The sequence below is a fragment of the Alnus glutinosa genome, chromosome 14, assembly GCF_958979055.1.
Source record: "Alnus glutinosa chromosome 14, dhAlnGlut1.1, whole genome shotgun sequence".
In the NCBI taxonomy this organism is placed as follows: Eukaryota; Viridiplantae; Streptophyta; class Magnoliopsida; order Fagales; family Betulaceae; genus Alnus; species Alnus glutinosa.
Genome location: NC_084899.1, coordinates 6,772,666 through 6,916,844, shown reverse-complemented (window position 1 = coordinate 6,916,844; position 144,179 = coordinate 6,772,666). Strand labels below are relative to the sequence as shown.

Genomic DNA, 144,179 nt, shown 5'->3' with positions numbered 1-144,179 from the left:
TAGCAAAACCGTGGTTGATTTATACTCCAGGAGTCTTCATTTCATGCAAACAATCTATTGGCACACTATTCCAAGCACCTTGCGTATGAACACACTAAGAACATTGCTTGGTACCAAAAGTCTCTCTGGACTCCTATGAACGGTCTTGGAAAATATGCAGGAGAGAGTTCCAAACAAATGAACAAAACCAGCCTTTTAAATCAAAGTCGGATTAAGTTTTGCATTGCAATGTTTGGACATGATTAGTGTTTCATTCTTAATCATGCCTTCATGTCTGAACTCAGCAAACATGGTAGGGAACATGCACTTTTAGACCTCAATCATGTATGAATATCAACTTCAATGATGTCTTTATGACCTAGGCATGTGGGTAATGTTAAGAAACATGTGCTCTCGGACCAATGGCATCTTCGAACATCAGCCTTCATGTCCGGACATATGGCTTCAGTAAATGCCCGTGTTTGAATACCATAAGTCCCCTGGTTCTTATGTGGTTGCTCTACATGTGTGTTTCATTATTTTCAAGTTCTAAATACTTAGATTACGTTAAGTACACAAAATTACTATTACATTACGAAAATGAATGGTTTTTATTGAAAATAAATGAATGTGGAATGAAATAGCCTTGGAATAGGCATTCCCATTACCCATGAGAGAATGACCATTCCTTAAATTAAGGAATAGTTATTCGTCTCAAATTAGGCAATGAAAATTGATATTCCAAGTGTTAAATGCTAATCATATACTCTAACACCAAGGTTATTCTATTCTTCTTTCTTCCATTCCTAATAAAAAGTTATTCATTTTTTCTAATGGAATAGTCATTTCGCGTACCAAGCGTAAACTTAAGAGTTAGCCTCTGCAGTCTTCAAGTCCTATCATCGTTAAGCACTAGATATAGATGGAGATTTTATGATTTTTATTCGGGATTAATCACTTACATAAGGATCACTTATCTTTTTTATTTATGCTTTGTTTTTCCCTATTCTCTTATTCTTAAAATCTTTTCTTTTTGAATTTTCATAAGAAAAATAAAACATAGACTTTTATTTTTATTATTTTTTTTCAATCTAGAGAGAATTCAATCCTAGCTAGAGGATAAAAGCAATTTGTCAACGGGTTCAGTGTCGGGTTCAGGTCAACCCGTTAAGAGTCAACCCCTACACGACTCGTTTAGCTAAAAAGGTTAGACCCCTTTACCGTAACAGGACCCACTTAAATAACAGGTTGAAATGACACGACACGACCCGTTTATTTTAACGAGTCGTGTCGGTTTGACCTAAACCGACCCATCTGACCTGAACATGAAAATGAGGAAAAAAAAAAAAGAAAAAGAAAAAGAAAAAAAAAAAAAGGAGCGTAGGCAAGAAAACATGAAGGGAAAGAAGAGATTGAAGTGAAGTAAAGAAGAGTGAAGAGTTTGAGAGTATTATAAGTTCTACTCTTCTTTAGGTTTTAGAGTTTTGATGTTTTATTGTATATTTTTTAAGGAAAAAAACAAAGATACGGGTCAGACAGGTCAACCTGTGAGTCAAGCAGGGTGACCCATTTAAGACGTTTATTAATCGTATCATAAACGGGTTGACCTGAACCCGTTTATGGCAAACTCTAACCCTATAATTTTGTGTCGGGTTCGTGGGTCATGTCAAAAATTGTTAGCCCTACTAAACGTTAGCCAAGTTTTAACTAAGAATCTCACTTTTTTCTATTTTAGCTACCATTTTTTTAAAAAAATAGATAATTGCATCGTTGGTCCATGTGGTATGCAATGATTATTTTTCACTCCCTATGGTTTAAAAAGTTTATGGGAGGTCCCTGTGGTATGCAATAATTACATTTTACTCCCTGGGTCGATTTTTCGTTCACCATTTTGACGGAATCTGGTAGCGCTACATGTGTCCATCTTAATAAAAAAATATAAATTTATTAAAAAATAAATAAATAAACTTATTTTTTTTTAAACAAAACAAAAAAAAAAAAAAAAAAAAAAAAGGCAGGCAAGGGGTGGCTGGGCATTGCAAAACTAAATAGAGCTGTGCATACAAATTTATTTTTTTATTTATTTATTTTTTTTTAAAAAAAAAAGCGTAGAGAGAAATAACCAAATTTTTATAGTTTTTTAATGATTTTATGAACAGTACTCACTATTGTTGGTGAGTATTGTTCGCTCACCAAAAAATTTCTAGGTAGCAGCGTTATGAGCGGCTAAAAACCTCTGTAGGTATTGATGTAACCCTATCCAAGCACAATAGTTTGATTATATTTTAATTTAAAAAAATTTAGTTTATGCATGTTGGTTGTATAATTATGAGGATTGCTACAATTTGATATTGTTCTTAATCTTTAAATGCAATTGTTCTTCAATTCATAATCAATATTGATAGAATTATTCTCTTGTCTTAGAAAGCTTTTTACATTTATTGAACTCAAATCATTTTTATTTTTTGTGATTATGATAATGATGATTATACAACATGTTTAATTGACATATGATCAAAATAATTAGATAAACCATGCCTAGAGAAGACGGATCGTACTACACCCTAATTTAGTGTAATTTAGGCAAACGATTCGTGCCAACCAAATATAAGTTATGCTATTTCATTGATTGTATGTATTCTATTAAAGACGTAACTAATCCATACTTAGGGAAGACAAGTCGTACCGCATTTTAGTGGTTAGGTGGACGATCCATGCCAACTGAAGATGAATAATACTTATTCTTTAATAAAGCTTTTTTTTTTATTATTATTTATTTATAACATACATAAAATGAATTTCTCTAATTAAATATGATTAACCATTGATGTGTGGATAGCGGTGAGGTCAATACTCTACTCTTTCTCTCTCTCTCTCTCACTCTCTTACATTTTAATTATCTTTTACATTTATTTTATGCACTTTACTTAAAATCAAAATCAACAAATCTTTTCTTTAGTTATTTTTAATCTTTATAAACTTAATAACAACTCTCATGCAGTTGTACCAATAGAAGAAGAAAAAAAAATTGGAACAAATAGAAGATTGAGATTCTTATAATTGTAGGAATCCTAAAAAAAGGTTTGTTTGTTTTGTTTTTTTTTTTTTTTTTTTTAAACTACTTTTCAAATACATGGTAATTCCCACCAAGAATATAAATTGTGAGACTTATTATTACAGAAAGGATGCATCGTTATTAGGATTAAGACTATTTTTGACATGTTTTACGAATTTAATATGAATCCAATATAAAATTAATGACTTATAATTGAAGAGTTTGACCCGTTTAATTAAATTGATATGGTTAGGGTTGACTAATATAGTCTTATACTCATATTTCGACATAAAACATAAGGGCTAAAAAATTTTAACACGACTCGCGAACCCGATACGAAACCAAAACAAAATGAGCGAATTATGGTTAAAGGGTCTAACCCGTTAATTAAATGGGTCAAGTTTGATTAACATATAAAATTTTAAACTTATGCCTAATGTCTTGACGTAGCCCGAACCAAACTTGGCACACAAACACAAATTCCTCTCCTAATTATTACCAAAATACTGGTCGATTACTAAATATTTGATTTAACGACTCACCAAATATCAATCCCTGTAACAAATAGTACAAGATCAGCTATTGTGGTTCACATATATACTTCACATTTTCTCGAATGAAAAAAAAAAAAAGATAAAAAAAAAAAGAAAAAACAAGATTATTGTCAACACCTGTTGAAGCCGCGGCAACGAACAAGTAGAGGATGAAACGCGCTTGGACATCGGACTTGGATTCAATTGCACTTTATTCCATCCATGTCAACGCGCTTGAACATCCAATTGAATTGAATTGAATTGACAATTATTATTATTAACTTTTTTTTTTGAAGCTGATCATGTCCAAAAGTGAAGAGACATGCAGTAGGATAGATATTCAAAATGAGATTGAGCAGAGAAATGACTCTTTGTACATGAAGGAGTGGTAATTTGTGTTCGCGTATTGATAGATAGATATAAAATTATATTAGATCAATTTTAATACGACTGATTTAGTTAAACATGTCAGTTTCATCAACTCTAACCCCTAAATTAATTTTTTGTTGGGTTTATGTTGGTTCGCAAATCATGTAAAAAACTTGTAATCCCTAATGTCGCGTATCAGGTTTAGGTCATATCGAGGTATGATTATAAGAGCATCCCAACATGCTCTTCAAACTTTAACCAAATTTTAGTTAAAAAAATCTACTTTTATTATTTTAACTACTACTTTTAACAAACTTCCTACATCAAACTCTCTAAATATTTATCTATTTTAACTAAATATTAATTTTTTATTGGTTTTAAGTAACCACTTCTAACAAATGAGGAGAGAGCAAAAGTGAAGTGAAATGGGAAATAAAATGATACAAAAAACTGAATAGCTTATGAAATTTGTGAGTCAAATTTGTAGTGAAATTCTGACAATAGACAAAATAGAGAAATTATAAATAGTTTGTTGAAATGAGATTTTGTTGAGATATTCACCCAAATTTAGTGAAAACTTTGAAATGAAGATCGAGCTTGCTAGGGATGCTCTAAAACAATATAGATCAACCATAATCCGACCTATTTAATTAAATTGGTCATATCTCTCAACCTTAATATATTAATTTCGTAATAAATTAATGTCGAATTTGCAAGTCGGATAAAAAATTGTCTAACATAAACTAGAGAAATGATCGAGTATAGTCGATCCGCACTTTTGTTAGGATGAATCAGCTATTTATAACTTTTGGAGGCGTCACCTAAACTGAAGTAATTAAAATGTTAAAGAATAAATGTCATTAGTTGGTCTATTAATTCTGTAGATGCATAATGGAATGCCTGTGTGGCTACTTTTCACCTTTTCAAATATAAATGTAGATCGACTGTTTAGGCACTAATTAATGAAACTCTTGGACTCCACCCAGCTCTATAAATATCACGAAAAATTTCACTTAACATCCATTAATTTTCATAACATTTATAATTATTTCTATAAACTTCAAAAAACTCTCTTTTTATTTATCTTTCAATTTTTTTCAATTTCACTACTAGCTTCATTGAGATTTTTCGTTAAATTTTAACTGACGGGTGTTACAATTTTCAAAATACCTATTTTTTTAGGAAAAAAAAAAATTACAAAGATTTAATCGAATTTGCAAAATTAAATACCCACATTTAAATCTTTGAATTTTTTTAATATATATATATATTTTTTAAAAAGTTATTTTTAAAATTTTGACAAGATTTAACGAAAAATCCTAATAAATGAATGAAATAGAGATAAAAAAAAAAAAAAAAAAAAAAAAAAAAAAAAAAAGGGAAAGATGGATACACTAAATTGCAAGTTTTTTAAGTTTAGAAAGACAATTACAAAAGCGATAACAATTCAAAAAAGTTGAATGAAGTTTTCCATGAAGATTACTGTTGGGGAGATCTTACTCCCCTCGACTCTCCGACTTAGGGGATAGAGCTCATAATCAGAAAGTGGGTTGACCATGACGTCATTAGGGACAAGTGGAAAAACGACGAGTTAGTTCGAAAGTCCTTGGGAACCTGTGGAATTCGAAACCTTGGATGCTAAGTCCGGGTTAGAGATTCGAGATCGCTGGTAAGGAAGAGAAAGGGATAAAAGGGAAGGACATTAAATGTACAAGATCCCCCTTATTTATTAGTATATTAAGCATTTATTGTACTCTGTCCTTGACCAGTCAAAATAAGTTATCGTAGGGGAGAACTATATATCTACCTTTCACACTGACTTGTCTCCTATGAACCATGCCAAGGCCTAATAAGTATTGTCTAATCGCCGCCTCCATGATAACTCGCACGTGTTAGCATTTAATAAAAAAATCCTGCATATCTTGGGGACTAGGAGGGACAACACAGCAAGAGGTATACCATATAAGGAAAGCATTAACTCAGGTAAACTAATGTCTGCAATTTCATTTATTCTCCCATTAAGACTCTCGTTGACTTGATCGTTGGAGGAAGTGCCGCTGGTGACTTTTTACTGTTTTGCAAATCGCATTTTCTGCAATTAAAGACCCAATCAACGAACGACATGCCACGATCCGGAGACCGTCATCATTGTTGATGCCTGATAGTGATGTATTTGCATGCCAATGATCGATTAAGCTGATCCATGCAAACGCAGTGTATAAAAGCTGGCTAATGTGAACAATTGAAGGAAAAAAGGAGGAAAAGAAGAAAAAGATAATAGAGATAGGGGGGAGAGAATTGAAAGACGATCGCGTGAAGGAATAAAAAGCTAAAGAATCAAGGAAAAGAGAGAGACCTGCTCCATTACCACCAATATGCTAGCTGTTGAAATCCATCTCCAGGATCTCCAATAAGAAAACAAAAATATGAAATGGAGGCCACCATGTTCGATCTGCTAGCCCCACGCGTCGATCTCCACTAACAAAAAGGTTAAAAGAAAGCCCAAAATTCTATGAAATATTTCATAAATAGACAAGCAACAAAGTAGCTTTAATTACCAAACCCATGGCCATATATATATATATATATATATAGATCTAAGCTAATTATTAGTGCTACAAATTTGGTAGTGAGGGGAAAGAAGCATCAATAATTCTGAATTGGGATTAGCATGAATTTATCACTGGTGCAAATGGAAGCCATATGGTTTGCTTTCCTTGTGATTTTAGTGGCGACTTTACCTGTTCAAGGCCAACTGAAAACTGGGTTTTATTCTTCTTCCTGCCCAAGAGCTGAGGCCATAGTGAGATCCACCGTTGAAGCACACTTCAACAGAGACCCCACGATTGCGGCTGGCTTGCTCAGGCTCCACTTCCATGATTGCTTTGTTCAGGTCGTCTTCCTCTTCCTCCTAGCCTCTTCTTCTTCATCATGTTTGATATGTATATATATATATATATATAATTAATGAATATTTTCTGAAACTGATCGATCGACCATTGGTAATATTGCACGTACGTGCGTAGTATAGGGCTGTGATGGCTCGGTGTTGATTACGGGGTCCTCTGCTGAGAGGAATGCAGCGCCAAACCTTGGGTTGAGAGGGTTTGAAGTAATCGATGATGCAAAATCTCAACTAGAGGCCTTGTGCCCTGGGGTGGTTTCATGCGCCGATATACTTGCCCTGGCTGCTCGTGATTCTGTGGACTTGGTATGGAAATCTGATCTCTTTTATCAACAAACACAATTAAGCACACACGTACTCACATATATACTCGTAGATGCACATACAAACACCGTACTCACATGTGCATATATGGGCCTATGGCATCGAAGTTGGGTACCTAAGTTACCATTTTCTGTCTGCTTAGACTCTAAAAAATTAATAAAAAAATGGTAATTTAAGGTTTTGATTTCGAACCCACTCAGGCGGTAATTCAGTGGATGAAAGGACGGATGTTAAGTGCTTAGATGAACCGTATCCTAGTAATTGGCTAAGGGTTCTAATCCCCAAAACTGCGGTAGTCTACGACTCTACAACTTAATGTTCATAGGTTAGTGGACCGGGCCTATGAGCAAAATCCAAGAAAAGTTCTCCCAAGGGTTTAGGCAGTATGGAGACCTTTACTAGGGTTTAAACAATTTTTTTCTTTTAAATATTTCAGTTAAAAATTTCACAGTGTTAAGTTTTATTTGTTAATAGGAATTTGAGCCGGCTCATACTTGAGGAAGGTGTTAGAATATATTTAAATGATTAAGTATATTATTTTCTATAACTTAATAATTTAATATAATATCATAATAAAGTAGAGCTCCAACCCACCCAAATAGTAGCACAATAGATGGATGGACCTCAAGTTCTTGGATGAACCATATTCAATTAATTGGCAAAGGGTTCAAATCCCGTGAGTCTTCAACTTATCGTTCATGGGTCATTGGGCTGGGCCTATGAGAAAAATCTATGGGAAGCGCCCTCGAGGGTTCAGGCTGTTGGGAGATCTTTTAAAGGGTTTAAACTTTATTTTTATTTATTTATTTAAGGTTTTGAGTTTGAACCTTATTTATGTCAAATTGTCCAATTTCAATTAAAAATTTCACATGTTAGGTCACACTTGTCAATAAAGAGTTTGAGCCGGCCCATACATGAGAAAAGTGTTAGAACATATTTGGATGATTAGTCTACAATTTTCTAACCGCTTATAATTTAAGAAAAAAATGGTAATATATTTAACACGAAGTTGGGCACCTAACTATATATATCCCCACATATCAGAGTGATGGTCCAAGTTGGTCAGTTCCCACTGGAAGAAGAGATGGCAGGGTCTCTTTGTCTTCCCAAGCCTCAAATTTACCTTCTCCTCTTGACACTATTGCTGTCCAGAGGCAAAAATTCGCCGATAAAGGCCTTGACGATCATGATCTTGTCACTTTAGTAGGTATACTCTCTCTCTCTGTGTTATAGATATTTACATGTTACATGGAGATCGATGGTGTGTGTAATTAACGTACTTTTATGGGGGGGAGTTGTGTGCATGCAGGGGCGCACACCATAGGACAAACTGACTGTTTGTTCTTCCGGTATCGTTTATATAACTTCACGGCGACAGGAAACTCCGACCCAACCATAAACCAAGCATTCTTGCCGCAGCTTAAAGCTCTTTGCCCCAAAGACGGCGATGGCTCGAAACGTGTTGCGTTGGATAAAGATAGCCAGACAAAGTTCGATGTGAGTTTCTTCAAGAATTTACGTGATGGTAATGCAATTCTAGAGTCGGACCAGAGGCTTTGGGGAGACACCGCAACAAGTAGCGTCGTGCAAAATTATGCCGGGAGCGTAAGGGGATTGCTGGGGATAAGATTTGATATTGATTTTCCAAAGGCTATGATTAAAATGAGTAGCATTGAGGTGAAGACAGATACAAATGGGGAGACTAGAAAAGTATGTTCCAAGTTTAATTGATGAACAAATTAAACCAACCCCAATTACAAGATGTGTACGTAACTCACTATTTATGAAAAAAAAAGTACTTCTAAGTGAAAGAAAGATGAAAATATTTAATTTTAGAGTAGTGAAATATTTGTTTTTTTCTTTTCATAACAGGAACTTCCAAGGCAGGGTCACTTTGTATACTTATTCTTGGAGGGCAAATTTCGAAACCGTGCAAGCAATGATGGAACTAATTAAGGGGGGTTAGTGGTGGCATGAGAGTCCGGACGACGGCCACCTCTTAAAAACAATATTTAAAAAGGTTTTTCAATCTTTAAATTTGTTAGAAATAAAATAATTTAGGTCTTTTTTTTACTTCTTATTTTGTGGCACTTGATTATATATATATATATACCGCCCGGCAGTCCGGCACTCTTAAAATTGAATTTTTAGTTTATGCAGTAATATATATATAAGATGATAAAGAAAAGAATAAATGGTCGTCCAGGCCATTATAGTTTATGCACTCAGCCAAAGCGACTTTTGAGAACATTAATCGTCCTTCCCAGGTGCTAAATATAATTTATCTGCTCCAGTTTCAGCTCCTAATCCACCCAAAAGGGATCCTAAATTACACTGTTATCAGAATAAAGTGCAAGGTGAAAGAAAACAAAATGCTAAAATAAAATAAAACAAAATAAAAAAAGAGACAAATTTAAGGTGGTTCGGCAATATGCCTATATCTACACACGAAAGCCCTATAGGCTATATATTGTTTTTTATTGAATGATTAGATACTAAGAATATTCTCTTATTTATAGATAGGAGAATAGGAATGAGTCTTCTATTTTAGCAATGTGGGACAGCCAACATATTATCTCTATCATTCCCCCTCAAACTCAGGGTAGAAACTTATGAAATCTTAAGTTTGCTTCTTGAACACAGCACTAAAAGAGGTGATGGCGCCAGATTTGGAAGCATCGGCGGCTCTTGAACATCGACAACTTTTGGGCCAGAACGGGCCAACTATGGGCCTTACATGGAAGCCAACTGAGGGACTGAAATGACATGGGCTTAATTTTTTTTTCTAATAAGCAGATTTCATTAAAAAAAAAAAAAAGGGGTGGGGGGCGCCTTTTTGACTAATTTTTCCCTTAATTACCTACAAAACCCGCTACCTTAAACATGTGTTAGGCTTCTAGTTTATTGAGAATGGATCAATTTTAGAATTTTTTTTTTAACAATCTTAACATGTTCTTATTAAATTATCCAGAATCTAATTATTCTCTTAATTGGTTTACAATTTTTAAGTAATTTCAATAGAACTTGTTGTTAGTTAACTAAGAATTAACCTAATTAACTTTATATGTGTCATTGGGTACATTAGGGTATGATTTTGGTGTGTCAAAGGACCTTCATAGCTACTGAACTAGCTGAATTCTAATTATGCCTTAAAAACTTTTAAATGTTCATTCACATGAACATTAATCATTATTCATCAAGTAGAAGATGATACCTTAAAAAAAAAAAAAAATTAAAAAAAAAAAAAAAAGAAAAAGAAAAAGAAAAAGAAAAAAAAAAGTAGAAGATGATTATGAAATAGGATTTTCGTTATCTCGTTCTAGCTTACCATGAAATTTGTTAAACTACACGTCTCTCATGATTTTGAGTAAAAGCTGAAAATTGAATTAACGAAAGAAAATTTCCTTTTGTGTAAGACACCAAAAAGAGGCGTGGGGTTTGGTTGTTTTTAGAATCTTAGCGTTTTAATGAGTTATTAGGTGGTAAATTCGACGGTTGAGATTTTTTTTGCTCTTATCATCATATTTGTTGATTTCTTTTTTTTTTGACATGTCCACTCAAGAGGGGGAGGAGAGATTCGAACTAGTGACCTCCGCTTCATGAGCTGTAGTCCCCGGCCGATTGAACTACCCTTGGGGACATATTTATTGATGTTGTTGTGTGGAATGGTGAAGAGTTGAAAATTTTGATGTTAGTCTGTGATGGATACACCATGGTTTTGGTTAAATTGTGATAATTGCATTAATTGGAAGAATAAAGTTTTGATTGAAATCCCAAACGGCGTGTAGCATAGAGTAGGTTCACAATTTCAATTTGTATTTATTTTTCTCATTAAATGCATGTTTTGAAGTGATAAATAGAGGTGTTTAGGTCAACCTAATCGACTCATTTAATTAAACGGGTTAAATTCATCAACCTTAATCCCATAATTTTGTATTGAGTTCGGATCGTGTCGGGTTCAGATTAAATGTCTCTTTTTTTTTTTTTTTTTTCTTTTGAAATAGAAATCAGATTTCATTCATGAATCCAAAAGAACAAATTACTCTACAGAAAACAGAATCCTAGACCTTGAATGTGAAGTTTTCCGAATACTCTAAAACAAGCTAGCCATTCACCTATATTTCCTCCAAAAACAAACTACATGTCCGAGGTTTACAATCAATCACGTATGGCCCACAATTCAGTAAATCTCCTTGATTTTGAGTAAATGTTAGGAAATTGAATTAACGAAAGAAAATTTCCTTGTGTAAGACACCAAAAAGAGGCGCGGAGTTTGGTTGTTTAGGGTTTTAATGAGTTATTAAATGCATGTTTTGACTTGACAAATAGGTGTGTTAATTCGTGTTCAGGTGTTAGATTTGATTTTTTGCCTTTTTTGTGCAAAAATGTAATCAAACTTCAAAGGTTTTTTGGGTTCTCTATATCCTAGAGAAGTATTAGTTATAATATAATGCACACCAATTAATCAGAATTAACAGAGGCAAATAACTTATTATAAATAAAGCAACTCTGTAACACATCTTACGAATATTAGTTTTTTTTTTTTTTTTTTTTATTTGTTTTAGATTTATGTAATAAAATAATCTTAATACTTAATACATAGCCACGCTTTTGTGACTTGTCCAAATGCAGAAGGTCATGGATAGGACAGACGACAAGTAAAACGAAGTCGTAATACCGATATGCCCCCGTCCATGAAGCCCTAGAAAACGACGCCGTCTAGAATCTCCCCCGGCATGACCTTGCCCTGACGAAACAAAACATCTTCCTTGAATTCTATCCAGAGATGTCCTGCTGTGGAAAAATAATAAAAAAGAAAGCTTTTAAAATAAGGCAATTAATTCACACAGTAAACAAAGCTGCCATCGTCGCACCGATAGTCACGCAATACACAAACCCCATACCAGAGCATCAAATATTTTTCGAATTTTTAAATAATCAGTATAATTATTTATTATTTAATTATTGTTATTGCGTCGTCTTCAAGATTACGTGAACCGCCGTTTCAAGCCAAGCCCACTTTACTCTGTTTCTTATACTTAATATAGTACGTACTGTTTTCACTCCAAAGCTTCCGTGCACTCTTCCTCCATGGCTTCTCTGACCCCAGTTTCCCAATCACGGTCCTATTTCACCAAACCCCACATCCAAATACCGCCTGCTCTCGCGAACCCTGGTTCCAATTTCTCGCTCAGGAAAAGCGGCCACCTTGGGTTTCATCGTAGAGTGAAGAAGATGCCCCTGAAGATGGCGGTGGTTGTGTCCGCGACGACGGCGGAGAAGCCCAGTAAGCGGTACCCTGGGGAGTCGAAGGGGTTCGTGGAGGAGATGAGGTTTGTGGCGATGAAGTTGCACTCCAAAGATCAGGCGAAGGAGGGGGAGAAGGTGGTCAAGGAGCCGGAGGAGCGGCCCGTGGCCAAGTGGGACCCTACCATTGATGGGTATTTGAGGTTCCTTGTGGATAGCAAGTTGGTCTACGACACGCTCGAAGGGATTGTCCAGGAGCCGGCTTTTCCTTCCTGTGAGTCAGTTTTTAGTTCTTTCTGTTGATTTTGGATGATACATGGAATGCCCTTTTGGGATTTTTGTTGTTTGAATGGGTTTTGCCGTCTTGGGTGTGTCATTTGTAAGATTTTGTTGTGATTGATTCCACTTTTATTAATTTTCCATTTTTTTTTTTTTTCTGTACATTTGGTGAGTGTTGTGGATGTGGGGTTCAAGAGATAGTAGAGGATTGTCAAGTTCTAGGAGGCTTTTGTTTTGATTGGTTTTGTGGAAATGTAGGTTTCCCAATTTGCAATTTCATCTATGGAGAAAAAGAAGTGAGGGGAATTTTTCTTTAGTTTAGATGTTATTTAGCATTTAGCTTTAGTTGATTTGATGTTTCGATGTTTATGTCCTCGTGTACTGATTGGAATTGGTACTCAGAGTGTGTGTCTGTGTATACGAGTTTGAGTTCAATTTTTATTTTTTATTTTTTGTCTTCTGATGGGAAATTATGCTGAAATGTATACAAAGCACATGTTATTTAGGCATTCAGCTGTGATCTTATGAAACATACATGCTGATTTTTTCCCCTTTTTAATGAATTCTTGATCTGATGATATCTGGGCTCTCATAAGACATTATGGTGAGAGGTCAAAGTTTCAAGCTATCATGTTGGGGTGGGATAGAGATCTAGCGGTTGGTGTAGTTTAACATACCTCAATTTTGAGAGCTACAATATCAGTCTTTGCCTTTTGGGCATCACCTAGATCAAATCATATGTATTTACGTGTTTGCGTGTGCAGATGCGTGTGGTTTTGTTGTGTGTTTATTCTTAACTAATGACAGCTAAAAGCTTAAACATTGTGTGTTCTTGGTTATAGATGCCGAGTTCAGAAACACAGGATTAGAAAGGTCTGAAAAATTGGCTAAAGATTTGGAGTGGTTCAAGGAGCAAGGCCATAACATCCCTGAGCCTTCTTCTCCTGGTGTGAAGTATGCACAATGCCTGAAGGAATTATCAGAGAAGGATCCTCAAGCATTTCTTTGCCACTTCTATAATGTATATTTTGCCCACACTGCTGGTGGTCGCATGATTGGGAAAAAGGTAAACAAAGATCATCTTAGAAAGTGTGTATATCGTAACATATTATGTCATGGTCTATGTCCCGAGGACTCAGGTCCACATGCTGCTTGTGTGCAAGAACTTATGTGCGCATTAAGAGCATTCTTTGATATGCAATTCTAGTTTTAAAGTTAGATCACCGAATTCTTCAAGCATTCGTAGCTGAACATTCGAGTAAATGTGAATGTTTCCTCTAATTGCCCCATGTTATGCTGATTTCTCCACATAAAATAGCACGCTCCTCATTGTTACTTATTTTTGAATGTCTATGATAGAGATATTCATTTTAAGAAAGTAAATAGGGGACTTTGTAACGTATTACAAGTGTCTTTTTCTCTTCCTTTGTTATTACAAACTCGTCTACCTAGGTGTGTAGACACATCTGATGTGTGATGTTGGATGCAGGAACTTCCCACTTTTTAGAGCTCTAAATTATCCGTTCTTGTGCGTATAATTTGTGGTTTTGTTTAGGCTAACTTTTTTATCTACCATTAAAATTTTCGTAGCTGAACATTCGAGTAAATGTGAATGTTTCCTATTTACTATTCAAGTTAAATGGATACCTTTTTTTTATTTTTTTTTTTTTTTTTGGGAGCAAGTGAGATGGTAGAAACATGTAGGGTCATGTCTCTTATCTGATTCTGAAAGTGCACCCTTCTTTTGAAGCAAAGATTTGAGAATAAAGAGGGAAGCAATTCATCGAATCTCATTTTCTGGGGTCCTTTCAGCAATTTGCAGCTCTTAGTATCTTAAGTGAAAATCACCCTTTCCTCTGTTTCTGCTCAATGTTACTGTTTTTATTTTGGAAATAATTTGATGTGTGGCTTAGATGGCATTGGCATTTTTTCTTTTGCTAAGAAACATAAAGATTGATGAATAAGAGGAGTGGATCAGGTCTATTAAGAGTGATCCCCAGCCCACGGTACTGTTGGCATTCTATTTTAGGTTGAGGTATCTAACTCCAGTTTGTTTCTTTCTTATTATTCTAATTCAGGTAGCAGAAAAGATACTCAACAAGAAGGAGTTGGAATTCTACAAATGGGACGGTGACCTTTCCCAACTGTTGCAGAATGTGAGGGAGAAATTGAATAAAGTCGCTGAGGTATTTTCTTGCTACCCTTTTGAGTACTAGTTACAACTCACATTCCTACTTGTTGGGGATAATCACAAATTACCTGACTTTTTCAGATCATCACTACACGCCCTCGTAGTTAGGAGTAAAATGAAACTGTTGTATTTTGTATCCCAATTAAAGAATTCTCCCGCGTGATGTGCATAGTCTCATCAAACACAAATTTAGGCCTTGGCTCTCAAAATGGGCAGGAACAGAGTTATTCTGTTACATTTTTTTTTAATTTTTATTTTTATGAAACTTTGGCCAATCAATGGCGAAAGTTCATGTTTCAAATGATATTTTGTGGTGGAATCAGGATAGAAAATATGAAAGCTTCACATTTTCACATGTTTAGCCGGTTTTCAAAAGGCATTGGTAATTTTTAGGAAAAAATACACATATCCCCTTCAAACTACCATTTAATTGTCAATGTTCCCTCTAAACTACCAATTGTGTCAATGTTCCTCCTTAAATTACCAAAAAATGTCAATGTCCCCTTAATACCAACAAAAAGACTAAAATAACCCTAATTTTTTTTTAGTAAGACAAAAATGTCATTATAAATTCAAAACTAAAAATTAAAACTATAAAATAAAAAATAAAAAATTATTTTTTAAAAAACAAATTTAAAAAATTGAATAAAGAACGACTAATAGTATTCCATTATTCTCTTGACAGTTTTTTGTTGTTTATCAGATTAAAAGCAAACAATAATAATAAAAGAGAAGTTATTTTGTATTGTGGGTTTTCTCAGGGCTGGACTAGAGAGGAGAAGAACCATTGTTTGGAAGAAACCGAAAAATCATTCAAGTACTCTGGAGAGATTCTCCGTCTAATATTGTCATGATACTCTGGAAAAATCATTCAGTACTCTGGAAAAATCATTCAGTATGCTTGCAAGCAATTATGCAAGCATAGAAGATTTCTGTATATATTCAAAATGTTATATTTTTCTCTGTAATTTTAGTTGTCTGTGAAAACTTGAACTCACATTTACCCCAAAAATGGGCTTGCTTTTGAAAACTAAACACTATTCATAATCTAGCCCAAGGATTTAGGGTAATATCCATGTTTAGGTGGTCATTATCCGTTATATGCGTAGGCAGATGTGGTAAGCAAAAATCACTATATGCAGATGCGGATAGTGGGTTTTCAATATGTTTTTTTCTTTTGCCAACTATAAATGGATGATGCAGGAAGCTAAATAATGCTTGAGATGAAAATTTCATGGCAAAATAATTAGTAAGTGTGATCTGAATAATAGTGTTCAACTATAGATAATGCATTTTTGTATTTACCAGAAGCATGAATTATAGTTTTAAGGTTCAAAACGTCTATTACCTCATTAGTGGATAATAAACGCATTTAATAACTGTGCGAATATGGATAATAATCGTATGATGTGGATACTTAAAAGTGATAATTGTAAATAACTTCATTCGCATCCTCATTTTCACCCCTAGACTATTCATAGCATTGTTAGCCAGGATGGGGTAAAGAAGGTATAGTAATGCCATTTAGAAGATTGTTATACGATAAATTATATACATATTGTGGCAATAAAAATTAGTCTTTGGATTTGTACTTGGAAAAAAAAAAAAAAAAAAGCTGATTTTTAATGTCACGTCATCCAATAATTATATGACACTCGTATAGCGGAAGGGATAAGAATTGGCATTTAAAGTACATTTTAAGTGTACAAGAATTGACCTATCTTGGTAGTTTTTATATCATTTTCATATTTACATATAGATTTTGTAACAGTATTGTCCTCGTTAACTTTGTTGCCTCACAAGTTTTCCTTCTAAAGTATTGTCCTTGTAACTTCCCCTAACGAATTAGAATTCTCTCAAATTTATTAAATGAAATAGAGATTATTCATTTCAAATAAAAAGTCAAAATTTAAAGTTGATGCATCTAACGGTATATATGAAGTCAATATTGACATATTTTTTTTAAATTTAAATAACGCAAAATCATGTATATTATTAGATGCATCGACTTTAAATCTTGACCATAAAATAGATAGCATCCATTTTATTTAAAATAGGGAAAAATCTTATTCCCTTATCATCTTGTTATTTAAACTATTCAAACTTGTAATTTTTAAGAAAAGAAAACTTGACAATACTTGCACATGCCTTAAAAAGGCTTAATGAAGCAATTGTGCAAGCCTGTGGCTCAGTGGGTAGAGCATATGTTCCTAAGGAAGGAAGTAGGTTGGATCCTACCTGGAGAGTGAGATCTTAGAGTATTGCATGGGTGCAATAATTTTTTTTTTCTTTTTTTTTTTGAGCCATCCCAAAAAATCAACCCCAACGGCTACTTTTTTATTTTGGTTTTGTTGTCACGATTAAATGAAAGACTGCATAACAGTTGTGCACAACTACTTACATTGGTGGGATCCATGTGAGTGGGTTCTGCACAACCTATTGTGTAGCTAGGTTTATTCTTAAATGAATGGTCAAAGAAAAAAAAAAAAAAAAAAGTATTGCATCCCATGGGACCTCAATTCCCTTTTGGGCGTTTTATTTGTGTATCTGTTTTATTTAATGCAGCGCATTATTTGATTATGTGCTCTATAATTTTCTTTTTTATTTTATCTTTTTAAACAATATACGAGAAGTCAAGTAATCGCATATTAATTGTTTTATTCTCTTAATTATTTTGCAACTTGCAGGCTAATTTTAGTCATGAAGTATGGTTCGTTTGAGTGTGGATTTTTTTTTTTTTTTTTTTTGTATTGTTTTTTACAATTGTGAATGCTGAGAAAAAAAAAATTAAAATTATGTTCAGATGATTTAGAAAATAGAAAATAAAATTGAAAAATCATGTTTAAAAATGTGAGTTAAATTAAATATAATACAAAATTTATATTTGGGTGATAATAGTTTTTGTTTTTCATTTTACAAAAATCAAGGCAATCAATGACTCGTGCCGAGCAATGTCAAATCGACTGAAAAAGTTGATTATTTTTGAATGAATAGATTCATGCTTCAGTGTGTAGGAAGAGAGCGCAGAAGAAGATGAGACAGTGTGAATGGTCATGATTGGTCTTCATTATCAAATAGATTAAATCGAACGGTTGGATTCCTTTTACCCTATGGTTTCAAATTGTCAAGTGTAGTACATGTTGCAAGAACTTAAAAACTCCAAATAATATTCGTCTCTTTTTTGTAGCATGGCTAAATAATCTCATTTTTTTTTTTTTTTTTTTTTTTTTTTTTTTTTTTTGTGAATATTGAAATTCCAACAATCCGTTTCGCATTGGTTTTTGGATTAGATCATTTACAATTATTTGTCTAAATTTAAGAGAATTTTAAAAAATAATTATAAAAGACCACCTATAAAACCCACATGACCGGATAAGCGATTGGACAACCCAATTTTTATTTGGTCAAGTAGATCCTATAAGTGGTCTCTCATAATTACTTGATTCAGGCAAATAATTGTAAAGAATACTAATCCATGATTTTGGGAAAAAAAAAAAAAAAAAAAAAAAAAAAAAAAAAAGAAAAAAAGAAAAAAGGAGACGTTTGAATTCATGGGAAAATCGTGTTTTACAAAACGGCTTGTGTCGGGTTGGACCGATAAAAAAAACATAGATGAATAAATTCTAAAAAAAGAATTGGATTGAGTTGGATTTTCGGGTACCCAAACAAGCCCTTATTTATAAGTTTAGCTGTTTATTCTTTCTTTTTTATTCATTACTAAACTAATATAAGGAAAGTCTGTCAACAAGAGCCTGAGAAGCATTATGAAAAATCAGCTCAAAAGAAAAGCCAGATAACAAATAACATTCAAAATTCATTTGACTGCAAAAACATAGCAGTGTTTCAATTCAGAATATGTCCAATCATGGCAGCCAGGAATTTAACCTCAAGTCTCAACATTCATGAACGTGTATAAAAAGTATATTGATGTTCAGAACAAAATTTAGCAATTCTGGTGAACCACAATCCAAATCACTGAATTCACTGAACCCAAATTTTTGCCAACTTCTATTCATCAAATGTGCTCATGAATCCACCCATAAAGCCAGCTCCATTACAACTCCCACACAAAACATCCCGTTTACCTCTGCAAGAAAACATATACATATTATAAAACAGGAGTCCATTTGAGAGAAATCCACTATCAATCCCCATAGAATTCAAGGCAAGGCAGAAATGCATGTCTGACCATGGACTCAACACAAAACCATCTCAATCCCCTTATAATTCAAGCCAGCTCCGTTACTTTTGATTTTAAAATTTTAAAAGGTTGATTCATTTATGAGGACATATTAGATCTCTTTTATCTGACATATTAGATCTCTTTTATCCTTTTTATCTGAAACTACCTATTAGTGCATTTCTGAATAATTCATGCACATGAATAAAATAAAAAAGGCTTAGGGAACTTGCACTCTGTCTATGTGAGTATTCTCAAGATGTCAAAAATAACATATGTGCATGATAACAGATAACCAGGTCCATACAAGGCTAATTTCCTGTCCGTTAGTCACCCGAAAACAGAAAGGCGGATAATTTTGAGAGAGAGAGAGAGAGAGAGAGAGATAGATAGTTGATGATGATGATGAAAGGGCATTTTAACTTGGATACCTGCATAGCCAACATAATCCACCAGCTTTAAACTGTCCATTGAAGTGGTCTACAGAATTAACTCCAGTACCCTTGCATTGACTGCATGCTATGGCACCTGGTACAGGAAGATAAATACTATTAACATATAGTGAAAAACCAAGCACTTAGAGGTTATTCTTTGCAGAAAGTACATGTACATACATTATTTTACATACTCACAGAAAATATAATTTGGTAAAGAAGAAAGTACTTTTTTTGGGTCTGTTAGACAGAAGGTTTAGGCAAATCTGACTAACTAAAAGGTTTAACAGTAGGTCGGCAATGCATTAAAGAAATATGACTAACCAACACAGACTCATCACAACAATCTTAAAGCTAGGAAGTTGTAAGCAGTCTGGCAAACATAAAGGACACAAGAAGTACAAAGGCCATTTTAACAAGCAACCTGATATATATATATATATCAACAAAGTTCCAAAGTTAGCCCCAGAGATGTTATGAAAGTAGTCGCTAGATAGTAGATAGACTGAGAAGTTTAAAGCAGCCTGCAAAAAAGATAAGCAAACTGCATACAAGGAATCTACTAACATCAAGCAAGAAGCAAGACCACTAACTTTTGAAGTATTTAGTTTGTGGCTTGGTACCAAAATCATAGTACTCCAGAAGGAACAACTTGTTAGAGTGGAAGAAGAGAACAACCATTTGTCTTCTGCTGGTACAATCATGGTACAAAAAGTCTGGATATCGCTAGACATGGTTCACCCTTTGATACCATGGTTGCATCACATAATCATCAACATGATTGGCTAGACATTTGACAAAGGAAGAAAAGATGAGTCCCAATTACTCTTCTTTAGCATATACTGCTAGGTATTTGGGTCCCAATCATATCACTAAATCCTCTTAGACTTAGCATCGCAAGTGTGTTATGTGCAAATTTCAGCACAAAAACAAAGATATCTCATCATAAACTAAAATATAAGACTGAAAAGAAAAGTAGGAGTTCACAAGCTTACCGTTTCCATCACAATCAGAACAGACTAAGCTATCTGGCTTGGCGCTCTGATTACCATCCGTAGCCTGTTAATCCAAGACCAAATTGAATTTCAATTGCAAAGAAGTTCAAAGGAAAAAGTAAAGTCTTCAAACAATGATGCAATTTCAACTTAAGTCTCCTTGCCTTAAAACACCTTTAACCATAACCAGATCACTCTTTCTAGGGTGCAATCACAGATCTTAGTTATCCCCAATTCTCCTACCCTTGACAAAGGCTGTTTGGAACTAACCAACCAAGCAAGGGAGAAAAATCTTCATCCGGTTATCTGCAGTAATACCTTCACTTTTACTTCTATCATTCCCATTACTGCTATCCATTAGAACATTCATTTATGCTCGTATATGGGCATTATTTAGTTTTTTCTACACCATAGCGTGGTGCATCTCTAATCTATTCAAGATATCTTCCCTTCAATTTATTATGAATGAATTTGAACATGTTGCAAAGCATTTCTACACTTCGTTTGTCCTTTTCTACTAGCATGGGCAGTTCCCTCTTATCTCATGTATGTTAAATCCAATAAAACAAAAAATGACCATTCTATACAACAGCTATTCCCAAAACCTTCAGTTCTTTGTTCCTACTCCTAACTTGGCATCTACAGGTGATTTAAAAATTAACAAACAATAAACAAATAAAAATCAAATTTGGGCTTCAACCCATTATAAGAAAAGTGAAAGTTCAGCTAAACAGGGCAATATAATGCACATGCCTGTATTGGCCAATTCTCACTTACCTTAACCTCCAAAGATTGAAATTTAGCAGTCTGAGACTTCCGAAACGTTTCCTTCACCCAAAGAACCTTCCGACCAACCGAATTGCCAATAACTATCCCTAGGAAAAAAAAAAAAAAATCCCATCAAATGTTCATCAAAGAAAGAAGAAAAAACAAGAAAGATCACATCTACAATAACAAAACATCCAAAATTAAAGCTGGAAACAAGTGGGAAAAAAAAATACAAAAGAGAAAAGAAATACATAAAGACTATACCTGGTTTGTTAGGGGACTGAAAGGAACAAAAAGGCGTGAAACATAAAGAGTTGGCCATTCACAGAGGTTTCCCAATTCCTATACTAGAGAAGTTGGCAGATAAAGAGCTGAGCTTTAAGACAGGAGTGTCTGTCTGTGTGAGCTTCAAAGTAGAACAAGATAAGGCACTCTCTCTCCTTAACTCCTTAAAATCGAAGAAATTTATTTATGATCGGTTTTACCCAAAGGCCCTTGGGTGATTTATCCTGTTCAAACCCCTACGCGGCGTTTGTTCTTTTGTACAGAAAATAGAAAGGACAAAAGTAAGAGAAATGATCCCTACACTCATTTCTCACAACAGCTCCATAACAAGCTGATGTGGCTGGTAATATTTTATTACTTTTTTTTGTTTTGTTTTGTTTTCTTTTTGTAAAAAAATAATAAAATACTATCAGTCACGTCAGCTTGTTTGTGAGACTGTTGTGAGAAATGAGTGTAGGGATCATTTCTCCAAAAGTAAACTTGATTACCACGTCAGCCAAATTATTAATTTTTTTTTTTTTTTTAAGTGAAACCTTCCACCCAAAATCGCCCCCCCCCCCCCCCCTCTTTACGTGCGACGCCTCCACCACCACTTCCCCGCCAACCACCGCACACCAACCATTTGAAGCGCAACTGAGTGGTAGAAGCTGTTGCTGTATTTCTAATGGGTCAGTATGCATCTACGATTATTTGATGTTTTTGGTTATACCCACGTGTTGATTTAGCAAGATTTTCTAAAATTTTGTGAGCTTAGGTTGTAGACCGAAAATTTCTTTGTAGTATTTGGATGTTCTATTATTTTCTGTTTTGAAGCTTTAGTTTTTTTATATATGCCGAATGGGAAGAGTTTGAACAAAGAATTTTGTGGTTAATTTTCTAGTTATCTTTGAAGTGTTGTTTAATTTTAAGGTAATTTTATGTACATGCATTTGGTGGTTTGTATTTAAGGCGTTTGTTGTTTTGTTTAGATGGAACTTGGTCTTAGTTTTAAATGGACACCCTGGGATACCCTGATAGAAAAATAAAAAATAAAAAACTTGGTTTTAGCTTTGATTGACGAGTTTAGGTTCTATTGAAAATATAATGGGCAGTGCTCCATAAAAAGGCAGTTTCTCTTGTTTCCTCTCTCGGTTTGAGCTGCAAGGTTAGCCGTCAGTCTCTCAATTTTTATGCTGTGTTAGGTTGTTGGGAAAGCGTAGGAAATGTAAGAGAAAATTCCGAATAATCGCTTTCAATTCTGTCCTATATTTCCATTATATATTACTTTTGTTAGTTGTGATTTGTGAAGGAGCTCGTATGTTCTTACTGTAAGATGAGAATTGGTGAGTGGTTTGAGGTTGGTTGACCGCAAAAAGACTCGTTAAAGAAAGCAACTTTTGACTCCAAACACCTATAAGAGACTCTTCATTTTGACAGTTAGGGGAGGAGGTTTTAAAGAGAAAAAGATCCAAGTTGCTATTGCATTTGGGAGCACTGTCCAGGTTTCCTGCATCCCTCTTTATTGGTGGGTTTTAATGGGAAATGCAGCTCTGGTAGAATGTACCAAACTAAAAATACTTTCCAATTTTTTCATGAATTTATTATTTACTTTTACATGCCAGTGAAAGGGGATGGCAATTCTTAATTGTTGGTAGGGTGGCTTCATCTACCTGTACATTTTAATACTTACTGATGAAGCTCAATTATTTGAAAAAGGCTAAGCTAAATTACAGTGCAGAGAAATAGGAAATGGGTATTTGAACAAGTAGGGTTAAATTGTATGTGAGAGAACTCGACCATTTGCAAATGTTAAACTGTATGTGGAGAAGTTGACCATTTACATGGGGGACTGTCCCACTTTTTCCTTATAACTTTTCTTTTTTTTTCTCCTTCCTTGGTTGTCACTTAACTCTTTAGTTGGTTTACATATAAAATATCATAATGAGTATATTTTTGTAGTTTCCTTTTAACTTAGTTCATATTTTTAGAATTTTTGAATGCATAATAAATTGTTGTTGTAGCACACCAGCATTGAAATTAATAGATATTTCCTAATAATTCTCTATTCTGGTGTTACTTAATTCAATGGTACATTGTGGTTGAGAGGAAAGCATACTATATTTGAAAGGCATACTCTGGGAAGTCATTATGTAACACTCCTTGTATCTATTCTACATAATCTAGACAAGGGCCATTAATTAACAACACATACCAATCTAGATATGTGAGAATAGAAGATGGCATCATCTAAAAAGGTAACTACCTCTCTCCTCATATGATGTTTTCCATGTGTTTTAAGATCTGATAGTGGTGGTATTGTTATTATTTTCATTTTCAATATATATATATTTTTTTCAATATATCATATTATGCATTATCAGTACTAAGTATTGAGGCTATGGAAGGGTTATTATTTTGTGTTATATGTAATCTTTATTCCCTCAACTTCTTTAGAATTTATATAAATTGATTTATGCTATTATTAAAACATGTCAAACCTTGTTTGAGAAGTATATTTGATTGGGGATTTCTGTTTCAATTCTTCTCTGGAGGACATACTCAAATACCCATTTGATATATTCAAGCGGCAACATGCAAACAGAGCTTATCGGAAGTAGAGGAAAGCCCAAAATTTATTTCCTTACCATCTTGGGTCACCAGGGGATATATCCGAAGCACTCAAGTTAATAAACCAATCCCATTCTCCGCCATCCCTCAACAAAATGGCCGCCGTGTGAAGCGTATTGCTTACCATCGTGGACCCCCCATACGTAACCAAATTGGCTCTCACGGCCATCCTCACATTCCCAAGCGCCTTAAACAGCGGCTCTTTCCTCACAAATCGGCTCATTCAACCAAAGATGAATATTCCCCCTTCATTAATTCAGTGACTCCCAGACACTCATCATCATCTTAATCAAGTCGCCCCCAATATGATAAATGACAGGTCTTGAATGTTGGCAACATTCAATCCCCTTAACTTGCTATTGTTAAACCCTTAGCCTCATTGTAATTTAACATTTTGCATGGTTTTAGTGTTTTCAATATTTCCAGGTGATTAAAGGAAAAGGACCAAAAAGCCCTCAAAATTGAGCTTAAAACAGATGAAGGATTTCTACCAAAATCGAAGTCCATTGATCGACTGTGCCGGAACTGCAAGTTGCAGTTCTGAAAAATGGAAAAGAATGGAATATCAGAAACAACAGGCGGTTCTTGACTTATGGGCGGCAAGGGAAACGACTGAAGGATACCTTTCCTCTTCCTAAAGTAATTTTTTGCCATAAACAACGTTTGGGCCACTCTCTCTTACTCCCTCTTAAGTTTGTTAGTCTTAGGTTAGTTTTAGTGTTCAAAAAGAAGAAAAGCAGAAAAATAAGATCAACAGGTCACTCAAGGAGCAAGGTCCGCGGGTGGGGGCTGATGACCTGAGAGTTCCTGCAACATAACCATCATTTCTGTTTGAGTGTCCATCATTGCAGTCTGTCTTTCCCTCACTTCTTTCATGTCCCTCTCTACTCTATCCAGCTGTCCTTGAAGCAATGCAAAGTCTATCAGAGCTTATGGGATTGGTTCTTCCCTACGGGTGGGGGGTGCTCCCTCATCCATCTCAGCAGCCGGTATGTCCTCAACCTCCATATCATCAAGACGCTCAACTATCCTTGGCATATGAGAAACACTTTGATTCCACTGAGCCAATCCAAAAATGGGAATCCTTTCATCGAGGACAGCGTTCTCAAGAAATGGCGCACCTTTATCAATAAGGATCTTGGTGATGAGGCAAGGGAAGGGAAGGGCCCATATTTTAGTATTTGGCAACCTTTTATCGATTATGTCTTTCCAACACTTTTACATTTACCTCCACATAAACAGAGGGATGTTAACCCAATACTTCTTGCAGAAAGCATATAGGGCTGCCAAAGATTCACCTATTCTCTGTGTTTTGTGTCCCAAGGGACACACATTCTTTTTTAGCCCATAATCTATGAACCATAATTTAGGCGGCAACTTGGACTGTCCAACACAAGTGTGCTCTTCATCATCATAATTACCTCCACACATATCCTCAATAATAACATGTAAGGCTACATCGGAAGGATACTCACCAAAAAGATCATTGGGGTCATCACAGGGAACATTAAGTGCTGCAGCAACGTCTGGAACACTGACTTGAATCTCGTGGCCCTCAATGGTGGGGGACAGAACAGAGGGCAGGCCGCAAAAGTGGTCGTAGGTGTCGCTTTTTGATTTGACACAGATGACAGCATTGCAGACATCTAGAAGTAGAGGAAATATTACTGGACAACCCCATTTATCAAGACTAATTTTGGAACAGTCTGGCTAAAAACGTTAAACTTAGCGTTTGGTGGGAGGCAACCCATTCCATTTCTATCATTTTATTATTTTTATTTATTTTTGCACTATCGATCAATCAACTTCTTGATCGACCTCGCCCAGAAAGGCCACGTGACCAAATTTTGAAACCTGGGTTGTTGCTTCTTTCCCCTCATTTTTTCAAAACATCCGAACAATCCTCCCCCTTCCCACCGAAACCCACCTTTCATCTACCCCCATTTTCTCATTTCTTCCTCATTTTCTTTCATTTCTTTTTCTTTTAATCCCTTCCCCAACCTTTCTCCACTTTCCCAACCGATTGGATTTCAAAATCTCACCTTCCCTGGGGTTTTTCAAGTGGCACACCAAGTGCTCGATAAAAGTCCCCAAAGACCATTTCTTCATGGAAGGTGCTCAACCTCCAATCTAGCTCTTCCACTCAACATCTCGAAGGCACCATTGCGTTCATAAGTACTGAATGGCAGCGGTGGCAACTTAATGTAGAAACCCATTTTGATGTGGTTGGAGCTTTTGTGGAGAAAAAGCACGTGAAGTGGGCGATGCGGCAACTCAAAAAGTGACACCAGCGACCACTCTTGCATCTTGCCCAAGATTTCTTTCATAGTCGTTTTGTCCGCTTGTTTTATCAGAATCTCCAATTTGATATGGGTTTGCCCTCTGTTCTGTCCTCCACCATTGAGGGCCACGAGATTCAAGTCAGCGTTGCAGACATTGCCGCAACACTTGACGTTCCCTGTGATGACCCCGTGGATCTTTTTGGTGAGTATCCATCCGATGTAGCTTTACATATTATTGAGGATATGTGTGGAGGTGATTATGGTGTGAAAAGCACACTTGTGCTGGATGGTCCAAGTTGCCGCCTAAATTATGGTTCAGAGATTCTGTACTCAAAAAGAATATGTCCCTTGGGACACAAAATACAGAGAATAGGTGACTCTTTGGCAGCCCTATAGGTAACTCGTAGCCTTTTTTGACTTGAGTTAATAAGCCTTTAAGGGTGTCTTTACACCTAATGCCCTAAAGCCATCTGGTTTGGGAGTCATTGGTCTAAAGCTCGTTACATGGGTCAATTAGAAAGTTTAAAGAAACTAGACATTGCACAATCCGTACATAGTCAATAGATAACAAAGAGTCTTTAGTGTATAGTTGTTTATTGCCTTGGTTGTTCTATTCAAGGAGAATTCCAATGGAATTTGATTATTGAATCATATATATAGGAATTACATTGAAACTTTATAGTTATGTGTTAAGTTCACTTTACACCAAGATAATGTGTGATATTTCAACTGTTCATTTATGAGTATAATGATTCTGGCTTTCTTTAGAATTTTTGAAGATGGAATTTGTAATTTTAAACTTGCTTAGGAATAAGAACTATGGTTTTTATGACATTGCATTCTTTGTAAAAAAAAATTTGACAAAATGTTTGTGGGCATTATTTCTATTAAACCTTCACGAGACTTCTCTCATCCATTAGGAATGCCTAGAGGTTTAAAAGGTTTATTGCATACGCTAAATGCAATCGTCTTTCCCACGAGAGAGGAAGTAGTGTAGGTTTTTTTTTTTTAGTTTTGTATTGCTAAGTTTGGGAGTGTGATAGATCTTGAATGTTGCACATTCAAGCCCCTTAACTTGCTATTGTTAAACCCTTAGCCTCATTGTAATCTAACATTTTACATGGTTTTAGTGTTTTCAATATTTTTAGGTGATTAAAGGAAAAAGACCAAAAAGCCCTTACAATTGAGCTTAAAATGGATGAAGGATTTCTGCCAAAATCGAAGTCGATCAATCTACCAATTCAATCGTTCAAGCAACTTGTCGATTGATCGACCCAGACGTCGATCGATCGACTGTGCGGCGAAGAAATGTAGAACTTCAAGTTGCAGTTCTAAAAAATGGAAAAGAATGGAATATCAGAAACAACAGACGATTCCGGACTTATGGTCAACAAGGGAAACGACTGAAGAATACCTTTCCTCTTCCTGAAATAATTTTTGGCCATAAATATAAGTGATCCAACATTTGGGCCGCTATCTCTTACTCTCTCTTAAGTTTGTAAGTCTTAGGTTAGTTTTAGTGTCCAAAAAGAGGAAAAACAGAAGGAGAAAGAGGGAGAGTATTCATGGTCAGTGCTCATGGATGGAGTGCTCAACTACATCAAGTGATCTAAGGACCTCCATGAGTGGCTAAGCTCTCCCTAGGATTTTGATAAACCCTATCCAAGTATCAATGACTTAATTGTGTTTTTCTTTGGGATTTTTCTATTTTAAGCTTGATGATTGTATAACTACGAGAATTACACATTTGTAATTGACTTTAATGTTTAAGTGCAATCTTGATGAAATGTTTATCTTGTCTTAAAAAGCTCTTTATCTTGATTGTATTCCAATTATATTTATTGTTCAAAAGATGATAAATATGATGGTTATGCAATGGTATTATTTGAACATACAACAAGTGATTTTGATAGTTCATGCCTAAGGTAGACAAGTCATACTACATTTTAAGTTAGAATAATTTAGGTAGATGATTTGCACTAATCCAAAGATGAGTTACACTTAATCTTTAATTGTTTGTAACCAAGTTAATGAATTTGATAGTCCATGCTTAACAAAGATGGATTACACTTATTTATTGATGATAGTATTTTCTTGACTACTTTGTTGTATGCTTGACAAACGCATACAAGTAATATCATGCCTAAAATGAATTTTACTATGTTAAATACAGTGGCCATTGTTACGAGAATAGCGGTGAAATCAATTCTCTATTTTCAATCTCATTAAGTTCAACTTTAATTTATTTTCCAGCATTTAATTTTAGTTGTTATTTTATAAAACAAAAATATCATTTTATAAGGAATAAATTAAAATTGATTTTATTAAAGCTTGATAGATACAACCAACACAATCCCTGAGGATCGACACTCTCAATATAAACACTATCCTACAGTGATTCATGCTATTATGAATGGTATTATTATTGAAGTTTGAAAACAACCGAATCTATAAACCCCTCGCAGGACCCCACTAGAAATGTCCCGCCGTTTCAAATGGTTCAAAAAACCGTTAACATCAGCACCCTCATTTCCCTCTCACAACAGTGCCAAACCCTGAAACAACTCAAGCAAATCCATGCCCATCTCCTCAAATCCCACCTACACCAAAATCCATACGCTATTGCGCCGCTCCTCTCCGTCGCTGCAACCTCCAATGATGCTTCTTTCTTTTCTTACGCTCGCTGGATTTTCGAGCATCTTTGTTAGCGCAACACGTTCATGTAAAATACTATGATCAGAAGGCATGTTCAGTCTAATTCACCGATACCCACCATTTTGTGCTATTTTGACCTGTTGAATTATTGCTAATAAATACACCTTTCCACCATTGATCAAAGCTTCTACGGTTTTAGTTCCTTTTTCGACGAAGAGAATTCTGGGTCGTTTGGTTCATGCCCATATTGTCAAATTCGGATTCCGTGATGACCATTTTGTTGTCAATGCGCTCATTGAGTATTACTCTGTAGTACATGACTTAGGAACTGCAAGATTGCTATTTGATAGAACTCCAAAGAAGGATGTGGTTATTTGGACAGCGATGGGTATGGGAAGGTGGGGGATGTGGCAAATGCAAGATTGTTGTTTGAAGAAATGCCTGAGAGGAATGTGATATCGTGGAGTGCAATAATGGCTGCTTATTCTCTGGTTAGTGACTTCAAAGAGGTGCTTAGTTTGTTTAGGAAAATGCAAGAAGCGGGAATAAAGCCTAATGAGTTGGTTCTCGTTAGCGTTCTCACTGCATGTGCCCATCTTGGTGCAGTCACACAAGGTTGTGGATCCACTCTTATGCTAAGCAGCGTAATCTTGAGTCCAACCCAATTCTGGCCACTGCATTAGTGGACATGTACTCAAAATGTGGTTGTGTTGAATCAGCGCTATCAGTTTTCGAGAGCATCCCTGATAAGGATGAAGGGGCATGGAATGCGATGATTTCTGGTGTTGCAAGGAAGTCGCTTGATTTAATCAATCGAATGGCTGCAACTGGGACTCAACCCACAGACACAGCATTTTTTGCTGTCCTTATAGCTTGTACACATGCAAAGATGGTTGCTGAGGGGCTTAAATTGTTTGAACAAATGGGTACTATTTACAGGGTTGAACCCCGACTTGAGCATTATGCGTGTGTTGTTGATCTCTTGGCTAGACCTGGTATGATAGAGGAAGCTGAGAAGTTTATAGAGGAGAAGATGGGGGGGCTGGGTAGAGGAGATGCCAATGTTTGAGGAGCACTACTGGGTGCATCTACAGTTTTTGGAAATATTGAAATTGGGGACGGAGTCTGGAAAAGGCTAACTGGTATGGGAGTAGTTAATTCTGGTACTAGTGTTCTTTCATATAATATATATAGGGAAGCTGGCTGGAAAATGGAGGCGAAGAAAGTCAGGAAAACGATTTCGGAGGCGGGAATGAAGAAGCAACCAGGTTGCAGTGTGATAGAGGTGAGTGGAAAGGTTGAAGAGTTCCTTGCAGGTGATCGTTGCCATCCTCAGGCACAAAAAATATGTAAGATGCTTGATTCTTTTTCCAAAATCATGAATTTAGACCATTCAGTGAAGTAATTTATAAGAGTTTTGATAAAGGGCTGCCCATTTTCCATGTGTTATATATCTGTTAGTCGCATGTTCTTCCCTCAAAATATAGCAGAAATGGAATAATAAAACAGAGTATCACAATTTTGCATCTATTACAGGGAGTTTTATAATATACCTCAAGATGAATGTGCTGCCTGTAGGTTCCATGGCTGGTTCTCATATTTACTTTCACTTTCCTCTTCTTAGAAATCGACGGAAGATTCAAGAAATAGACGGGACATTGCATCAATAAACTAACGAAACATGATTCAATAACATTTAATTAATATGCGAACAAAGTTATATATTAAACTACACTGTGGGCTATTGAGCTACAAAATTATCGTATTGGATATAGAAGGTAAAACTGAATAATGCATTCAGGAAAGGCAGTTATTTTCCTACCCCACTTAGCTCCTAAAGAATTGCTAACCATTCTGTTAGCAGCCTCTATTATTAGTTGAACTGAGCAATGATCCCCCCATTTGTTACTTGGTATAAGATGGCATCTTTCAGCAGTGGCCTACTGGCCTTGCAGGAATTGATTCTCATGAAAATCCTCAGCTGATAACAAACCAGTGATAAGGTCGTATTTTTTTCTACTCCCTAAGTTTGGAAGCTTGTTGGAGCTTATGCTTTTTTACTGAAAAACCAGTGGAAAAAACAAACAGCTTACTACGCTTATTGGTTGCCAAGAGAACAAAACTAAGTTGAGTTGAAAACCGATCAAGGATCAAATTTCCCTTTAAAGAAAGCCCCATAATATATAAAGGATATGTAAATTTATTATGGGCATAAAAGAAGAACAATTATTTTGAATGGGGTGTTTATAATGCCGATTTCAAATTAATCAAGGTATTTGGTTTGTTATAATTGCAAGTAAAGATAAATTTTTCTCCAAGGTTAATTTGACCTTTACAAGCAAAGCTTGGTCAACCCCTTGTGTGTTCTTAATTCTTTAGATAGTAGATGCTCAATAGTTTAATGAACAATGTTACATGCTCAACAAAATAGTTTTGAGCGGGAATTCTAGCCTTAATATTATTTTTTTCGCTGCTCTAACAAAGGACCTTGAATCTTCGCCAAGGTTAAATTCTTAGATATTAAATGGTCATTAGTTTAACAATACAATATCATGGTTAGAGATAGAAACCCTAGCCGCCAATGAAAGAAAATAAGGATAACCATTCTTGGAGGAGGCAAGAACCCTCATCCCCCAACTCTTTCATTCTTTTGAATAACACAGTGATTATTGTTTGTCTTCTCTTTAGATTTGCTTTCTACAGCAATCTACGAGGTGAAGTTTTTTATGTTATTTTGGGTTTTGGTTCCTTTATTTGTTTTCTAAGGTTTTTTTTACAAACAACCCTAAGAGCAGCAATCTTAAATCTCTGGTCTGTCTTTCATTTTCTCTCCAGTTCTTTTCTAGGAGCAAATCACTGACTGATGGTAGGGGCATCAAAGGGGATTGCATTTGGGAATGCGCTTGCAGCGGAGATGAAAAAGCAAGAAAATCACTGTTTAGTTAAAGTTATGATGGACCAGGCAGTGAATAGGGACATGATTCGCTGAAATATGCTCCAGATTTAGAACCTGATAAGGACGGTGACATTCAAGAGTTAAACAAAACATAGATTAGATTTGGATGGAAGAAATTTTCCATTGTATCTATGATATTATTTTGTTATAACAACATGCTCTATTTTTGTGAAATGAATATATATATATATATATATATATATATATATATATATATATATATATATATATATATATATATATATATATATATATATATTTATATATATATATATATACATATCCTGTGCTAAATTGACTAGTTTCAAGCGAGAATATTAGCCTCAACATATGACAGAAATTACCCATATTACATCGCCCAGACTGGAGAAGAGAGATTCAGAGATGTAGCTACTTATCTTAAGGCACTTGCACTATTGTCCTACTCAAAAAGGGTTAGGGACCAGAAGCCAGACGAGTTCTCAAAAATCCAGAATCAGCCATGTCAAATAATTTCAAGTTGAAAGTGAGTAAAATTGAATTTGGATCATTGAAAAAACTATAAAAAATCTCATGTCGGTTGTTTTTTTACAGCACTTAAAGCCAAATCCCATTTACTCATACAGATTGCTTATGTTGAAAATGCACAATTCTTGGATATCACTAGGAGAGTCTAAATTATTACAACATTTGCTTTCAATTTAAAATGATAAAATAAAATCTGGATCAAAAGTAAACTCTATTTCTACAACTGCAGAAATGATTTTGCAATCAATAAATAACAATCCAAAATACAGAACATTCTCAGGTCTCACTATTGCAGAAATCATATGGAAGAATGCAGGCAGATGTACCCATCTCTGCTCCAAAAAGAGTTGGATCCCTGGTTCACTTGTATAGCTGCTTAAATCTTTTACAAGCTTCTAAAACATTGCTCCGGTGACCAAAGGCGCTAACCCTGATGAACCCTTCGCCTGCAGGTCCAAAACCACTGCCAGGGGTAGTAACCACGTGAGTTTTCTCCAGAATCTCGCTGAATACATCCCACGAACTGCGGCCGGGAAAGTGGACCCACACGTATGGGGCATTCTTCCCTCCATATACATTGAACCCAAGTGAATTAAATGTCTCTACTATTATGTTAGTATTTTCCTTGTAGAAACCGATCACTTCATGCATTGCCTGAAAAAATAAAATACAAATCAACAGATCTTGTTATATCTGGATTTCATAACATTTTGCTATCCGTTTGGATAGAAAAGAGGAACATGAAAAGCAAAATTAAATGGATATCTTGTTACCCGAAAATAAGTAAAATGAAAAGAAACAAATTTATAATTTAAAAAACGGGATTTATAGTGACAAAGATTCATTAATTTTTTTTGCGTATATATTAGTTACCAATCAAGAAAATGAGACCAAAAAACAGACCTCGAGGCCTTCTGGTGAAAGGCAAGCTAGACCACCAGCTTGGGCAATGTTGGATGCACCATTGAAGCAAGTACAAACAATGCGGTTGAAGTCCTTGGCTACAGGAGATCCATCGGAAAATAGCAGCTGCTTTGGAACTGCAGTCCAACCCAGACGAACTCCAGTGAACCCAGCATACTTGCTAAATGATGACGTCTCAATTGCAACCTGCAATGCAAATATTTATAATACGAAGTCATACATTTGTGAAGATAAAAATCCACAGCATTGAAAGGGGAAAATATAGATTAACCCCTCTCTTAACCAGAATGAAGTACTCTCGTTGCACTCAAATAACAAATGACTACCAACAAAAAAAAAAAGGGAAAACAATAGTTGCAGTTGTAAGCACATCAACTCAGTGGCACAGCAAGCAGAAACAGACTGGAAGAAAGTTTTAGCAAAGGCATTTCTCCAAAGAATAGCTCTCAAATGCAGGTCTGCCATAATGTATTTGAACGGAGAAGATGAAAAACGGCCCCATTCAAAGGAAACATGGTATATAAATCAGGATAAATTGGAAAATTTTGAAACTTTATGGGAGAACTGATATCCTGAACTGTATTCTGGTGATAATAGGTGGATATTTCCGCAAAAATATTGTTCGAACTTCCTTTCAAGGCATGAGCCGGATAGAAAATGAAGTTTTTTTTTTTTTTGATAAGTAAGAAGAGAATTTTATTAGAAAAACGCAAAGCGCAATCAAGTATACAGGGGGTATACAAGAGAGACAATTAAGAAGAAGAAGAAGAAGAAAGCAATACAAGGAAATCGTTATAACTAATCTCTAGAGGTGCTAAATACGCAGTCGTCCAGGAGTACAAAGAATGAAGAAAAAAGGAAATGAGCTCCTCTATGGTTCTTTCTTTGTCCTCAAACTGTCTATCGTTGCGTTCCGTCCACAAGCACCACATAAGACAACAAGGAGCCATCTTCCACACGACCGCACTACTGGACCGTCCCCCCGACCACCAACATGCAAATAAGTCTATCACCCGGGAAGGCATCACCCAATACAGACCGAACCGGCTAAGGATGACGTACCAAAGAGCGCGTGCAACCTCGCAATGAAGGAGAAGATGATCCACAGTCTCCCCGGTCATTTTACACATGCAGCATCTATCAATCACAATGACACGCTTCTTTCTGAGATTGTCCAAGGTGAGGATTTTCCCTAACGCTGCCGTCCAAGCGAAGAAGGCCACTTTCAATGGGGCCTTGGTCCGCCAAATACTTTTCCAGGGGAAAAAAGAAGCTTCTTTGCAGGCAAGAGCCTTATAGAATGATCTAACATCAAAAGACCCTTTGCGAGAGAGGGTCCACCAAAGCCGGTCCCCCCCATCTTGAGCCACCTTGGATGAATACAGTAAGGAGAAAAAGGAAGCCATAACGTCCACCTCCCAATCGTGAACAGAAAATGAAGTTATTACAGGCTATCCTTAAAAATGATCTGATGCTTAGCAATAAATTCACTAACTAAATGCTTAGAAAAAAAATAATGTAATCATTCAATATGTCATTTCCATAGGATGTCATCCCAACCTTACCCTTGAAACATAAACAATTACTGTCTGTAAGTATGGATTTTGAACTCGAGAAAGAAAAAGTTTTATAATAACATATAAAACTCTCCATAAGACTGTCCTTATGACATAGACAAAATGAAAGTATATCGATTTTAATAGAGATTCATTTCGTAATGTGGAGCATTTGGAGAGAAAGGAATTGGCATCTCTGAGGACTGCGCAACTAACATGCTACGTTTAAAATTTTCTTTTTTGAGATCTCTTAGATTATTGGGCTGTAGTTTATGTTCCTAATTTCTCATCTTCACATCTTGTTTACTATTTAGATTGTAGAAGCTTTTAGGGCGATTGTCTCTGTTGTATATTTTTCGTGTACAAGGGCTTTGACCTTTTCAATAAAATTATTATTCATAAGAGAAAACTAGAGATGAATTTCAAAATAAGAATGATTGTAGATTATGTGAGGAAAAAACACCCAGCTGTATTCTAGGACACATTATTGATCTCATTTCATCAGAAACCACAAAGCATCCCGCAGAGTTAACCAACAAATGTAATGATAAGAAATATTTACAAACAAAATAAGTAGGGGTGGGCAAATTATCCGCCTACCGACCGCTTACCGAACTGAACCGAACCGTCATCGACCGCCTACTGACTCTACCGACTAATTTCGGTTCGGTAATCGGTATAAAATTTTGTTCCGAAAGCCAGTTCGGTTACTGAACCGAACCAACATAAAACGAAATTACGTCGTTTAGTAAGAACGAAACTTTTGATCCCTTTTTTTTTTTCCTTTAAAAAAATCCAAATGACGTCGTTTCATTACCCATGTTAACCGACTTAACCGACGGCCTATTAACCGCTTAACCGAAATAAATTCACCGACTGCATTCCGACAAAAGTCGGTTAACCGACCGAATTAACCGATTTAACTGCCTACCGAACTGATACCCACCCCTAAAAATAAGAATCCAGGAGCAGATTTGCATGCAAGAAATCTAAAAACGAATTTTCATCACCAAAGTTACCTCTTTAGCTCCAGGAATTTCAAAGATGGAGCGGGGGAGGTCCTCTGACGCATACATGGCGTATGCAGAATCATAGACTATGATTGACCCATTGTCCTTAGCAAACTTTACCAGCTGGGTCAGTTGCTCCCTGGTTGCAGCAGCACCAGTAGGATTGTTTGGTGAACAAAAAAATATGACATCTGTTCGAGAAACAGTCGATAAATCAGGAAAGAAACCATTCTCTGGAGTACACTCCATATATTCAATGCTCTCAAACTTTTGGTCATCCTTCTGAAACAGTCCAGTCTGGCCCATGATAACACTTGAGTCTACATAAACCTGCACTTCCACACATTTCTAATAAGGAACTGACACTGCACAACTTAAAATCTTTAACCCTACAAAGACATTTGGATGCAATGCTGCTAATATCTTATCTAACAGACTAGCAAGATGTAGAAAATCATTGTTTTTCCTTTTTGCTGAAAGCAAGGTAAATGTTCAGTATGGTTGAAATTGTGAAATAACACGCTCAAACAACCATCCTTCCTTCACAACTTGCATCTAAGTGGTAATATCACCCAACCAACAATCCAAGACAATTGTTGAAATCATAAGGTAGCCCTGATAAATGAAACTAGTAGTATTACCTAAAAAACTAACTTCCCCAGCGAACCTCATTTTATTCATTTAGATAGAATTCTCATTGCTTACCAAAGATGGTTAAAAAAAATAAAAAAACAACAACAACAACAACAAAACTTCCAAAGTGAACCAACTCTCTGTCTCACATGCACCTTCGCCACTTTTTGTATAAGATATGGCATGGGTGTTCAAAGAAACACGGTATTGTTGAAAGTTAATCAAACATGTAAGCCTCTGACTGGTAACTTCATGCAAAAATTTTAAAAAAACATATAGAAAAATAAAAACCAAAAGAATAAAAAAATAATCATACAAAATAAAACAACGACCAAATTGAATGTTGACAAGACCAACTCAAAAATTTTCACTTGATATTATCAATGAAAATAGATAATTTAAAGAGAAAAAGAAAGACAAGTCAAATGCAACTGGAGAATGAATTTTCTTTTGTTTTGTAGAAGAATAATTACCGGGTATGATGGGTCTTGCACTGCTATTGTAACATTAGCCCCAAAAACAACCTGCCAAGAGTAGAAAGAAAGCAAATTCAAATAGAGTTAAAAGTGAAAAACCATTCATAATGAGCCATATTATCTTTAAGCTTCCAACAACAGAGCATCGTGCATTGATGCCTTGATGGTAGACAAAAACATCAGCGCATGCAAACAAATAAAATTAAAGCAAAGACTAAGTAAGGAACTCAAAACCACATCTTGAAAAAAATTGAATAAACCTGAAGGCGGGATAAATCACATTTTGCACCATCTGAAACAAATATATCATCTTCCTCTATACCAAGGTTTCTATAAAATGTTGAAGCAATTGCAGCTCTCAAAGCCTGTACAGATCAACAACAATGTTAGCCTTCAGCAATCATGAAGTTCATCATAAAAATGAAATGGAAATCTCATTTAAATCTAAAATAAGAAAAACTCATAAAAACTAGGAGGCTTCTATTCTTTGGATTTGCTAATCTGCTCTTAGTTTTGTCTCGATTCTAAGCTTGATCAAATCAGTTATGAACCTAGAGGATTGTCTCAGGTCAACAGCCAGTATAGAAACTTCAGCCAAACCTTAATAAGCATGAATCCTGATATTTTGAAAGGTGAATGGCAACAAAAAAGAACTTTTGTATACATTAACCAACAGTAAGAAGCACAAAAAAATATTTGGCCATAAGAAAATTGTTGTATGACCATTTGCAATAAGTTTCTAAAGGAACCAATTAAGTTTCCAACTACACACTTGAATTCTAGGTCAAACGCTTGTATTATGCATAGTGGTCATGCGTGTTTTCAAGTTCTCATTTCAGGTTGAATGATGCCATATGAAAATGCAAGGGAAACTTTGCATCTTCAGCACATAATTTTCATACATAAGTAGTAGTTATTCATCACCAATAACGGGAGTAGATATTGACATTGCAAACTCAAACATTTTTTTTTTTATAAGCAGAGAAATTTTATTAAAAGCGTAAAGGCGCCCCTAAGCATACATGAAGTATACAAAAAGGACACTAAAACAGATAAAGAAATAAAGAAATAAAGAAAACAGAACCCGCAAAACCCAAAAACAGGAGGAAACCTAAGCATCCTAACAGGAACCAACCCACAAAACCCAGAGAACAAAACATCACGATAAGGGAAGAAAATTGAAATTGTCTGTATATAGAATTTATAATTAATGTCAAATAGATCCATCAAATCAATTAAACTATGATTTAAATATTTAAGTACTTTTTCTTATTGCTCTCTTGCCTTTCCCCGGCTAGAACCAAAACCCCTAACATCATAATTAATCGAGCACTCTAAGTTTTTTACCTCTCTACTCCCTTTAAACTTGGGAGTGGAGACTAAAAACTCTTGAAGTTGCTCTTCATCAATTTTAGACATCAAGTCCCAAAAGTCCTTCGCATTTCCTTCGTGTGAGACCCCCAATGTTTTCAGTCTCCACTCCTAAGTTCAGTCTTCACCCACAAAAATCACTGATCCCTTCAAAATCACCTCCCCTGGAAGGTTCACCCACCTCTGAGGAAGACGACAACAGAGGAGGGCACCCAAACACTAGAGAGACCACAAGCCTCGACGGGGCACCAACGCCGAGCATCTTTTCACCCACAGATTGGGGCAACGGGAGAGAAAACCCACCCACTTTAGTTGAAGGAATGACCACACCGCTCGGGAGAAGGAAGCCAAGCCGAAGAAGAGGCTTACAGACGTCGTCACGAAAAGGTCCAGGTGCCCGAGAAGAGCGAGGACCCAAAGATGAAGGAAGGATGTTGATCGCTGCCACAGCCTCAGCGATCAAGTTCTCGTTCATCTTCACACCTTTCAGCTTCTGAGAATACCTCAACAACGTCTTGGATTCCGACGGGTAAATAGGCGTTCCGAACTCCGACATCATAGGGAGAGAGAAATGGAGTCTATCACCCAGCTCAGCCGCCTTAGAAGATGCCGAGCCACTGACATCCTTTCCAAGACCGGGAAGGAATCGCCTGACTCAAAACCGCCTCCAGAGGAACACACTGAGTCTCGGTCTGCAACACAAGCAAACTGCCAGCACTGGGCTAGGGCTCTGAACCCATCAAACGTTGACCTGTCAAAACCAACTCAAAAAATGGCTTGTTGGGCTTAAATAGAAACCTGGTCTTGGGCTTAAGCTGAAAAGAACACCTGAATGCCTGCCAAAGGAGGGCCTACATTTACAGAAGAGCCCACCACACGAAAAGCCCAACTCCAAAAGCCCCGCAAGAAACCGCTGCACAGCCCGCTCCACTTCAGCCTTCGCCCTTCTCGGCCAAAAAAGAGAAAGCTTTTTCTCCTTTCCCATGTTACATCCAACTCCTTTAGATTCAGCATCAAAACAAAAGCGTTGCGAACCTAGATCAGAGAGCTTCTCATCAGACCCTGAAACTCCAACAACACACTCCTCCATCCCTCGAGAATTGGACCCCAGCTGAGATTCAAAAAAGTTACCCCATAGATCTCCATCAAAAAAAGCCTGCTCAATACCCAGTGGACCAAGTGGCACAGCTATAGAAGCCTCTGCTTGCAGCACCGCCACGTACGAAGAAACTTTGAACCAATGTTCTCCCCTGACTCAGGAAAGACAGAAGAAGAAGAAGAAGAAGAAGAAGAAGAAGAAGAAAGAGAGGGAGCAGCCATGGCTTCAAGAAAAGGCACCACCTTACTCAACTCCCCTGCAAACCGAGCCCAACCTCTCCCGTCATGACCCTCCAAAAATAAGATAAGCCATTGCCGCACACCCCCCCCCCCCCCCACGCGCGCAGACACTGCCAGTTCCAAGAAATAGCCGGCCTTGTTCTCACCTCGGCGAACGATCAAGACTTGCTAAACCTCTCGGAAGGATTTGACGAAATCCTTCATCCCAGTGTTGCGCAATGCCACCTCCACCGTTGCAACCAACCAAACTGCACATGGAAGACCCAAGGACACCACGCCGGCAAAACCCTTCCTTCTCTCTTCCAACCACACCACCGCCACATCTTCCTTCATCGAGAAGAGAAAGTATTTCGCCTCGACAAATAAATGCCACTCCATATCCTCGCACAAAAACCACCACCACCACCCACGACCACTCGGAGCACTCAAGAACCACTAGAAGGAAGGAGCACCTACCAACTCTAGTAGAACCCCACCGACAAACCTCCAGCGGCTTCCCGAGAAACCCAAGAAAGGTCTACAAAGACTGGGAAAATGACGAGACCGAAGGGTAGAACCCGGGAACGAAGAGATGAGACTTGAAGCTAGTGGGACACGTCTTCACACGCCACCCCTAGCATAGGAAGAGAGAATACTAGCATTTCTCTCCTGTTTTCAACAAATCATGTTGCATGCTCTCTCTTTTTTTCCCCCCTCATCTTTTCTAAAAACTCATAAACATCAAAACCCAATTTTTAATAGAAGTATCTACAATTAACTGAGAAGATCAACTCCATGAAACAGTCAAATAGGAATCAAGAATGCCACATACCTTTTCACCCTGCTCAGCTCCATAACCACTGTAACCCTCAAGTGTTGACAATGCACGTGATCTCTGCCAAAACAAGAACGATTTGAATCAGTAGTTAAACAAGCAACAATTCTGTTCAATCAAAAACCTCTGTGCAAAATTTTATAAAGACATGCAAGAACATAACCATGGAATAGTTTCAATTATGTCAAGTTAATGGCGCTCCTAAAAATCTTGTTTGGGTCAGTACTTGAGCAAGGATTCTGTAAGTTGAAAAAAATTGACCTTAATTTCTAGTTAGCAATTAGGAGGGAGAGAGAGATTACGCTTCATTACACATCTCTCCCAGTTGCCATACTGCTTTTGTTGTTTTCTTTCATATTTGAAGATTGGAAATGTCCAATAAAATTCCTCTAATTTGAGATTATGATTGAATTGAGCCCAAGACCCCAATTAAGATATTATAACCAACATCACACAGGGTGTGATGCCTCAAAAAGTTCTTGTCGGAGATGTCCAAATAGGTAATGCAATGCTTAACCTCAAAACAAGCAGCAGTCCACATTGAGGCAAGGGCCTTAATCCTATCTAAGATAAATGTAATGAAGCCGCACTTGTTTTCAAGGGTTACATTCTTTCTTCCTTCCCATATATCCAAGATCACTTTTCAAAAAGCGTCAGAAAGAATTCCATATTCAACAATCACAAAGAAAAAAAGAGCAGCTCACAAATATGGTAACAAAATGATTTCATACCCAAACAGATAAATTTAGTTGACATTCACTATGCACAATTATATGCCTCATGAAAAGAATTATGACTATCTTCTCTTCATAAAAGATAACACATATTAACTGTGTAAATATCAATAGTCCAAAGCTAAGGCCTTAAGTTTATTTTCCTCAATGCCAGAAGTTTGGGCAGAATATCCTTATTAATAAACTTAAGGAGAAACAAACAAGTAGACTACAGTGAGATATTTAAAGAATAAAATGCACTTGAAAAAAAAAAATAAAGCACAAACAGATCATAAAATTCAAGAAAATTTGGAAAGCCAGTGATAAAAACAAATTTAAGATTAAGAATAGAAGAAAACTCTTTTGATCAAAATCATCATCCATCAGATATACACCACTCCAAAGGTTTGCCATCTTCAATACACAAGACTTGAAGTTTTCAATGTCCAGAATATAGAGAAATACATACCTATGACCTGCTGAAAAGGATAGTGCAAGAAGAGCAAGAAAAACATCAAGCAAAGAAAAATAACAGATATACTTTTGATGTTAACAAGCAGAAACTTCAAACACCAGGAAGAAGGGGGGAAGGGTTAAGAGGTTATACCTTTTCCATTGCAGAAGTTATAACTTCTGGAATAGGCTCAGTCGTGTCACCAATTCCAAGGCTTATCACTTGTGCATCAGGGTACTTCAGCAGATGTGCAACCCTCCTTCTAGAAATCTATTTACAAGAAATTATAAGGACAAAAATAGGGTTACCAAAAATCCGTGTTTTAAAAAATAAAAAATAATAATGAAACATATGCCTTTTGTGGGTCGGGTGAGGACCAGAGGTGGGGAAGCCATACAGAGAGGGAGAGAGAGAGAGAGAGAGAGAGAGAGAGATCGCTAAGACTTTTGGTCTATATGCAACAAACTGTCAAAACATATAACTAAGCAGCATGCTATTTTCTCTATGGCCTTGCTTTTCAATTTTTCGGAACAAGAATACACCCTTACTTCAATAAAAAGTAAAAAGAAATTCCAATTCAAGGTGCTAGAAACAACTAAAAAGCCATTCTCGTTAACTTTTATCCAAATTTTGGTGCAGCAGATCATTATACTAATTTCCCATAAACCTGTAATAATGTATCTTCTAAAGAGAAATGGTCAAAATAAATTTTTCAAAGTGTAACTTAGACGAATGCATGGGGATCATGAACCACGGGTCCACGGGAAGATATTGGAAGGGAGACAAATCTGTATTTCTGGCGAACGATAGAAGACATCATGGAAGAGACACATATAATAAAATGGAGGAAACACTGCACTCCGAAGCCCAAGCTTTATTCCTTTATCTTTATTAAGCAACAAAATTACTAAAAAATGAAAAAGAGTCTTAGGAGACAGAAAGTATACTCAAAAGCATCAAATATACAAGAAAAGATAATAACAAACTAGAAACACTAGAAGGACATGGAGGAGTTAAATCTTGTATGAACTGAAAGCCAAGAAATTGGACCCCAAAAATAAATGATGCACCATGATATCAATCACAGGTCCAATGATGAAGTTTTGGGAACAACAGCTAGAGTATAACAATATAGAAAATAAGAGCACATGACATCACTGACCTCAGGAAAAAGGTAACCTGCTTGAAGTTTTGCCATGTTTGCATTGCGAGAGACCTTTGTCTTGTAAGCTTCAGAACAAACAGCAAACATGTTTAACAATAATTAAATGTCAAATATCAACAATCAACACAATAGGAAGAGATGCTTCTAATTCCTTTTTTGTTTCAGTATATTTGTTCCTGAAAAATTACCCGAATTTTAAGTTCAGGCCTTGAAAAGTTTTCCTGCACTTATGTTTTCCAAAAGGGTTCATTTGTATTTTTTTCTCTTATGCCATCTATTGGAGTAACAAAATTGGCTGATGTGGCACCTTTTTTTATGCTGCAGCATGATTTCTAAACTTAAAAGGCATAATCAGCAACCACAAAACATTGGTAAACATTAGTAATGTGGATCACTAATCCCCCCCCCCCCCCCCCCCACCCAACAAAACATGTGCTCCGGTTGCTGATCAGGTATTATTTGGTTTTGAAATTGTGTCATTTCATCAAACAAAGTGCCACACCAGCCAATTCCGCCACTTCAGCAGATGATGCGAGGAAAATGACTGAAATAAAGCTGTCTAGAAAACACATGAACCAATTTCACACACGGAATTTTGAAGGAACAAAGTAAACCTTGGGTAATTTTTTAGGGATTAAACATAACTATAAAATTTCTTTTTTATTGGTAAATTACTAATGCATTCGATGGGTCATAAGCCCATCACCTTACCAAAGAGAACCATTTGAACTATAGCTCAGTGGCAGAAAAAGTTATTCTGATTTCAAGTAGTACCCTCCAAACAAACAATTTACTTGTGTTCATTTAAACACCATAAAGATATGTCAATTATGCAAATGTTGAATTACAAGGCAAAAAAAAAAAAGATGCCTTCATATGAAGGTGTTTTTCATCAAAGATTCTCAAAACCACCATCACAACCACTCCTCCCTAATGCACCATTCATTAGTTATCAACAATTTGAACCTTACACACGTAATATAGAATAGAAGTACTGACACTACACGACTAAACTAGTTACTCAAATAGCGCACAACAAGATAATGTTTCAAGGCCCATCATTCACATTCCAGCAACAATTGCATCAGTCGCAGAATAAAGTAATTTTATACATTTCCATGCTATAAAGAAGACTTTGAGCCAATGGGGTAGCTCAATTGGCCTCACGAAGCGGAGTCACTAGTTCCTTCCCCTCACTCCCCTTGAGCCAATTACTAGTAAAAAAAAAAAAAAAAGACTTTGCATAACAGAAATATAAGCAAAGCCATATGGCCCATATCATAGTTTCACTCCTACATAAACTCGCACTAAAACAAAGGATTGCCATTTATAGTGAACCAATAGGATTGACTAACCAATTCACAAAAAAAAAAAACACCATAGAATCCAAAATCAAAAATTGAAATGAAGGATATAAAAATCGTACTAGTCTGAGCTTCCTGAGGCGCCGCCGCAACGCACTTGCAAATGCTGAATCTTTTCGCCGGAAGCGAAACATTCTTAGTTCTGCAGCATAGAAAACCACAAGAATTCAACTAATCTGATCGTTTAAACCACAAAACAGAAATGAAAAGTGTTGATCGGAAGACAAAGGAGAGGGAATACAAGATTAGAACTTCGGGGGTTATTGTTTGTTTTCCGGCATTTTCTGGGGAACCAAACAGACGAAAGAAAATGGTACCTCGAATTGAAGGTGGAATGGGCCAAGAAATCAGAGGAGGACGAAGATATTGGAGTGGAGAGGTGCTGTGTGAGAGACATTTTGACGCTGAGAGAACGGTGGAGGCTAGGTTTTTTACGCCGAGAAGGCGAGATAATTTGAGCGGGACGCGAACATGTCTCTCTCTCTCTCAAAAAAAAAAAAAAAACAAAACAAAAGAAAAGAAAAGTGATGTGGCATTGCTGACTGGACATGCCAATTCATCTCGATTGGATATGGGTGGGATAAGAAATTAGAGTAATAATTCATTGCCACCTTTTTATACAACTTTTCACCATCTTTTCTATGTGGCAAGGTGATGAAAAGTTGTATGAAAATGTGGAATAATGATTCATTACCACCTAAATATACAATTTTTCACCACCTTGTCTATGTGGCAAGGTGGTTCCCCACTACTTTTTAAGTTTTTTTTTATTTTTTAAAAATAAATTAAAGTGGGGGACCACCTTGCCACATAGACAAGGTGGTAGAAAGTTGTATATTTAGGGGAAAATGTTAAATTTACAACACCAATACAACAACCACACAACAACCCCTTACATGAGGGTGGACCCCACACACTGGGGCCCACCCTCATGTGAGGGGTTGTTGTGTGGTTGTTGTGATGATGTTGTGTATGAATCAAATCCCATATTTAGGTGGTAGTGAATCATTACTCGAAAATGTGGCAATGAATCATTACTCAATAAATTATATAAAGGGAAAATATTCTTTCACAACTACATTGCATTACTTGTTCACAACACAAAATACATGAGTGAGACCCATATAATGGGTCCCACTTACATGGGTCACACCCCATGTATCTTGTGTTGTGCAATGTTGTTATGCAATAATCATTTCTCTTATATAAATACATATTTTACCCTTTTTATTTTCAAATTCATCATTGAAAGGTTAAATACCTTATTAGTATTTGAGTTTTCAAATTTTTTAAATTTAGTACCTAAGTTTTTATTTGTTTCATAGATGGTACCTGAGTTTAGGGGTAAAAACCACTTTGATACTTCTGTTACATTTTTCGCCTGAATATTAATGGTCTGCCACGTGTCAGGTTGACATGTGGCACTATATAAAAATTATTTGATGGGTTTTGATCATTGGGGGTGATTTAGTTTGATCGGTTTTGGCCCTTAGGGGTGGCCGAACCACCCCCAAGGGCCACGGGATGGTTCGGTCAATTTTATTTTTAAAAATTGTATTATTTTATTATTTTTAAATAATTTTTAAAGATTTTATTTTTTTTGTTCTTTTTATATAGTGCCACATGTCAACCCTAGTGATTGACACGCGACAGACCGTTAATATTTGAACGAAAAAATGTAACTGAATTACCAAAAGTAGTTTTTACCTATAAACTCATGTACCACTTATGAAAGAAATGAAAAGTCAAGTACTAAATTTAAAAAAACTGAAAACTCAGGTACCAATAAAGTATTTAACCCTTTAATTTATAATCTACATTGAGTCCTGTAAATTTAATGATAAATTTGAAACTTGGTTGTATGAAAATGTGTAACAAGTATGTTGAATGAATATGTATCATTTCTCTAGGTAGGATAATGCTTCTTATTGTTTTTTTTTAAATTGAAGCGGATCCTTGTCCATATAAAACGGCCGAGTTAAGAGGAAGAGATATTAAGAAAATTAATAACATTGAGTGGTTTTCAATTCATAATCTTATATCCCCATTCTCACAAACACCATTCATGATCAATTCAGAATCAGAATCTTATGTTGGTCGACCAATGCTCTCTGAAATCAACCATTATTTATTTATTTTAAAAATTTAATAATGATTAATTCAAAATTTAGTTTTCAAAATTTAGTTAGGACTTAGGAGTGTCGTTCAGTTTTGAGTGACTTATTCCATTCAAATTCCTACGTGTCGTTTTTTTCTTCTGTGAGTAACTTCAAATGCTTACGCGCTAAAAAAGAAAAAGAAGAAGAGATAACTTCACAAGAATAACGAATTATCGGCCTTTTTAAAAAAAAATGATACTGAATATCTAATAAACGTTTTAAACAAGATTTCAAGTTTTTAAATATTTTAATAAAAAGTAATCTCTTAGAATTTGCTGTTAAATTTTGTTAAAATTTTCAAAATACTTATATTTTTTTAGAAAAAAAAATGAAAAAGAGTGGTTAAGATTTTATGTTGGTAAGAATTTAATAGAATTTACAATAGAGTAATGATTCACTACCACCTAAATATACAACTTTTCACCACCTTACCTATGTGGTAAGGTGGTCAAGGTGGTCCCCCACCTTAATTTATTTTTAAAAAATAAAAAGAGAAATGATCCCTACACTCATTTCTCACAACAGCCCCACAACAAGCTAACGTGGCTGGTAGAAATGAGTGTAGGGATCATTTTTCAAATAAAAAAAACTCAAAAAGTAGTGGGGGATCACATTGCCACATAGGCAAGATGGTAAAAAGTTGTATCTTTGGGTGGTATTGAATCATTACTCTTTACAAAAATACCCATACCTGAATCTTTGAAAAAATTTATAATGTTTTTAAAAAAGATAAATATAAGAGTATTTTAAAATTTTTGATAAAATTTAATAGTAAATTTTAACAGATTACCTTTTATCGTGATATTTGAAAACTTAAATATCCTAATTTGAGACGAGTTTCCCTTTTTTTTTTTTTTTTAAAGAAAAAACCGCAGATATTTTCAGGGAAGTTATTAAAGGACAAACCGTTTTTTGTTTTTGTGTCTGAGAATTGTTTTCAATAACAAAAACAAGAAATTGTTTTTTTGTTAAAAAAAGTGTTTGGCAAACTGTTTTTTAAAACAATTTTTAAAAGTAAAAAATAATATCTAAAGCGTTTGGACAATTATTTTCAAAACAGTTGTAAATAAAAAATTAATTGTTAAATACAAAATTGTTGGGTGATGTCAAATTTGTGATTTTACATATTTTCTTGTTTTCAATTATCATGACGATCTATTAAAAAAAAAAAAAAATACAACCAATAATTTTCAAATTTAATACAATAACCTAAAAAAAAAATAAAAATAAAAAATTGACTGTCTACGAACACCTGTCGAACCCCATTCATAATTAATTCAGAACCATTATCAACGAACGACCACATGTATCCATGAGCAACGAAGTAAGCCACGCGTCTCTCCGTCAAGCAACACATCTCAATCCCATAATCCCATTTGATTTGAATGGGTATCGAGATAATAAACAACATCAACATAATTAAGCAATTTTAACTGTCTCTATGACATACATCTTCTGGGTTTGGTGACAACCTTAACAACAGGAGCTGTTTTTTTCTTCTTCTGTGTATTCGTTTCCTCCTCGTAGAGCCTGTTTGGCAATCTGATTTCCAATTTTCCACCTCCGAAACAGTGGACAGAAAAATAAACAAAGAGGAACTAAAAATGGCGAGCGCTCTCTTGTCTACTTCTCGCATTGTTCCTGTGCAAAGTAAGCATTCCCAGTGTTCTCTCAGAGTCGAGTAAAAGTTTGATTTTTGATGTTTTTAGTTTGCTTTTAAGCTTCATATTAACTCGATCTTTATGTAAATTTATCTTAATGTTTTGTGCAAGATTATAGGGTGCAATGCTTTTTTAATAATTTATAATTCTTGGAAAACTATGACGCTTAACGCTGAAATCTCCGAACCGTGTTACTAGAACACTGTTGAAATTCGATTTATTGAACTGAGTGCATGCTATTTCAAACAGACAGAGAAGTGGGTGAACTTGTGAGGAATTTTAGAAGCTCATTCTATGGCAAAGTGATGTTCAACCAAACTTGTGCGAGAATGAAAGATAATAGCAGCCATGGAGGCCGTGCCGTAGTCGCCTCAGTAGTTAGTACCACTCCATCTTTCTATATCTTGTTATTCTACATTCTGATTGCATTTTATGGAGTTGGGTTTTTGTGGAAATGAATTAATATCTTTTAGGCAGCATAAGCGAAAAGAAATGATGGGTTTGAGTTTAATAGGATAATTATAGTGAAGAAGGAAGAGTTTTGCAAGATGGGCCTGTGTCTTTTATCTGATCCAACTTGTTTATTGGGAAGTTCATTTATGTGTTTACAGCTTGGAAGGAGGAGGGTCAAGAACAAAGAGACTGTGATTCCCGACCCTGATTATCGCATACCTGTCGTTTTTCTTGGTGGGTACAGACTATTTTTCTCGTATATTGCAAGGTTGTATTTGGATTTTGTAAGTTATTCTGAACTTATATGCAGAAAGGTCCTAATGAATATTGCCAAACAAGAGATATTATCCCATAAACCCGGTGTTTTACTCCTTCCTCTCGCATAACAATATTTCCCACAGGCAGAGTCCAAGCATTCATGTGTTAGAAAGGAATACTACACTAGGTGTACTGAATAATTTGTCTAAACCAAGGATTAGTCCGTTGTGTATCATCTGCAGTGTCATCATGCATCTGTATTTAGTCATAGACTGCGTGGTTTTTGAATTGGTTCGATCCTGTTTGTTGAAACTCATTGTCAAACTACATACAAGCCTGTTAGCTGGTCTCTGCTTAAATATAGATTATCACTTGGATTGTTGATTAGCCAAATCCAAGAGACACGAGAATTTGCCTCGTATCACACTACTAACGTCTATCAGTACATATTTCGAACATAAATTAACTAAATCCTGATTGACCATCTTAGAAATATTAGATTTAATTCATTAGACTTTCTTGGGAACATTGCATTTGATAATTGCTCAATCAGCATCCTTCCTTTCTCCAAGCAAGAGTGCATCTATGTTGTAGATTTTCTTGTAATGTCAAAACAATAATTGAAACAGGTCTAGCTGGGGGGCTAGCCTATACAAATAATCTGTTGCCAGCTGCACCTATTGGTCTCCTTGGATTGCTCCTATTGTTCCAGGTAACAATAACTAGAGGTAGATGGTGTAAGAGGTTTTTCGCAATTACAAGCATTGAGGGGACAGACCTGCCTATTTTTATTTGTTCTATCCTAATTGAACTTAAATGATTTTAAATATTCCTCGAGAATGGGTCTAACACAAGAATGATGACAAAACATGAATGAAAAGCAATCTTTTAGTTCAAGATTTAGATAGACTTCTCCATTTTTCATTGTGCGTTGCAACTTCATGCAATTATTTTTCTCTGAAACCAGCTAACTTATTTGTTTCCGTGTTCCAGACTACAAGAGTGAGGTTTGTCTTTGATGATGAGGCTCTGGTTTGTTCTCTAACCTTCCCAAAAAGCATACTAATAATTTCAAACAACGAAACAGCTTAAATATTTATATAAATCAGCATGTATGTAGTCATTTCTGTGAATATATTTGTTTGCACTATTGCATCAGGTTGAAGGTTGGCATGATCTTTTGAAGAACAAACTTCTTGTGTCTATTAGGCAAAGGGTTCTAGCACCTTGATTGGTTTTAGTTTATATTCGTTGGTTTGCACTGGAGCCTATAGGCAATTTAGTGTAAAAGGACTACTTGTAGTAGAGTGTTTGCATGCACTAACAGTAGCATGCACACATACACATAGACAATAGCTTGGATTCTTGATCTTCTGATATATACTCTAACATAGACTGTTCATCGATTTGGAGTTGAGTCCTAAACTCCCGACCTTTGGTAGAAGATCAATCATGTTTAGTATAATTTCTTCTTTTATTCCATTCGCAGTTAGTCTAGTTTCTCTTTACTAAACCTTTGTTTTGCTTATGTTGTTTTAGGAGGTAAAGGTAGGAGAACAGCTTCAGGATTCAGGTGAAAATGTCTTTGTGGGTGGAAAAAACCGTTGGAAGTGAGCACATGTTATCAATCCCTTAGTTTTAACAATTTCAACAGAAGGTTGTCAACTCACCTATTTGACTTATTACAGGTATTCAACATTTGTGAATTGGGAGCTCTGGTGGCCAAGTTTCCCTGTTCTAGTGTATTTTAAAGAGACACAAACAAAACCTGAAGGACAAATTCACTTCTTTCCAGTGATTTTTGTAAGTACGAAGGAAACAAAATCAGACATTTTATTTAGCATTGCAGTCCAGTTGTATTACTTCTCTTTGAGTGTTTGAAGGATCAAGACCATAGAGTCCTGCTAGCATTTATCAAGGTTTGCAGGGAACCTAGGGTCATATATAAATGCATAATGGGAAGGTGTTTGGTAAATGAAAGCGATTCTTACTTAAGTTTAGGGCCTAAAGCTTTGATTCCTTAAAAAAAATATTTAATCTTTGCTGTTTTCTTGTGACAAGCAGAATGGGAAGCAACTTTATGATGTTATGGTGGAGAGAGCTGGCCCTTCAAAGAATAGTGGGCCTCAATAATCCTAAAGGCTTGAGCTTTAAGCCCACAACCATCCTGCTGTGCCATCTATAGCATATATTTTACTGTAGTGACTGAGGTATGACAGTCATTAACTAGTATGCTAGTTTTAGCCAAACATATTAGGATTTGGCTTTCCTAATTAATGTTTAAAAGAAACAGAATCATTAACTAGGATGCTGCTTATTGCCAAACATATTAGGATTTCCTTTTCCTAATTAATGTTTAAAAGAAACTTTAGTATATTATTTTTGTTAGAATAATTCCCATCTTAAGCCTTGATTTAGTTTCTTTGTAGTTCCGTCATCAATTCCCTCCCTTTTCTAGTCTACCTCACCTACCACAATCCCCCTAAAAATAGAGCATATTAACTGAATTGTATTAGACAATTCAATAAAATAAAGATGTAGGCCCTTATTAGTGTTTGACGTAGGCCTCTAAGGCTGAACCACCCCAAATCTTTTGTGTTCTCTTTCTTTATTTGCTTCAGCTATTCCCTTCTTTTATAGTTTATATAAATTTCTATATGGCATCAGAGCCACTTTCTTGTGGACTCTATTTTCCTTTGGCGGTCAAGTTTCCACAAGCCTCCATGCGCCACCGCTGCCGCCATCAATGCTTTACCAACATACACCGCAGTTGCCTCGGGAAAACTAGTCCCATAATCAAGTTTGTATGGTAAAGATCTGTTGATCTATGGAAACCCCGACACCAATGGTGTTCTCATGTGCCTCACAGGCCACCACCACATCTATTTTCGGCAAAACAACAACCAAAATCAAGTTTTCCAGCCCTAGATCAGTGGATTTGTGCAGTTTTTGTTCGACATAGATGATGCATGCGCTCCCATGCACCACCCAAAGACACTAACGACTCTTTCACTCGCAACACACTCCGGCAACTTCTCTTGCAAGTCTCCTTCACGCGCGTCACTCGCCATATCGTGTTTGTTGGATCCGGTTTATCCGATCCAACCCTACAACCCACTCCATCAAATGGCCTGTGGTTCTTAGGCTTTCCAGGCCTAGTCAGTAGCTCAACAGTCAATTGGTCCAAGTCAACAGTCATTGGTCAATGATCAACGAAAAGTCAATGATGGTGTGTGCTGATGATGTGGCTGAGGTGTTGATGTGGCAGCTTGTGGTACTAACATGTCAGGTGTTGGCGTGGCGCTAAGTCAACTATTCCTACTGGATGTGGTGAAAGAGGATGGGTAGGGTGTCAAAAAGCCAGAATCAAAAAGCCAAGAAGATTTACTTGGTAAGACTAAATGGTCAAAGGAAGATGCATTAATGGGACGTGACAAAACCTAATTGACGATTCCCACTAAATCAACTGTAGATAGGGTGAAAGATGATCTGGGGGACTTGTCGGAGGTAGTAACTGGAGATAGGGCACTCTTAGAATTGGCAACCGTTGCAGCGGGCGCATTAGATTAGGGGCGGTGCCTACAATTCTCAATAGTGCGCCCAAGGTGTTTGCAGTAGCGATAGTAGTTATTGTTGTGAGTCTTAGAAGGAGGGCGATGAGGGCCTAACTTATCAGAGCGCTCTAGCAAAAAAAATAAAAAACTAAAGGGTAAGGCGGCCAATATTGTATAACTATGCTAAGAGTGCATTGTTTACAGTCGAGCCTCCTCTCGAGCAAGTTCATAGACGGCTTTGTCCAAAGAAGGAAGACGAGTGTGATGTAGAAGTTGTCAATGGACATACTCAAAATCATTACGCAAGGCCATCAGAAATTGATAGAGTTGATGATGATCCATGCGTGCTGCATGTAGCTGAGCATCTTTAGGAGCCTTCCAAGTTGGGTCTAAAAGAGAAAGTTGATCTCATAAGAATTGCATGGCAAAGAAGTCATTGATAGTCTGTCTTGATTCCTGTTACATATGGTAAAGATCAGCATAAGTTGATGGGATAATTGCACCGTTGGTCCCTGTGGTATACCATAATTATTTTTCACTCCCTATGGTTTAAAAAGTTCATAGGAGGTCCTCGTGATATGCAATAATTACAAATCGATCCCTGCGTCAAATTCTGTTAAATTTTTTAACAGATTCTGTCAAATGCCACGTCAGCGACACGTGTCGCCAATAAGATAGCGACACGTGTCCACCGTAATAAAAAAATAAAAATTTATTAAAAAAAAAAAAATACTTACTTTTAAAAAAAAAAATTCAAAAAAAATAAAAAACAAAAAAAAAAAATGCTGAAGGGGCCGGCCACCCCTTTGGGGGTGGCCGCGCGCCACCCCCAGTGGCCGCAGGGGGTGGCGCGCGGCCACCCCCAGTGGCCTAGGGGTGGCCCGAAAGGCCACCCCTGGAAGATCCAGGGGTGGCCATCGGGCCACCCTTGGCCACTCGGGGTGGCCGCGCGCCACCCCAGAGTTGTCTGGGGGTGGCGCGCGGCCACCCCCAGTGGCCTGGGGTGGCCATCGGGCCACCACCTGTGGCTTGGGGGTGGCCGCGCGCCACCCCCTGTGGCTTGGGTGTGGACGCGCGCCACCCACAAAGTGGTGGCCGGCCCCTTCAGCATTTTTTTTTTTTTTTTTTAATTTTTTTTTAAAAATAAGTATTTTTATTTTTTTTTAATAAATTTTTATTTTTTTATTACAGTGGACACGTGTCGCTATCTTATTGGCGACACGTGTCGCTGACGTGACATTTGACGGAATCTGTTAAAAATTTTAACAGAATTTGACGCTAGGGATCGATTTGTAATTATTGCATATCACGAGGACCTCCCATGAACTTTTTAAACCATATGGAGTGAAAAATAATTATGGTATACCACAGGGACCAACGGTGCAATTATCCCTAAGTTGATAATCCCTAAAACCATCAACGAATGAGTAGCATGAGGCAAGCATATCCCAAGCATACTTAGCATCATCAAAACTGCCAAATAAGGTTGAGATGGAGGGAATTAGGGTGTTACGGAACCACATAAGGATGTTATTGTAATTGTTGTTCCAATCATTAGGGCGACTGCGAAAAGCTTCATCTGATTCAGTAGGGCCTAGAGTGTCATTTTTAGATCCCCAATGATATAAAGCCAAAGCTTGCGGCCCTTGAAAAAGTTGTGCATGGTCAACGGCCCAATTTTCGGCGATCCATGGCCTAGCGCCGTTCAGCTCCATAACAATGTCATTTCTAGCTGTCATCATTGGCGTTTCCTAGCCACTGTTCTCTGGTGCCGTACTTTGGTTGCCCTCACCACCGTTCGGCCGTTGCCTTCATTTGGGCGTCATTGGTGCCGTCGTTCCCGGTGACCGTATTCCATTGTGTACTCTGCTCTCTGCCAGTTCCGGCCAGCATGACTAACTGACCAGTTTCTCGATCAGATTTTCCTTCTTGTTGCACAGGATTATAGCCATCTGACCTCACATCAAGCTTTTCTCTCGCCGCACAGGATCCTCATCTGCTTCATCAACAGTTTTGAAGGCTGAGCTCACACTCAGACATTGATGCTTGCCACACTAGACCCAATTTAGAAAGAATAAATAAATAAATAAAACAAGTCCTTTTTTTTTTTTTTTCAAACTCAAGCTTCCACCTTGAGCTTGAGGGAGATGTTTGAATAATTTCCATGTGAAACCTTGATTTTGTTTTCTTGTAGATTTGTCATCAATTTCCTGCCTTTTCTTGTATATCTCACCTACCACAATCTCCCTATAAATAGAGCATGTTAACCTAATTGTATTAGACAATTCAATACAATAAAGATGTAGCCCTAAGGGTTCTTATTAGTGGTGGACGTAGGTCCTTAAGGCTGAACCCCGCAAAATCTTTTGTGTTCTCTTTCTCCATTAGCTTTCTCGCTATTATTCCTTTCTTTTATATTTTACATAAAAAGAAAAGGGTGGGGATTCACTTGTTTCTTTCCCTTTCGAAATGCTTGATCGCATTCAGGCTCCATATAAATATATGTGGTTTTGTCAAGTCTGTTTTGTATAGTAGCTGCTCTAGGAGATGGCCACTCAGCTGGGAGCAGCTGTAAGAGCTGTTCAATGCTATTATGTGATCATACATAACTGTGCATGATAAATTTGGAAGATGTCAGTTTTCACTTCAACCAAAGGATATTTCTTCCACATATGACATCTCGTACTAGATAAATCAAAAATTTCTTGAATCCCAAATCTGAGATGCTCTGGCGGTTAATTATTATAACTGTGCATGTTAAATTATTTATGTATTTTTTGCAGGTAACAGATCGTTGTGCCTGATTGTTGAAGCTACATTTAGTACAAACATTTTCACACTGGACTCTAGATTGTCATCAGATATTTTGTTATTGTAATTACACTATCATATTCTGGCGCAGTTTTAGCCGGCCCAAACTTTCTGACCTGAGAATGTTCTCAGGAAACGTGCTATTATGTACAATGTATACAATTGCTTTGTAAGAGGAAAATACGTTTTCCCTGTACTGACACGAATGGCCATATACATGCCTAATTCAAGTGAGAGTTTCCCTCCCCTCTTTATTACTTGTTCATGCAATTCATCTTTCTGGAGTGTTTGGAATGCCAACGTGTTCTTCCTAAGCACCCAAATTACCTTATGTACCCATATGGTTGGCGGACATTACGAAAGATATGAATACTCTCCACTTTCATTTCAGAAAATTTCATTTTTTTCTTATGAGAATTTGTTGCTAACTAGGAGTCCATACAAGATCAAATAACAAAATTAGGCTTACAAATAAATGCACAGCCAACAAAATCTAACTAGCATGCAAGCCCACAGCAGCTTCTTCCAAACCCAAACGCTCTGTACATGTACCGTCACTGTCTTCATATATGTTTCCTCTGAGCAGTACAGAAGCTGACTTTGAACCATGCAATCGCCAACCGTGTCACAGAGAGTCATCAGGGCCTCTGACCAATTTATCTGGTTTTTCTCACTTAAGAGATAAGGTGTTGTATGCCTTTCAGCACCTCTAAGAAACTTGGAATAAAATCTGAACCGTTGAAATACAGCACCTAAGCCAAATCCCTTCAAACTTTAAGGAGGAAAATAATGTCAACCACTCTTGGTACAGTGCGCATCCGTACCATGCAGGGTGCAATGATTATAACCCACAGTTTGTAGGAAGTCTCGAATCTCTTTGGCACTGCTATTACTGGCTTGCAACAGTCGCTCATCTTCCTCATAGATGAGATACGGGGCTTCCCTTCCCTTTCTCATTAGTAGCTTTGAGGCCCCTTTCAGCACATGATATTCCCAGCCCTGAACATCTATTTTAATCAGAAGCACATGCTCTGACTCAGGAATTACTTCATCAAGGGGTATGGACCTTACTTGAAGTGCTATCTCTTCATTGGATTTGAATGCCATCTTCGCACCAGTCGCTGAAACAGCACTATTGTCAAGCCGGCCAACCAACTGCAACACAAGCAAGGATTAGAACTAGCAATGCAGCAAAAAGAAGAATTAGGCAGCACGACAAATTTAAATGGGATCACAAAAGCTTATTCCTATTCACCAACAATTCAGCAGTATAACCTGACTTAAAGGGTTTCCTAATTCCTCAATGAATTGGAAAAGCATCCAGATGAAATGATTTTTTTTTTTGAAAGTGATAACATGAGTTACATCTAAAAGAAAAATAGTATGTAGTACAGAAGTTTAAACGCTTGCAACTCATTACTAATTTTACCAGCAATGAGCCAAGCCTTCTTATCAGAGGTTAGTCATTTCATGCTTCCAGGTGAGATTAACCATAAATTCTGCATGGTTCATATTTTTGGAGCAACCTCTCACTTTGTTAATGTCCCTTGGCTTCATACAAAGTAGCAAAATAACAAGTACTTGGGGCCATTGCAACCTTCATCCGTATCTACAAAACCAATCACAAGAACCTCTTAGTTCACTATGGAATCCAGTACATCGGCATCCCAGTCCTTAACCTAAGGCCAAGGCATGATCATAGTCTGCTGCAAGAAACCAGACCAATCACACCTTAACAGGTTCCATGACCTTAAAAGGCCACCGTCAATGTTCTCAATTCCACATAACCTCAAATGAGCTCTCAGGAGTACATACCATCTCCTCCACCATTAGTTCAATCCAATGAACTCTCAGAAGTAAGGAATTTAGATAGATCCATTAGGAGACACTTTAACCTACCATCTAAGTCATGACATATAATCAAATCCAAACCAATATGTAAACAAACCACCAAAATTACCACCCCCTACTTTGAATCAAACATTATACGATTAATGAAACATCTTAACGCTGTTTTAGAGATATTCCAACAAAATTAAACTTCCATTTTCGGACATCCTATCCCATATACACATCACTTACGTAAATAAAAATCCCATTTCCTTTGGCATAAACTATTTCTTTCCAAAAACATGAACTACAACTATTAATTAATCCCAATGACGCACATTATGAGAACCATCAACAAAATTCACCATACAACAGCCCCACCAACAATAACAAAAAGCACAAAACAAACAATACCTTGTGGAACGTAATGTTCCCACTCCGGTCCGACGCGGCAGCCTCGAACACGGTGACCAAATCCCCGACCCGATTCAGATAAATCCCATCACAAATCCTCTGCAAGTTCTCGAACACCGGCTCGAAGGCCAAAACCCTAAACCCCATCGCCGCGGCAGCGAAGCTGGCCATACCCACATTGGCACCCACATCCACAACAACCCCATTATCTCTCCCTTCACCCCTCAGCTTCTCCAGGACCTCCTGGACCGAAACAGAGATATCGGGCTTCCGAAAGAGTTTCCCTTTGAGCATTCTGACAATGTTCTTGTGGGGCTTATCGGGCAGGGTTCCAAGGTCGGAGAGCGAGTAGAGGAAGGGATATCGGAGGCCCTCCACGAGGTTGGCAATCACGGGGTGGGATTGGGGGCACTTCAAGCAATTGAAAGGTGGAAATGGGTAGAATGGGAAATCGGATTTGAAGGTGGGGTTGGTGATAGGGTTTGAGGGTTGGGTGGAGAGATAGATGAAGAACATGAGGAAAAGAAGGGTGCTAATGAAGAGTAAGCAGATGGTCTTGGAGAGGTGGAAATGCGAAGGTTTTTCCCTTTTCCAAGCATTCGCCATCAATGATAAAGTTGAGATTTTTCCGGGAAAATTTAAAACTTTCTCGGGAAACTGGTGGATCTCTGAAAGAGATTTTTTTTTTTAATCTTTTTGTTTTTGTTTTTTTCTTGGAAAGGCGAGTGAGGTGAGCTGAGAATGGGGATGTAATGGGGGATGTGAGCGGGGAAGGGAAATTTTCAGAGAAAGTGTGGAACTGGATCTATGAAGTGAGTATTTGGATCTGTGAAGTGAGTGTTTTGCTTATATGGAAAAAGACGAGTGAGTCGGAAGCTGTAAGTGATAATGGGAAGCGATTCAAGCGCCCCCCCGCCCGCCCCCACAAAAAGAACAAAAACAGTTTGGGTTTGCACGCGATAATTTTTAGGGATAATTGCACCGTTGGTCCCTGTGGTATATCATAATTATTTTTCACTCCCTATGGTTTAAAAAGTTCATAGGAGGTCCTCGTGATATGCAATAATTACAAATCGATCCCTGGCGTCAAATTCTGTTAAATTTTTTAACAGATTCCGTCAAATGCCACGTCAGCGACACGTGTCGCCAATAAGATGGCGACACGTGTTCACCGTAATAAAAAAATAAATTTTTTTTAAAAAAAATAAAAATACTTATTTTTTTTAAAAAAAAAAATTCAAAAAAAAAAAAAACAAAAAAAAAAAAAACTGAAGGGGCCGGCCACCCCTTTGGGGGTGGCCTGGCCGCCCCCAGTGGCCGCAGGGGAGGCGCGCGGCCACCCCCAAGCCACCCCAGGCCACTGGGCGTGGCCGCGCCCCACCCCGAGTGGCCGGGGGTGGCCCGATGGCCACCCTTGGATCTTCCAGGGGTGGCCTTTCGGGCCACCCCCAGGCCACTGGGGTGGCTCCGCGCCACTGGGGGTGGCGCGCGGCCCCCCCCAAAGGGGTGGCCGGCCCCTTCAGTTTTTTTTTTTTTTTTTTTTTTTTTTTTTTTTTTAAATAAGTATTTTTTTTTTTTAAAAAAAAAATTTATATTTTTTTATTACGGTGGACACGTGTCGTCATCTTATTAGCGACAAGTGTCGCTGACGTGGCATTTGACGGAATCTGTTAAAAAATTTAACAGAATTTGACGCCATGGATCAATTTGTAATTATTGCATATCACGAGGACCTCCCATGAACTTTTTAAACCATAGGGAGTGAAAAATAATTATGGTATACCACAGGGACCAACAGTGCAATTATCCCTAATTTTTAAAAAGGCAGTTAGTCGTACGTTTTCGATGTGTAATTTTAAAAAGTATGACTATTTAAAAATGTCATTTTTTAAAATTTATAGTTTGACTTTTAAAATCGCAAACTAATTTTAAAATTTTACATTTTCAAAAAGCATCTCTTAGCTGGGATTTAAAATGCAATTTTCTGCGTTTTCAAATCGTAATTTTTTAAAAACATAGTTTCTCAAACGATTCATTTTTTGTGATTTAGTTTTAAATCATACTTTGTATCTATAAAATTGTAATTCTAAACGCACCCTCAAGCGTTTGGCAAAATCGTAATTTAACATTTAAAATCGCATATTAGCCTTTAAAATTATACATTTTTAAAAATTTACTCAATTGCGTGCAATTTGAATAAGCAGATTTATGCATTTTCAAATTGCAATTTTTTAATAACGAAATTTTTAAACAATTCATTTTCTGTGATTTAGTTTAAAACCACACTTTCTGTTTACGAAATTGTAATTTCAAATACAACCTTAGTCTATATGACCAATAAGGATGTGCCACATCGTGGGATGTGGGAGGGGAAGGGGGGATACAAATGCTGTTATAACTACCTTGAGCATTCCTAGTAGCTTCACCAAAATAGTTTTTTAACTACTTTGGTGAGCCAATTTGATGAAAATCCTGAAAAACCACTCCCAACAGCCTCACCATTTTAACCAAAAAAATTTGATGACTGAAATTACTAACCAAATTAGATGAGACATTTTCACTCAACAACCCACTCATCAAATTTTGTTTCACCTTTCTCTTTCACATGATTAGCACACTTTTTTCATTTTTTTCTCTCATTTTCTTCTCCCATCTCCCATCTCTCACACGATAATGTCCTTATTTCATGGATATGAATGATTTTTTGTAAAAAGATGATATAGAGAAAGAATAAATAAATATTAAAAAATTATTATTTAAAAGGAATAGTGAATATTGACTAGTTAAAATAATGAAACTGCTGGAAAATTTTTAATAAAGTAGCTCACCAGAATAGAAAAAAGTGATTTTTAATTATTTTGGTGAGTAAAATTTGGTGAGACTACTAAAAATACTCTTATTTTTGTAATCTCTCAATATTTTAAATTCTGCAACGACGGTTTCAATGTCCTATTTTCTCGATTCAAAATAACGGAAATATCATTTTATAAAATAAAAAATACTTGCTGTTCTTTTGAATTCGCTTTTTTATAAAATAACACTTCTGGCTGAAGCAAACTGAAGTTCACATCAGCTACGTGGCCTTCAACAGCTTGTTTGGAACGTCGCAGCAGTAGTGAAATGCTCCTTACAAGTAGAAGATTTTAAGATCAAAATCCTAGCCAATAATATAGTTATATACCGACTATAGAGCGTTGACCTATCTGAGCGAACACGGTCGTGGCTAAGAACTCAATCAAACTTTGGCTTCAAAAGAGCATATTTAGGTAAGCTTTGTAAAAATCTGTGGTGTTTGTTAGTTGTTACGTTCATATAAACAAATAAGCTTACAACTTACAGGTTTTACAAAAAGAAAGAAAGAAAGAAAGAAAGATTAGATATACTTGATACATTAAAAATTTACAAGAACGATAATGAATACATCAAGGAAAATCTTCTGTCCGCTTCTTGAAACCTTCTCATAAAGCCAAGTTTTGAATTGTCAATTCCTTAAGAGAAGCTACTAATCTCCGAAACACCTTTAGATTGTGGCCTATTTTATCCTGAGAAGACATTGACAAGAGCCAACATGTAAATATCCAATTTCTGAAGTCCATGAGTGTAAATAATATTAAGTTATAACCTCAACCCTGACAACTACGACCAGACTAAAAGATCTGGGATTGCCATTTAATTTGTCGAAGAAGCTTACCAAGGACCTCGAACTAAACTATACCAAGGCCCGTGAAGGACCCTTTTCCAACCAAACCTCCAATAATATTAACTTAATAAACATGGGACTAATGCAACGAACAAAACAGACATATCAGATGATAGCTACTACCATTTGCTTCATTTGAACGATTTACAGAAGTAAACAGAATTGAATCCTAACCATCACCAACTCTGCAACTGGAATGCCAGTTTGACAATACAGTCTATAACATGTTTCTCAAGCAGGAATGACTTCGAATCCGATCAGGCTAAACTGTAACAGTCATAGTAGCGTACCTCGCTTATTAACTCAAGCCGTTCTAATGTTGGAATTAACTTTCCACACAGCAAAGATATGTCCTCTCCTGACTCTGACTTGGCACCGTAAGTAATTGCTTTCACAGCTTCACTGGCATCCGATTTGACAGAACTGCCAAGAAAAACTAAAGATTAACCAAAGGAAAACAACATTTAATGGCAAAATGACATCAAATAAACATGCACACAAGAAGACTGGATCATTGCTTTCAGGGCTACCTATCCTGGAAATGGATTAGGATGACATTTAGCACGTGTTCTGCGAGTGGAAGCAATAAAGCAATTAGCTGATCTCTATTGCCCACAACCTGACACATTTCCACCATTGCAATATACCTCCTGTGCAACAAGGGAACCATTGCAAAAACAATAAGAACACATTAGATGTTCCAGGGAAAAATATAAAGGTATTAATGTGCCATGAAGACAGAATACACAATAAGGACAAGCAATCAAGGAAGGCCCAGATGGACCTTCTTTAGAGCTTACACAGCACAGGTGTCTTTTGGTACGGCACAACATAGGTGATTGCAAATGCTCTAGCACATATGCGATACCATTTAGAAGGAACTTATGTAATTAGCCAACAGAAGATACTACCAGAAGCATATCTATAGCTTCAATTAAAAATGTATCAAATCTCTGCATTAGTTGAAGGAATTCACGTTTAATTGCATCCAACTGAATCTAATCTTTAAACATATTGGAAGTCTGATGAATTAGACCGTACATTTAATTCAAATTTGGTTGGAAAACAAAAGAATTTAACAGAAGAATAAACCAAAAGAAGGAAGATGCACTGTCAGTACATTTCAACACTTTGGAGGAACAGCATAAGACTGTAGAGCTATGCCTAATGTGGATCTTCTGGAGAGTGAAATAACTGCATCGTCAGCAGTATGAGCTAAGTTGGAATTCGATTAAGTTATGTTCTCAGGATAACCGCTGGATGCATTAGCAAGCATAGTCCAACGTTATTGTCAGTCCTATTTAGATCTTATCTCTTTGGATTGAAAATTTTTGGAGGCTGATATGTACACCACACCTCCTGTATACTAACTACCTTTTCCACTTTATGCTCAATGAAATTCTACTACTCATCAAACAATAGTATGAGAGACTATTTTGTTGCGTAGGTCATTTAGAAAATGGGCTTAATTATTATAGCCCTCTCTTAGACATTCCTTTCTATATATAGAAGCTTTGTACAATATTCTGGATGGGACACAGGTCACTAGGGACACCTCACCATGTTTCTTGAATGGGGACACATCACACCCTTTCTAGAATATGGATACATCATATTTAATGGTCTTCGAATTTTACATCTATTAAGTTAAACTACCAACAAGTGAACACAGGAATTAATTAACCAAGACATACCACCAATCGAAAGTAATTATCTGGTATTAGCAACTTTAACAACACAGAATTGGCATACAAAGCTTATATTTGCAAGTCATGAACCAGTCCACCTAGTTTTGTCGTGTTAGAAAATTATGCTTAAGTTCCAAGACAAGATAAAGAATCAGGTGCAGTGCAACAACGAAGACCTTAAAGATTGTGGCTAAGTTTGAGATCATCAAAACCATACAGGGACTTACCTATCTGATGCAGAGCACCACATACGAGCCACATATAGCATTACCTGGATCATTATTGGGCTTTTTTGGACTTTTTATTAGTTGCATTTTGGTTTTAATTATTTATCTTTCAGACGGGATGTACTATTTTATTTGGACTTCATGTTTTTTTAGCAGGCTGTTAGCCCAAGTAATACTAGGGTTAGGGTCAGGTTTAGCCTTTATTCTATTTAAGCATAAGTTTCTATTGTTTTTGGAGCTTTTGATGAATAATTTAATGGACATGGATTTGTCGTCTTCTCCCCCCTGATCTTCTCTCTCTCTTTCCCCTCTTACCGAGCTCTCTTCTTCCCTTTGGCTTCTTCTCCTCTCTTCTTGGCTTTTCTCTCCGACTCTTCCACTCTCTTCTCACTTCTGGTTTGGTCTTGCATCACTATCCCATGCCCCCCAGCCTCCAAACCCCACCATAAAACAGAGAAATAAAGGAAAAAGAAAATATAGGATCTCTTTTAATCTATTCCACCCCAAGTTTCAACCAAAAAGAGAAACATGATAATTATGTAAAACTAAATGTTGACAAGTTGTGGATTTATACTGTACAATTATTATTATTATTATTATTATTATTATTATTATTTTTTTTTTATAAGCAATCGACAAATTTTATTAAAAGCGTGAGACGCCTCGAAGTACACAAGGAGTTTACAAAAGGAAACATCTAACTAGAAAAAACAAAAAACACCCCCCTTACACCCTCAAAAGGGCCAAAACCCCAAAGCAGTTTCCACTAGCTGAGCCAACCAGCCAGGTCAACCCAAAGAAACCTTCTAACCCTATCAAAATTACAGCCCAGGTAAAACCCCACCCCACCCACTCGCCTAAGTTCGTCCCCACCCTTGTGTCCCACATCACAACTGTAATGCACCTTGCCTTCTCCAAAACTTGAATCGCCTCTGGCCTTTTAGTTTATAGAGCTCTCCAAATTCCTGAGCTCCCTGCAGCCTTTTAGAGCACGATTCGAGAGAGAAGCTAATTCCTCACGCCGATGTTCTTCTTCTATGGCTGGGGTTGGGCCTGAGAAACTGCCTGAGTAACTGGCCCAATGCTCTCTAATCCCTCAAGAACCTGCAGTATAGCCCGGTCCACCTCCAATTTTATGATCTTCAGTTGACTTTTCCACACCCGAAGAATCCCATGAAATACATCTCCTTTGTTCACCTTTTCTTCCTGAGAGATCTCGACAACCTCAATATCACGAAAAGGGAAACGTTGATCCTTGGAGCCACCTGCAGTCTGACCCATCGAGCCTTCTGCCGCTTTCTGACCCATTGAGCCACCCATTGAGATCTAACCCCTAGAGCCCCCTATTGCATTCTGCTTCATGCCCAACTAACCGTAGTTGCGTAACTCCTTCCCCATCGCCCTCACTGAGCTGTCGTCCAACGTGCGCACCACCTCCACAAATGACGGGGAGCGCCCCTCCGCGTAGGTGCCATACCTGCCACACTAAGTTCTGTTTCTACCACCATCGACACTGGAGGACATCAATGTCCTCGAAGCCAACACCACCTCCTTGTCCGTGACATTGGAGCCCCCAAGGTCCCTGGGATGTTGAATCAGAGGCATGACAGAGTGCGACCCGGGAGAGGAACTGAAAAGGGTCACCACCTTCCCCAACTCGGCTGCTAAAAGCTTCCATCCCCTCCCTTGATGCCCCTCTGGAACAATCAGACCACGGCGACCACCCACCCTGTGCTCCGCTATTTCGACAAACCGGCCTACTCTATTTAGAAGCTTTCTGGGCAATGAAAGCCTTATTCCCTTCTCTAGAAGAATCGATGAAGTCTGATTCCTCACGCAGACGAACAATCTTCTCCATCGATTTTTTTAGCCACTCAACGCTGAATTTATCAACCAGCATCACACGGGAAAGACCGCATCTTCTCTCAACCAACCGCAAGACAGACCACCATCAGGCACCAAGAGCTCAAACTCTTTAGATTCTATGTAAAACCAGTCAACGAAACCCATCTGAACTAACTCAAGGATGTCGGCACGCATGCCGACGAGATAAAGTATCTATGAAAACTAACCCATCGGCGATATGCATTACAAAAATGAAGCCAGTGGAACACATTCTCTACTATAAAACTTATCGTAAGTTTTATAATTTTCTATTAAAACTTTATGATAAGTTTTATAGTATAAAGGAGCATCTTAAACCTGTTTGCTGCAGCATAAAGATCAACCCTTCCCAGTTATACTGATAGAATACCCTAGAATACATGTTTTCCTTTAATTGTGTTTTGGGTTTATTGCGGACATTGCTAGCGAATTTCAGAGAACATGAACAATAAGTAAAAGATTTTACAAAAAGAGAAGAAAGAACTAAACTGTCTAGTCAAAAGATTAAACAGAAGATGTGAAGAGAAAAAAGCAGTAATAATTACCTTTTATGTATATCGTCAGATGATGAAACACAATCTTTACGAGAACACATACTGATAATTTCATCCACCTCCTGCCTTGATAGTTCATTTATGTCTCGAATCTGCAAAAGGATGAGCATAATATTACCAATAATTAACATAGCAAATATAGCGATTGATTAGTATATAGAAAGAATGCAACACAAAGATAATAATTATGCTAGTCTGCAATCCTCTTGCACCTTATTGAGTAGTAAGGATTTTTCCTCGGCCGCTCTTTCTAGAGCAGTTGTCACGTAATTAAGAAGAGAACCAAGTAAGTTCAATGTGGGCTGTTGAAGTCCAACAGCATGGTAATCTGAGGGTGCATCTGAAACCTGTGAAAAAGCATGTCGGTAAGAGAAGAAATATATGCCCATCCATTGAGCACAACCTTTCCCAACGCTGACGCAGGTATGAAATTAAAATTATATAGGTTCATTGCTCAATCTTTGTACACATACCGGGAGTCTCAGGGATTTCTTTGTGACCAGAAAATACAGGTAAGAGCTCAGGCTGAAGCATAACTGAAATGAGTTCAGTTCTGATTTCCTATGATTCTAAAAACACATCATAAAAAAAGGGAGAAAAAGAAAATGAGAGAACATAGTGAATAAATAGAAAGGAGTGCACAGTGGTTATATATAAGCTGCTTCCTGACTCGGCTATCCTTTGAAAGAGCTATGAGCAAACCTCAAGACACCGTAACGATTGGAGAAAACTAGGATTCTCTGACTCACGAGAGAATAGAGCACGCATCATACCAAATAGCCCTTGAACAAAACCACATTCATCACGCTCTTCATAGGACCAAACCTGAAAAAAGAAGAAGAAAATCAACAGTTTGTTAAGAAACCCTAAAAAAATAAAACAAGAAAAATAGCTGATAGAGAAATAGCAGGACAACTTCTTATGAGGTATAAGCAGGGATGGATACTTTTGGATCCATTTGGATGCCCATTAGAATGCTTGTGAACATTTTCATTTTGCATTAACACTGTCATACATCTCAAAGTGCCCATATGCCATCCAACCTACCAAATAATGTGATAGAATTTCTAGCATAAAGCCAGAGACAAATTTCAGACTAGCCCAGAACAAATCTTCGAGGACCATTACCTTGCTGAGTATACCAACAACAAGATTGATCTGCTCCATTGTCAATTCATCAGCTTCAGAAACATCTTCCCGAAGAACTTGATCAATTAGCAGTTGATGTCCTTTGACAAAATCTACCACGTCATGAACAATTTTATTCTTCACCTATTATACACCCAAATTTATAAAAATATAGCATTTTCCAAAAAAAATAAAATAAGGAAGAACATGAAAGATAAAATAAGGAAGAACATGAAAGACCTCAGTAAAACCTTCAATAATTCACAAAAATTGAGGCAAAGTCAGACCCTGCCTTCCAGTTTTCAAATAAAGTCAACAGAAGTTTCTCTGTCTGGCATATTAATTTAAGTAAAGTTGTAAATTTTGATCGGACAAGCTCACTCATGTGAGCTGGAGGTCACACCAAGATTTAATTGTTGATAGAGCATAAATAGTTATAACTACTTGATGATCACTGGATTATGATCTGTTCCAACTTTTCCACGCATGAAGTGAAAAGAGCATAGGTAGAAACGGAAGGCATAACTACTAAAAGCACAGAGAAAAGAAAAAAGAAAAAAAAGCATAGCACTGAGAAGCAACAGATTGTCCAGTAACAAAAATATCCTTAAGTCTAGAGGAGAGAGCAATTCAGGTTCAGTTTGTACAAAGGCAGATCTAATTAATTAATGAGTTCGTCGACAGGTAAAAGTTATCATTAGTAAATGAGGTTCCACCAAGATAAATCAGGATTCTATCATAAGAGAACCACATTTTTGCAAAAGCTTAAGTGAAGCATAAAATTGCGGTTCCAAAGAAGATGCATTACCTAATATATAAGGAATTTGGCAGAAAAGAGTTCCAACATCTAAGGAATTAATTCAACTAGCCGGGTGGAAAAAAATTAGAAAAATGAACCTGACCTCAAAAAATTCAGATGTATTAACCAATGACGTTAGAGAAAAGACCAATCTCAACATTGGAGTTATGATCATTCGTTGTTTGTCAAAATCCAGAGCCACATGTCTTTGAAGCTTCATGTCAAGCCGCCTCAAACCTCCCTGGTAGGTGGTTCAGTTTCAATTTCAGTGAATTGAAAGAAATAGTACCAATGAGCCAATAGACAGTGGTAATTCACCTGAAAATTGATTGCCCTGCAAGAAGCGATATGCTCTAAAGCACCCATAGAATATAGAACCTGGGCTCCAGATTTTCCATACTTGTGACTAATTCTTAATAGTAAAGCAAGTTCAGCCTCGAGGGTACATGCTCGCTGCAATGACACCAATGAATGCCCACCATCCTAAAACAAAAGCTTAGATCAATTTATCATATTGAAACTTGCTTAAAATGAATATCACCAAGGAAAGAATGTAGAAGCAAAGCAATAAGGAATTCAGACAGTCCAGAGGAAAAAAAAAAAACAGGAGATCCCCATTTAATGTCATAGGAAAACAAAGACATGAAATTTAGACTCCATTTGTTTCGACGTAAAACAATTTCTAGTAAATGTTTTCATCATTTTTGCGTGTTTATTATGGATAGGAAAACTTGCTCAACCAAAAATTCTCAATCAACCATAAAAGAAGCTTAAAAAACCAAGCCCAATTCCCCCCCCCCCCCCCCCCCCCCCCCCCAAAACCCGAAGTTTAAAAAAGAAAACCATCTTCGAAAATCACCCCCAGCCCCAGACAATCTTCTTCCCCCATTGCCCCAACCAGCTCTCGTCAGCCTAGCCAGGCTTGGTAAATTTAACACTTTGAACAGAATAATTACCAGGCCTTGCATCTTATTATCCAAATTATGTCACTGCTTTAGTACATGATCTGGTAAAACATAAATGCATGAACTAATGGTTACACTACAGCAGATAGAATAAACACCTCGTATGAAACATTCTTGATGCTCATGAAGCAGGATCTTAAAAATCCCCTGCTTTGAAGTTGGCTTAAGAAATATCTCTCATGATCGATACATATCAAAGCATCTAGAACATAGAGTGAGATTGTCTTCCCAGGTTCACTGCCTTGAGTTGCATCCTTTATTACCTGGAGATTTGAAGTTAAAAAAACATGTAAAAGAGCAAGAGAAAGGGAAAACAATTGTGAAAAATGAAAATCACATGAAGTTCAAAATGGAATATTGATAAAGAAGGCTAATAAAAAATATTGAGAAAGCAATAAACACAAGAAAAATAATACCTAGAGACCAGATAAAAAACTCAAAAGATACACCAAAAGCACCAATTTTTTTTTTTTGATAAGTGAGAGAATTTCAATAAAAAAAACGTAAGACGCCCCTAAGTACACATGAAGTATACACAGAAGCAACCCATGAAGAATAATAGAAGATTAATGTCTCATGAAGAACTAAGCCCTTCAAGATTAGTATGAATATAGTTCAAAATAAGATAAATGCATCAGTGGTCAATCACTACATGAAATCCTCCAAGGGTGATATAATTGCATGATACATCAGTTGCCCATACTCACCTAAGAAAGAAAACAGACTAAAGGCATATGGGAGTATATGTGTGTGTTATAAATAAAAGCCCCTCAGCATTTCTAGTCAATAGAGATATAATAATGGTCCATGCCCAACTTTATACTCTATCCCCCACCCAACTTTTCCCCATACCCAGCCAAAGAGATAACAACTATTCAAAATAGATAGTACTCAGTTGAGAACTATCTTTATTGATGAATAAGACCTCAGAAACCTTTATGCACATCCATCCATATTATGAAATATGATAGATAGTGTCTCTAGAGTTCATGCATTTAGGCTCCATTTGTTTCGATGTAAAATGTTTCCCACAAAACATTTTCAGTATTTTCCCGTGTTTGACTACACTTGGAAAACTTGGTCAACCGTGAAACATTTTTCAATCAAGTGTATAACACCACATTGTTTTCTATAAAATGGTTTATATTTTTTTAAACGCACAAGACATTTTCCCTTTACAGCTTTTGTCTTCAAACCCTCCCTACCGCCAACACCCACACCATGGCACACCCTAGATGCCACCCCATCTATCGCCGGCACCAACCCCCGCCAATACCACTCCCACTAGTAGAAAATATTTTTAGAAAATCATTTTCAGGGTAACAGCCAAAAACTAGAAAATTAATAGTTTTCCCGAAAAAAATATTTCAGTTTCAGCGGAAAACGTTTTATGTCAGGAAATATTTTACGTCGAAACAAATGGAACCTTAGTTTCAACATTGTACACAAACAATCAGAGCAGGAACAAGAGACCCACCAAATCCAAAATAGATTGTGCCTCTTTCCTTAAAATATAAAAATTAGCTCGAGCCAGTTCAGCCTTTTCTTTGTCCATCTGAAAAAAAGAAAAAAGAAAAAAAAAGAGGGATAAGATAATCAACATGAATAATTATCCGAGTAACAGATGACACTGCAATTTTTTTTTTAATTAGTAGATGACACTGCAAATTAAAGAAACTTCTGCATTAAGTTTTAGAAACAACACGCCTTCTCAAGATCCAGATCTTCAGCCTCTTGCTCATCAAGAAGCAGGTTTTGCAGAACTGTCATTGGAACATCAGCATCAAGTAAATGCCGGCAGTACTGGAAATAGCTAAGAAGCAGAGCATATTGGCTGAAGATAGAAAGATAACTGGTCAGAAGCCAATGGAAAAGTTTCAACAATCACAGAAACAGCACTGATATCTTAACTGAAACCATACCGTCTCCTCAAAGCTTCGGAAGATTCATTTCTAAGAATTGCCATGACAACCTTAAACAATATGGATTGACAAGCACCATTTGATAAATGTTTCACCATTATAATGTCAAGACATGTGATACTATCTGAATTCAAACCCCCAGGGGACAAAAATCTTTCATCTCGTAGTTTCGCCATGCATGTTAAAGCAACCTAAGGAGATTTGATATCAGAATAAGTCAAAAACAATAAGTAGCAAGAAAGTGCAATCTGCAGCAACACCAACGGATCAATGTACCTGGCACAAAATAGATGCCATCTTCAGTGAACAGTCTGGAGAGGCAGAAGCACTTAGAGAAGTATCAAGAACCCTGTCCATGATCAAATGAAACAGTTACAAAGAGTCTAACAGAGTAATGAAAGAAGCACTGTCGATAAAAGAACCCACTGAAATAAAACTTCAGATCGATTTTCCAGCAACGAAATTCTCCTTGAAGCAGAGACCTATAGGCATTTAGTGGGGGAGAAATAAAGTAAAATTAGAGAATACACACTTGATAAAATATATTCCATAATTATGTCATAATACATACCTAAAATCTCAATTCAAAGAGCTCTCACTTGATATACAATATTATATGAAGAAAGAAATTAGCAGACCTCAACAATTTGTGACCAGCCAGTTAACATATGAAGTTGGGCAGCTTGCTCCTCAAGGTTCTTATTGTACTTCCATCCCCATCTCAACAACTGTTGAATTGTCTCTCTTACATCATTTAGCTCAACTTCACTGCCAAAGTTACTCAACTGGGGAAAAACAGAATTGAATTTCTGATACAATAAACTAGAATCAGCATCAGAACTCCCTTGAGAGAAGAATGCATACAAACTAGGAATACACTATTAGAGAACAGAAACCCAATCTCTGGCACTTAATTCAAGAAACCAACCTGCCAAAGTTTGTCACGGAGTGAAGCAAGGTCAATCAAACGATCTCCACGCTCTGAATAATAGTAGACACCACCCTTTCCAGAAGTTGCTGGATTCCCAAGTATGTCCTCTACCTAAAAAAACATACACAATTAAATGCTGCTCACAGGAACAAAATAATTGAATACCCTTAAGCACTAGAATCTTACCAGCAAGTCATACTTTAAATTAGAAACAATCTGAGAAAGCTTCATAGTGGTATCAGGAGATTTAAATTGGAGAACTTCAAGCAACTCCAAAACCTGATGTAACATTGATCGAAGAAAGAAAATCAGAGTAATAAAAGTTGGAAAATTTGAGAATGTTGCAGTAACAAGAGATAGCAACAACAAAGCCACCAACAATACAACAGTCTTATTAACATCATCATACTCCTTCACTCAATCCTTTAGCAACAAATTTTAGTAATTGGCAAGGCAAGAAATAAACATAAGGAAAACCAGAAAACAGACAAAGGAGGATCTCATGACATGCAAATTATAGTTTATTGCCAATCGTACATACTTCTTCATTTGGTAGGGTGTTTTCCAGTCATTATGCTAATACTACCCACTGATTGAAAAGAGGGGAAAAACAATAAATAAAACAAAACAATGAATGATAAACTTAATTTGGATCCCTCCAAATATTATAATGTCCTACAACATTGTCAACTGATTAAGAATCATGATCGAGTGTCAACATACAGTAAACAACAATGAAACAATATAAACTCGAAAGGTAAGTAAAATATAAACTGAATGATAATAATCACAGTACGATTTCACTTTGATCCTTGAAAGAATCAACTATTTCTAGAGTAAAATGATAAATGGAAAATATTGTTAAGCAAAAATATGCTTTAACAAACTATCATATACTGCTCAAAGCATAAAAACCAATTAGAAGCAAAAAATCTATCAGGTTATGCCAATAGGTTATAGAAGAAACATAAAATATTCAAGTAACAAACAGTACCTTACTCTTACTGATAGTTCTGGTTCCAGAGTATTCTGCTCCATTCTGAAGAAAGGAATGAGGTATCATGCCAACGTCACCAATGTCAACAATTTCCCCCCCAAAAAGATGAGCAAGAATATTGTGACATGCCTCGCGGTGATTGGAGCTACTCATATCACCAGCATGCAACTCAATTGCTAAAAGTTTCAACAACCAAGCTCTCTGGACAAAAAAGTAACCAAGAGGGCCGTCAATATGAATGAAGTCTTAGAAATGAACAACACAGAGTTTAATTGTAATACCCCAAACAAGCTTCATGGGGATTATGTGCTTACTCATTACTTTATGTAATTTAGTTTACTTTATCATCAGAGAGATACTTGCATGACATTTTATTTTTCAAGGCCTTCTAGATATTTTGTGGAGATCCTTTGAATACTTCAGAACACATAACCATGTATAATTTTGCTAGAAGAGTTTGATAGGGTTAAAAGAACATGTTGGGGTATTTTGGTCATTGTATTAGATTTACAATATATATATTATGAGGTGAGAGTTTACAAAATCCTTTTGTCGAAAGCGGTTAGAGTTTCTTTGTTCTAAATTAGGCTTATATATATGCTCCAGCTTAAGGAGTGTTAGAAGAGTTTGTTAGGGTTAAAAGAATATGATAGGGTATTTTAGTCAGTCTTAGATTTTACAATATTTATATATGTTATGAGGTGAGAGAGGCTACGTATAACAACATAGCCTCTTCTTCCTCTATTTTCTTCCTATGCAAACCCTACAACATAATTAATTGGTTGGGCCTTTCAAAATATTGGGGAACATTAGGGGTAGTTTGGTAAATAGACCAAAAGGAACCCCCACTAGTCATTTTCTTCTCCTTTTTGAAAAGTATGTATATAGCCCCTCTTCTTAGCCTGGTCATCCTCCTGGTCTATAAACACCACTTTAGAGCCAAGCACCCCTCTCAGCTTATGCCCACCCGCACCACCACCTCCCGCCACCGGTCACCGCTTCTAGCCACTATCACCCTCTCTTTGACCACCATATTATGGTAAGGACACCGGAATTTCAGAAACTAAATCCTATATATTCAGCTACTAAATCCTATATAATCAGCTACTTCAAAATCCAAGGTCTTATGGATCTTGATTCTTGTTTGTAATTCATGTTAATTGCAGAATAATTTTTTTTTTCTTTTTTTCTTTTATAAGTAATTGAAATATCACTAAAAAGCGAAAGGCAATTAATGAAACGTTTATGTTGATTATGACTTAAATGGGGGCTGGAATGACTAAGAATAATAGGTTATTGTTAGGGCTGAATCTCCCAATTTGAATTGGAGGTTTTTGATTGCTTTAGAGGAAAGGCCTGGGGCTTATTTTTGTTGTATTTGAGAGCTTTGAAGTCGATTTTACAAAGAATTTGAAGGGGATAAAGCCCCTTAAAAGGCCTGTTTGAGACTAAATCATATGGGCTGTTTTATGGACAAAATCCACAACAGGAGATTGGGGGTTTTGATTTTTGGAAGCTTGGGTGGTTGGGACTGTTTATTGTTAAGATGTTAGAGAAGTTAAAAAGTCATAATGATGAGGATTAAGCCCTCTTTAAGGGCTGGCTGTACCAAGAACCCATAGATACTGTATGGCCATCCTTGATTTTGTCAGAAACCCTTGGATTTTGTTTAAACTGTTATTGTGGCAGCATTTTATAATAAAAATTTGTAATTTGATAACGGACCCTCTAAGTACAAGTTTGGTTTTCATGGGTAATGAAATGGAGTTTTATATTGTGTGAAATTGATGTGTATGAAATTATGAGGTTTTGCCCTTTGATTCTTTGTATGTTTTGACTCTAATTCATGATTTAGTGGTGACCTTTGAATATGTTCGTATGTTTTTGAACGTGGGTTGAGACTTGGGATACACTGGATTTAATCTCACACATACCAAGGACATATTCGAATCTTTCACCTCACTGATATTTTGGTAATAATGAGCATTCATTTATAGCCAATGCCTATGAAATTTCAAGTGATTAGGAGACTTCTAAGGAATCAATTAATTTTGAAAATAGGCTGACCAGAAAATGTAGAATACTTGTTAATCTGGACTTCGGTTGGTTGGATTGAGATGAAAGTTCACTGCTTTGGCAAATTTTATTTGGACTTGGTTCTATCATTTGGCACTTAAAAGAGAGGTGATAAATATGCTGCCCGTTTTGGATATTCTCTTGTTTCCTTGAATAATGTAATTTATGCTGTTCTGGTGCATGCATCTTTAGTATAGTGCATTAAGTTGTTTGGATGTGTGTGTGTTGTGTTGGGAACCTCTTGAGGGATGACGAATTTATTGAGTTTGTGGAAGTTTACAGTTGTGACTTATGCTTAAGTTTCCTGTGATTGTTAGTAATAAGCTGTAATTCTAGGAAAAGGAAACATGGGAACCCAGATTCAGCGCCTCCAAGTTTAGACTGTTGTTTCTTCTGGATTCAGCTTAGGGACTTGTGGTATGAGCTTTTGCTAGGTTATGAAATTTATTTAAAAGGTTTATTATGCATTCAAATGTTTTAACCAGAAATGTCACCTGCAATTATGTTTTCAAAAACAGATGCATGTTCACAAGCCTGCAATCCAAAGTTGCCATTTAGTTGTGTTGAAATAATTACATGTTTCATGAACATGATATTCTAAATATATGATGGATATCCTATATTGCATTCAGAATGTTACGGAAAACAATGCTTTGAGAAAATATGAAGTTTTATGGTTTAGTCTTGTGGTATGATTTGGGACTACTGCGATGCACGTTCCGACCTTCATGGTCAATACAAGTTCTAACCCTTGTGGTTGATGCAAGCTCCAGCCAAGACAGACACACATTCATGCTCTCGTGGCCTATGCATGTAATTGATGGTATGTTATGCTGCTGTTATTATACTTGGAAGATCCCTGGCATTTTGGAAATGTCAGATGCCTAGCCAAGAGCTGGATACTTCACGAACCTCTACAGGCTCATCAGCTAAGCTAACCAAAATGTTATTTATATGGAAAGTTATATTCCATGTATATGAGAAAAACATGTTTTGAAAATGGGAGTATGGATTTCATGATCATTCTGACATCGTCTAGGTTTCCTCAATGAAGAACTTCTCTAATTATATACTCTCAATAAATTATGTTTCCTTATGATAAATGTTTTTTTTAAAAAAAAAAAAAAATAAGTAAAGCAAGTTCAATAAAAAGCACAAGGGCGGCAACTGAAGTATATAGGAAGTATACAAGAGAAACACCCAACAAATCATGAACAAAGAAAAGAGAGCACAAAAATTTACAGAGTTAGAGATATTGAGAAAGGCGTTTGCAGAGATCCACTCAAACAAGGATTTAAGAAGACAAAGTTGTAAATACGAACTTGTCTTCTCACAATCATCGAAACTTTGAGCATTCATTTCTCTCCAAATGCACCACATTAAACAAGAATAGATTAAATTCCAAACAATTTTATATTTTCTCTTGAGTTGCTTCATATTTTGAGACTCTTTTCCATACGTGTTAGTGTTACAATATAAATTAAATGATTAAATTTACTATTTTCTAACAGCTTAAGCTTTTCAAACAAGTGGCAATTTAACATAGTATCAAAGCAGAGATCCTGAGTTCAAATCTTGTCTCCATCATTAACTTTTTCAATTAAGGAGGAGTTTGAGCCAACACGTAAATTGGAGTGCTAGAATACAAATTACATTATTAAATTTATCATTTTCTAGTAGTTTAAGTTTTATGGATAAGTGGTGATTTAACATGGTATCAGAACCAAAGGTCCTTAGTTCGAACCTTATCTCTGCCATTCACCTCCCATTTTGATAGAACATAGAAATTATTGAAGTTGAAACCTTACTCTTTACCGAGCATTCATTGATCATATATAGAAGTTCATTACAGAGTTTAGGATAAACACTAACTCTAGTCTAGCAACCGGTTTCTACCTCTAAATACATTCAAACTATAACACTTGAAATCTTATCTAGCTATGACACTATTGCATTAGGACTCTATCATAGGACTCGGCTTTTGGATAGAAGTAGAGGACTTCTTAGTAGAGTCCCGGTTGGACACCTCCACAGATTGAGCCGCACAAGACTCCTGCTGGGACTTTGAATCTTGTGCGAGAGGTGTTCTAATACCCTCCCGCAAGATCAACGGGGAAGATCGCACGTTGAGCTTGAAACAGAGTTGTTGAAATTTGGCCGAAACAAGTGGTTTTGTAAGGACATTGGCAAGCTGATCGGAGCTAGGAACAAATTGAACCACCAAGGACTTATCGGCAACGCGATCTCGGACAAAGTGGAAATCAATTTCCACATGCTTGGTACGTGCATGGAATACTGGATTAACGGACATGTAGGTGGCGCCAATATTATCACACCAAAGTGATGGTGGAGAAGAGATCCGAACTCCAAGTTTGTGAAGTAGTGCCTGGATCCATAAGAGTTCGGCTGTAGTGTTTGCAACAGCCTTATATTCTGCTTCTGTAGATGACCGAGAGACAGTGGGTTGTTTGCGTGAGCTCCAAGATACCAAATTTGAACCAAGAAATACACAATATGCACCGGTGGAGTGACGATCGTCTGGACATCCAGCCCAAACAGCATCCGAATAAGCTTGAAGATCATTAGAAGATGAGCGATGAAGAAGGAGCCCATGAGACATTGTATGCTGCAAGTACCAGAGAATTCTTTTAATGGCCTGCCAATGTGGTTTAAGAGGTCGATGCATGAATTGGCACACTCGGTTGACAACAAAGCTTAAGTCGGGTCTTGTGAGAGATAGATATTGTAAGGAGCCCACTGTACTGCGGTAGAGAGACGGATCCTCCATTGGATCTCCTGAAAAAGTAGAAAGGATTGAAGAGGAAGCCATTGGAGAAGTAACAGGCTTGGCTTCATGCAAGTTTGTCTTCTTTAAAAGATCCATGATATAGCGCCGTTGAGAGAAGAAGACCCGAGGTCAGTTTGAGAACCTCAACACCAAGAAAATAATGTAAATCACCCAAATCTTTAACAACAAAGTCAGCATTAAGGAGCTGGATCAAATCTGGCAGGTAGGGTGGGAACTAGTGGTAGCATCAGGAGAAAAATAGGAACCAAGACCACGATTGTTTGGGAAGTATCCACGACCACGGTTGAAGGGGCGTCCTCCACGGCCACGGTAACCTCTGCCTGGGAAGGAGCGATTTGTAAGATTTGCAGCAGGCAGAGGAAGATCAAGGGGAGATGTCTGCTGGTCCAGGCACATCTCGTGAGCCAGTAGATGACCATAGAATTCATCTATGGATAAGGGATCAACCCTGGTTGTGACAGATGTCACAAATGGGTCATATTCGGAGCCAAGGCCCTTGAGGAGAAAAGAGACACTCTCAAAATCATTGAGAGGTTGTCCGGCTGCAGCGAGAGTGTCACTGAGAGTCTTGATGGTTTGGAAGTATTCAGTGATGGAGTTGCTACCTTTCTTCACTGTGGCAAGTTGAAAGTATATTTGCATGACTCTAGCACGGGCTTGAGATGCAAACATTGAGAGTAGAGTGGACCAGAGAGCTGCTGAGGAGACACTGCCAACTGCATGGACTATGTAGGGTTCGATCAGTGTGGAGATAAGGATGCTGAGTATCATTTGATCACGCTGGTTCCACGCAAGAAATTCTGGGTTGACGATTGTGGCAGGGGCGCCGGCATCAGTTGAAGGGTTTGGAATCGTTTGAGGAGGAGGCTAAGATGAGCCGTCAAGAAAGCCGTAGGCGTTCTGTCCTTTGATGTAGGCGAGAGTCTGTGTTTTCCACGCCATAAAGTTTCCTTTGGAGAGTTTGATATGAAGATTCGGATTCATGTTGGGTATGGTAAAGACAACCGGTTGCGGTTGGGGAGGTGGGAGAGGAGGTTGAGTGGCTATGGAAGCCACCGAACTGGCAGAAGCATTGGATTCGGAATCAGAGTGAGCCATAGCTCAAGACGTGTGTCTTTGAGATGGCTCTGATACCATGATAGAACATAGAAATTATTGAAGTTGAAACCTTACTCTTTACCGAGCATTCATTGATCATATATAGAAGTTCATTACAGAGTTTAGGATAAACACTAACTCTAGTCTAGCAACCGGTTTCTACCTCTAAATACATTCAAACTATAACACTTGAAATCTTATCTAGCTATGACACTATTGCATTAGGACTCTATAATAGGACTCGGCTTTTGGATAGAAGTAGAGGACTTCTTAGTAGAGTCCTGATTGGACACATCCACAGATTGAGCCGCACAAGACTCCTGCTGGGACTTTTGAGTCTTGTGCGAGAGGTGTTCTAATACATTTCAATTAAATAATTCATTTGTTAAGCCTCGCTAATTAAAGAAGAGTTTGAGCCCACACGTAAGGGGGAATGTTAGAATATGAATTAAATGATTAAATTTACCCATTCCTAGTAGCTTAAACTTTTGGGATAAGTTGTAATTTAACATACTATCAGAGCCAGAGGTCCCGAATTTAAATTCTGACTCCATAGTTTACCTATCATTTAAATTAAATATTTCACACGTTGGGTCTCACTTATTAAAGGAGAATTTAAGCCCACACGTAAAGGGGAGTGTTAAAATATTATTTAAATGATTAAATTTACTTTTTCTTTAACCCCAACGGGTTGGCTCAGTTGGTAGAAGCTTGAGACTTTGAGTGCTCCTCATGGTCTCAGGTTTGAAACTCACTAAGTGCAAACTTCCTCTTGGGACCAGCCCCCCGAGCAAAGCCCGCAACTCAATCAGTCCATGCTGAGAGGGATGCAGGGTCCCGGGTTTACCTGACAGAGATGGATACACGAAGTGACCTTGCCTTCGAGAGGTTCCTAGTATCAAAAAAAAAAATTACTATTTCCTATCAACTTAAGGTTTTGGAATACGTGGTGATTTAACTTGATATATCAGAGCCAAAAGTCTTGAACAAATTTATTTATTTTTGATAATTTTTTTTTATAAGTAATGTCATATCATTAAAAAGCGCAGAGAGACACAATCCTAGTACACAGGATGTATATAAAAGTGTCCCTAAATAGAGGAAACAAAAGAACAGGAAATTAAAAACTCTGCAAACGTAACACGACTCGAGCTATGATGAGCCGAGACCCATACAAATAACGTATTAAGCACATTTTGACACAACTCCAACACTGGCATTTCTACATCTTCAAAATGCCGAGCATTCCTCTCACCCCAATCAAATTATAGAAAAAAACTCCAAATATCCCATACAACATCACAGTGAAGTAAGAGGTGTTCAGTGGATTCTCCATTCTTCTTGCACATACAACACCAATCAACCACCACTATATGACGCCTACGCATATTGTCATGCATTAAGATCTTTCCTAAGGCCGCTGTCCACACAAAAAATGACACCCGTTCGAATATTATCTCTGTCATTCACCTTCCATTTCAATTAAATATTTCACGTGTTGGGCCTCACTCATTAAGAAGGAATTTGAGCCCACACATGAGGGGCAGTGTTAGAATATAAATTAAATGATTAAATCTATCTCTTCCTATTAGCTTAAGTTTTTGGAATACGTGATAATTTAATAGTTAGGCCGTGTTTAAGTTGTTTTGGAGTCCTTTATTTATTCCTATTAATTGAGCCTATATTTGGAGATAGGCCGTGTACTTGTGATACTTCTGTAATTAATGATTTTCTAACCATTAAGTGAAGACTTCAAACATTTTGAATATCAAGTAAGAAGTAGAATGTTTGTAACAGGTTTAGTGTTAACATCAGCTGGTTTGGTATTTACATGCCAGTCATGTGCACAAATCCAGATTACAAGTTTCAGTCTTGATACTAATAGTTAGTTTCCGAATCAGACATAAATATAGCAAACATAGAACAGACAATTAAGGCTTTAAGAGTCAATGATATGCTGTTCAACTCCAGAAAAAAATTACGAAAATAATCCAAGTATGACTAACAGTTTCAATCTATTAGTATACACAATGAATGTGAATACTGGAGTCTAATAATGGCTTCCACGGTCACAGTATAAAATACCCTATAGGAATCGATTCACAATGTGCAATAGGAACATCAAATTATGGTGGTAGGTAAAGCTTTGCCTGAAGTCATCTTATCAAATACACAGTGTGCAATAGCATCTTATCTAAGTAACATCCCAGTAACCAAGTGATCGAAGTGTGTGTATGAGTTCGAATTCAAATAAGGAAATAAGAAAGGTCATGTGTAAATCACAATTGAATGGAAAATCAATATAAAACTGGCCCCTTTAGACGTCATAACCACGCTATATTTTCAACATTGCAAAGCAATTACCTCAGGTGCCAATAATGCAATAAAAAATCAATAGAATTAAATTATTGCAGGAAAAGACCTGATGAAGGGAGCTGATGCGAAGTGCTTGGTTGCTATTTCGTTTAGGGAGTGGAGCAACACCAAAAGTGTCCAGGTGCTGTCATGGTAAAGAGAAAATTTATGGGCACATGAGAACACGAATGAAAATTGAAACTGAAAACTACAATTGGCACAAAGAGCATGATCTAAAAACTTCAAATGTTTAAAAGGGAGCACCATTCTTTACCTTTATGAAGAACTGATACTTTTTACTGCTCAAGAGATCCATTGTAGGAGCACAAGTAAGCGGATCCAAGCACAACTCATAAAGAAGCTGTGAAACGCAAAGAGTTTATATTATCATTTTCTTTTATTTTTCATAAGCACATCAAATTTTACAAAAAGAAAACGGGAAATCTTATATACACAAGTGTACAGAACACTCCCAAAGCATTACTTGAAAAGGGAATCAATAAAATCTACAACAGAAACCGATTAAGTGGTGCAAAGTGCATTAGACAACCCTAGCAACAAGCTCAAAAACATTGATTTCAACTCAAAAATGGTTAAAATTCTAAAGCAAAGTCAGAGAAAAATCCAAACAAACAACTGAAAAAATCAAAATATGAAAAAGTTTCTCCAAGCTAGGACTTGTTTTATACCAGAAACATTAGATCGAAAACTGTCTAACCTGAAATCCAAATTCATGAAGCAATGCATTCACATCAGGCTTTACAAGCTTGTCCAGTATTTCAAGAATAACCTTCAAGCAACTACAAAAGACATAATAAATGCACATTTAGTTGCTAAAAACTCGAGAGAAACAAATATGACAATGTTTAAGACAACTCATGATCAGCAAAACCTGTAATGAAATTTCGGCTGTAAAACAGCCCGTTCAACAGGGGTGTCAAGATCAAACTTAAGTAGTAGATGCGTAATATTTGGAGCTGGCCGACTGACATTGTCAATTAGAAGCTGCAAAAATGTAGAGGATATACATGAAATTTGTCGAAAACTTTAGCTATAGAATTGGGTGGGATGACCCTCACACAAACTACAAGCACTAACCTGCATTATCAGAACACCTGGATCATCGCTACTACTCTCTATGATCTGACACTCTTCTGATCGTAATTCTAGGCATGCTGCATAATCCTCAATTAAACTGCTGGCAGCATTTGATTTTAGCAGCAACTGTACCAGCCCAACCATGCGAGAACTGTCACCCAAAACAACAATAACAGTTAAGATTTTCGAAAATACTTTCCACTAAACAAATATATATTTAACCATTACAAACCATTGCAAAGCTACAGAATATTTTAGCATATAAGCTCTAAGTTGTACCGAACTCCCCGAATAATAAAAGATAACATAAAAGAAAATGGGAGAAAGGGGGATGCCTTAATAAACTCATGATTTTGATAGAGGACTGCTGAATTTGTGGTTGAAATTCATATCTGACATACTCCAACAAAGCTACAATTTGAGTATGATCTTGTGCAAGTATAACATCCAAAGGCTGCAAGGAAAAGGATCAAGTAATGAGAACAGCACCAATGGAGCTTCACCATGTAATTTGAGACAAAAATACCAACATATTCACCATGTAATTAGAGACAAACACACTACCATAAATAAATCAAGCGTGATGCAGCCACCATCACAACTATCTACTTCTGCTTGGAGAGGTATTGGCTCGTGAAATTGAACTTTACTACTACAAAGCAATAACTTCAGGCTAGGTAGCGTACTTAACTAACAAAAGGGTTCAAACTTTAACTCTTTAAGAATAGGTCAGAGTTCATGTCTTTCTAAAGAAATGTAAACCTGCACCAAAACTGCATGCCAAAGTCCATCTAAAATCAGGTATAATACTTTGAGCTAAATTGCAAGATCAAGTATGCAAACTATAACTGAGTCTAAGGTGGGTGGTAACTACACGCGGTCTAATAACCGTGTTCCTCCATCATGGTCCAGAATTGACAAGTTTCTCCTTTCTCTAGATTGCAAAGCCCAGCTTTCTGATGTTTCTCAGAGAAGGTTCCCTAGAGTTTAATCGAATCACTTTCCGCATTTGCTTGATTGTGGTGATGTTGTTAGGGGCAGAGGATACCTCAAGTTTGAGAATATGTGGCTAAAATCTGATGGATTTGTGGAAAAGGTAAATTAGAGGTGTCGTCTTTCAGCTTTCAAGGCTCCCCTAGTTTTGTCTTGACTCGTAAACTAAAAGCCTTGAACTTCACTTGAAAAAATGGCATGAGGAGGTTTTTGGCAATGTCAAGAAGCAAAAAAAGGTTTGTTTGGATGAACGCCGCGGTCTTGACGTTTTTGCAGAAGATAGACCCCTATCTGATGAGGAAAAGGCTAGAAAGGTTGAAATCACGAGTAACCTGGAGATGACTACTTTTTTGGAAGTAAATTGGAGACAGAAATCTAGGGTCCTTTAGCTAAGGGAGGGAGATAAGAAATAATAATTTTTTTAAAAAAAAAAACCCAAGTGGCCAATTTGAATAGAAGGAACAATATAGTTGAATCTTTGGCGGTTGATGGCTTCGTTTCTATAGACGCTACAAAAATAATTGAGAATACCCTACAGTTTTATACTCACCTGTATTCAAAACAATATTTGGCAGCCAAGGAGGCTTCGTGGTTGGAAAGATCTTTTGAGGAAATTGCGTTTTTTTAGGTGGTGAAAGCTTTGAATGGCGATAAGGCCACATGTCCTAATGATTACTTTGTGGCCTACTTTCAGGCTTTGTTGGCAGTTCTTAAAGATGATGTCATGAATGTTTTTCATGAGTTTCATGCTCAAGGAAAGTTTGAAAGGAGCCTCGACACCACTTTTATTGCCCTTATTCCTAAAAAGGATGAGCAGTGAATATTAAGGATTTTTGTCCTATTAGCCTTGTGGGCAGCATTTATAAGATTATCTCTAAAGTAGTAGCTAACAGGCTTAAATTGGAATTGGAAAGGGTTATCTCCAAGTCTCAGAATGCTTTATCAGGGGGAGACAAATTTTAGAGTCATTCCTCATTGCAAATGAATGTCTTGATAGCAAAACTCAATAGGGGTGGTTATTCGTGTTCGCGTGCCGAGATTAGGTTGAGTCGAGACATGAGTATAAAACTATATAAGTCAACCCTAACAAGACCTATTTAATTAAACGGGCCAAAGTCCTAAACCTTAATACGCTAATTTCGTGTTGGGTACATGTCGGTTAAGCAACTTGTGTCAAAAATTGACACTCCTAAATGTCGGGCATCGGGTTTGGGTGGTATCGATGCATGGATATAAAACTATATAGGTCAACCCCAACCCGACCCCTTTAATTAAAAGAAGTCAAACCCCTCAAACTCTAACTCGCTAATTTTGAGCTGGGTTTGTATCGAGTCGCGTGAAAATTGTCAGCTCTAGAATTTGATCTAGCGAAGACTTAAGATCATGTTAATTTGGACTTTTTATTGTATCTGCTGAGGAGATGTGGCTTCGGGGAGAAATGGCGCGAATGGAATGCTCATTGTATCTCTATAGTTCATTTCTCTGTTATGATTAACAGAACTCCATTCGGCTTCTTTAATAGCTCCTATGGCCTAAGGCAGGAGGATCCTTTATTCCCTTGTTGTTTGTCGTTGTCATGGAAGCCTTGAGTAGAATGTTGCCCACTATTGTGGATAGGGGCTGGAAACTTTTATCAAGTTTTTCGATAGGGTCTAGCAATAACGATGAGCTCCTTGTGTCTCACCTCTTATTTACAGACGACGCCTTAATTTTTTGCAAGGCAAAATCTTGATCATTTATGGCACTTGCGTTGCCAATTCTTACATTTTGAAGTTGTATCAGGGTTGAAAATTAATTTGGATAAATCACTGTTAGTCCTTGTTGGAGCTGTGGAAAATATTGGAAGCTTGGCCAGTATCCTTTGTTGCAAGGTGTCCTATTTGCCTATGAAGTACTTGGGTTTGCCATTGGGCGCTTCGTTTAAGGCAAAATCGATCTGGAATGGAGCTATTGAAAAGATAGAATGTCATTGGCAGGTTGGAAGCAGCTTTCTTTGTCAAAAGGTGGTGGGATCACTTTGACTAAAAATACTTTTCCAACTTGTCTACTTATTTCTTGTCCCTTCTCCACATCCTTGTTGGAGTTCACAACCATATAGAGAAACTTCAAAGGGACTTCTTTTGGGGCGGGGTTGGCGATGAGTTTAAATACCATCTAGTTAGTTCGACAAAGATTTGTACTCCATTGTCTTCAAGCGGTTTGGGGATTAGGAACCCGCTTATAGTTTACACCAAGCTCTCTTCGAGAAATGGTTAATGCGGTACGCCACGGAAAAGGCTTTGTGGAGATCGGTGGTTGAAGTTAAACATGGTGGGGGAGGGTGGTGTTCCAATGAGGTTTCTAGAACCTATGGGGTCGGTATGTGGACAAACATTAGGAGGGGGTGGGAGGTCTTCTCTAGACTTGTGAGATTTGAGATGAGAGATGGGTTTAAGATTAGGTTCTGGTAAGATATATTGTGTGGCGATTAGCCATTGAAGGCATCTTTCCCACCGTTGTTTAATATAGATAGCTTGCTTTAAGGAGGCCTCAATGATAGACCATTTGTTGTTTCTTAATGACACCGTTCAATGGAGATGGTCACTTCATTCTTTTATGTCTTGTACTCTTTCAAGATAAGTCGAGATGGTGAGGATAGAATTTGGTGGACGCCTTCCAAAAGGCGGACATTCAAAAGTCCTATCCTTTTTTTCATGAGCTTAGCCTCGCCCCGCGAGTCTTTCATTCCCGTGGAAGAGCATTTGGAGAAGCAAGCCCCCTCCAAGAGTGGCTATTTTTGTTTGTATAGCAACGTTAAAGATTTTGACTTTGGATAATCTTAGAAAGAAGCATGTCATAGTGATGGACAAGTGCTGCATATGCAAAAAGAGCGGGGAATCCATCGACCACCTTATGCTCCACTGCGATGTAACTAGAGTTTTGTGGGTATGGGTTTTCAGTCTTCGAGATAGAGTGGGTCATACCTCAACGGGCGGTGGAATTGTTGGTAAGCTGGAGAGGCTAGTATAGTAGTAGACACCGTTGTATAGACCCGCACAACTTGTAAATGTCGAGTTGCTAAAATATCTTGTAGGGTGATGCTAAAATATCTTCCAAGGGTTGATTCTATTACGATGAGCTCTAGATGTCTGGAAGATGGTGCCTCTTTGTTTGATGTAGTGCATTTGGAGAGAACGCAATGTTAGGAATTTTGAAGATTGTGAGAGAGCAATGATGGGTGGATGGTTGCTCTCAACAATTCTTGTTTTTCTAATTTTCAAGAATTTCTAGATTTGTGTTCTTCCTATTCTCCCTAATTGGGTGTGCCTCTTGTATACTTTCTAGGTTGCGCCCCTATGCGCTTTCTAATAAGATTAATAAATTATCAAAAAAAGAAAAAAGAGTCTAAGTTGCATGGGCATGAATACAAAGAGGAATGCCGACACATTAAATTTTCTATATAACAACATACATTTGACATAATGACACACACAACTATATCCAAGTCTAACTTGCATGGACACACAATGACACACACAACTATATCCAAGTCTAACTTGTATGGACTTGAATACAAGAAATGGAGAATGCTAACACATTAAATTCTGTAATAAGATAAATACACACATGCTCCTACTTTCGCTATTTATTCTTTCAAATATTATCTTCCCAGTCCATATAGAGATAGAACGGCAACCAAAGAAATGACAAAAATAATACTGACTTTTTAGGAAGTTAGAGAGAGCGCCAATTAAGGAAAAGTTTGAGGTTTGGCTGAGATGATCAGGTTGGGAACAATGAAGACCACGGCACTACTCAAAAGGATGATGATGAAATAAAATAAATGAATGCTTACGACAAAATGGGAAGCAACCAACTGATGCACAAAGTTAAAGAAAAGTATAGTTTGCAAGACCTAGAAGCCATGATGGCCCGTGAACTATTATAGAGTATTGCAGCAAAGGAATTCATGCAATAAACCCATATAGATGGTAACAAGGATTTTGCTGAGTTGACCATCAAATTTTGTGAGCCTATTCCCTATGTTTCTCCCACTTGACCACTCTCATTGCATACATTTCTGTACCCCAACAGAAAAATTTGTTACTTTTAAATATATTCAACCTTATTATGTCATGTATTTCCTATGTTCAATGATGCAGTTTGATAACAATATATAGGAGAGAGCTAAGATCGTTGAGTGCTAAAATTATCACTACAGATGACGATCATATGAAACCACCCTTTCGTATCCAGGGTTTAAATATACTAAGTTTCAGAAACTAATCCATTATTCAGCAACAACTTATGAAGATACTCCAAATATGAAAATATGCATGCCTATACCAGATGATTGAGCTTTACCCTTCTTTAACAAAGGCCATTATCAAAATCAACTACTAACATTTCCTCGCAATATTGCATGTAAAATGAATGTCAAAAGTAAGAGAATATGCAGTTTGGCCAGCTTGGCTAGGGGGAAGTCAAAACACGACTCCTAGCCAATGAGAAGAAGTTAAGCAAACTTTTCAGCAGATAAAAAATCTTTACCTGGTATAGAGGGCGCAAGAAATCAGAAAGAAATATATCCTTCTCCAAGACAAGGATTATAATTTCCAAAGAAAGTTGCACAGCCTTCTCTAAGAGTTGCCCATAGACTTGACTAGTCCGTTCAGTGATGACGGAATCGACTCCTGGCAGAAGAATGCCCATGATGTTCCGGAAAACAGTTTTTCCACTCATGAAATCCTACATGAAATATATACGGATATAATTCATTAAAACTGTACCAAAAAAAATAATAATAATAATAACGTAATTCAAATTAGAGAACAATTTCAACATACAAACATCTTTATAAAAGGAAACCAAGTATCCCTGTATTTGCTTGTTTGAGATAAAGCATAAAGATAGGATCCATGAGGCTTATAACGCCATAAAATTATACATCATATACACCAATCCTAAGGCTGAGGGGTTGGTTTTCAGTCCCTACTGACAGCCGGCGATAGTTTTAACAAACAAACAAACAATTTTGCTGGAGAAGGAATAAAAGCGTCAACATGGTGTCAACAAACAATAAGCACATACTTTAAGCAACTCCAAAACAGGAAGCTGCATCTGAAGTGGAGATTGCTGTGTTGATGTTGAAAACTGTGATAGGTCAGCAACACTGTCGATGTCCTCATCTTTGATGTCGTACATGCTCAAGATCCTGCATTGTAAGTGAGCTTGACATTCAAATCTCTCTACCCTCTACTGTAACTCCAAGATCATACACCTTGAAGCCCAAAATTTTAATGCAGATGATCAATCAAAATAAATTCTCCACATTGAACACCAGGACAGGACTTAAATACAACTCAGATGATGTCAATCACAAAAATACATTGAAGTCCTAAATCAAAGGCAAACACTTAAAATTGGAATTGTAGGATTAGTATATACTTACATATGGAAATGCTGAAGGCAAGCAACAACCAATTGCCATTTCTCGCAAGGATCAGCATAGGCTCTTTGAGGAAACGGCCCAAAAACATGATCATATATGAACCTAAAGATGCCGATGAATCTGCCAGAGAGAGAGAGAGAAAAGAACCAATCAATATTAGAGTGGAAATGCAAGCAAAAGATGTTAGAATACAAAAGAAATAAAAGGCAATCAACGATCAGTACCTACGCCCTCTATCGCTTACATCTCTTTCTTCAGCAATAAGAACATTTAACAGGTTGAGGAAAGATATTGTTGAAGGATATTGTTCTCTCCTGGCTTCAATTTCGTTCAACTCAAATTGCATATCATAAACCTGTAAAAATCACAAATTATAAGATCATTATATCAATAAAAACAGCACGTTTTCCTTGTAAAATAGTTCAAAAAACCAAGCAGTAGTGTACTTCCAACTGGCTAGCTAAGGCACAATGCAAATAGCATCTGAAAACCCTTTTATATAACTTAACTTTACAAGGCCTTTAGCAGATAGCAGGTAGCCCAATCATGGAATTTTAGGCATTATTATGTGTTGAGAATAATATACAAGAAGAAAATAGTAATTGTCAGATGTATAAGATTAAGGATTGTAACAAGAGAAAGATGTTTCTGAAGTAAGCAAACTGTCCATTTTAAGTATAATCTCTAAGTTTCTTGTTCCAAGTAAAACTACTTGGTTTTGTCATGGTCAAGCTGCTATAAACTTTAACAACAATTAACGCCATTCAACCGACTAACCTGTGCTGACATCGGCTGTGCAGTGTTCCCAACAACTACTGGTAGATCATACTGCTCAAGATAGCTCCAAATAGTATCTTTTAGGACTGGAGAGATACGAACAAATGAAGCAATTGCATTCCGCAAAGCACCCTGTTATAGCACACAAAATACTGGGTCAAAAACAGTGCAGAAAACTTCACATGCAGCTTTGAAGCTCCAACAGAGACAAAGAAGCTGCAAATGATATACTAGGATAAGCTTCAGTAAAGCAGCATAAAATCACACTGTCAACCTTCAGATATGGAGGCACATTTTCATAACCAAGCAGCTTGAATAATGGTTCAATATCAGCAAACCAGTTTTTCCTTTCAATGGGGTTCCCATTCTCCATAACCTATGCCAAAAACCATGTCAACAACATCAAAACCCGGTTATTTCTTTCTATAGGAAGGGAGAAGATAAAGGTAATGTATCATCAAGTCGAAGGTCGAAAATTTGAATACCTAACCAAAGAAAGTACAAATTGGTGGTTATTAGGAGAGAACCAACAATGAATTTAAACAAACTAAAAACAGTTTTGGATCACCCCCAAAACCTCCTCACCAAATCCCCATCCCGGCGAGGTAAAAGGAGAAGAAAAAGGAATACATCCCTCTATGTCAATGAAGACCCCCAAAACGTTTGCAATATCCGATCTATCTAATATTGTAAACAAATTTTAAGAAACTTTTTTCAGCTTAAATTCTTCATTACTGATTTATCCTTCCACTGCTTTTCTCAGCAAATAACTTTTATCAAGCTATATATTGTCAGCTAATACATTTAACTATCGAACTAGCTTTTTCAGCAATAAATATTGTTCAGATACAACTTTGAAATAAAATGGAGGATAACTCTCCTGCAGATGTCTACATTAAGAAGGGAATTATTGAACGGATACAATGATTGATCACTTTTTTTTGCTAAAGGAGGTAAAATACAGTAAGCTTAATTGATGTTTATTTTTCTTTTCCTTCATTTTATACATTCGAACTGTAAAGTTGATTAGCTTTTTTTTACATGTGCTAGATGAGTTATATCATAGTTTTCAAATGTGGATTATGTTAAAAAAAAAAAAAAAATGTTCAGCATAAAAACTTGATATTTAGTCATAAGTCAATTATAGAAGATATGTTTTTTTTTTAGAAGAGTAACATGTTCAGGCCCCAAGATATGAATAACAGCTTTGCTGCTGCTCATAAAGCAGATTACCAAGCAATCCAACTTTGTAAAAACCATCTTGTCTAAGGTTATATAAACAAATAAAAACAATTTAAAGGCCAACAAAATTGTAAATGGAGCGAGCAATAACCTTTTGAAGAATATTCAAGTATGCAACAAGTGCTTTTGCGTCCCCCTCCGGAAACTCTGGTAGCATCGCACCAGCAGTTTGAATGGACTGTTTAAACTTCTCATCATAGATAGATAAGCAATGAAACAATGTGCTCCACCCAACAGAGCGGAATGCCTTCCCCTGAAGCAACTCAAAAACCTTTGAAGCTCCCTCTTGACTACAAGCCTAAAGGTATCATCCAAATATGAAAATGAAAGTAGGTATAGCAGAATTCTGACGAAGAATGCTTCAAGTATAAGATTATGAACAACACAGAAACTCGTTTCACATACCAAGGTACTCAACATATTCAAGAAAGCCACGAGTGTTTGAAAATTTGTATGATCCTCTCCAGCAAAATTTACAAATGTCCACAAAACTTCATTGCCAGACAAAAGCTCCGGTTCCTTCTGATAACATTGGGCATTTAGAGTTCATTATAACAACACATGCATAAGAAGCAATGCAACAAAAAGATGCATAATAAAAAAGCAACTACCTAGCGAAACATTTAATTATAGACAGTTTGATGTCTGCAGCACATCCTAAAAGAATACTTTTGCTTAAATAAGAGATCCAGATAACAAAATAAGATATTGCATAATAAACTAAGCACAAGAACTCAATCTCATTTCAATTGAAGATTTAGCAAAGGTGGGGCAGGGACCAAAAAGAAAAAGAAAAGAACTACTCCATCCAAGTTTGTTGGTTCTCCATAACTTCAAATTTTAAAGGGGACAAAGCATTTAATGCTTTTAGATTCAATATGACCAAAATACCACTTATTTTTTATTTATAAATGAACTACTGCTTTTTGTTATTATTATTTTGAAAAGTTAAGGTTAAAATGGTAATGTCATAAAACTGTGCATACTCTTGTAGAAAGTGAACACAAATTTTGGAACATCCCAAAACAGAATAGAGGACTAACAAAATAGGACAGTGGGAGTACATTATTCATCCATATAGCGTTCACACCCCAATTAACAAGCTATGTTATTTGTTTAATCAAACAATAATTTTAAAAACAGATTTACTAAGCACAAGAAGTAACTCTGAATGTTTAATCTTCGATTAAAAACTTTTGTAATTAAGGATCTTTGAGATTCATTTAACATTTTTATATGTTGCTTTGATACATTAAACAAGATATTATTACAGAAAATTCAAAGTGATTTAGTTCAAACTAACCTGATAGATTTCACTCACAAACTCTAAGAGAGAGACAAATGTTAAAGAGCCAGTTTCAACAGCTTGTTGAGAATTTAAGTTGCCATCATGCAAAAAATCATGTGAGCCAGCCACATGGTAATGACTAAGCACGCTCATAGCTTTCTCCTTAGATTCTTTCACCTGTGAAGTATACAAAACCATAAGTATAAAAAAACACACACTTGATGACAGGAAAAAAAAAAAACAAACGATAACTGGGGAGTTAAATACACAAACAAGTGAGAGAGAGTGAAGCAGCACCGTGTTAATTATGACCCAGGCTAATTAGGTCCCAGGTTCAGGTCTGTTTCGTGGAAGAGACTCTTTAGATCTTCTCAAATCTGCCTCCAGCTAGGGTTAGCAATTTTTGACATGACCCCCGAATCCAACACGAACACGACACAAAATTATAAAGAATTTGGGTTTAGGTTAAACAGGTTCGGGTCATAAATGGGTTGACCCGTTTATGACACATTTATCAACAGGTCAACCCGCGTTTATGACTGTCAACCCGTTTATGACCCTTATAAACATGTCGTGTTCAGATTTGGTGTCTCAACCCGTTTAGCTAATCGTGTCGGTGGCGGGTCGACCCGAACCCAACACAATAACCCATTTTGCCAACCCTACCTCCAGCAAACAAGAAATAGTAATGGCGAATTCTTCTCAGAAACACTTGGTTGGACCAATTAACTTCGTTAATAATAGAAAGAGCCAGAAAGTTTAAGGAAAAAAGGGAAGAAAAAACCACTCCATTAGGGTTCGCTTGAGAACCATACTCAGACAAAGCCCAAGCCTTACTTCTTCTTTTTTTAAGTAATTCATATCATTGATAAGCGCATAGGGGCTCAATTCTAGTACACATGATGTTTACAAAGAGAGTCCCCATTGATGGCTAAAAGACGAACAAAAATTCACAAATTCAGAAGAGTTAGAAACATGGGAAATATTATATGCCCCTGTCCAAGAAAAAAGCGATTTGACGAAGATGTTATTGAGTGCTTCTATCGACTTCTCACAATCTTTAAAACATATTGCATTCGACTCTCTCCATATGCTCCACATTAAGCACAACAGGGATATCCTCCAAGCAACTAGAACTAAATGACTTCCCAACTAACCTCGACAACAATCTAACAACTCTATCACCCTTCTGGGCATAACCCATTTTACTCTGAAAAGGCTAAAAATCGAACTCCATAATTCTTTTTCCACTTCACAATGGAGAAAAAGATGATCTATAGATTCCCCACTCCAACACATGCAACACCATTCCACCACTATTACTCTTCTATTTCTTAGGTTATCCAAAGTCAAAATCTTACCAAGAGCCGGCATCCACACAAAAAATTCACTCTCAAAGGAACATTGACTTTCCAAATACTCTTTCAAAGAAAAGATGAACCCCCCAAAAAAGATAACTCGTGAAAGAACGACCTCACTTCAAACTTCATCCCCTTTGAAGGGATCCACCAAATACGATCATCACCACCTTGTCTCAATCTGAAGGAATACAACAAACCAGAAAACACAATCACCAAATCTACCTCCCAATCCTGAACAGATATTAGAAAAGATACATTCCACTGAATAACACTATTCGAAAACCACAACCCATGCCTCATTACAACAATCAATATTAAACAACTTCGGAAAAGCTTCCTTCAATGGTTGATCCCCACACCATACATCATGTCAAAACCTAATCTTAGATCCGTCTCTCACTTCATATTTGACAAATCTCGAAAGAAAAACCCCCCACCCCCTCCTAATATGTTTCCACACTCCAACTCCAAAAGGCCCCTCTACCTCTTTAGAACACCAACCTCCGCTCAGACTATCATATTTTGCTTCCATCACAAACGCCATAAAGCCTCCCTCTTCGTAGCAAACCACCATATCCACTCACCCAACAGAACTTCAATAAAGTTAATCAAGTTTCTTGCCCCCCAAACCACCAGTTTGCTTAGGAGAACAAATCTTTGACCATTTAACTAGATGGAATTTAAACTCCTCATTGATACCTCCCAAAAAAAAAATCTCTGAAGAAGTTTCTCAATCCAAGTAGCCACACCCATTGGAAAAACAAACAAAGACAAATAGTATGTGGGTAAATGAGACAAAATACTTTTGATCAAAGTCAACCTATCTGCATTTGACACATATAGACCCTTCCAACCCGCCAACCGCCTCTCCATTTTTTCGACAATACCATTCCATATAGAAGTAGACTTGTGGCACCCCCAAAGGAAGACCCAAATATTTCATTAGTAACAAAGCCACCCCAGACCCAATTATTCTGGCCAAGTCTTAAACCCAATTTCAGTTTTAAAGGTTCTTGTCTGGGCAGGGTTTTGACGAAGCCCAAACCTAAGAAGCGATCTAAAGCTACGGGTCAAGGCCTCCCTTTGGAGCCTGAAGCGGGTTTTGAGACCTCTATGGGTTTTGGGTCTTCAACGGCCGGAGGTAACGACGACGGTTGACATGGGTGGCAGGTTGTCTGATCCGACCAATTCTAAGGTGTCTATAGGTGCTGAAGAGTTCTCCTTTCCTCTTGAAGGCGTCGATTCCTGCTTGAACACGTCGTTGGCCTCTGATCTCTCTGCTTCTGAGGGTGCTGCGCTTTCTCTTATGTTGCCGACAAGGTCTGGGCCGGTTTCTTCTGTTCCAGAGTCTTCTATGTGAGCCTCCTAATCGAGTGCAAGCCTCTGCGTTTCCAGTTGTGTCCCCTTTGGCGTTAGCCTCCTCTGCTTCTCCTCCAACAGAAGTGTGTGTTCCCTTTGGGGGCTCAGTTTTGGATTCTAAGGGGTTTTCCCTGGTACTCGAGTTCTCTGAAGTTGGGTCAGACTTCAGTGTCTCTTCTTTGGAGGCGGCTGTATTGGGAGAATGGCCCCGCTTTTCTCTTCCAGTGATGTTGGAGAGTGGGGTTCTCATCTACCCGTCTGAGTCCAATTCGATTATGAGATATCACCGGAGATTGAAGGCAAAATCTACTCAAATAGATACTTCTCTGTTTGATGAGGCGGTGACAGCTCTCAGTGCTTCGATGACGCCCTTTTTGGGTGCTTCTTATCAAGCCTTTGGCGGGACCGTGGTCCAATCCTCGCCGAAGCCAGGTGGGGGAGTGGTCAGCAAGTCTCCTCCATCTAGCTTTCTTCAGCGAGGATTCCTTCTCCCGAGTGTTCCCTCCCCTTTGAGTGGTTGCGCTTATCCGATCGCTTTTAAGGGTGTGATCTTCAAGTCGGATAGCTTGATCCAATCTCAGAAGTGGCCAATAAGTTTTGGCCCATCTGGGGAGATTGTTGTGTGGGATCAAGGGGATGAAGTTTGGGTTGGGGAGGAAAGAGACTCCCCTTACCCCTTGGGTGTCTGTCCTCCTGACATGCCCTTGGATTGGGTGTCAATGGTGTTGAGGATGAAGATACGTCATTCGCGTTGTTGGATGCCATTGAAGAGGATTTCCATTGGGTTAAAAAGGGTAAGCGTCTTAAGATTAAAGGGGGGAAAGAGGTGTTGAATCTGAAAAGCTTCATTAACTATGGTGATGCGAGCGTGTCCTCTAAGAGTAGTAAAGGAAAGGCTCAGGTGCTATAGCATTGAGTGCTCCTTGTGAGTTTCGGGTTTAAGGGTAGGTCCTTGTGGATTTGTTTGGGTTTTTTTGTTGATTTGAGTGTTCGTTATGGGTTTTGAGTTTAAGGGCTTAGGTCCTTGTGGCTTTGTTTGGATTTCTTTTTGTGGGCTAGTTTTGGTTGTTCCTGTGTATACTTCATGTGTACTTAGAAGCGCCTTACGTTTTTTAATAAAACTTTTCTTACTTATCCAAAAAATAAAAAAAAGACTCCTTACCTGCAAACACATCCCTCCAATCAAGCAAATGATCTTTAAAATCATACTCCATCCTATTCCAAATGAAACCCAGTTGAAATCTTTAAGTCTATCAGCCACTCAAATAAGTAGGTAGCAACCAGCAGATAACTATCATATCAAGTTCAAAACAAATTCACTACAGCCCCCACCCTCAAGATACGAAAAAATCCATGCCCAAAAGCAACAACAAAGCCTACAAGCTCCCTTATAAGAATTAGTCATAATGCTTGAAAACCAAAGTCCTCACTACCAAAATTACACTTCCACTTCAATTGTGGAAAATAAAAGAACAATTTATCTGTGTGCTTCATGCACCTCTTTAAGCTTTTTCCACAATACGAAAATTCTAATTAAAGAAAAAAGGAAAACATAAAGACATTCTTCCAATAAGCTGACATTTCTTCATTTTCAAACTAAAGTATACAATAGGTTCTTCATTGTCTAACTACCAACCAGCAATCTCTTATTTTCTTTTTTCTTTTTTTGATAAGTAAACATTCAATCTCTAGTACATACAATTAAGGTTTGGCCATCATCATCATCATTATCCACAAGGTAGTTCAATTAGCAGAAGTTGGACATAGTGAAGTTGCAATCTTTATTACATTATTAGGACAAACTGACACAGATACGAGGTAAATTAGTGATGAAATCAGCTTTTGGTAGAGTTATGACATTTTACCCACTCAATTTTCACTTTAGCAGAATGCCATAAAATAAGAAAAGTACATTTTAACTGACCTTGTCTCTGGCAAGTGGCTGAGACAAGAAGCAGGAAATCAGCTTGTGCAGATAACCGTTGTACACATAGATCATATCCTCATCATCATTCTACATAAATTACAAAAAACCAGTGTAGCAGCCTTAAAGATAAGACAATGAGGAATAAATTAAGAAGCTACAAATCTTAAAAATGATTAGTAAATTTCATATCAACGACTTATAACAAATGAAATAACAATCAAATCTCTTTAAACGGGAGGAAATATGAGATTGCAAATGGATGTAACATCTTAAAAATAAACACACCAATAGAAAAAATCACAAAAATATAGTAAAGAAGACATGAAACCAGACCAAACAGAAAATCCCAAAGAAATTTAGCATAAGAACCAGTGCATAGATCTCAATGATCAAAGTATCAAAATACATACTACATGCCAAGGGGCGTGTTTGCACAGTATGTTAAATTCCACTATTTTTTTAAAGAACTCTTCAAGCAAAAACCCAATCAACCAAAGGGGGCACCAACAAAGAGCCAAGAGTTGTCACCACATTTCATGATATAAAATATATTTCAGGCTCTTCTTGGATAGAGCAGTCTTAAATTTTTAACATCTACAAAGATTGCGCAGTAGCCCATTCCAATTGAAAATCTTGCATATAAAAACAGAGCAATTCAATTTCCATATGCATATAAATGCCCGATATAATTCATAGCATCTGAAAACTGACACAGAGAGATTCTTTCATTGACAGAAGAAATATTATCTCATATAGAATTTGAAAGATGTGCAATACAAAATAAACTCATTAACACAAGTCAACAAAATCTTTTTTCAATAATCAATTGAAATTCATTAAAACGCAAAAAGCCACAACCCAAGTACACAAAAAGTATACAAGAGAAACAACTCATCAGAAAAAGAAAAAAAAATCAAGAGAATCGTGAAAACTAGAAATATGGAACCAATCATAAGCATTCATCCAAGGAAATTGAAGAAAAAGGCATTTAATTCCACCCCCATCCTCTCAAGATCTTCACAACTTTGATCATTTCTTTCTCTCCAGATACACCACATTAAGCAAGACGAAATCATCTTTCACATTGGCACACTTTGAAGACTACCAAATTGCCCTCTCCAACAAGCAAAGAGATCCACCACTCCCCAAGGCATAACCTGCTCTAACCCAAAAAGATCGAAAATAGAGTTACATAAGACACTAGTTATCTCGAAATGGAGTAAAAAATAATCAATGGTTTCCCCACTCTTCTTGCACAAGCAACACCAATCTACCACTATGATATGTCGCTTCCTTAAGTTATCCAAAGTGGGGATCTTTCCTAAAGCGGCCGATCAAACAAAGAAAGCAACTTCTCAAAGGAACCTTATTCCTCCAAATACTCCTCCAAAAGAAATGAGTACTATTATGGGAAATAAGATATTATAGAACAATCTGACATCAAACAACCCTCTCCTGGAAGGGCCCAACAAAGCTTGTCATTGTCACCCCATCTCAATCTGGTGGAATACAACACATTCAACAAAGTAAAAAAGTCTACCTCCCAATCATGAGCCACTCTAATAAAATTAATGTTCCATTTATGAGAGTCAGTAGAAAGCTATAAATGATCTGTCACGAAACATCCTTAAAGAAAGCAATACTAAATAACTTCAATACTACTTTAAAGGCTTGATCCTCACACCGCACATCATACAAAAATCTAATCCTGGAACCGTCAACCACCTCAAATCTAGTATATATAAAAAATGCCACACAACCCTTCCTAATATTTTTCCAGAGACCAACCCTATGCGACCCATTAACATCATTAGAACACCACCCACCCCCACAAATTGTCACATTTAGAATCCAATATCAATATCTACATAGCCTCTCTCTCATTAGCTCCATTACCACTTTCCCAAAAGAGATCGGTTGAACAGAAGTAAATTTTGAGCTCCCAAACCCCCCCTCAGAAATCAAAGCTCGGTTTGCACTCTATCCTCTTGACAAAAGACCTAAATACTTCATAAGCAGAGAAGAAACCTTGCATCCCATAATACAAGCTAGGCCTTCTACATTATCAACATTGCCAACAAGGACCAATTCTAACTTACCCAAATTAATCTTCAAACCTGAGGCAGTTTCAAAAAATAAGAACAAGCAACACAAATAACGAAGGTGACCTAAGGTTACCCTAGACAATATCAAAATGTCATCCGCAAACGGAAGATGAGAGATGTTATCCCACCAACATGCCTAGTCCCCACAAAAAAGCCAAATAAAAAACTCCCATTCACTGTAGTAAAGGTCATCTTACTTAAGGCTTCCATGACAATGGCAAGTAGTAAAGGAGAAAAAGGGCAAACAGAAGATGAGAGATGTTAGCCCACCAACATGCCTAGTCCCCACAAAAAAGCCGAATAAAAAATCCCATTCACTGTAGTAGGGGTCATCTTACTTAAGGCCTCCATAACGATGGCAAGCAGCAAAGGAGACAAAGGGCCCCCCTATCTCAGGCCATGAGAACTATTTAAAAAATCCAGTGGTAGAGCTATTCACCAATACATAAAAATGCACCAAAGAAATACAACTAGCTATCCAATTACACCATTTCTCCCCAAAACTGCACCTCCTCAACACATACAACAAAAAACCCCAATTAACACGATCAGAAGCCTTTTCTATATCCAATTTACAAAGCACATTTGGCTCCCCAAATATGATTCGACTATCAAGGCATTGATCAGCAATGAGAATGAAATCTTGAATTTTCCTTCCTCTAATGAATGCATTCTTTGACTTAGAAATAATCTTCTCCAAAACTATTTTCAACATGTTAGCGAATACTTTTGCAACAATTTTGTAAACTCCACTCAATAGACTAATAGGTCGAAAAGCCTTAATATCAACGGCCCCTGGTTTTTCCAAAATAAGAGCCATGAAAGTTGTATTAAGACTTCTTTCAAACATGCCTCTAGCATGGAAAGTCATGGAAGACATTCATTATATCTTCTTTAAAACACCCAACAAACATGAAAGAACGCCATGGTATAACCATTAGGGCCCGGGCCATTTACCTCACCTTCCTCAAACGCTCTCTCCAACTAGTTGGCGTCAAACCTCTCCAATGGAGTCAAACGAAAGGTCATCCAATTCAAGTAGCCAACTGAACTGTTTGGTAACTAATAGCTTTAGCCTTCCTCATTTTTCCCTCATCACATAAAGTTCTCTCTTCTTCAATGACACCAGGACCTCAAGACTCATCCAAAAGAAGCTTCTTCTATCTCTCTACACTGCCAAACACCTCATCATGCAAGACTCTTAACTTTCAAAGCCTTCAATTTGCAAGACAAAATGAGACTCGTAGAACCTTGAAGGTAAGAAGTCAACTATTTCACCCAAACCACAAAACCCTCTAATTTTAAACCACATATTTTCCAACTTAAACTATCTTCTACCTCTCTATAAGTCACCACAATCAAGAAGAAAAGGAAAATTACACGAGAAAAGTCTAGTCAGCCTCCTCTGGGACACTTCAAGAAACTTAGCTTCCCAATCAGGAGAGACGAGAAATATGTTAATTCTAGATCAAGAGGGGGGATCTCAGTTGTTTGACCACGTAAAAGTTTCATCTACAAGAGGAAAATTCATAAGACCTTGATAAAAAATGAAATCTGAAAACTCCACCATAGTTGGACGAAAATAGGCTGCACTCGATCTTCCCCCAATGCACCACGGCAAGTTCCACCAGCTAAGCAATTGAGCCAATTCATCCCATAAAAACCTTCTATCACAATCAAAATTAAGAACATAAACACCCGCAAACGCCCAAGTAAATTGATCTTTGGCATTTTCGATAGAACAAGAAACACTAAACTCCTTGCACACACTTCAAATTTTTCTCCCACCCTCCTATCCCACAATAGCATAATCCCACTAGAAGCCCATCTTGAATCTAAACAACACCAATCCACATGTCGGCAACCCCACAAACTACGCACAACGCTATATGACATGCTCCAGTTTAGTTTCCTAAAACCTACGACATTTGCCTTCTACTCTTTGAGCAAAATCCTAATCCTTAGGCGCTTATCCCCTCATTCAACCCTCTCACATTCCAAGATAACAATTTATGCTTTATGCTCTCACATTCCAAGATAACAATTTATGCTTCATAAAGAACCGAAGAACCCCTCCCCTTAACTCTGCCTTGGCTAGAACTTCCCCCTACAGAATCATAATTTATAGAACATGACAATCTTTTTAGTTCTTTGTTACCTCTATTTGCTAGTTTGGAATTCAAGACTAAATCTTTTTGATAGCGGCTTGCTTTGATGGCTGCAAACAAGACCATAAGCTCCTCTTCAAACCCCTCACACAATAACCCTACAAAATGACGAAAATCCTTTGCTTTCTGCAAGACAGAATCAGAAGTTGTTGGCCATATACAATCAGGTATCTCATTCACAACAGGGCTACAAGAACTCAAAGGCTTAAAGAAAATGGGTTCTTCCAGAGTGTAAAAATCCACATCCAAGCAAGAAAAAGACTTGCTTTCATGATGGCTATTCCCTGCTACGTGACTCAAATTAAACCCAGCCAAAGCGGAGCATTGATTTTGTTCCCCTTTTGAAAGGGAAGGCAAAGAAGAAGGATAGATGCCCAGCGAAGAAACCCGCCTCCCCCCTTTTACCACAATTGCCCAATCTGAAAACTTTGGATCTGCCTCATCACCTAAAGGGCCTAAGCTAGGTGTGAAGAGCTTTTCCAGTGGTAAAACATCTGGTTCTGCAGCCATGCTACCATTACCCAAAACTTAAGTCTCAGCGTCAATGTTGGTGCAAAAACCAACTTGCTCGATGAAGCGAGGCGCCCTTCCAAGACTAGACATGTCATCAATATTACCAACATCAAGGAGCCCATAATTGAGATGACCATCGCTACCTCTTCACTGGCAAAATCTTAAGTTGAGAATTGAGGGAGCCGCTGCAATTGGATGTCCAAAGATGATAACTTAGACAGAGAGCCACTAGCGAGCTATAACTTCGCCCCCCAAGACGCACCAACTCGCCTTCCAGCCACCTACCCAACGAATAGCAGTCTTCGAGAGTAAGCGCTAATGTAGTCAGAGATCCAGCGTGTTGAATAGAACTTGAGCTTGTGCCTACAAAACTTGCACCCGCACCCGAGCCCTTGTTCGAAGAAGAATAAGCCCCAACTCACGATTTCACCACAATTAATAAAGGGTTTAAAACTGGGCCAATACGAGCGTTTTACCTATATTAGCACAGCTAGATTGGCCCAACAACGAGTTTAGGTCTTGGGCACGTACTAGAGGCTTTTGAGTGGATTGAACCCTTTATCCTAGATTAGGCTTCAACACATCAACAAGGCCCACTTTGGGCCAACTCTTTCCTCCAACCCTATAGCCTCCAAGCCCAAGTCCAAACTTTCGATTAACCAATCAACATCCCCTCTCAAGAGCTCCAAGTGGCTTTTCAAATTCCAAAGAGTACACTTGACATCCTTGTCCCCTTTAGAGCTGCTCGCAATCTGCACCAGCAAAAGATCCGGGATTCGTTGCTTTCCCAGACACTTTACGACCATTGGTGTTCTGTACCTTCAACACTGTAACGAGTCTAGCGAAACAACCTTTGCGTGATGTGGGGTTAGCCAAACACTGCCTCGATCCAACCAATGCTTCTGTGTACAATTGCTTCTCAGCCAACGCACGCAACTCCATCACCGTTGAATGCACAACCTTGCAAGACAATGTGTATCCACCTAGGGTTACCCTTGAACGAACTAGTTGGTTTCCATCGCCATGGGACAGCTAGAAAGATTCTAGGAACTTCCGCAGCTCGAGGACGAAACTTGACTAGCCCCTACCACCTTTGCCTTCATTATGACCAAAAAGGCCCTCTGATCGCCACCTCCATATTCCACGACAGCCAAAAATAGTCCAAATTTATTCAAACAACGCTTGGCAATGAAGGCTTTAGAACCCACCCTAGAAGATTTCACAAACGCCTTCGAGCCCTCTGCTAGACGCAACGCCTCCATAGTGGCCAACAACCAAATCACAGTGACTTTGCCCAGGGAGACTAAACGCACGAAACCCCTGCTTCTCTCATAAAACCTTAAGACCGAAACACCCTCCTCAAACACAAACTCAAAGGACTTGGATTCAACAAGGAACCAACTTTAAACGACCACACTATGAGGAACCATGTTAGGTTTGCGTGCAAGATCAATAACAGTGACAAGTAAACAAAATCATGAAGGGGGAAAGGAGAGGGGGAGGGGGGGGGGGGGGGGAGAGCAAAATTCATGAACATATTTGATAAACAATAAACAAAAGAGCAGTAAGGGTTGCGCCCCTTTGCGCTTTTCAATAAATTGCTATTACTTATCATAAAAAAAAAAGAGCAGTAAGATCAAGCTACATATTGATAAGATGCACTACGAAGAAGAAGAAGAAGAAAGTTTAAGGCCTGCATTACAATTCAAGGAATCTTTTGGTTCAAAATTGTAGAAGTATGGAAACAAAATCTGCATCTCATACTAGTTAAATCAGTGTTGTGGACAAAGCAAATGTAGCTCAAGAAAGCACCCAAAAAAAAATGAAATTGGGATAGATGCATTCTCAAGATGAAAGCAAACAGCCGAGAACCCAGCACAAAATTGCAAATTTTCTTCTAAGTATTTACTAAAAGTTGAATGGGGAATAACTAAAGCAACAATCTAAACTTGAAAAAGTTGAATTAATGTGTGTGTGAGTGTAGCCAACCCCAAGTAGTAGGGATTTTGAAGCGCTTCTGTGACTAGTAGTGTGTGTTTGTGTGTGTATAGAGAAGTAGTTGGGATTTTGAGGTGCTTCTATGATAAGTAGTTGAATCATGAATAAATGCATGTGGGTTACCATACTCAGAAGAAAATGAAAAATTTGGCAAGGAAAAAATTGACACTCCAAATAAACCTGGTAAGCCGCAGTTCGAAGAACTTTTTCCAGAAAAGACTGGAAAACATTGTTTGAGAAAATGACTTCCAAGCACGAATGAAGGTAACCCAGATCATTAGATGAAGCATTTGAAACCGACTCCCTCGCAGCAACTACATCTAGAATTAACATCAAATGTACAGCCCAAGCAAGTCTTATGCCATCAACAAAGCCCTCAACATTTGGATCATTTCCAACAGCCATCACCTAAGCACACAAGATAGATACCAGTTTCTGAATCAGAAGAAAGTTCGTAAAAATTGAGTACAAATAAACCACCAATATTGCTCATCTTACAATTTCATGAAATTCATGCCTAAAAGATGCATCACGGGAGAGAACAGATGCTTTATCAGGTGCTGCACTCAGGGCATCTGATACGAAAGCAATGACAAGAGAAAAAAGAAGACTAAATGTAATCTGCATAGACAGAAATTAGAGTGTGAAAAAGCAGCAAAAGCATTTAAAAGCAAAAGAAAAATTAAACCAGAATACATCATGAATAAATACATAAAATGCATGTTTTGGGAGGGGTGGATTCTCTCCACTTGGGTTGAATTGGAGAGGATCTGGTTCAGGCCTACTATTGCTCAATAAAGATCAAATGCATAAATCTGCCATGTCATTAAAGAAGCAGCTATTCAAGGAGCACAAACAGATAGTCTCTTGCCATTTTGGCCTCTTCCTTCTCACTACCTTGCTACATGACGGTGCATTTAGGAATCAAAGACTTCTGCCACCAACATAACAACCCTCCATCCTTAACAGGATCTCCATACTCTCCCACTAGACGCCAATGATTTTCATACCCCTCTCGCCCAAACATTTGTCTATTTCCACAATTCTACTAGCTCAGAAAAACTAAGGTTTGTCAAAACAACCAGATCCTAGGCACAAGTTCAAAATGCAAGCACAACCCTTATTGAAGTAAAGGGCATAATTTCTGAATAATATATATATATATTGGGGAAGTGGATGTGGAGGTTTGTTCAGGAGCGCGAGGCTTTGTGGAGATCGGTAATTGATGTTAAGTATGGGAGTGTGAGGGATGGCTGGTGTTCTTTACCGGCGGTGGGGTCTTATGGTGTGAGTGTATGGAAATATATCCAAAGGGGTGGGATACTTTTGCTAAGTTTGTGCAATTGGAGGTGGGAGATGGGTATCATGTTCGTTTTTGGCGTGATCTGTGGTGTGAAGATAGGCCGCTCAAGCTCTGTTATCCAGTTTTGTTCAGCCTTGCTCGTTTTCAAGACGCTTGGGTGGTTGATAATTTGTCTGTGGTAGATGGAGTTGCTCATTAGAGTGCTATCTTTACGCATTATGCTCAAGATTGGAAGGTGGAAATGGTTCTTTCCTTTTATGAGCATTTGTATTCTAATTGGATTCAGCATAGAGAGGTTGACAGGTTGGTGTGGAATCTCTCTAAGAGGGGGAGCTTTGAAGTGAAGACTTTCTATAAAGCCTTAGCTAGTCAAGAGGCCGTCTCTTTTCCTTGGAAGAGTATTTGGCGTGTTAAGGCTCCGAAGCAGGTGTCGCTTTTTGTGTGGACAGCAACATTAGGAAAGATTTTGACACAAGACAACTTGCGCAGGCGTCATATAGTAGTAGTTGAGTGGTGCTGTATGTGTAAGAAGAATGGGAAATCCATTGATCACATTTTACTTCACTGTGATGTGACATGGGCTGTTTGGAGTTTTTTCTATAGTTTGTTCGAGGTGGAGTGGGTCTGCCAAGAAGAGTGCTGGATTTGTTGAATGGTTGGGGCACTTCGCTGGGTCGTGGTCAAGTTACGCAAATTTGGAAGCAGGTTCCCTTGTGCGTTATGCGGGGTCTTTGGCGTGAGAGAAATGCAAGGCTTTTTGAAGATGTGGAATTATCGATTTTGGAATTGTGTCAAAATGTGCTTAATATATGTTATATGTATGGGTCTCGGCTCATAGCCCGAGTCGTATTATGTTTACTGAGTTTTTACATTTATGTTCTTTTGTTTCCTCTGATTATAGGCACTTTTGTATACTTCCTATGTACTAAGGTTGCGCTCCTCTGAGCTTTTTAATGAGATTTTATTACTTATCAAAAAAAAAAAAAAAAATATATATATATATATATATATATATATATATAGATTAAGTCTTTATTATACAACACATTGCATCTTTGGACATCTGTTTTTGTTTCTGCTTTGGTGATTAGTTAAGCGGAAAATGCACCATCGTCGTTGAAAAACACCAGTAGTGCCCCGGAATAGTCTAGAAAACCACATCTAACACCCTAGCATTCAAAAAAACCAAAAACACAACAACAGATTGAAGCGTCCAATCTCTTGGTCGTCATGTTCACAAGACAAAGGAAATCGGCCACCACCGTGCTTCAACCACCTGCGAGGCACACAGAAAGGCTGCTCAAGAGACTCCAAGCATAAGCTCGGGTAGCTCCTATCGTTCTGGCGTTAGCATCCGAAAGACGCAAGTCTTTGATCGAGTATGTGTTCTCTTATTACCACCGACAGAGAATAAGAAAGGTTTGGAGTTTGCAGAAGAAAAGTTTGGGCGAAGAAGATTGCTTTATTCCTTGATGAGCTTTCATACATTTACATGGGCTTAAATAGGGAGAGAGAAAAATAAATAAATAAAATAAAATAAAATTACAAAGCACTATGGAAAGGTACTTATTGACTTATTGCATATTACAATCATAAAGCATTATGGAAAGGTCTTGGGTTATGCCTAGACAGGTTATCGACTTGCTTGCTTGTTGGTGGTCCTCTGGAAGGCCAATGAATGCTGCAGTGTTAAAAATGGCACCTATTGGCCTCTTTTAGTGTTTATGGAGGGAAATGAACGATAGATGCTTTGAGGATTTGGAAAGTACCTTGGAGGAGATTTTATCGTCGTTTTACCATACGTTGTACCTTTGGATTACGGCTTATGTACACCCTTTGTCGTTTAATTTTAATGTCTTTCTTGCTCACTTTTCTCGTTCTATTTAGGTATTTTATTTGTATACTCCCAATGTACTAAGGAGCGCCTTACGCTTTTAATGAGTTTGGTTTTTTACTTATCAAAAAAATAATAATAAGAAAAAAATCAAATCATAGAATATCGTGAGTTTCCTTCTTCAATAGTAAGTTTCCATCTTCAACATTTAGCACTTGTTCTTTTCCAAAAAGAGCCTACCTCAGCACACTTTAATAAACGTGCTTCACTTCAGGCATCAGAAGTATCAAAAACGCTTTGCTCCTGAGCTTTGGGCTTTAAGCAAACCTTGGCTCACTTTTAACAACACTAAGAATAACCTCTCAAGCCTTTCAACTCAACCCACCTCTTTGGTGTTCATTTAAAAATCAAAGCCATGTACGTTGTCATCAAGATATCACACTCTCGTGGTAGCTTCAGATTTTGACTAACAAGGTTTCCTACTTAGGATGAAAGTCAAAGACATCAAGATAAAATTTTGGATGTCATCTTTAAAGTCTGAAATAGCATCGGATAGATTTCTACTTAAACTTCTCTTCTCTTTTTCATTTATTCTCAAAAGCTCAGCTAACATGACAGTTTCCTCCTTCTGAATGATAAGGCAGGTTTTATGATCTTCATTTTTCTAAAAGAATCCTAACCATGATGAGGATCCTCCCCAGTTCACACCCCCAACTTGAGAGGAACAAAAAAGAAGCTAAAAAATGTTCAGTCCATATGAATATGAATGCATACCTGATGTTTCAAGGTTGTATTGCTCTGACTAAGTTCAGCAGAACTATCTTTTAAATTGGAAAATATATCCTTTATATCCTTTGGACCTGCAAACATGACATGAAACGCAAGCATCATATGAATATTTTTTTTAAGCGAACATCACAAACAATTCATTGCATCACATTTGAATCACCCTTATTTGGCTGTAATTGAACCTTTTTTATAAGTAATCGAGATATCATAAAAAACATAAAGCGCCCCCAAGTACATAGGAAGTATACCAAAAAAAACCTAGCTAGAAGGAGCAAAAAGAACAAGAAAGCACCCCAAGTATATAGGAAGTATACCAAAAAATACATCTAGCTAAAATGAGTAAAAAGAACAAGAAAATCATTATAACTAATCGCCAAAGGAGAAACAAAAGCAGTTGTCCAAAGATACAAAATATTGAAGAATAAGGACTTAATTTCTTCCGAGGTCCTCTCACAGTCCTCAAAACTTATGTCATTCATTTCCCTCTATAGACACTAGAAAAGGCACGAAGACACCATCTTCCACACGACAGCACTCGAAAAGCTGCCGGCAATCCACCAACAAGTATACAAGTCGGCTACTTATCTAAGCATAACCCGAGACAGCCCAAATCGGCTGAACAAAACATTCTATATGCTATGAGCAACCTCACAATGGAGAAGATGGTCCATAGACTCCATTCTTTTTACACATGTAGCACCCGTCAAGTACAATGACGTGTTGCTTCCTGAGATTATCCATGGTAAGGATCTTTCTTAGGGCCGCCGACCAAGCAAAAAAGGCCGCCCTCAAAAGAATCTTAGTCTGCCAAACATTATTCCAAGGGAAGCAAAAGCCATCACAACAAACCATATAATTGTGAAAGGATCTAACATCAAACAAACCTCTTTTGGAAGGGTCCTAGCACAACTTATCTTTACTTTCCCATCTCACTCTAGCTGAATAGAACACCCTAAAGAATGAGGAAAAGACATTCACCTCCCAATCATGAGCTGCTCTAGCAAAGCTGACATTCCACTAATTAGAACTACCAAAAAGCTCGAAGTGAGCCGAGACCCAATAGAATATAAAAACAATTTCAACATGGGCTCTAAAATGTAAATGAGTCTAGAAAATAACTAACAAATAGATCATCCCTCAAGAGTGGCTTTCTTTGCTTGGACTACCACTTTAGAGAAGATCATCACTATGGATAATTTAAGAAAGCGACATTTTTTTTTATATATAAGTAAGAAAAGTTTTATTAAAAAAAGCGTAAGGCGCCCCTAAGTATACACAGGAACAACCAAACCAGCCCACAAAAAAACTCAAACAAACCCACACGGACCTAAGCCCTTAAACCCGAAAACCCTAAAACTTCAAGACCCACAAAAGGCACACAACACTAAGAAAGCGACATATCATAATAGTAGATTGGTGTTGCATGTATAAAAAGAGTGGGGAAACTGTTGATCATCTATTGTTCCATTGCGAGACAACTAGGGCCTTTCTATTTTTGATTTTTTTTTTGGATAAAGTGGGTCATGCCTCAACGAGTGGTGGATATCTTGGCTTGTTGGAGAGCGCAATTTGGTAGACATCATAGTATAGCAGTGTGGAAGATAATTTTGTCTTGCTTAATGTGATGTATCTGGAGAGAACGCAATGATAAAGTTTTGAAGATTGTGAGAGGACGACGAAGGATTTAAAGGCCTTTTTCTTCAAATCTCTTTACCATTGTATGACTGCCTATAATTGTTTTCATGTTTTTAGTGTTCATGATTTTCTTGATCCTTATGGTTTTTTCCTGATCGGTATCTCTCTTGTATACTTAAAGTATACAAGTGGATTGCGCCTCTTTGCATTTAAATGAAATTCGATTACTTAGAGAAAAAAAAAATGTTAACAAATGCAAAAGAATCTATTGTACCAATCAAGGAATCAAGAACCAAGCACAAAATGTAACTTTAGCTCCATCAGACATGCTAATAGACACTTAAAGAGTATAGATTGATCTCATTATGGCATTTCTCAGTCTTCATTACCATTGCTCACTTGCATGGAAATGAGCTTCTATTTAACCCATATTCTTTCGTACTAAAACCCTGTTATTTTTTATACAGTCACTAGTTTGAGCATATCAAAGAAACTACCTTCAATTCCCCCCCCCCCCCCCCCCCCCCTCCCTTTTCCCAACTAATAAAATTTGTACAAACTACTCTTCGTCAACTACATCTTGATAGTACCACACAACAGGTAAACAATACTTCATGGCTTGAGGACTTCTACTAAGCTTCACTAGGTTTCAGCTGCTACTAAATCAAGTTAACCAAGCTGAACTACTGAACCCAGCCAAGCTCTAAGACTCCAGTGCTCTCTCAATGCATTGTCAAGCCTAGCTAAAACAAGGTAATTTCAACCAAAACTTGCTATTGTTATGACGAGTAAGAACCCATTTCTAGAAATGACTTGATTAATCCCTTGAACTAAACAGATTGTCAAAGAAATATATTGTCTAGAAGGTTTGCCGGGATCCTAGGGTGTGGGGTTTCCTCTCTGCCGATCAAGTATCTTGGCTTACTGTTGGGGGCCTCCAATAAGGCTAAGCAACAGGATTTGTACTCCGTTGCATTCAGGTGGGTTGGGAGTTCACAACCTTTCCCTGTTTAACCAAGCTCTTTTAGGTAAATGGTTGTGGAGATATGGTAGGGAGAGAGAGGCTCTATGGCGGTTGGTGATTGACGCCAAATTTGGGAGCCTAAAGGGTGGGTGGTGCTCTATTGAGGTGTCGGGCTCCTATGGAGTAGGGGTTTGGAAATATATTAGGAAAGGGTGGGAGAAGTTTTGCAATTATGTTCGGTTTGTGGTAGGGGATGGATCATATATCAGTTTCTGGCATGATCGGTGGTGTGGGGAGATTTCTTTGAAGCTTTGTTTTCCAGTTCTGTATAGTCTTGTGAGGAACAAAGCGGCTATGGTGGTAGATAATATGGCTGTTCATAATGGCAATATTCATTGGAATGTTCTCTTTACGCGGCAATTACAGGACTGGGAGTTGGAGATGGTGCTCTCTTTCTTCGAGCGGTTGTACTCCACTCCGATTCGACAAGGAGAGGGTGACAAGTTAGTTTGGAACCTCTCTACAAGGAGCTATTTTGAAGTGAGGTCATATTATGAAGCACTTAGTCGGAAAGAAGGTCCATCATTCCCGTGGAAGAAGATATGGTGTGCTAAGGCTCCGACAAGGGTGGCGTTCTTTGTATGGACTGCAGCTTTAGGAAAAATTTTGACTCATGACAATCTACGAAAGAGGAATATTGTGGTTATTGAGTGGTGTTGTATGTGTAAAAAGAAGGGGGAGTCTATTGATCATCTGTTACTTCATTGCGACACCGCCCGTGAGCTTTGGAGTTTTATGTTTTCTTTATTTGGAGTTGAATGGGTCATGCCACAATCGGTGATGGGTTTGTTGACTACTTGGGGTGCTTTTCAAGGGCATTGCCTAGCAAAAAATGTTTGGCATTTAGTTCCTCACTGTGTTTTGTGGAGCATTTGGAGGGAGCGGAATGCGAGGCTTTTTGAAGATGTCGAGACTGTAATGGTAGTTTTAAGGAAGCGTCTTCTTAACACGCTATATCTATGGATAGCTCCCCACCTTTGCCACCTAGGTGTTTCTACTTTTGTAGACTTTCTTAATTTATTAGTTGTTCCTCCTGTTTAGGGGCTCTCTTGTATACTTCCCGTGTATTAGGGTTGCGCCCCTCTGCGCTTTTTATTGAAATTTAAATTACTTATAAAAAAAAATATATATTTGGGACGACGTTATTAAGAAAGTGAAAAATCGGTTAGCCAATTGGAAAATGATGTATTTGTCCAAAGGTGGTAGGGTTACTCTCATCAAGAGTACTCTCGCTATTACATGTCTCTCTTCCCTATTCCGGCAAGTGTTGCTAAGCATATTGAGAAGAACCAACGGGATTTCTTGTGGAGTGGGGAAGGTGAAGAGTTCAAATATCACCTGGTAGGTTGGTCTAAAGTTTGTTCTCCAATCTCTTTGGGAGGGTTGGCTATCAGGAATTTAATGATGTTTAATCGTGCTTTCTTAGGTAAATGGTTGTGGTGCTATGGGCTTGAGAGAAAGGCTTGGTGGAGAGTAGCGGTGGATTCTAAATTTGGCAGTTTATAGGAAGGGTGGTGCTCTTTAGAGCCTACAGAAGTCTTTGAGGTGGGGATGTGTAAAAATATCAGGAAATGTTGGGATAAACTTTCCAGCTTTCAAGTTTTGGGGTGGGGGATGGGTCGAACATTAGCTTCTAGCAAGACCAGTGATGTGGGGAAACAACTCTAAAGGTAGCTTTTCCGGTTTTATATGGTCTTGCTTATGAGAAGGACGCCTCTATTGCGGCTAATTTAGAGTTTTTGGGTGTTCGAACCAATGGAACGTGAGCTTCACTAGAGCGGGCACATGATTGGGAGGTAAATGGCTTTGCCTCTTTTTTCCAGGTATTGCATTCCATTAGAGTGAGAAGAGGATGTGTAAATAAGCTAGAATCCTTCCAAAAGAGGTTTATTCAAGGTTAAATCCTTCTACTACTCTTTGGCTTTTTTGGAAGGTAGCAATTTTCCATGGAAGAGTGTTTGGCGGACTCAAGCTCTTTCGTGGGCAACTTGTTTTGCATAGTCGGCAGCTCTAGGCAAGATCCTCACCTTTTGGATAATCTTAGGAGGCCACACGTCATCATGATGGACAGATGTTGCATGTGCGAGGAATGGGAAATCCGTAAACCACCTTCTTCATTATGAATTGGCTTCCGTTATTTGGAGTGTTCTTTTTAATCGCTTTGGGATGTCCTAGGTTATGTCTAAACGTGTTGCTGATTTGTATGAATGTTGGTGGTCCTTTAATAGGCCAAGGAGCGCTAGGATGTGAAAAATGGTGCCTAAGTGCCTCTTTTGATGTTTATCTAGATAGAAATTTTAAGGACAGGTCTTATCAACAAAAAAAAAAAAAAAAAATTAAGGACAGGGAGAAGACTACGGGGGATATTATTTCTATGTTCTTTGAAACTTTGTATCTTTGGACAGCGGCGTATGTGTCTCCTCTATTGATTAGTTTTAATGATTTTCTTTTTCGTTTTGCCCTTTCTAGTTAAGTTGTTTCTTTTGTATACTTCATGTGTACTTAAGGGCGCCTTACACTTTTAATGAGATTGGTTTTATTACTTATCAAAAAAAAATTCACAAAAATACCTGTTATATCACAAATATCATAATATCCAACCGCTTTACCATAATATATCATACATCCAAATGCTTGAATTAAAATCAGTTTCTAGGTTGTAATAGAAGTTCAATTCAAACCCAACACAACCTTATTCAACTCAAGCTACTTTATTTGTAATCAAATTACAATGAATGCTATCTAACATGCTCTGCTAGCTGTTTAACTTAGAAACAAAAATCCTTAGGGTAAATCTTTTCTTGTTCAATATTCTCTCTTTAAAAAACTTTTACCAGGTTGACAGATTCCATTCAACTTGACCACTAATAATAAGGTATTTTGTATACTTTACATTGACAACTCTTTTTTTTTTTTTTTTTATCTAGATGGATTCAAGTTGTATGACCAAATGTAGAAATACTAGATCAACACCATGACTGGATCCAAGAAGAATTTTTATGGGGATGGCCCCTGGATTGAATCTATAGAAATCAACCAAACTTCTATAATATAGTAATATACATTTCTTTTCCTTTTTTTTTTAAACAATAGATGTTCACATGAAGTATACAAGAACATTTTTCTTATCTTGTTTGCTAGGCAAAATTCAAGCCTATAACCTATATACTACCCTTTCCCCCATACCACCAAAGCCAAGGATCACAGCCAGAACCAAGTCCTACGCAATCAGAAGATTCTAGATACTCCCAAATAATAGAATTTCATATCCCGATGTAATGACCCAGGAAAAGCACTAGCTACATCTACGTTGTCATCCTAGAAAAACTAGTTAATTTGAAGCTTGTCTAAAATCACTTATAAAGCACAGTTTCAACTGGTAAGTAAGCAATGTGAAACTTAGCACCTATAAGTATCTTTATAAACTATACACTCTACGTGGGCTACTCATCTTTTCAATGTGGGAGCAGCGTGTTACAATCTCCCCTCTTAAACACTTGACGCCCTCATCAAGACCACATCATGCATTACTCTAATACCACATGATATTATTAGGTGGCTCTAATATCATTTGTAACAACTCAGGAAAAACACTAGCTACATTTGCGTTGTTACCCCAAAAGGACTAGTTAATTAGGAGGTTTTCTAAAATCACTTATAAATCTCAGTTTCGCCTAATAAGTAAGCAATGTGAGATTTAGCACCCATGAGTGTCTTTATAAACTATCCACTCATTATTGACTACTCATCTTTTCAACGTGGGAGCTGGGTGTTACACCAAAAGCTAAAAATCAGAATTTGTAAGAGTTCTTTTGGATTCTAAAGACTTCCAGAATCACAATATTCTCGAGTCCTGCAAAAAGAACACAACTCATATAAATCCATTTTTATCCTAAAAACATGACTAATTACCTCAAGAAGATATACACTTAACCTTCTCTAACTATTTTGTATTTATCTAATAAAAGGCAGCACAAATCATGAGACGCTTATAATATGGAGAGCTAGATTACAACAATTGCACTCCCTAGAAGATACATCACAAATGAGAAGATGCTAATATGAGTTCATAGGAAACAACATGTGGATTCAAAAACAATTACCCAAGCTAACTTCAAAAGTCAAACAATGTGAAATTTAAAGACCCCCCTTTTTCTCTTTGCCCCAACATTCAGGGACAAGGGAGTCACATAAAGCTGCAAATAAATAAGCTATAAGTTATTTTTTCCAAGATGTATACATAATATAAGTTAATCAACGCTAAACCAAGATGTGTTGTACATTGCTATCATTGAACAATATTTTTACTACAAAACTTTGTTTAGTCCACTTGTACGTGTCCAACACGCAATTAGTGACAGTGTATTCAACTTCAAAATGCTTTGGAGCTTACTTGCACGCACAACCAGAACAGAAAGGACAAGGCAATGTCCAAGTATGAGTCTTTCCCTACAAACCACAGCTTGCCGCTCAACAAGAGCACCTCTAGAATCAAGAACATAGCGCTCAGAGTGGGGCCCACCCAAACCAGCTGGTTCTTCCCGGTTGAGTTCCTGTAATCAAACAGACAACAATTAAGCTGAAAACAATAATGAAAAAAGGCTAAAGAACATGTTAACAGATTAAAGGCCAACTGCAGAAAATACTTCTTATTTTCCATTTATAGCACAAGATCCAACATAAGTAGAAATTAAATTCCTTCTTCAAAGATTTGAATATGTTTTTTTTTTTTTTATATAACTACAGAGTAAAAAGGAGAACAAGTAAAGGAACTAAAAAGGGAAAAGAGGAATCATTTCCAAAACAGGCAGGAGAGGTTCCTAAAAGAGCAGAGGAGATGGGAATGCAGCCAGATTGAATTCTGGTTGCAGCTCAGGATGCCGCATGATGGGCACAGAAGTTTGCATTTCGGTTAACATGACTAGCTGACCAGCTAGATGTGGGAGGGATTATAGAATATATGTGAGATATGGTAGAAGCAATACGCCAATATTGAGTGATGGACGGATTTTGGAGCGCCAGAGTAACGGTGAGGGAGTCCCCTTCTAAGATAAAAGAAGAGATCCCCATAGAGAGGGCCAACATAGTAGCTAAAAGGGCTGCTCTGGCTTCACCAATAAGAGCAGAATAAGAGAACTGCAGTGGATAAAAACTCCCGAAAAATTTCTGATGACAGCCGCTTGAGCAGAAAAAGAAGGGCGAATAGCTGTATCATAGTTGATCTTGAAGAAAGGGAAGTTGGGTCTCGTCCAAACCTCAGGCTCCGAAGCAGTGTAGAAGACCATGCTGAAAAGGGTTCCAAGACAAGTATGTTGATAGTTGCTGAGATTGCAAGGGCATTGGGCACAACATGATCATGGTGAGCTTTATTCCTAGAAAACCACAATTGATCACATGCCACCGCAGCAAAAATTTGGAACATATGAGAATCTGTCTGTGAAATACCAATAGTAGTAGGATTAAGGATAATAAGTAGCCAATCAGTAATATTATGCATAGGCAAAGCAAGGCTATCCATGGGCCAAAAAGATTGACACCAAACCATACGAGCAATAGGACAGGCAAAAAAGAGATGTAGAATGGAATCATTGGTGTAAGAACCAAGGGAGCAAGAGGTATCCGGGTTGGAATTGTGGATAGTTTGAGAGATGCGGGTTTTTGTAGGAATAATGTTCCAGACCATTTTTCAAAGAAGTAATTTTAAACGATGATTAAGATTTAACTTCCATAAGGCTTTCCAGTGGTGCTTCTGGAGAGGAGAGGGGGAAAGGGGGGTGGATGAAGTAAGGAAGTGGTGGGCGGATTTTGTGGAAAAAGCTCCAGAGGTGGAAGGGGTCCAAAGAACAGAATCATGTTGGTGGTTAATGGTAATTTTCAAAATTTCAGAGACAATATGGGGATGAAAAAGAAAAATTAAAAGAGATGTATTCCAAGTGGAGGTGAAGGGGTGGAAAAGATCAGAGATAGCCAAAGGATGAGAGAAGGGAAGAGAAGAGACAGGGGGAACATGGATAAATTGGGCTAAAGTGGGGATCCATGGAGAAGTCCAAATAGGTAAACTGGAATTTTTACAGGGCAGGAAACATGCGCCTCTAGAAAGGAGAGGGACGATAGCTATGATGCCATTCCATATCCAAGATCCTGAAGAAAAAGGAGAAGATAAGAGATTACCATATTTAATGTATTTTTGCTGGAAAAGGGAGACCCAGATACTGCTATGATTTGTGAGAAGATTCCAACCAAGCTTGGAGATAAGAGAAATGTTAACATCTTTCATAAGCCGAAAACCCAAATCACCTTGATCCTTTGGCAGACATAAAGAGTGCCAAGATTTAAGGGATAGATTGCGAGATTTATCCTTAAGAAAACCCCACCAAAAGTTTTTGAAAGTTGTATCCAGTTTATGGCAAAGGCTATCAGTGAGGAGAAAAGAACTCATAGCATAAGAAGGAATGGCAGAAGCAACAACTTTAACCAGGATTATTTTACCAACCTGAGACAAAGTTTCGGAGCGCCATCCGTCGATCTTCCTTTGAACATTTTCCAAAATGTCTGAAAAAGCTGCTGCTTTAGACTTACCAATAAGCAGAGGGAGCCCCAGATGTTTAGCACAGGCTGTAGGTAGCTCATAAGGGAGAATAGACTGAATGGCTAAGATAGTTGCAGGAGCTGTGTTTTTGTTAAACATAATAGTAGATTTATGAATATTGACAGTCTGTCCAGACCAGCTACTGTATTTGTCTAAACAGGTTTGGATCAAAGCTGCTTCACCAGATGTAGCCAAAGAGAAAAGGACCAGGTCATCTGCAAAAAGAAGATGGTTCAATGGTGTACAAGACCGAGCAATTCGGAAGCCTCGCAGACTGCTGTAGAGGAGGCGAGAAAGAGCCTCTGAACCAAGTATAAATAGAAGGGGGGAAAGAGGATCACCCTGTCTGAGACCTCGCTTAGGAGAGAATAAGCCAAAAGGGCTACCATTGAGTAATACACAAAACGAAGTGGTAGAAATACATAGGCGAATCCAGTTAATCAAAGTGGGATGAAAACCTAGCTTTTGAAGAATAGCCAATAAATTCCATTCCATTTTATCAAAGGCTTTTTCCATGTCAATATGCACAGCCATAAGACCACCGCGTCCTCACTTAACTTTAAGAGTATGTGGCATCTCATGAGCCAATATGGAGTTATCCTGGATAAGGCGATGAGGGACAAAGGCCATCTGAAAAGAAGAAATAATATTAGAAAGTAGAGGCTTGAGCCTGTTAGCCAGCAGCTTGGAGATAATCTTGTAGATGATATTACAGAGACTGATAGGCCGAAAATGGTGAACAGAAGAAGCACCCATTCTTTTTGGAATTAAAGCCAAAAAGGTGTGATTCTGTTCTCGGAGAAGATTATTCTTAAAGAAATTCCAAACTGCTTGCAGAACAATATGCTTGATGATATCCCAATACTTCATATAAAAGAGGGCAGTGAAACCATCTGGACCAAGGGCTTTAAAGCGTCCCAGACTTGAAAGAGTTGCATAAATTTCAGCTTCTGTAGGAATGGCACAGAGAAGAGTATTATCATTATCAGAGACAGAGCACGAAAAGAGATCCAATAGTTTTGAGGGAGGAGACATATTAGTAGATGTGAAGAGATCTTTGAAATGAGAAACAAAAGATCTACCAATATCATTTCTATCAGAAATCCAACCAACATTCGGAGAGAAGAGACGATCAATCGCATTCCGCTTACGACGGATGAGAGTGCTAGTGTGAAAAAAACGTGTTTAAATCCTTGCATGTTAACCACAGTTCTCGAGATTTATTTTTCCACAGAGCTTCTTCCTGTTGCAAATACTCATTAAGCAGAGATTTGAGATGCAATTCTAAAGCCAAATTAGAATCAGAAGGAGGGGCCTGTTGGGTAGCATCTAGTAAGCAGAGAGTAGAGTCCAGCTTGGTTCAGATATCTCCAAAGAAATATTTATTCCAATGTTTAAGGGCCTTCTTAGGCAAACAAAAAGAAGGGGATCCAATAACAGCAGTAGACCAGGCTTCATTAATAACCACACCACAAAAGGGATCTCTTGACCAAAATTCTTCGAATCTAAAAGGGCGGGGAAGAGAGAGGATGGGAAGAATGGTGTCTAGCAAAAGAGGGTTGTGGTCAGAAGTATGAGCAGGTAAGTGAGTGACAAAGAAATTTGGGAAGGTGTGAATCTAGTAAAGAAATGGAATGTCCTATCAAGGCGTTCTTTGATTAAACCAAGTCCCTGACAATGGTTGGACCAAGTATAGGGATTGCCAGAGAAGCCTAAGTCAATCATGCCCATAGTATTAAGGAAATTGCTGAAATTGTTGTGTAAGCTGCTATTAACGGGATGACCACCCAATTTATCAAGAGAAGAAGTTATAGCATTAAAATCCCCAATGCAGAGCCAAGGCACACCACTATTAAAACCACAATCAGCAAGATTACACCAAAAATTAGAAGCAGATTTCTGATATGGAGGACCATACACAAAAGAGATCATGCATTTCACATGGGGCATAGTAGAGAAGCACCATACACAGATCATGTCATTAGAAACAAAAAAACTAGAGATATTAACATCAGAATTCCAAGCAAGCAAAAGACCACCCCTAGTCTGAGATGGAGGTGCCTGGACTAACAAAGAAAAATCAAGTTGATGCAAAATAGAACTAGCAATATCAGGAGTAGTTTTAGTTTCTGACAAAAAAATAACATCAGGGTGATTATGCCTGATGATGGCCCGGAGTCTGCGAATTGTAGAGGAATTGGCCAAGCCCCTACAATTCCAAGAGAGGATCTTCATGAAACTGGAGGGGGCATGGTCGAGCCAGCCGCCTCAAATGTGGGATGAGCAGTGTCAGAGCCAGGAGCAACAGGGAGTCAGTCATCCACCAAAACCAGTTGTGTGATGCTATGAGGCTTTCTGTTTGATTTGTAAACTCTTTTGCCCTCTGTCGAGGAAGAGGTAATTTGAATTCCAGCTGAAATATCCATCTCACTGTGAGGAGAGGGAGTAGAGACCGAAATATGAGGTTCATTGATTAGGATCGGACCAAGTACTGTGGTCTTAGCAGGAGAGTGCTTTAGAGCAGACAGAGAAGATGCAGCCAAATCCATACGGTCTTGAATACTGCAAGGGGAGAGAGCTGGGGGAGATGCCCGGCGCTTCGAAGGAGGAGAGGGGACCTCCCCTTCTTCATAAATTTTGGATCTTTTTTCCCTGAGGCAGAGCAGGAAGTTGCCGGGGAGGAAAGGGGCGAGTGGGCGGGGGAATGGCCACGGATGGAGCTGGTTTGGGTTTTAGGAGGGTAGGGGTGGTAGCGATCCAAGCGGCCACCGAAGACAGTGAATTTTCGGAGGGGGGGCAAAAGAGTTGAAGGTCGGGGGAGTATTTGTGTTGGGCCAAAAGGGGGGGTGGTCAGTCGCTAGTTGAAAAGGGGGCGAAGGGAGAAACACAATGGGTTGTAGAGAAGAGGTTTGGATTAAAGGATAAGGGACTAGGGGATAGTCCAATGGGCTAGTGGAATGGTGAGAAATGGGTGGAGTGGGGGAAGATGGGCCAAGTGTAGGAGGTGGGTGAGGAGTGATACCATGGATAATACAATTTAGAGCAGCCTGGTCCAAATTGTGAGAAGAAAAATCCAATGCATTGAAAACAGCTTTACCTCAGTCAGCAGAAAGCCCAAGGTGGACGCCAGAGGGATGGTGAGATATCTGTGACGTGTCGTGCTCCTGTCCAGAGAAATGGAGGTATGGATTGACTAGTGCCACGTGGGTTGGATGCACTGCACGAGGAACGTGCGTTTAGGGGAAACCGGAGTGGGGGAAACTTGCTCTCCAAGGTGCATAGGTCGGTGAAGCAATAGGGGAGGCGGAGCACCGACAGTCCGGAGAGCAAGAGAGGACGCTGGAGAAGGTGCACATAAAATAGCCAAGGCCAATTCTGGAGTTGTTGGCACCGTAATTGGTTGTATAGAAGCGGTGATGAGGGCTGGTTGGCTGTGGGCAGGTGAAGAACGGGGGCCAGAGAAAACAAATGCCCGAAGTGAGATGCCATATTTGTCCTGAGGGCCTTGAGGCGGAGGGGTAGGGCAGTAGTGCTTGCGGTGTCCAATTAAACCACAAAGGGTGCAATAGTCAGCCAACCTTTCGTATAAATAACAGACCCAAATAGCAGAGCGTCCAGCATGAGGAAGAGAGAACCCAAGAACAAGAGGTGAGTAGTATCTATAGCAACTCGAAACCGAAGATTGTGGGTGCCGATAGTAACAGGGATTTTACCCGGTTCCACTGGCATGATAGTGCCCAGGGATTTGGCAATACTGATTGCGTTGTGGGCAGTCATATTTTGCAATGGCAAACCATGCACCTGGACCCAGAAGGGGCAGTTGATAGGGATCACCTAATCAAAAGTGAGCTCTAGAGTCCATGGTTTTAGAACAAGTAGAGACCCTTTGATATTCCAAGGTCCGAGCTCCATAATTTTATCAATATGGGCTTGGGAAGACACTGTGACAAGAAACTTGGATTCAAGTAGATCGGTGATTTCAAAAGGAAGAGCAAAAGTCCAAGAGTGCAGAAGAGATTCACGTAGCCAATAGGCGGATGGTGGCCAAGGGGCTAACAGTTTACCAACCAAACGAAAAGGGTCATATTGTGGGGCAGCAAGGGGAATGGTTTCCAACGAAGATGGATCATCACAGTTGAGGGCTTCTGTTTCGTCAATAAGAGCTTGTAAGTTGGCTGGAAGAGTAGCCATGATAGGAGAGTTGGAGTCAAAGAACACTAGAAAAAGAACAACAGACAAATATAGCGAAAAGGAAATTTTTGGAGTCAGGCAAAAAGGAAGGGAAATCGAAATGGATAGCGGAAGACAGATAGCTGGATGATGTAAAGTGTTCAGAAAAGGAGGATTTGATGGAAAAGTGACAAATTGTTGGTATGTGGGATAGTGGAACCTGCCTCTTGGTTAGAGAGAAGGTAGAGAGCCTCTCACTAAAAATGTGAGCGGAGTTTTAGGTTAATTTAGTAGTAAGATTTGAATGTATTACCATCACATAAAGCATACTCTAGTAGATTCAATAATGCTTTACAAGGCCAGAAAATTGAAGTCAAAATAACTAATAAGTTGTTTCATTTTTCAAAGATGTTTCTAGCAGTACTTGTTCGTAGGGGTGTGCAAAACCCGCAGCACCCGCCCCACCCCGCAGCACCCGCCCCACCCCGCCCCGCAGAAGACCGAATTTTCGAAATTTTTTGCGGGTTAGAATCCTAATTTGAGAAATTTATGCGGGGCGGGGCGGGTTGCGGGTTTAGACATTTAAAAAACGCGGGTCCCCGCCCCGCCCCGCACAAAGAAGGAGAAAAAAAAAAAAAAAAAAAAAAAAAAAAAAAAAAGGGAAAGAAAGAAAACCTAATCGTCTATTCATTCACTCATTCCTTTTGTTTTAAATTGTTTTGGTTCACTTTTATATTTTTGCATGTTTACTAACCAATTGACTGTTATATTTTTTCATGTTTAGTTGTTTATTAACTAGTGGACTCATTTCATTGTGTGAGAAATACAATTTTTATGGTTCAATTTTATGGAATGTTAAAGTGTACACATTTTTATTGTATTGTTATTTGAAATAATCGTTTCATTACTTCTGGAAAAGACAAGAAAATTGATGACATAGAATAGTAAAATATTATAACTTTTTATTCTTGTCATTTTTCATTATGCTTTGTTGATGGGAGAAAATAAAAATCATGTTTCTTACAATTTTATCTTATAATTAATAGGGCTTTTAGTTTAAAAGGCTAATCCATGGAAAATATTCTTGAATGGAAATATGAATTTAATTTTTTATTTAAAAAACTAGTATTTTTTTTGAATTTTTTATTTTTTACAAAATAAAATCAAAATTACGTAAATGCCACTCAAAATACCCGCCCCGCCCCGCAATCCCCGCAATCCCCGCCCCGCACAAACCCACCCCGCAGTGAACCGCACCGCACGGTTCCTCTTTATAAAGTGTGGTTTGCGGGTTGGAAATTTCCAACCCGCAAAGGTGCGGGGCGGGGCCAAAAAATGCCGAAACCCGCCCCACCCCGTCCCATGCCCACCCCTACTTGTTCGTGAAGAAATTTCTGCTTTATAGACATTTTCATCTGAAAATTTTCATATTAGTGAAAACAAAATGAACTTAAGGAAAAGTAGTGATCAGGTTGAGCAGCTATGCTCAAGCTTCCTTAACGGCTCAACACTTTCTAACAAGAACAAGTGAAATGGTTATCATGACAATATGGAGCACTCATTGATCAAAAAAGCAGGCAGGTTGCTTTAAGTCAAAGATCAACCCAAGCTCAACCCATAAAGAAAAGCACTACACAACCAATTCCACTAAACAATGCCTCCAAAGCAAGCTACCCAACCAACATCAGTAGGAGCTACAGTTCCAAGCTCAAATTAGGTCAAATTATGCTGGTTGATGAGTCTAAAATCTGGTGCCAAAGGTCTTGTACGCTCCCTCAAGAACCTAGAACTTGTATATAAACTCTATTTAAGGAACCGCAGACATCTAGAAAAGCAACTTAGAGAAAAAGATAAAAATGGAAGACAGAGAAGCATCCAATCATCAACTTTTAGTTGGCATACATCAGATTCCTTCCAACTCCTAAACCTGATATCAAATTGAAAAGCAGAAATGATCACAGAGAGTTTTATAAAGAGCAAATGATATGATAGTTCACCAGTGGTTAAGGTCATTTAGAATTCATTACGGGGGGTGAGACTCCACAATCCCATTCCAAACTTACCATGTTAAAGCAACAACTTTGTGACCAATTTTTTTTTTTTTTTTTAATAAGTAATGTCAATTCATTAATAAAGCACAGAGAGACGCAACTCTAGTACACAGGAAGTATACAAGAGAATCTCTAATAGGAACGAACAGAAAATAAATTTAAAAATCTACATAAGTAAAAGCACTTAAGCTATGATAAGCCGCTATCCAAATATATAACGTGTTAAGCAAACGCTTCTATGCTGCCTAAGATCAATCAATGGAAGAATATACAACTACTATTCCATCTACATTAGGGGCAAAGGGTCAGCGAGAATTAAATAGGTTGGCTTGGTCCCTTAATTATGAGAAGAAGGGGGTACAATCTATTAGAGGCCAAGATAGGGGAAGGGGCCCATCTCGTTTTTTATGAAGCCTAAAATCTTAATGTGGAACGTCAGAGGGCTAAATGAGCTTAATAAAAGGTTGCGGATTAGAGGGCTGCTAAAGGATTGGAAGGTGGGTTTTGTATGTTTGGTGGAGACGAAGATAGCAGTTATCTCAAGGGAGGTAGTGCGGAGTCTATGGGGCTGCCATTATGTGGATTGGTGCTTTATGGGAGCAAGTGGTGCATCGGGTGGGATTTTGTTAATGTGGGATAGAAGGGTGGAGGAGAAGATTGAGGAGCGTGTGGGAAGATATACAATTGCTTGTTCTCTATGCAATATTGTTGATAATGTTTATGGGCGTTTGGTGGGGTTTATGGTTTGAATGATGACATGGATAGGAGCAAACTGTGGGATGTGTTAGTTGGGCTGATAAGTTGGTGGGAGATGCCATGGTGTATTGGGGGAGACTTTAATGTGGTTCGATTTTCAAGCAAGAGGTCAAGTATTTCCATCTATTCTGCAGCAATGGAAGAGTTTTCAGAATTCATATTCATGTAGAGTTTGGTGGATCTTCCGCTTGAAGGTGTTTAGTTTACTTGGTTGAATAATCAAGAAGATCAAACATGGTCTAGAATTGATAGATTCTTAATTTCTCCATAGTGGGAAGAACTTTTTCCTGAAGTGACAGAGGAGATTGCCAAGACTTCTATCAAATCACTTTCCTTTGTTATTGGATTGTGGGGCGCCTAGAGGAAGGAGCGGGTATTTTAAATTTGAAAACATGTGGTTGAAATCGGATGGTTTTGTTAATCAGGTTAAAACTTGGTGGATGTCCTATGAGTTTTATGGATTACCAAGTTACGTTTTGGCTAATAAGTTGAAAGCTTTGAAGGCAGATTTGAAGAAATGGAATGAGGAAGTGTTTGGTGATGTAGGGAAGAAAAAGAATGAATTATTGGAGGGTATTCAAGAGATGGATTTAATTGAAGAGTGTCGTTACTTAGAGGAGGAAAGCGTTAGAAAGATAGATATGTTGAGAGAGTTGGAGAAAACTCTCCTTTTTGAGGAAATGAACTAGAGACAGAAATCACAAGCTTTGTGGCTGAAGGAGGGGGACAAGAACACAATTTTTTCACAGGGTGGCCAACTCACATCGTAAATTCAATCATGTGGACTCTTTGAATATAAATGGTGCAATGTACAAGAATCCTTTGGAGATAAAGGAGCATATAGTACATTATTAAAACAAATTGTATTTTGAGTAGTGTTCTTGGAGGCAAGGGTGGATAGTCTATCTTTCCTATCCATTGATGCGGATGAGAGTATTTGGTTAGAAAGAGAGTTTGAGGAGGAGGTGTGGGATGTGGTCAGGCATATGAATGGACATAAGGCACCGGGTCCAAACGGCTTCACAATGGCTTTCTTTCAGAAGTGTTGGGAAATATTGAAAAATGATCTTATGGCTGTATTTGCAGAATTCCATAATAGTGGTCAGTTTGAGAAGAGTCTTAATGCTACTTTTGTTTCTCTGATTCCAAAGAAGACTTGTGCTAATTTTCACCCTATTAGTTTGGTGTTTGGGGGGGGGGGGGGGGGGGGGGGGTGATGTATAAGATTATTTCCAAGGTTATTTCCAAGGATCTCACGAACAGGTTTAAGTCAGTATTGGGCAAGATTATCTCCAACACACAGAATGCTTTTATTGGCGGTCGACAAATTTTGGATTCAGTGCTTATTGCTAATAAATGCTTCGATAGTCAAATTCGATCGGGGGAATTTGGGATGCCATGCAAGTTCCATTTGGAAAAGGCATATGATCATGTTAATTGGGACTTCTTGCTCTATTTGTTGTAGCGTTGCGGTTTTGAGGAGAAATGGAGGGCTTGAATAGAATTTTGTAGTTCTACAGTAAGATTTTCTATTCTTGTGAATGGAACCTTGGCTGGTTTTTTGCTCTGCTACCACTTCCGCGAAAGTTCAGCGGTCCTCCACCGATCGCAGCTGCCCCTGAATATGCCTACTTTGCTAACCTGCAATTCCTGCCGGAGCAAAGTGTTTCACCAACCTCCTCAACTACGAAATACATCTCCCCCATCCACAACTATCTCATCCTTTTGGTATGAGTACATAGCTACGTCTCCCTCTCTTGGCATATTCTGTAATCTTCAAAAATTGCCCATAGTGATTCTGACGTTTCTGCATGATGAGCACCGAATCTCCCACTCGACGAGACGCTTCGACATCAATCCATTCATCAACTCCTCCATCATGTTCAGCATCCATACCACGCTCTAGAAACCCATTACCACCGACCGAAATAGTCTTCTGCTCCATTTGACAAGATGAAAGCCCCCGTTCGCTACTCCCGATCGTAACTCAAAGGACATCGATTCAACGAAGAAATAACCCATTGATAAAACTTACAAGACAAATCTAATTCAGGGTTTACTCAGCAGCAAAATCATGTAGCATTACTCATGTAATAGCCCTTCTTCAAACAATTTAACAAAGTCTGCCAAAAACCAAATTTCTAAAAATCCTCCATAGAACTCAAGCTTCTCACCCGTGGAGTTAATTTGAAATCGGTACCAATTATTGAAATTATAAATACAACTACTAGAGAATATCATACTTTCTACATGATAAAAGAATGCACAAAAGGTTGAATCGTAGTTGGCTCCTTGTCCGATATCTGAACCAAAGTACCTAACCAACTCAAACCAAATTCAGTTTAAGATTCCGTCATAGAACCCTATGTTAAAATCTAATTTGCAGGACAATAGGCTCTAGTTGGACCCAGAGAACATTAGGTTAACCTAAACAAATTACAATCTAGAAGGCATTAAGAGCATTAGCAACTGGCTCTCAAAATCTCATTCTCTTTGTTAAATGTTGGAAAACTCCCAAAAGCTCCTTGCAACAGACTCCCGTAGTATTCCCTAAACCCTTGGGATCTAGGGTAGCATTTTTGCTTCCCTTACAATTATTTTATTCAAAAAATAAAAATGCTTTCTCTTTCTTTTCTTTACTCTCTTTCCCCTAACATTTATTTGAAAGAATATTTAAATGATTTTCTCTTTTCTCTCTCTTTTCCCTATCATTGATTTGAAAAAAATATTTAAATGGTACAAGGCAACGATAAAGGAAGCTATTGTGGAGTTTATTTGAATGGGAAAGCAAAAAATAATTTGGTTCCCTAAATTTAAGAAAAATCTAAGGGAAGCTGCTGCTAGTACTCTAAGAATTTGACCAAAGACATATCTCCAGTATTATGCATTGGTACAGAACTTTTAGAATCAAGCAGCGAGAAGCCTGGTTGGAGTATATACATATATCCAGCTTAGTCACTGAGTATGTATGAAAACATATATAGGTACATAGTGCATTTCATAAATCCACATTGATAGTTGTCAAATCAATAAGAACCACGGCTTATAGAAGAATGGGACAAGTCCATCAGAAAACCTGGAAAACAGGTCAGATAAGTGTTCCACCAAAAAGCATAATCAATGTCTGTCTAGAATTACAAGAACTTTTTCAATGATAGCAAATCAATGACTACAAGACTAACAGCACTACAAGAACGAAATTAGCTGTGAAGAATCACTCCACATTTGAATAGGCATGACATGCGATAAAACATTGTTAAGGTTCAAACCTTTATAAGTGAAATTAAGCGCTGTCTAAGCCCAGCATTGATAAGATCTTCCAGATATTTCTGAACATCTGATACAGTATCAACTTCAAGACCCTGATCCAGCACAACAGCCTGCAGCAACAGTACAAGAATTCATAGAAAATAACAAGGGCCAACTTGCAATCAGCAGTACAAAGACAATTGGATAGGCAGGGGGGAATGGATATACCCTAAATAGTGTATAGAGTGCTGTTATTAGATCTCTTCTTTCAGTATACAAAAGTCCCGCTGCAAGGCGTAAAATCTCCAATGGCTCTCGTCCTATTAAACTCCACTAGAAAAAAAGAAAAAAAAAAAAAACTACATTTTTTTTAGAAGTAAAATTTAGATTAACAGAATAAAGTAACATAAGATAAAACAAAACAGATGAGAGACAATAATGCCAAAAAATGAAAAGTTGAGACAAACAATAACAGCCCAAATTTACCTCTTGATTTGCCGTAACAAGCAAACGGACACAATCTATTTCATTGAGATGAAGGTCATCACTCAATTTCAAAGCCTGTAATCCAGCATAATACCAAACATGAACGAAGAAAGTATGTAATAAAGATTAAGCAGCATCCAATATTGTAGGACCATAATCATCAAATGTTCATAAATGGTACCATGCATAAGCTATTGAAACTAAAAATCCAAAGCTTCCACCGACGGAGCAAGGAAGGAACAAAGAAAAAACCTCAAAATGATAAATTAATTGGCAAGAGTACAAGGATTCACGCGAAAACATGCACTGGTGACGAAAATTGCAGCGAAATACAAGATGAGTTTTCCTTCCGTCCATTTCCTTGGCTCAAAATGATAAATTAATTGGCAGGAGTACAAGTATTCAAGTTAAAACGTGCATGACGAAAATTGTAGCGAAATACAAGATGAGTTTTAATAAATTACATTACTTAACAAAGAAAAAAAAAATTCCTTGGCAACCAAACGGAAATGAGTAGGAGACAAACTTACAATCTGAACGTCCTGATCGTCGAGTGAAATTGGCGGCGAATCCGGAAGCCTAACTTCCCTTGACTGTACTTGTGCCCGGTCCGAGGGTTTCGGAGGCTACAACACCAAGAATCAAACATGGCAACAATGAACCAGAAGAACAACACCAGTAACCAGAGAAGCTACAGCAACATTTCGCACACAATCTGTTCAGTCGCCGAGAAAATCACAGCAATACGATGTAGAAAGCTCAGAATCCCAAAATGGCCAATTCAAGCCCTCTCTGGAGCTCCAAATTGTTTCTCCTACTTGCTTTTGCTAATACTTTCTCGGCAACCAAACGGAGCGTGAGCAAATTACACACAGTTGAACAGAATAAAAAGTTTTGAAAAAAGAGAAGGAGTACCGGGTAGGAGAGGAGGGACTGAAGGGAGGAGAGAGATCTGCGAATGGCATGCATAAGCTCAATCCTCTGAGCGGGCGACGGAGGCGAAGGGCCGAGCAGGGCCGATTCGATTGTCGATAGGAGCTGCTTCGGCGAGACCATGGCGGCGTAGTAGGGGTACCGTGCCAAGGTCGAAGCCCTAGAAGAGAGAAGGCAAAAGAGTGAACTGAAGAGGATTATTATTATTCTCCACAGATGAAATATTTGGGAAAGGGCGGGAAATAGGTGGAGATGGAAAAATAGGGAGACAGAGACTGTAAACCCTTTATAAGCCCTAACTGGGAAATTGATGAAAATTTCTTTTTATCGTGGGGTTTTAGCGTGCGTCTCCTACATTACTGTTGGTCGCCACTTCTTATCAAATATCAAGGTACATTATACGACAGGTGTTTCAGTTCCAAGAACCAGACGACTTGTAGTGTTATCAGAAGTTTGTTTGTTTGTTTTTTTTTTTTTTTTTGGGGAGTGAATGACAGGATTCCGATGGCATGAACGACTTGTCGTTTTAGGAAGCTTAAGACTTGTAAACAAGCTCAAGACTTGCCAGTAGGACTGTAAACGAGCCTAACCGAATCAAGTTTGGCATATTCAAACTCAGCTCAGAAAATCCATAAGCGAGTTCAAGTTGAACTCGAACTCAAGGCCCTTGCTCGAATTTGACTAGAAAAGATTTTATAAAGTTCGAACTCGAGCTCAAGCTCAACTAAAATTCTTGATCAAGCAAAGCTCAACTTGCTTAGCAATCAAATAAAAAATTATGATGGCATAAAAGGTAAAGTATATGAAATTTTATGTTTTATTCGTCACTCGGCTTGAATAACGTTGGGAGCAAATGAGGCGTGTTTTGCACACGGCTTTTGGTTGGATATCATGCTCCCTTTATATGTAAGCTCCCTTGTGAAATTTATTTGTTCCTTTACAATGTGGGGCTCCATAAAGCTCTCAAAGTACGGTTCATAAAATATAAGTACAGATCCAAAGCCAAAGGTCTAAGAGTCATCAACATCAAGAGTCAAATCTTACACTTACGAAGATAAAGCATAAAGATGATGTCTATCATATCTCGGCAGATTCACTAAGTCCTCTCCACATTCGTGCCAGCCATATGGGGTATAACTCCTCAAAAATGATCCTGAACACCCCCTCCAGCAGGACCATATGCTGCTCCAAATTTGTCATCACAAACACTATCTATAAAACAATACATGTTTCATAGGTGGAAAAATATAAGCGTAAGTCCACATGTTATCATATGGTGAACTTAGTTTAAGTTGTAATCACATGCATTAGAGTATTATTCATTTATACAAGATGATGTTGTATGCAATATAGATATAATATATGCTTATAACAAGAGTATGTCATAGTTCGATTCTAGATGGTCTACTTAGAATATTAACCCCTTCCCGGCAGGGTTGGCGTTGTTCTAAAGGACCTGTAATACAACACAGATGCCCTGGATATGTACGTATAATATCATATACTAGCAGCATGACCGAGTCCAACCTCAGGTGGTCCATACTACTAGCAAAGCCGATTGTGACCCACATTCAAGTATGGTGCGCCAGTCACAAAACAATCATTGGATCCAAAGCTCATCATAACACATTATAAACATTTGACCATAAAAGAATAACCCATATAATAATAAGCTCATGGTTGTTTTCCGAACGTAACTGTGTACCATGTCATATGATGCAATTTAGTCTTTACCGTATTTTACATGGATGCTTTCATAATCTCATCATTTCATTATCTTGCCATTAATCACACATTTTCATAAAATAGAGTTCACAGTAATCAAAAAGGTATTTCATGTGAGTTGTAAACATGCATGTTTTGATGCACAAAATAATCATGTTATGTGGAAAAATAACAATAACAAGTATCCATGTGAAATTTATTTACTTGTATCATACAACTCATCCAAAAAGTCTCATTGAGGCTTAATAACCTCGAAATCTGAGAAAACCTATCATCAGCCTTAAACACGATCTAAAACAAGTCTAAGCCCTAAACATCTCAAAATAGGATTTCTGGCCGTTGGTCGATTGTTTGTCCAATGAAGGTCGAACGTTCAGTGCTCGAGCAAAATCTCAAATCCGAACTTAAATACCACAAAACTAGTTCTAAGTAATTATTATGGTCTTAATATAATCTCTAACAGAAACCTAGGCCTTAATAACCCATCATGCAAACACTAGGTACGTCAAACCTCACTAAACTACTAGTCTATTATTAAATTAATATTAAAGCCAAAACTAAGCAATGATGTAAACTAGCTAGAGATATTTAACAAAACAGTAAGTAAACAACATAACAACTCTACAAAAACAAACTAGGCTAAGAAGATTACCTCATTGGGATGAAAAAAAGGGTTCCTTCCTCCTTCAAAACACTCTCTCACACACACAAGGAACACATTGAGCATGAGGGGGTGGAAGTGGGTGGAAATGATCTGAAGGTGTAGGGTGGGGGGTATTTAAAGGATAAGAAATCAGAGTGAATAAGAATCAACTGATTTGGCATTTGGCGAACGTTTGAGAAGCGATCACGAATGTTTGTGTAATATTTAGGGTTAGGCGATCATTCGGGGTACGGTCTGACACACATGTTGAAGGCATGAGATTTATTTTTCGACACACAGTATAACACATCAATGATCGTTCATGGTGGGAACCGCGATCGTTCGTGGTCAACTAAAAAAAGTTAAAAGATCCAAAATTCCTAATTAAGGCCTAATTAACCCTTGATAATAATATGGGGCATTACAAATACTGAGTTAATTGAACTCCTACCGACTACGTACACTAGACCACATACGAATGACAACAACCCACGGTTGAGTTCGGTGAAGTATCTGACAACAGTAGTGATAATGAGGCCCCCAATGGCCATGGTGGTATAGCTATAACGAAAAATGGGCCTTTGGTGCACTACTTCGCCCGGGTGTTGACTAGGGGGCCTTTTGGAGACTTCCACTCCCGCAACTTTAATGTCATCAGAATAAAATTGAGCTTCACCACAAATATTCAAAGGTGTAAACTGTCATTAATGTGTGAACACTATTTTAAAGCACCATTTACAATCAACAGAAACATCATTCTCATTAATATAATGCATCAACAAACTCCATATGCATAAGCACAATATACAATACATATTGATAAGTTCTTGACTAAATTCTTTTTTTTTTTTTTTTTAACTTAGATAATTAAAGACATAACAAAACCTATAAGTAGATAGATAAAGTTTTATGATAGATAGTAAACTACGAAATTTATGTTCCTCTAATGCTATGTTCCGTTGCTGGCTTTCTCCAATCATCACTTATAAGTGACTTTCTTTGTTATTGTTCTGACACACGAACGATTGCAGTGGATATTGAATTTGCATTGAGTGCATTCTAGGGCCACACTATTGAAAGTCTCACCACAAGCATCACATGGAGAAGAGGACTCAGTCTTCGGGACAAAAGTGAAAGGGTGATGGTGATCATCTTCGGATATGAAAGTCTTTCTAAACTTAATGCATGGATATTTTCCTAAAACGCATTGGGAATGAACAAGAAATTTGCATTATGTACAATAATAGAACCATTGTTTGGGATCTCTTTATTCTTCACAAATTAGACAATAGTATTCTTTACAATGAGCTTCAACACTGTAGGTAAGCTTGAAGAGATGATCGGCATATTTGTACCTAGCTACGAGTGGAAGAGTTGCACATTCAATACCCCAGGCGAAATGATAATTAATGCATACAAATATGGCAAGTTTCTTGTTAGAAGTGCAATTACAAACATGACATTTTCTATTAGAATTAACAGTAAGGAAGAGGGAGTGTTGGTGACCTTTATGTTTTAGGATTTCTGAAAGTAAACAACACTAAAGGTCAAAGTCGAAATCACACGTGTCACAACTATAGGCAAAATCATTGCTAAGACGTTCACAAGCATCACAACGGAACAATCCGGCCACTTTTGTAAGGTGCATGTGACACAAGGGTGAGCTGGTGTTGGTGAAGTAAAAACAATCACTTCTTTCTAGGTAGTTGAGCACATATACTATGGAGAAATAAATTGCATTGAATACAACTGTAGAACGGGGTGGAGATTAATCCAACACAATCATCGCAAAGCATATCTTCCACGAGCTCCTCATTGCTAAGAATTAAATCATGTTGATGGCTAAAATGTTGTCTCTGCCCAACCCCTTCAACCTCCTTTGTAATATTAGCTGCTAAATCAACTAATTTTTCAGGCAACCACATGAGATGTGCACTTTTTTCATATTCAAATGCATAGGCCATGTGGGCCACATAACTGCATTCTTGACAATATAATAGACTGCATATTCTATCTTCACCTTTTGATAACAAAGTTTACAAAATATATTGGTGTGCTCTTTGACTTGACGAAGAGAGTAGGTGAGAGTGAATGAGTGATCATGACTTGTGATCCTGATGGTGTGTAGAATCGAGGACATTCACCGTGAATTAAGAGTTTACATATGCTACATTGTAAGGCTAATTCCTTGCCTTCTTCATTACAAGCTTGACAAGCGAATTGGATCTGGTAATAGGAGTTGAATGCATGCTAGCAATCGTCAATATTATTAATACGTGAGTGAGTAGCACATACAATATCAACATTAAAATTGCACTCATTACAACTGTAGAAGACGTATCTATTGCAGTTTTTACCACAAGCATTACAATATTTTTTCTCTAGCCTCACAAGAACAATGTTATGGTTTGGGTGGAAGGTGTGTTGTTGTATCTGGGAAGGCAACTCAAAGCATGATTGATGGAGAAGCAAATTGCATTGGGAGGTGGAGCATTTGAATCCAGGACCCAATATTGGCCCACTCAAGTCCACTATTTTCTACAAAGTATTTTCTTTCCAATTTAAAGAAGAAAAAGAAAAATAAATAAATAACTTGTATATGTAGTTAGTAATAAATTTGGACTTTTAACTTCTAAACTACCTAACAACCTAAGCATACTTGTAAAGAGGTAAAAGTATATTCTAATTTTGATTGCTTATTGAATTCACAATTATTTCTTTTATGTAATTCACATATCATTTCAATATGAATATTTCACATACTGGACCTTATCAACTCAATCCATACATGAAGCAATGAAAAAGAGTATTAAAGTATTAAATAAATAAATAAATAAAAATCATCATTACTTAAACTTTTTGAATAATTGGTGATTTAACACCTTTTCAAGTTTTTTTTTTTAAAAAAATTTTTATTTTCTTCAACTTCTATTTTTTAATTTCTCGTTTTTATTTTCATTTTGGGTGTGATTCAACAACGTTTGTTTATTATGATGGAAATATTATGCCTTTAAAGTTAGAGAAACATATTGATAAACTTTATGCCTTTAAATTAGTGAACTTGATCTACAACTCCGTTTATTTATTATTTATTTTTTAAAAGAGTGAAGGGCTCTACAACTCATGACAACATATACATGGTATTTTTTCCGCTGGCAATACATCTTCATGCATGAAGTATTACATTGTACCCATATACTCAAAACTATCTCTTATTGAATGTGGTTATTCCTAAGTTCATCTCAAAGCTTCTGCTATGTTTTGTAGCAGCAATTAAGGGTGAAAATACTAGCGTATAATAACCGTTTGTATCCACTATCTGCACCTAACCGCTATCCGCATATATGGATGCGGATACGATTAGCAAAAAATATTATCCACATATGTGGATATCAGTTTTAAAATATGTGGATGCGGTTATTCACATTCCCTTTATATATATATAAAATTAAATTCACTAAAACGACGTTGTTTTGAATTTAGTAAATTTAAGACTAAGGTATGTTAGGCTTTTTTTACTATTATCTCAAAGTCATACCTCACTACATAACTGCATCCACATATTATATATATATATATATATATATATAATTAAATTCACTAAAATGACGTTGTTTTGAATTTGATACGTTTAGGACCTTTAGGTTATGTTAGGTTTTTTTCATTATCATCTTAAAGTCATACCTTACTACATTTACTTCTTTTTTTTTTTTCTTTTTTTTTTTTTCTTCTTTGAGTAATCAAAATCCCGATTACTTTATGAGACAATGATCATCTATGGCTAATAATCGTAAATTGTATAACAAGTGAAATTTTAATTTATTTAAGCTTACATATAGTAATAACCGGCCACATTATTTAATCATGCAGATAGATTTATTTAATAATCTAAAACGCTCATTACCTCATATACAAATAACGGATAATAAACGCACGGATGCGGATACCTAAAAGTGATAATCGCATATATTATGCGGATGCAGATATTGCTAATAACCGCATTTGTATCCTCATTTTTACCCCTAGCAACAATAATCTAATTAGAATTTCAAAATGCATAATCGGGGTCTTGTAATTTTATGGACAGGCATGCATGATCAAATATACTGCATCACACACTACCTATAAAAAAACATATTGTATTTATTTGAATACAAACATGAAGTCGCATGATGTTTGTGTTGGTTATGACACTTAGATTGTAGTGTTTCCACTAATGGCTTTGGCCACCCGAGACCGGTTGGTCAGGAACAAGACTTGGAAGGAATTAGGGGCAGTTTAATGAAAATGTATCAAAAGAAAAGAGATGTTATTAATGCAATGAAGGGGAATGTAGGGCTTAAAATAAGGAAGTTGGAGATAGAGGAAGATGAGGCCAGCCATTGTGTGCCATTATATGCTGGCGATGGGTTATTTGAGGTTGATTGCAATGGTATAAGGTTTGTGGTCAATTTACCATTGAAGACATATGGATGTAGAAAGTGGGATGTAACTAGTATCCCATGTGGACAGGCCATCTTATCAATATGGCTTGGTGGAGGCAACCCAGCAAACTACTTGAGTTCATACTTTGGCAAGGAGATGTACTTAAAGGCGTACGAACCCCTCATTTATCCTGTACCAAGTGAAGAGTAATGAGTGAGGACAGATCAACCCCAAATTGAACCACCTAAGTCAAGGGCAATCATAGGGAGACCAACAAAAGTGAGAAATAGAGGACAAGATGAGACATCAAATCCATACACAGTGAGAAGGGGTGAGAACAAGAATCAATGTGGGAAGTGCAAGAAATACAGTCACAATATATGAACATGCACTGTGAGGAAAAGGCATGATGAAATACAATAATGTAGAAGATCTTTCTACAGAGAACATGCAAGAGATACTGACTGCAATCTTGATAGGGTAAGTTGTTCATTTGGCTGCATACTTTTACAGACCTCTTGTTTATGTAATTAGATGTTATTTAATCCTATTTTGTTTGCCATGTTGTTCATTTGTTTTTGTAGTTGGGTGGCTCTTCCAGTGCCCCACATGTGGTCCATTCTACTGCACCAACCTCCAGTGCCCCACCTATGGATCATCCCACTGCACCAATACAAAGTGCCCCATCTTTGGGTAATCCAACAACTAGTAGGGTCAAAAGATGACAAGAGGAGAGGGTTCGATCACTGTATCCACACATCATAGGGGTCAAAGTAGGACAAGAGCATCTGCAAGCACTGCTAGTAGGAAGCAGGGCATTCTGGGTTTGGCCACTAGGACAAGAGCATCTGCAAGATTGAGATCTGGTGTTACACAAGCTACTGACCAAAACAACAGAGGCAAGCTTGTAGTTGATCTCACTGGGGACCCCGCTGGACCACCCAAAATTCCAAGGAGTGGACCTGCATGCTCAAGGGGTACTCCAAAAGGTACATCACTTTTAGAGTTTCCCCCACCCCCCTTATTTTGATATTAGCAAATTGAAAACAACATCTACTAACATTTCGCCGCTTTGTTTTGAAGGAGTTGCAGAGATGAACAAGGGGAAGACTGTTTCAAGAAAACATAACAAAGAGAAGAAGAAGATTTGGTAAGTCTGATGTTGTTTGTTGGTTATGATGGTTATGTAATTTGACAAAAATACTTTTTTGGAAGGTCATGAACAGCATGTTTATGATTAGGGCTGGCAAAACGGGTCTGCAGGTCGACCCGTGGAGACCCGCGACCCGTTTAAGCTAGACCCAGGTACGACCCGTTTATGTTAACAGGTCGGGGCTCTAAACACCACACGACACAGCAATTTCACGGGTCACCCAACATGACCCGTGAAACCCGTTTAGCATAGTGTCGACCCGATACGACCCGTTTAGCTTAAAAGTGGTTTTTGTTTTTTTTGTTTTTTTTTTTTGTAATATGAAAACCCAATATTCGAAAACAGCATACTTGGTGGCTTTGATCAGAACTACACCAAACACAAAACCTCCCAGTCTCACATGTTTTAACCATCAAAATACAGAAGAAGGCATAGCGTGAGCAAAAGACAAAAACTGAGAAATTATGACGAGAAAAATAAAAGAAATGGAGATACGGGTACTCACAGTCATAGAGAAGAGTTGAGGGATGTGAAGAGAGGGAGAGATGGAGTGGGTCCATGAGAAAGTAGTGGCTGCGAGGAGCTCCATTGATGAGAATGACTTTGGAATTGTGAAACTCTCACAGACTCAACCAAAAAAGTCTGACAAGCAAATGTGCTTCCTTTTTTTGTTTTGTTAATGGAGGAAGAAGAAGAAAATGGAAGAAGAGGGGGCGGCACGGCGCTGAAGGAAAAAGAAAAGAAGTTAGGTTTTGTGTGTGTGTGTGTGTGTGTGTTTTCGGCTAACGCCTAATAATCCCATTTCTTTTTTTTTTTTTGTTTAGATAATAATAATAATAATAATCGTGTTTGGCGGGTCACCCATGACACGACCCGCCAAACCGAACTAAACGGGTTGATCCGTTTATGACCCAAACCTGTTTAAAGTAAACCCAAACTCGCTAATTTCATGTCGTGTTCGTATCATGTTATTGTAATTTGACTTATGTAACTTTTTTGAAAGGTCATTAACAATGGTGTAATTTGATGGTTATGTTATTATAGTTTGATTTATGTTACTTTTGGACCAACAATATAAATGGATTGGGTATCTTTGTTTTGAATGCCTTTTGTGATGTCCCTAATATTATTTGCTATTTTAAGAATAAAAATTCAATGGGATAAACAACTAGAATTAATTAGACGACCGGAAAATACAATGGGACGCGCAGAGAATATTTTGTGGACCAAAGAAATAAATTGTACAAGGAGAAAATATGTGAGAATGACTGAGAAATGGAATAAAATGCGAAAAATGGATTAAATAAATAAAACTAATGTGGTGCGTCCGGACGGTACCTTATCATCACGTGGCGGACGCCTCATTTCGCGGGCGTCCGGACGCTTGCTTTAATGTGTCCGAACGGTTTGCAATGAGTGGCGTACGTTTACTTAAATGACGCGCGTCCAGACGGTAGTTAGTGCCTGTCTGGACGGCTTGCTATGTGGCGCACGCCTTCTTAAACGGCGCGCGTCCGGACGGTGGTTAGTGTCCGTCTAGACGACCTTCTTAAATGGCGTGCGTCTGGACGGTTTGTGATGCCCGTTTGGACGGGGTCCGAATTACATAGGGTAGAACGCCCTTTTCTTCTCAGCAGCTTTGTTTCCCTTTCAATTTCTCTCAGTTTTTCCACCTAAAAACCGTGATATCTTGAAATCCAGCTGTCCAATCTTAGATTCGACCTCGATAACGTAATCCTCGAAGCACGATCTACGTTTTGACCGAACGTTTTGAGGTAAATAGCTAAACTCGCAATTTTTGGAGATTTTTAATAAATTTTGTATAAATGAGTTTAATTTGGCATTTTCTCTAGGTTTGGTGAGGTTTGGAGTTGCTAGGAGCTTCCCAAGCATTTGGTCATTGCTTGGTGAATTTTTGGTAAGTTTTCCATAGACGTTAGTTTTTAGGTATTTCGTTAAATGCTATATTATAATGATTAACCCTAAGTGATGCTTATGGGTTAGCAATATTGGGTTTAATAAAGTGATTATAAATTTTAGATAAATGTTTAGGAATTTTAGAGTTTGATGTGTAAATTAGTAATGTGCCTTTTGAGCGATTCAAAATGCTACCTAGTGTGATTATTAGTTAGAATGCTAATTAATACTGTGTGTTGTATTTTTAGCGGCGCTTTACGGTTGAGCTTAGAGTTGTTTAGATATTGGGAGTACAAACGATTTGAGGTGAGTATTCTATTCACTGAGAAATTATATTTTTATGTATTATGGATTTGTAAAATGTATATTGTTTTATGAATCTGAACCAACCATATGATAAAATATATGTTTTGGATAATTTGATTAGTTTCGATTATGTTCAAACTATATCAATGATGTTTAAGAAATAGTGTAAGAGTGAAAAGTATTGAATTGATTTAAAGTGTTAACTTCTGTGGTTGGAATTTAAATTATGCAAATCGTTGAAAACATGTCATGTAGAAACTATTTATGTTTTATGAAACTATGTTTTGAGTTTGAGAACATGTCATGTTGAAACTGTTTATGTTTTATGAAGAAACTAAGTTTTGAATGATTTCAAAGTGTTGGATAAAATGTTGGATTTGTTTAGTTTTAAGAGAACGTGATTTAGCAACTGCATGATTTCAGCATGATACAGTAGTGAAATATATATTGGTCAAGTACATAACATAGAGCATGTAGTATAGAGTATACATACAAGCAGTATCAGTATATTAGCAGCATATCAGTATCAGTATCAGTATATCAGTATCAGCAGTATCAGCAGCATATCGATATCAATAGCCCCAGTTCATGCATATCATATATAACATTGTTTTATGAGTGATGTTTTTATGTTATGAATAGCTTTTACTAGACGTGTTGATATGCATAAGTGTCTTAAATGGAAAGCGCTTATGTATATTTCTATCGGATGGTCGCATGTGTTAAGATCATACATTGAACTTGAAAGTACATGGATACATGACTACCCAAGTGCGAGTAATGGCATGTCTATGAGTAAGAAGGTTGACTGTTCTTGTTCTTCAGGAAAGACGTGTTAGCATGATTGAGTTTAACTCTAGTGCTCTCATGATCTACTGACGTTCAAAACACGAAGCTGGAATACGATTAGAGATGGTGTTGGGAGTGTTTGTTGAAGGATGTTATCCTAGTATGGAAGAGTAAGATGCCATGTTCTTTGCTTAAGACCTATGTGTATGCGTGGTATCTGTGATGGAGTGATCGTATGCACATATGTCTAAGCCACCGTTGAAAAGTATTATTATAGAGGGGACTATATGTAAAAACTTTCAAGGAGGGATGACTGGAACTTCTACATATGTTTATAACTATATAGTATGTTTTAAATGTTTTCTGGATAGTCAGTGTTTGCTACATTAGCTATTGGTAATTTGTGGCTAATATAGTGCTCGCACGACTAAAAATAAAATAAAGGTTGGTTCTTTGTAAAAACTCAGTTAGTCTTATATCACTGAGGTCTTAGTATGTTTTATACTAAGGCGGTGAACTCATCATTTCACCTATGCGGATGTGGATACCACCACAACCGTGTAGATGATATTCCTGTGATTGCAGGTACTCCTGAGGCGGATGATGATCTGGTAGTATACTATTTGGGTTACTACGATTAAAGCCCGTAGCGACAGTCGTACTGGGATAGGACTGTGGTGTCCTCATTTTGGGTACTTTTGTAAATAGCTTGTGACGTGTGTGTCACATATTATTTTGTATAAGCCATTCTTTTGTAATAGTAATGTGTAGTTAAACTTTAAACAGATAGACTTGTGTTATGGCTCACTTTTGTATAGATAACAGGTTCATTTATAGTTATGCTTTTCCGCTATGTGTAATGGTATCATGATTTATTCCGCTGTAAATGTAACTCTGTATATCAGGTACATGTTATGGGACATGTGTCTATGTTGGCTGAGCGACACTTAGTCGTGCCACTGCGATGACTCGTTTCACGTTTTGTATATATATATATAAAAAAAAAAAAAAAAAAAAAAAGGGTTGTCACACCTTTATTATTGGATTGGGTTGTAATGTTATCTTTTGATAGTTTAGGCATATAGGGTGAAGGGCATATATATATAGAAGTGCATCTGTGTTTGAAGGCCATATGTATGTAGTCTATCTTTTGCAAGTTTGTGCATTTGTGCATTTTTGGCAGATGGAAGGGCATTTGTTGTTTTCTACATTGGTTCATTTGTGCATTTGTAGATATTTGTGTATGGAAGGGCAATTGTGCATTTGTAGATATTTGTGTATGGAAGGGCATTTGTGCATTTCGCAGATCAATCATATTTGTTCACATTTGTGCATTGATACTTATGTTGGTACCATGCCAAAACAGGCAGCATGAGCTACAAATGACATGGTACCAACATTTCATGGTTCCTGTTTGGCAGCAACATCGCAAAGTGAAATGTCATGAATTAGAATACCAGACTGTTACACATGGATTACACATGACATGGTACCATTCCAATCTTTGCCTATTACACATGACTGAGGAGCATCACATTGAGGTCATCTTTGAATTTGAGCATGACAACCTTACACAATTCCGATTGCTTTTGTCCATCCTAATGCTTTTATACAAAAATGAACAATAATTACAACATCTGCATCAAGTAATGGATACTTAACATCAACAACAACATTACACAAGACAAGTGTTTACAAGACTTGTACCATTACAAAATTCATACAACAAGTTTGGAACATTGCAAAGTTATACCAAAATGAGCAATTCCTACAACATCAGCAACAAGGAATTGTTTCTTGACATCAACAACAACATTACACAACATATCTCAAAGGCACGACTTTCAAAAAAAAAACGCTCTGTAGCAGTTATTTGCAGAAGGAGAGCGAAAATGAAAGTTTTTGGTTGTAGAGAAGGAGGGAAGCACCATGCTTCTCTCCTCTAGGAGTGTTTGTTTTTTGTTTTGTCTTTAGGTTCTGAATAAGTGTTCTTCTCTCTTTGGATGTAGTTGGATCCTTAGAGGAGAAGGTGGTTTATCTCGTCTTGGTTTGGGATGGAGAAATCGTTTTCAATTTTTTTGTGGTGGCTTCTTCTCTTGGTTCGATTAGGGTGTATTGGCATAGGCTTTTTCCCTTTCCTAAGCATTTGGTTTTTATTCATGGGTTTATCGGTCCTGATGTGTGAAAACTGGCTCCGATTGTGTACCATAATGGGTCTCCCTTCAAAGCTATGATCTGTTAGTCAGAGTATGGGTCTCCTTTAGGGGCATCAAGAGGATGTTTTGATGCGATTCGGTTTTGTCGCGACGAAGGATTCTTAATCCCTTATTCCAGAGCTTCTTGCTACTTCTGTGAAAGAATTGTTTTAACGAGGATGAAGAAATCAAGATGAGGGTTTCACCCACTCCGAATCCCACTCTTTGACGATGCCAGATGATTCTCTACAGGGACGGTTTTTGGGCAAAGGGGGTACGTTCTAGGGTAACCGCCCTCTTGCAAAAGGGGCTCCGGCCGAGGAAATAGGGAAAGTAAAAGGAAAAAACAGAAGAGAAAAAAGGTGACCCAAACTAACGAGAATAAGGGGACGTGGAGGAGATGGTTATGGCCTTATCCATGTGTTCTATCGGCCAGTGCGGCCGAAGCCTATTTTTTTGTCTGTTGTCTGTTTTAGTTGTTATAGTTGTTTTCTTATGCAGCTTGCTCTGTTTGTTTAAGATCAAAACCTGGTCTGTAAAAGCTATTTTACAGCTTAGAATGTGTGTCATCTCCTAAAACAAGTAGGGTTTTATGCTCTGTAGAGGCATATTTTTGTTGTTTAAGTTGTTTTTTGGCAACTGTGGTCTAATATGGTCTGAGTCTGACTTGCCCGGTGTGGAGGAAACTCTACCCATAATGCCTCTGATTTGGTTTATTAGGATTCTTTGTAACCCTATGTAATGCCCCGCTTTTACAAAAAGCGTCAGTGAAAATTTTCGAATTTCCACAAGACATTACTAACTTATCAGAGGTAATTATTGGCAACGGAATAAATGTAATATGAATTGGGAATAGGTTGACACCTCAGAGCTACTACTGAAATACCTCAAAATATATATATAATGAGCCAGTCAGCATAATTATACAGACAGTAATACCAGTCATGCCACACAGGGCTAGATAATTATACAAGCCAAAATCTATATATAACCGGAGAATTATAAATATTGTTTTAAGTTAGGCTAATGGACTATAACAGGGTAGTCCCAAAATATAGGCTATCCAGCCTTACAAAACTGAACCAGGAACCATCTATGTGTCGGGATAGTCCTGATAATCCTCTTCTTCTTCATAGCCTGAACCATTACAAGTACCATACAAAGAGAAGAAAACAACATAAACACTAAAGTAAGTCCGCTGTTTCCAATAATAATATGAGTGCTGATTTATTTAATTAATGCAACATAATGCAATGGCCATATAATCACATGTATATACAGAATATAATCCATGATCGCGAGTCATAGACATAAAATGAACATAAATGTAATTATAAAGTAATGACAGTCTTAAGTGTAGAGTTTTAAGTATTTCCTTTTTTCCACTACTTTGTTGGCCTTGGCACGTTTTGCGTGTTATTTGAAATCTTGGTTTCCTCACTTAACTTTTAATTATAATCTTTGGGAGCCTTGGCTCCTGGAAACCTTGGTTTCCCTGGTGACCTTGGTACACCAATTTTCGTATTTATTAATCTTTTCAGGTATCTCCTCATTCACTGAGAACCTTGGAACTCATGTGAAGCCTCGCATACCCACCGTGGATCTTGATCCAACAGCTTGTTATTAGACAGGTTATTAGAAATAATAAAATATGCAAAATCACATGCGCAAACAAGTAAATAAAACAGTAAACATAATATTATAGGAAAATCAACCAGCTTCGTCCTCAGTAAGTATAGAGATACTTACTAGTTTCTGCTCCAAATATTTTCCTTTACAACTGCATAACAATCATTATATGATGATAGCGAATTAATAAAGTATTCTTATGAAATCATTATTACTACCATATTTCTTCCTAGAAATTGCAACGGCTATCGAATTAAACATGATTTCTTATTTATCTATTTTAGTGCTTACACACCAACTCTTGTACTACTAGAATTATCCATCACATAATATACTTTTAAAAATAAGAATACATTGTCATATAATCAAGCACACATATGATTTTACTCTTCTTTAATTCACATCGTTATAACACACCTAAATATTGCTCACCTCTTTTCTTTTAATATATATATATATATATATATATATATATATATATATATATATATCAAAACCTCAACATATTTACTCTCACACTTACATTTCTTGATCCATTTTTAAAACACAATTTTCCCATTCTAAATTATTAATCTCATGTAGTAAATACTCATTCATATGTTTACACATATACTCACATGTAAGCTAGCCAATTTTTCATACAACATGCATAATTAAAAACAAGAGCAAGTCATGATTTCAAATAGCAATAGAACTACTTGATCTTATGAGAAGTTTGAGGGAGAAAATATTCACCCAAAGTTCCTCAATGGCTTAAAGAGTGAAGGAGAGTTGCTGTCCAAGAAAGTTCCACTTGCAAAGCTTGGCTTCTTGGTCTCAAAACAAAGGAGGTTTCCACTCACACTCTACTACTGATTTGTGGGAGAATGAGGGTGGTTTTTGGAGCTTAATTGGGCTTGCTAGGTGCTGGAAAGTGGGGTAAAAATGGAGGATTTTCGTGCTACTCTTTCAGCACTAGAGTGAGGGAGAGTTTTGACTATAGTTTTGTTTCTCCTTCATGAAAATCAACTCCCCATGCAACCTATATATAATACTCTTGAAGGGCTGAGATTTAACCAACAAATCATCATCCCAATGGCCAAATTTGAGCCAGCCAACACCTCAAATTCTTAGCTCAAATCTCCTAGGTTACTATTCCATATCTTGGCCCATGATTGCATGATATCTAAGGAAATCTAGTTGGGCTTCAACCAAAATGGACTAACTAGGCTAACTAAATGTGGACATGATCGTTTGACATCAAGTACCACGTGTGGGTCCCAAGTTATTAGGTGGAAAGATCAATTTTCGCAGCTGGCGGAAACTGCACTGCACTGGGCGAAGTCGCTCGATCGACTTCGACCTATAGTCGCTCGATCGACCAGAAAGTCGCTCGATCGACTAACCTCAGTGATCCAATTCTCTACATGCATAACTATGTAGCTTAATTAAACTAAGAGCAATTCTTAAGTCTTATATTTATGCACATATTGATAACTTAAGTGGGTTGTGTTTTCCGGGTATTACACCCTAGACATTTGACTGATTAGTCTTTTTCTATATATATTGAAATTGATCTTTCACTCAAAAAAAAAAAAAACAACAACATTACACAAGACCTATGCTTCCAATACTTATACCATTATAAATTTCGTTCAACAAGGTTTGGATCATTACAAAGTTCAACCAAAATTAGC

The 144,179-nt window shown here is 37.6% G+C and overlaps 7 protein-coding genes and 1 pseudogene across 9 annotated transcripts; 4 read left to right on the top strand and 4 right to left on the bottom strand.

Moving 5' to 3' along the window:
• The first annotated feature begins 6,540 nt into the window (after nt 1–6,540).
• Nucleotides 6,541–9,238, top strand: LOC133857373 (peroxidase 25). The gene is made up of 5 exons (XM_062292625.1): nt 6,541–6,829; nt 6,968–7,147; nt 8,210–8,372; nt 8,475–8,930; nt 9,038–9,238. The coding sequence occupies exons 1-4, from the start codon at nt 6,608–6,610 to the stop codon at nt 8,894–8,896; spliced, it is 987 nt and encodes a 328-aa protein (XP_062148609.1). The 5' UTR covers nt 6,541–6,607; the 3' UTR covers nt 8,897–8,930; nt 9,038–9,238.
• Nucleotides 9,239–12,025: 2,787 nt separating this feature from the next.
• Nucleotides 12,026–16,112, top strand: LOC133857866 (heme oxygenase 1, chloroplastic). Its single transcript, XM_062293227.1, has 4 exons — nt 12,026–12,686; nt 13,534–13,757; nt 14,770–14,877; nt 15,644–16,112. The coding sequence occupies exons 1-4, from the start codon at nt 12,257–12,259 to the stop codon at nt 15,734–15,736; spliced, it is 855 nt and encodes a 284-aa protein (XP_062149211.1). The 5' UTR covers nt 12,026–12,256; the 3' UTR covers nt 15,737–16,112.
• A 2,564-nt stretch (nt 16,113–18,676) lies between these two features.
• Nucleotides 18,677–21,731, bottom strand: LOC133857627 (protein BUNDLE SHEATH DEFECTIVE 2, chloroplastic). Of its 2 annotated transcripts, none has more exons than XM_062292903.1 (5): nt 21,524–21,731; nt 21,269–21,366; nt 20,492–20,555; nt 19,494–19,590; nt 18,677–18,969 (listed from the first exon to the last, which is right to left on the bottom strand). In XM_062292903.1, exons 1-5 carry the CDS (start codon nt 21,579–21,581, stop codon nt 18,891–18,893), a joined length of 396 nt encoding a protein of 131 aa, XP_062148887.1. In that variant the 5' UTR covers nt 21,582–21,731; the 3' UTR covers nt 18,677–18,890. The 2 variants fall into 2 exon arrangements, with proteins under 2 accessions (XP_062148887.1, XP_062148888.1); XM_062292904.1 differs by having other exon boundaries at nt 21,269–21,360; nt 21,524–21,719.
• A 7,112-nt stretch (nt 21,732–28,843) lies between these two features.
• On the top strand, nt 28,844–30,618 carry LOC133858010 (pentatricopeptide repeat-containing protein At5g66520-like; annotated as a pseudogene).
• Nucleotides 30,619–32,550: 1,932 nt separating this feature from the next.
• LOC133856931 (LL-diaminopimelate aminotransferase, chloroplastic-like) lies at nt 32,551–44,843 on the bottom strand. The gene is made up of 10 exons (XM_062291989.1): nt 44,687–44,843; nt 44,432–44,511; nt 43,003–43,070; nt 41,994–42,110; nt 40,671–40,733; nt 37,411–37,515; nt 37,148–37,198; nt 36,051–36,371; nt 33,455–33,661; nt 32,551–33,205 (listed from the first exon to the last, which is right to left on the bottom strand). The coding sequence occupies exons 1-10, from the start codon at nt 44,764–44,766 to the stop codon at nt 32,912–32,914; spliced, it is 1,386 nt and encodes a 461-aa protein (XP_062147973.1). The 5' UTR covers nt 44,767–44,843; the 3' UTR covers nt 32,551–32,911.
• Nucleotides 44,844–47,922: 3,079 nt separating this feature from the next.
• Nucleotides 47,923–55,514, top strand: LOC133856933 (uncharacterized). The gene is made up of 9 exons (XM_062291991.1): nt 47,923–48,178; nt 48,439–48,566; nt 48,801–48,876; nt 49,530–49,612; nt 49,894–49,932; nt 50,440–50,510; nt 50,589–50,703; nt 50,965–51,110; nt 55,238–55,514. Exons 1-8 carry the CDS (start codon nt 48,133–48,135, stop codon nt 51,031–51,033), a joined length of 627 nt encoding a protein of 208 aa, XP_062147975.1. The 5' UTR covers nt 47,923–48,132; the 3' UTR covers nt 51,034–51,110; nt 55,238–55,514.
• Nucleotides 55,515–55,627: 113 nt separating this feature from the next.
• Nucleotides 55,628–58,403, bottom strand: LOC133856932 (uncharacterized). The gene is made up of 2 exons (XM_062291990.1): nt 57,510–58,403; nt 55,628–56,420 (listed from the first exon to the last, which is right to left on the bottom strand). The coding sequence occupies exons 1-2, from the start codon at nt 58,113–58,115 to the stop codon at nt 56,058–56,060; spliced, it is 969 nt and encodes a 322-aa protein (XP_062147974.1). The 5' UTR covers nt 58,116–58,403; the 3' UTR covers nt 55,628–56,057.
• Nucleotides 58,404–60,750: 2,347 nt separating this feature from the next.
• Nucleotides 60,751–128,036, bottom strand: LOC133857179 (nuclear pore complex protein NUP205). Of its 2 annotated transcripts, none has more exons than XM_062292330.1 (45): nt 127,704–128,036; nt 127,319–127,414; nt 126,789–126,863; nt 126,531–126,635; nt 126,323–126,433; nt 113,881–114,040; nt 106,814–106,899; nt 103,401–103,523; nt 103,083–103,310; nt 96,116–96,205; nt 91,487–91,648; nt 90,589–90,705; nt 90,275–90,481; nt 89,216–89,317; nt 88,942–89,073; nt 88,389–88,519; nt 88,165–88,284; nt 87,804–87,927; nt 87,264–87,461; nt 82,076–82,194; nt 81,741–81,891; nt 81,535–81,647; nt 81,361–81,442; nt 80,917–81,003; nt 80,710–80,787; nt 72,302–72,505; nt 71,494–71,586; nt 71,305–71,418; nt 71,015–71,185; nt 70,803–70,858; nt 70,653–70,725; nt 70,377–70,567; nt 70,162–70,288; nt 69,932–70,009; nt 68,553–68,717; nt 67,808–67,972; nt 67,593–67,730; nt 66,691–66,834; nt 66,265–66,387; nt 66,036–66,131; nt 65,775–65,909; nt 65,554–65,654; nt 61,740–61,859; nt 61,500–61,632; nt 60,751–61,051 (listed from the first exon to the last, which is right to left on the bottom strand). In XM_062292330.1, the coding sequence occupies exons 1-45, from the start codon at nt 127,842–127,844 to the stop codon at nt 60,968–60,970; spliced, it is 5,649 nt and encodes a 1,882-aa protein (XP_062148314.1). In that variant the 5' UTR covers nt 127,845–128,036; the 3' UTR covers nt 60,751–60,967. The 2 variants fall into 2 exon arrangements, with proteins under 2 accessions (XP_062148314.1, XP_062148315.1); XM_062292331.1 differs by having other exon boundaries at nt 90,589–90,702.
• Between the last annotated feature and the right edge of the window lie 16,143 nt (nt 128,037–144,179).

What these genes read in the sequence shown, in the direction of transcription:
- LOC133857627 (XM_062292903.1), bottom strand. Translation starts at nt 21,581, where the DNA reads ATGGCCAACTCTTTATGTTTCACGCCTTTTTGTTCCTTTCAGTCCCCT. An exon ending in TTCAATCTTTGGAGGTTAAG is followed by an intron (nt 20,556 to 21,268) that starts GTAAGTGAGAAT and finishes TTGGATTAACAG; the next exon opens with GCTACGGATGGTAATCAGAG. An exon ending in TTCTGATTGTGATGGAAACG is followed by an intron (nt 19,591 to 20,491) that starts GTAAGCTTGTGA and finishes TTCCTGTACCAG; the next exon opens with GTGCCATAGCATGCAGTCAA.
- LOC133856933 (XM_062291991.1), top strand. Translation starts at nt 48,133, where the DNA reads ATGGCGAGCGCTCTCTTGTCTACTTCTCGCATTGTTCCTGTGCAAA. An exon ending in GTGCCGTAGTCGCCTCAGTA is followed by an intron (nt 48,567 to 48,800) that starts GTTAGTACCACT and finishes ATGTGTTTACAG; the next exon opens with CTTGGAAGGAGGAGGGTCAA. An exon ending in TCTTTGATGATGAGGCTCTG is followed by an intron (nt 49,933 to 50,439) that starts GTTTGTTCTCTA and finishes ATGTTGTTTTAG; the next exon opens with GAGGTAAAGGTAGGAGAACA.
- LOC133856931 (XM_062291989.1), bottom strand. Translation starts at nt 44,766, where the DNA reads ATGTCTCTCACACAGCACCTCTCCACTCCAATATCTTCGTCCTCCTCT. An exon ending in CAGGTTACCTTTTTCCTGAG is followed by an intron (nt 42,111 to 43,002) that starts GTCAGTGATGTC and finishes TCTTGTAAATAG; the next exon opens with ATTTCTAGAAGGAGGGTTGC. An exon ending in GTGATTTATCCCGCCTTCAG is followed by an intron (nt 37,199 to 37,410) that starts GTTTATTCAATT and finishes TACTCTTGGCAG; the next exon opens with GTTGTTTTTGGGGCTAATGT.
- LOC133857179 (XM_062292330.1), bottom strand. Translation starts at nt 127,844, where the DNA reads ATGGTCTCGCCGAAGCAGCTCCTATCGACAATCGAATCGGCCCTGCTC. An exon ending in CTAATCCATTTCCAGGATAG is followed by an intron (nt 61,633 to 61,739) that starts GTAGCCCTGAAA and finishes TTTTCTTGGCAG; the next exon opens with TTCTGTCAAATCGGATGCCA. An exon ending in GGCTTGAGTTAATAAGCGAG is followed by an intron (nt 61,052 to 61,499) that starts GTACGCTACTAT and finishes ATGTCTTCTCAG; the next exon opens with GATAAAATAGGCCACAATCT.
- LOC133857866 (XM_062293227.1), top strand. Translation starts at nt 12,257, where the DNA reads ATGGCTTCTCTGACCCCAGTTTCCCAATCACGGTCCTATTTCACCAAA. An exon ending in GGAGCCGGCTTTTCCTTCCT is followed by an intron (nt 12,687 to 13,533) that starts GTGAGTCAGTTT and finishes TCTTGGTTATAG; the next exon opens with ATGCCGAGTTCAGAAACACA. An exon ending in AATTGAATAAAGTCGCTGAG is followed by an intron (nt 14,878 to 15,643) that starts GTATTTTCTTGC and finishes GGGTTTTCTCAG; the next exon opens with GGCTGGACTAGAGAGGAGAA.
- LOC133856932 (XM_062291990.1), bottom strand. Translation starts at nt 58,115, where the DNA reads ATGGCGAATGCTTGGAAAAGGGAAAAACCTTCGCATTTCCACCTCTCC. An exon ending in GGAACATTACGTTCCACAAG is followed by an intron (nt 56,421 to 57,509) that starts GTATTGTTTGTT and finishes CTTGTGTTGCAG; the next exon opens with TTGGTTGGCCGGCTTGACAA.
- LOC133857373 (XM_062292625.1), top strand. Translation starts at nt 6,608, where the DNA reads ATGAATTTATCACTGGTGCAAATGGAAGCCATATGGTTTGCTTTCCTT. An exon ending in TCCATGATTGCTTTGTTCAG is followed by an intron (nt 6,830 to 6,967) that starts GTCGTCTTCCTC and finishes TGCGTAGTATAG; the next exon opens with GGCTGTGATGGCTCGGTGTT. An exon ending in CTCGTGATTCTGTGGACTTG is followed by an intron (nt 7,148 to 8,209) that starts GTATGGAAATCT and finishes CCCACATATCAG; the next exon opens with AGTGATGGTCCAAGTTGGTC.